We start from the raw sequence: 144,179 nt of genomic DNA on the forward strand, positions 1-144,179 counted from the left end.
AAAATAATTTTATTAAATTTTAAACAGATTTTTTTTAATACTTAATTTTTAAATTTTACCTGGGGCTAGCCCTATTCTTCATTTCCTAGGTGGCCTCAGCCATATGACTTGTGCTCTGATAAACTTCAGTCACACTTCACTGCTGCACTGCAAGTTGGAGTGATATCTGGTTCTTTTGATTTGGCTTCGCTTTTTAATTTGGAATTGACCTGGACTATATCACCTACATCGTTTCTGTACCTTCCAGAGTACATTTACTTACTGGAGTCACTTGAAAACCTTGCCTGTCTTTGTGGGAGCAATTTAATCTAATGCAATCAAGACTTGGCAGTACCCGAATAGCTAAAGGTCATAAAATTTGCATGGGGAATGTAATAAAAGTCGCTAATGCAAAATTATGCATTAAAATGCTTGGTGTAAGCAATTTTACCTGTGCAGAAATGTATTATTGTTTTTGTGAAAGTACTTAGTAACACTATGTGGCAGAAAGACTGCAAATTTTATCGATTGCACTAGCCTGCAGTGTTTGTAATAAACTTACTGAAAAAGTAATTTTTGCATTTCTTTAGGCCTATGTGCTAAAATAATTTTACACTGGGAAATTTGAATTATTATTTTTATTTGTGTGCTTTTTTTAGCATAAGCTATGTTAAACTTTTACAAAGGTAAAACTGTTTGCACAAAGCAATGGTTTTTCTCATTGTGCATTTGTTTTACTAACTAGGGAGAGGCTTATGACTGCAGTCAGATATCCCTTGACAGGGATCCCTTAGTACAGAACAACACCAAGTTCAATAGAGAAATAATTGACAAGTCCCTATTAGGGTAATCCTTGAGCCAGTGAAACACTGTAGTAGGATCCTATTCCTTTTTTCTTTCTATATGTTTCAAGAACACTAGCATTGTGTTGCTTAACAGGCCCCACCTTTCCACTAAGTGGCAACAGTGAATCTGATACCTCTCTTACCTAGGCTTCCTTCTATCTACCTATATAAAGGCAGAAGGTAAAAGTATAAAATCTACACTTGCTGTAGTAGCTAAATTTATTTGATAAAAATCCTTGGTGATGACAACTCATGGCCACTATGGTAACCCAAGCAAATGGAACATCCCACATTTTTATGGGGACACAATATATTAATTCTAAGTAAATGATTGCTGTGATTCAGGCATTTAAAGGGAGTTCACTTTTGTAATAAACTACATAGATTATAATGACACAAGAGAGGCTGCATATGGAGATCAAAAACTGTTTCAAATTGGCTGAAACTGTAATGTCAGTATCTAAACATTTATAAAATAATAGCAGTTTTCAGCAGAATATAGTGTTACAATTCTTTAGAGAAAAGGATTGTCTACCAACAAAATGTGTCAGCTGTTGAAAATATTCAGTATCAAAAGGTTAAAATATGCATAATTATCCTGTCTTTAGGATTTTAATTCCAGGAGCATAATAGTTAAGCACTAAAGAGTGAAATCCCATACTGCACAGCCTAGCAAAAACCTGCTCATTGATGTAATCAGATGGCATTCACAACAAAACCGAGCCTTCCTGTCTGTCACCAGAGATCTGTTACCAAAGAACAAACAGCCATGACATGGATATTACTGGTGTAGTTGTTACTTTTAACCATGACATCACTGAAAACATTGTTTCCCTGTGCACCCATTGCTACAAAGCCAGAAACACATGAACCATAACAGAGTGCCATAGTCAACATGATCGTTTGTCGTGTCCATTACAAGCGTCACGTTTTTTGAAGTTACTGCGTCTCTTTTGGTTTTCAGAATTGCATTTGTTTTTCATTATATTTTTGTGGTCTTTTAGGTTTTGGCTTTTACAGCTAACATGACTAATTATAATATTTTTGTGAAAAATTAGGAGGAAAGCATGAGGCTTTCATTGTGTTGTGAATTAGTTTGACTTCTGCGGGAGAACGTTAACAGCTTTAGAACCAAAATGTTGCAGCAAATTCTTCGGGACATGTACATAGATCCAGATCTTTTGGCTGAACTGAACGATGAGCAGAAGCAGATTCTTTTCTACAAGATGAGGGAGGAACAGATCAGGCGGTGGACAGAGTGGGATAAAAATCTGGACAAAGAAGAGTCCAAAATGAAAATTAAAGCCAAGTTTCAGCACAGTAAGTGACTAATCTGTCTATTTTATTTGTTGAAATCCCAAAACCATGCTGGGTTCCTTTGGGGCCTAATTTTAAGAATAAACTTTTTGAACCCCCTCCCCCAACATGGCATATGCCACAGTGCTGTACTACATAACCTTCCTGCTCATTGGAACCTTTTTCTGTAAGGAAATATTCTGTGGTCTGCCGTCCATGTTTTTATCTGTTGTTAAAGTAACAAAGAGGTTGAAACAATCAATAACACTATTAGATTATTCTCCCATCACTGTCCTTGAAGAAACATAAATTGATAAGTTACTTACTGTGTAAGCAGAATGGAAAAGGAAAATAGATATATAGCATGCAAATTGTTTAGGAAATATTTCCTGCTAAAATGTATATTGATATTTTTGTTACAGTATACAGCCAAGGTGTTTTAAAATATTCCCAAATATGTTCTCACTCTCAGTACTCTGCTACACAGTGTGGTGATTAATACATGTTCATTGTTTAGGGCACAGGCATACAATATTTAATGAGGATTCAATATGTTCATAAGCAAATATATATCCAAAGTATATTTTAATTAGCACTGCAGAACTCCCAGGTATTGGGAAAAGATCCCTATTCAGCACATGGACAGCAGCCATGTTACTCTGCCCAAGCAGAGGTGATTACTGTGAGAATGCATTTAGGAAAGGAGTAGAAAATACATAATTTCATTTGGGAAAGGTACTTTTAATTACCTTGGTGGTGCTTTGGCAACCGAGTTTCAGAAACACAATGAACCATTAATTGAAATTGTAGTAAAGTGAAATCTATTTCAAAAGATAGAATAAAGAAAGAATGAAAGAAACAGCAATTAGGTGTTTGAAATGTCAGTAAAACAATCTTTTCTTATCCCTTTACAGTCCTCTCGCTTCTGCTTTGGATTAGTCTTTGATTGCATTTCTCATAGGTTTTATGTGAATCTTTTCTTTTTCTTGCCCATTATCCTGACAGGCAAACTGCATTTCACAATCACCCCACATAACCGTCCAATTTTCTGACAATGAGATTTTGCTTCTAATAGGGTTGATGAGCTTCAGCTCTGAGAACGAAAATGTGGCAATCAAATCAATGGCTTACAATATCATTGTTTTCAAGAGCTCGGCCAATCTCGCAGCTACATGATTGGAAAATTGGACACAGACACACTAAAGGGATTCTCTAAAGGCCATTTGTTTAGACTACGATAGGCAAGGATAACATATTCAAATCAAATTAGTATGATAGGGGCTAATATAGGTCTAAAATGATGCTCCATGTAGTCTGCTCCAAACATTTTATTAATAAAAATATTGTATGAATGGTTTATTATGGAATTATGAAATACAATAATATTAAACCAATAGGTATTTTATATATAGAGGAAATTGAGTCTTTTCTCCTATCTTCTTGTTTAGTATATTTTATATTTATTGTAAGTGAAATGGGGAAATGTTGGCAAATGTTTATGTCAGGAGGAAATGTAAGTGGATTAAGGGTTTCATCAAGCTACAACATTCTTACATGGCATTTCGCCCTTTTGGCTACAATATAATTTCCATATGGAAACAAGCAGTGAAACAGCATTATCACCCAAATAGCCATTGGTGCATCAGTTTCCTACTGTAACTGCGCTAAAGCATTTTATTCGGTTTTATCCGCCATGTACAGAGAACCTGGTCAAAATGATTTAAGTGAAATTTATTTGGAAATATGTTAAAAACCAAAATGTAATTCTCAAAAAGAATTTGCAGACATAATACTGCACATCTTACTATTATCTTGACAGTTAAAATACTGTACTAGAGGAAGGTTTAGTGCATACTGGGACATTTTGGAGTCAAGCTTCATTACCTTAGTACAGAGTAAAAACTCTGTAAATGTTTTCATGAAGATCTGAATGCCTCAGCCATTGTAATTAGTTTGCCTGAACAGGCATCCTTAAAATCTGTCTCTCGAGACAAAATCCTTTTCAGCTTTTTCTTACACTTCCTATGTAAGGGTGTGTGTCCACTCTAATGTTCCATCAGGCCCGGCCTGAGATTCAAAATAGGCCCTCGCATATCAAGTACACAGAGGCCCAAACATCCCCCTACCAGCCCACTGAATAGTAATTGTCTACAGGATCTTACAGTAGCCCCTCTGGCATTATCCAGAATCCACAGTTTGCCAGTTTGGGCCTGTTTTCCATAACCATGTCAGTGAGGCTAATATAACTAACATATTTTATTGGCAGTAAAGGCTTATACTGTCATGAGCTATTTTTTTATAATAAATCTCATAATTATTAATAGCAGTCTTTAGTGGCATAATTAGATGTCACTGGGCCCCACAGCAAATTTAATTTAGGACCCCAAAACATTGCTTAGTCCTATTCTTCCAAGATATATTGAAATAGCTCATTAATTAGGGCATTGCTGGACTCTACAGTCCTAGGCCCCCTTGCAACCGCAGGGTCTGCTTTCTCTGTAGTTACAGTCCTGGCAGTCTTTTAAAGCTAAAAATATTTGCCAATAATGCTCCAAATAACAATGTATCACTGGTATCATGTGGAGACTAAAGGACTTATTTATGTGGCCTCTGCAATTTCCCTGCAGTCAGTTGCATGTAACACCACTTTCATTAAAGGTATTTGTGTTATATTGCTCTTCTTGCACTTCCATATAGTTGTGCTTGCTGCAACCCATTCTTCCTGCCTTTCATTCAGAACTGAGCATTGCTTCCCCTATTGACACAGTGGAACCCTGGAGCTGCCGCCGCCTCCTGACCAGGCAGTAGCTTCCTGCCCAGCGTGCCCAGCATCATTAGGGGACCTGATTTGGGTTGTCACTTACGCAGAACACCAGAAATGATGACAGACAATTTGCAAAATGTTTGTGAAGTTGCAGTGGGTGCCTCACTTTGGTATCGTTATATGGCTTCCACAAAGAGCAAGTACTTAGCACTGAGATAGTTATACATGCAGAAATGTTACATCAATCAGAGAATGCCTGACTAAGGCATTTGGAGAGAGAAACATGTAGAATAAATCGATGAAAGAAAAAACTGTTACAGAAGGAATATTTACCTGGTAGGTATCTTGATGCTAATCTCATCCTCAGTTGCATATATTTTCTGTTGATTATAATTGGCCCATTACTTGGAAAAGTAAGGCATGAATGTTTCAAAGATGAGGATACAAAATGTTCTCATTTTTAAATGCATATTTTACTATGGCTCTAAGGGGAAATATGCCAAACAAAAAAAAATGAGAAACAATTTCCTCATTTTTTGTGATTTGTTAATTCATCTTTTGTGGTACAGCTATAGGACCTGTTATTCAGAATGCTCAAGGCCTTGGGTTTTTATGTAATTTTTATGTAATTTGGATCTCACTGTAGTTTTCTTTGGAGGCGGGGCGCACAAGTCCAGAGGGGGGCCAGCAAAGGGCCTTGATGCTCATTCTACACCTGGGCCTGAAAGCCACTAGTTATGCCACTGTACATCTTAGTATATGTTATTAAGGTTTCTGCTGGTTTCCACTTAATACTTGAATGTTAATACTTGAATATTGAAGATAATGCTTCATGTTTCCTACAGCATCTGATTGTAATTTTTTTATTTAACAATGCAAGCAGAACTGTTGAACCTGATCCACTATGAAGCATGCATCTGGTGGGGTGGAGGTAAAATAATAATTACATATTTACATAGTTAACAAAACCAAGTGCTCATATATACACATACTATATCTATCTATACACTCACATATAGAAATAAATATATATATATATATATATATATATATATATATACCAACTAGTTACTAACTAGCTGTAGATCTTAAGATGGCAGTAGCCTTCAATATAATAATTTAAGAAATTATACAAGTAACGTATTGATCTTTTCTAGGGGAAAAAAAGATCCACTGATATCTATCTATAATTCCTGCTAATGTACTTGTAAAGTGTAATCATGTCCCCTCGTAAGATAATTAGAGAAAACAACCAATATATACATAATTATATATACAATAAATATTATAACATAATTAGAGAAAACAACCAATAACCTTGACAGTCTACACTCTTATTTTAAATATTATGTTAATGTTTAAGAAATCATCCAAGCTACTTTGACAGAATCTGCCATCACATCACCTGGTATTCTGCAACATCTCTGCCCACACCATGAAGAACCACCTATGTTTCTTCAAATGAAAGTTCAGTCTACCCTAAAAATCTACATCCTCTATTCCTTTTACCATTTAAGTTAATTTCTCTGCACTCTCTCCAGCTCATCAATTTCCTTCTCAAGAACTAGGGCCCAAAACTGCACTCTATAATCAATCAAGTGCAAACAGATTTTTGTACATTTTGAAATCTTTTATTTCCCAGGTTGCCACAGCCATGTGACATGTGCTTTGATAAACTTCAGTCTCACTTTCCTGCTGCACTGCAAGTTGGAGTGATATAACTCCTCTTCCTTTGTACTTGTAAATAATGGTATATTGACTTCTATAAAGAATAACGCCATATTCTAAATACATTGTACAGTGAGAGACAGAAGTAGTGGCACCCAAAATACATTAAATAAAGTGAGAGACATTGCTTAGTGGCACCACAAATACATTAAATACAGTGAGAAGCAGTGGAAACTTTAGATTTCAGCATTGTAGAGATGAAAAATAAATCAAAAATAGTTTGCATTGATAAATGTGCTCAAACACTCAAATGTGCTATGTAAACAGTGTAATTTAGAAATAAAAAGTACACCATAAAAATCATGACAGAATCCCTTTAAGTTAATGCCCTTTTTATTGCAGATAGTTCTTTATTTGCTATAGAAGCTGCTGAATGATACTGCCTAAATTTAACCCCAAAACACTACCATATAGTGTATACGTTAAGTTTATTTTATTTCTACCAAAATGCATAACCTTGTATTGAACTCTGTTATTTTGCTGCCCAATTTTATAATTTAGTCAAATAGCTTTGCAAAGTGGGAGTATTCTGCACAGAACTACCATTGAAATGATACTGTTCTGAGACTTTTCATTTCTTTGTCATTGGACAAACTTACAAAATCAGTGAGGGGTCAAAAAAATATTTCCTCCACTGTATATATATATATATATATAAATTAAAAAAAAAAAAAATATATATATATATATATATATATATATAAATATACAGTATATATAGTCTGTAGTTCCTAAGATGCAAAAGTGCTGTGAGTGTGGTTTCCTTTAGTTTATTATCTGGACTGCAGAATAGTTTTGCAAAATTTAGTATCATCAGCAAAAATAGAAACAGTACTTTCAATTTATGTTTTAACCAGTTCTGTTTTCACGTACAAATATTATGTTTCAGGCCACTATTCCTTAATTTAATCAATAACCTGCTGTTTGGTACTGTATCAAATGATTTAACAAAGTCTTAGCAGATCATATTCACTGTCATCCCAAAGTTTAGGTTCCTTCTCATAAAGATGACTAAATTGATCTTGACAGACTAAATTAGTCTGGCAAGATCTATTATGCATACAGCCATGCTGGCCCAAACATTGTGATTTCAGTGTATTCAAGTATACCTTATCTCTTATTACCCCTTCCAACAGCTTCCCTATCAGTAATGTCAAGCTAACAGGCCTATAGTTTTCTGGCTGAGAATAGGATTAATTATTAAATAAAGGCAGAATGAAAAAATTCCTAATTTTATACAATGTCGGTTGTAAGCATTTTTCACACTTTAAAGTACTATAAGTGTAAAACGTCCCTGAGTCTTCTCAGCACCCCTCCAAACCATTTGCCAACTTTCAAGCAAGAATCAACATTGACAAACATGAGAAACTCAGATCTCTGACCACATACTAATTCTGAAAAGAATGCAAATGTTGAAAACTGAATCACACCTGAAATTACAATGTATGATGACTTAACTGAAAAAAATAAAACACTAAGCAGGCAGGGAGGGAAGATACTGTACAATGGACACAATAATGGGCATAATAACAGTGTGAAAGACCTACTGTACTAAAGATCATCTTTCCATGGTTGTGGGGACCTTAAACATTTTTTGGGGGGGCTCAGTAATAACACTGTACTGTATAATAGATTAAAAAAAACCCTGAAAACTCCCAATATAGCACAGGGGATGATCATTGGGTGAAGGTAAAATAATTATCATAGTAATAACTTTCCCAGTCTTATAAAATTTCAGACTGGGGGCACTCCCTACTATAAATTCCATGGTGGTGCTTCCTCTAGATGCATGGCCATGTCACATACATTGTAAAACTTAATAAATCACTGGAGAGAATTAGCAGCCATACGTGACTGTTCATCCTTTATTTTAGTAAATTACTCTTCAATATGCCTACCTTGTCATTGGTCACAAAGACAATAATCATGTTCTGTAGGAAAACAAAACTAATTGTTTCAAAAACCTGTGTCGTTTAAGAGACAATGCCATACAATAACTTTGAGTGTATAGGGAAGGTCAGAGAAAACAGCTGAGATAATGGATATGAAAGGAATGGGATAAAGAGAATGATAAGGGTTGTACAAATAGAAGCACACACACCTGTCATACAGTAATGGCTGCTTTACTAGTACACATATAAAACAATTGAACCAGAAATGTCATTTAAATGCCCATATTGCGTGTTGTCTCTAGAATGATATGTCATTCTGCATCAGAGAACTGGAATGTAGACACAGCTCATAAGCCAACTACATATTCCTTGAAGCATGTTTGTCATAACAGCATATAATGTTAGGGGAGCTTAGCATATTTTTAAAATGAATGTACTGCTGTATTTGTCATAATTCAGTACAAATGAAAACCTATTTTACAGCTGAGCAATTTTACTATTAACATGGCAATACTGCACTTTTTGATTTAACACAGTTTGGAAAATATGCTTTCTTTTTATGTCTTAATCTTTCCTTTTTACTCTCTTCCTGTTAAGTGGCAGTGCAGCCACTCATGCTAGCAAGCAGAGGTAATAAGGCATAAAAAAAAGCCTAGCAATATAATAGATGGTGGGCTAGGATTTATACAGTAATGGCAAAGTAACTAACAATGCAGCAGGTCCAGCCAAATACTGAAAAAAATGATTCAGCTAAAGAACACATTTTTATGTTACCATCAGTTGTCCTAGATCAAGTGGCTTATTATGTATATGGAAACACTGTGGGGGGTTTTATTAACATTCATATTTGTGTAATTTTCCTATTTTTTTCTTGAAATTTAAAAAAAGCAAATGTTACCTTATTTATGAAAACATCCAAATAAAAAAAATTATGGTATTAATCTGTGAAAAAAAACTCAAATGCATCAAATTCTCATCATTTTTAATGGGTCAATAAGCTCAATTTTTTTAAAAAAAAACTAGAATTACCTAAATAGTTAAAATTTTGCCCAGCACTCCCATTGACTTCTAAATATCTTTGCAAGCTTTCAGATGCCAAAGTTTTACCAATTTTGTGTTTTGTAAACTATTATTTAAATTAATGGTTTTTAGTACAAAAAAACTTGAATTGTAAAAAAAAAAAAAATGCACATAAATAAATAACCCCCTGTGGGTGTGTATGAGTTATAAACATTTATTCAAGCTTTAAAAAACAATGCCTGAGGGTTTTGTATTTCTATTGTATTTGGATATTTCCTGTTAACACCCTTCTGTTTTACAGAGATGAGGGATATGTTGTAGCCTTATAAATGATTGTCAATAATAATGATACATTATTTGCCCACAATGCAACTTGCCCCTGGGAGCTGCACCTGATGTTGAACATTTTTCACCTTCATTATTAAGGACAAAGGGCCACATTATTCTGTTCTAGTGCCTGTGTCTAGCCATTAGCTAATTGATTAGCTATTGGTTTAGCCAGGTGGGGGCCCCCTTGCAAGTTTTTTTTGCCCCACTTTTCATACCATTTTTGACATTGGGGAATGTCTGTCATGAAAGTAAGTATATAACTCCATTGTTATATAAAAAATCAGCAAAAATAAGCATCTCAATATTTGTTTTGAGCATCTTCAGACAATGCTGATACTGGTTGTTTTAATCTCGCTCATTTAGTAGGGGGACAATAATGCCACAAAATATTTTATGGAATAATATTATGGATTTAGTTGTTTGAGGAGGTTAATAGCTGAAATGAGATGAGTAATCAAATGTATATATTCATTAGTTATTTATATTGTGATTCTTTTTAAATTAAACTAAGTATTCAGCTATTAAACATTTTGATTGGTTCATTTTATCCATATTAATTGTTGCTTGACAGGAAAGCAGACACTATTAATAATGAACATGCTATTCACTTATTTAAATATAAACACAGAACAAGGCTACTAAGTAACAAAGCAAGATCCTGACACTACTACGGATGGAACAGATGCACAGCGGAGGTGCACGTTAATCCTTTGATGGCTCTCTAGACACATGTTGTATGAGGATCTAATTTCTCTCATTTGAGAACTAACAAGATGCTCAATACCTTGTTTCGTAGTCAGATAACTCTGAAGGTAAATCCATCAAGCAAGGAGTGGAGGCTTATTGTTTCATTAGCTTAATGATGGAAGTTGATCTTTCAGCTTTAGTCAGTGAAACCGTGAGCAGACCTTCTAATCTAGTGAAAGGGTTGATCCATAATCGGAATATTCATCAATTTTAATGTGTCAGAGACCTCTTTGGATGAAGTTATCTTAGATTGTCATGTTAGCAACAAAATGTAGCCTTTTGTGTTCTCTTGGCATATACTGTGTTATTTCCGAAAGACAAGTAGTCACAATAACACAATACTTTCTTGTGTTTAGTAATAATTGTTCTTGAGGCTAAAACACTGCAGAACTAAAAAAAAAAAAGGACCAAAGATAAGCCAGGCCTCTTAATATGTGTGAAATAATTTTATTTGCTACATGCATAGCCAGCACATTTTGTGCTTACTCCTAGTTTTCTTTCTACTCAATCTACATTAATTTTTAAAACATGAAGTATTCAGGGACTGTCCCGCTAAGGCAACAATAACCCACTCATGCACTCGTGACTTTGCATTCAGATTAGAACACTATATTCCTATTTTCACAGACAGCAGAATGCATCATAGGGTTTTATTAACAAGATTAGTAATTATGTAGTAGTGTTAAGCATTTTTAATATTAATGCTTTGTACCAAAGCATTGGCTGGTTCCCAGCAGAAAAATGTATTAACATTTAAGTTAAAGAATAAAAAAAATGTTTCATTTAAATGCTTACATATTGCAAATGAAAATTGCATTGATTAATTCAATTCAATAAGGGTGTAAATTCTTTAACAATAAATAATAATAATCAAAAATATATTCAAGATAAAGAATTCGGTACAGAGGGTGGTTGTTAATGGTACATTCTCTACTTGGAGTAAGGTTCTCAGTGGGGTCCCTCAGGGTTCTGTACTGGGTCCACTTTTGTTTAATTTGTTCATAAATGACTTAGGGGAGGGTATTATAAGTAATGTATCAGTGTTTGCAGATGACAAAAAACTTATACCCTTAATGGGACTGCAGTAGGCAACTAAGCTGGTAAAGGGTATGGAAGGTCCCAGTTATGAAGAAAGACTGGCCAAGTTATGGTTGTTTACACTGGAGAAGAGGCGCTTAAGAGGTGATGTGATAACTATATATAAATACATAAGGGGATCATATAATAATCTCTCTAAAGCTTTATTTACCAGTAGGTCCTTCCAACTGACACAAGGGGACTCACTCCGTTTAGAAGAAGGGAGGTTTTGTTTAAATATTCGGAAATGATTTTGTACTTTGAGAGCTGGGAAGTTGTGGAATTCCCTCCTGAATCGGTCGTACTGGCTGATACATTAGATAGCTTTAAGAAGAGGTTGGGAGGCTTTTAAGCAAGTGAGGGAATACAGGGTTATACTAGTATAAGTTGATCTGGGGACTGGTCCGATTGCCATCTTGGAGTCAGGAGGGATTTTTTTCCCCGCTGTGGCAAATTAGAGGCTTCAGATGGAATTTTTTGCCTTTCTCTGGATCAACTAGCAGTTAGTCATGTTAAATATGAGCATTAAGGTTGAACTTGATGGATGTATGTCTTTTTTCAACCTGACTTGCTAATATGTAGTAGGGTGACTGGTATTTCTGGTTAATTTTTGGGAATAAGGGTGCCTTGTGATCTCAGTGTGATTTGTGTACAATACACAGATGAGTTATGTAAGAAGAGGCACCAAGTTTACCCCTGTTTAGCCACAGGAAGCATGTTTAAATGAGAAGGAAAGGTAAAAACTAAGTCAGCTTTCTGCTGAATAAATATGAGGGTTGATTCACTAAAGTGCGATAAAACGAGCGCTATATATAGCATGCATTAAAAATGTTATTGTGTCTTATTTTTTGCGTCTTAACGCACGATTCACTAAAAGGATATTTGCGTTAATTTAGACGCGATGCTGTTTGCGTTATTTAAGTTGCGAAGACTATTTCCGTGCGGTATTTGACGCAACGAGCGCTAATTAATGCAGCACGCTACTTGTCATGCGCGCTAATTAACGCACTTGCGCTACTTATTGCGTGCGCGCCATATTAGCCATACTCACCATTACATTTGTAAAAGTACTTTTTTTTGAAAATCACCATTTCCCTGCAAACTGGAGGCTACATGACTCTGGGGCCAACACAGACATGAATAAATCACACTGCAAAGTCCATATTGTGTTGCCAAAAGGTCATGAACTGTACTTTTCTATAATTACCGCCTGCTCCAAGTAGGTGTTAATTTTTGCATAGACTAATGCGATATTTAGCACGTCTAAGGGGCTGATTTACTTACCCACGAACGGGTCGAAATGAGTCCGATTGCGTTTTTTTCGTAATGATCGGTATTTTGCGATTTTTTCGTATGTTTTGCGATTTTTTCGGATTCTTTACGAATTTTTCGTTACCAATACGATTTTTGCGTAAAAACACGAGTTTTTCGTATCCATTACGAAAGTTGCGTAAAAGTTGCGCATTTTTCGTAGCGTTAAAACTTACGCGAAAAGTTGCGCATTTTTCGTAGCGTTAAAACTTACGCAAAACTTTGCACCTTTTAAGTTTTAACGCTACGAAAAATGCGCAACTTTTCGCGTAAGTTTTAACGCTACGAAAAATGCGCAACTTTTTACGCAACTTTCGTAATGGATACGAAAAACTCGCGTTTTTACGCAAAAATCGTATTGGTAACGAAAAATTCGTAAAGAATCCGAAAAAATCGCAAAACATACGAAAAAGTCGCAAAATGTTCGTTTTCAAGTCGGAACTTTTCCAATTCGGGTCGGATTCGTGGGTTAGTAAATCAGCCCCTAAGTGTTTGTGAATCACGCGTTAGTATTATTTCTGCGCAAGAACTAACGCAACGCGGTAAAATTAATGCATTCGGTTGCGCGTTATTTAACGCACGCCATATGCGACTTAATGCATGCGATAATACTTTAGCGAATCACGTGTTTTTTACGTGTCAATTTTAACGCAAAAAAGCATGCGATAAGCGTTATCGCACTTTAGTGAATCAACCCTATGGTATTCTAGGTGGCACTAATGTGGCAAATCTGTTGGCAGTAAAATGCCAAATTGCTTTCCTTCTTCTTTAAAAACATCTTATTGGTTGCTATGGGTTACTGCACCTGGGCAAATATTGTGCCTTTTATAACATATGAGGGTTCATCTTTAATCAGTCTTTCCTTTTGTCAGTAATGCTGTGCATTCCTTTCCCCTTCTGTAAGAATACAATAGAGGTATGCATGTAGCACAATAGAGGATGCATGTAGCACATGCATCATTGGGACTGGTAAATGAAGCCTTTTATTTAAGAATATGTAAGTAACTAAACAGAGCTGTACCATGACCAATGCACCATGACCAGTGGTGTAACTAGATGTTATTGGGCCCCATAGCAAATTTTATTGAGGGCCCCAAAACATTGTTAAGGTATTGTGAACATTGTCTACCAAGATATATTAAAACTGGCCATTAATTAGGGCCCTACAGTATTAGGCCATTAAATAGGCCCTCCCTACAACAATCAAATCTACTTCCTCTGTAGTTACACCCTGACCATGACAACTATTATTTACAGTTACTGGGATATGATACCATCATATCCTAAAATCATGAAAAGTTTTAACTTATATTTGCTCTGCATTAGTGATCATTTACATTTATGCCCTTTTTAGTGAATGGGATAAAAATGGAAGCTGCCTGAAAAAGATTTACTCAATACAAAACGCTTCTGATGTCTTAGTTTTTGACAACCAATTGTTCTTTGTTGAAGTTATCAAGCCTCCAGCTTTGTTTCATCCCTTGCATGAAAGTACATTTAGTGGTTAATCCTAACGAATCCAAAATCTAGGTTACTTAAAAGTGTGATGTTTCATATGTGGATCACTGAATGGTTTAAAGGTTTTGTCTACAAGTCACTATTTGGATATATAAAAAGAACACCATCAGCATATTCATGATCAGAGGACTATCTCATTTCCAGCATACAAAGGAGCAGAGTGGAAATTTGCAGTGGCTCCTGTAAAATAATCATTGCAATGGAAACAAAAGGTGCATATTTAATGCACACAGTTGGAAGTCAGTTCAAAGAGTCATGGCCTAGAGCAATACTTATCGGGATGTGGAAATATCATACAACATTGAGCATGAAATAAGGAAACACCGAATCTATGAAAGATGAAAGGGTTTGGTGCGTAAGTTGCTAGACATTTCTATAAAACTGTGATTAATTTTCATTCATGGTATTCTTTTTAGAGTCTTTATCATTTCTTTTCTCTGCTTTCACCTATTAAAATAGCTTTTCCAATGTCATGTTTCTGCTTAGACAGTCTTTTAGCTCAGGTAAAGATCCAGGGCCGTGTTTGAGCAGATAAATCACAGGGAAACACAAAGAGGTGACCCATACTACAATAATCCAATATAAACCTAATCTTATAAATATAAATAATGGAAAACATTCATATAACAAGTTGTGCTTAAGATTATTTATGAAAATAACTTGTAATAATGTAGTAGTGCAAGAAACTTTAGTACTTTATACAGAATTAAGGGACCACTTCAGAGAGGGACCTTTAAAGCTTATTTTTATAAAGCCCAGGTGCTAGTGTTTGTTGGATTGACAAAGATATTTATATAGTTACCATAACATAACATAGTCAAACTAATAGTGAAACTTAATGTATGTTACAGGAGAAGGAAAGGCTAAGTCTCTTGGGGGTGCCAAAATGTTAGGCACCCCCCAGTGACTTTTATCGCTTACCTTTTACCCCGGCCTGGTGCCCCTGTTAGGAAAAAACTGCACCAGCCTGGGGTAGCTGCAGCAAATGTTTCCACTTCCTTCTTTCTTCTGTCTTCGGAATCCCTGGGCCAGCGCATGCGCTGTTGTTAAAAAGACAGCAGAAGGAAGAGGAGACACTCGTAGGTACCCTGGGTGCTGTTTTCTCCGAACAGGGGCACCAGCCCGGGGTAAACGGTAAGCGATTAAAGTCACTGGGGGGTGCCTAACATTTTGGCACCCCCAAGGGACTTAGCCTTTCCTTCTCCTGTAACATACATTAAGTTTCACTATTAGTTTGACTATTTTATGTTAGGGTAGCTATATAAATATCTTTATTATTGCACATTTTCTGTACATGAGTTTTCTACAAATGTTATTGTTGTGCTTGGTGCCGCTCAGTTCCTCCTGCCTCCTCTATTAAATCAAACACAGTCCACCACCAGGCAATAGCTACAAGGTTCCCTCCTCGCCCCGTATCAATAGATGTAGCACACTTGTATCTAAAGAATTGGGTGCACATGTCACTTTCACGTCAAACACTGGAAAAGTTGCCAACCAGACTTGGAAAACTTCTAGCACAATTGCATCTAATTTATGCCAAAATGCAAATACATAATTTTGAGGCATCAGCCACACTTTAATCAGATGCAATGCCCCCATGTGTCCGTAACAACTATGGAATTCTGGAGAAAAATGCTGCATTATGGGAAAAAATGGCAATTCTGTTCAAAACTGCACAGTTCAATTGTGAACCTTAATGACCCTTAATACCCCTTTCATTACCTACAGTGTTACCAGTGCAACAAAACCAGATACCACAACAGGTTCCTTGCATTCTGTAATGTAAGTTCCTAAAATTAAGTACAGTATTTCTGTGACAGCAGGCATTGCTGCATGCAACCTAGTGCATTGCATGCCAATGCAGTTATTAACACTGCACGAAGCAGTACACCAGAAATTATGCCATCAGTGGGATTTACTGTAGACATTTAGCATCTGTATTGGTAGACTCTGGCTTATTTGTGAGTACTTTCTGGGTGCATGCTATTATGCTGTATCCGTGGGAAAAAATATTACATTATTGCAGAATGTTCCAGACTTGACTATTTCCATTCAAATTTGCACCCAATGCTTTGCACTTGCAATGAGCTCTAATGTATTATTACAGAGAAAAAGCAAATAAGTGAAAACTAAAAATTGCTTGTTTAAAGAGGACTCTGTAGGAAATAGCATTGCTGTATTTTATTTCTGATAACTGTTTTATGGATAGTAGCCCTTATGTTACGTGTATTGCTTTATTATGTGAAAGGAGAAATATAAACAGTAAAAATACGAGTTATTTCTTTAATGAAGTTTCTTTTCCCACCTACTGAAAAATAGTACTCACTGATTTTTTTGTGAAAATTTCATAGTGTATATGTATTAACAACTATAATAATATATCAATTGTTTTTTTTTAGCACTAAAAGTTGCAAAAAAAAAGTTGCCTGCTAAAACTTGCTGAGATCATGTAGAAGTAGAGGTCCCTTTCCTTGAAGATCTTTTTTTTGTCTCGAGATTTCAGAGGTTTTGGATTTTTGATGCTGTTTTTTTGTGAAAAAGTTGCGGTTTTCATGCAACAGGTCAAAAAATATAGAATTGTTGCAACTTTTCCTTGACTTTTTTCACTTCAGACTTTTTTGGAAATGTAAGACATTTGTAGAAATTTATTCACATTTTTAAAAATTAGAAAATGAGAAATGTTAGAGTTTTAGTAAATGTGCCCCTAGGTATTTAGGCATGGTATGAAAATAAAAGCATTACTCCTAAGTTCATACTAATGATGGAATGCAGTAACATGTGTACAAAGCAAAGTCTCTGCTGGCACAGAATGCAGCCCCAGCATTTGTATAACAGTTATAGCTCATGGGATCAGTGCACCTGTAAGACATGATGCGAAGACGTTATCCTAATGAAATCTGGAATGGGGCTATTACCATGTACAGTAATTCCATACAGACTGCAAATGGAAATTGTCAGCAATGCCATAATGGAGAAAAGTGTGATAAATGAGCCTGCCAGTTAGTTTGCTGATTTAGCGATTAACTGCTACAGGATTCAGCTTTGTTATGAACTTTGACATTAATTAGACACAAATACTGTATACATACACATTGCTAAAGAAAACAAATAAAAAGACATGAAAAAGACTTCTTGTAAGATGAAAATAACATCACCTCCTTGATTACATAAGGGTTTTTTTTTGTATGAATTGCAAAAAAAAAAAAATGTTGGCTGCTGTTTCACTGCATGTCTATGGTCGTATTCAGAATCAACCTTGTATTCCTGAGGTGTATTTTTCTTATACAGGTATAGGACCTATTATCCAGAATGCTCGGGACCAAGGGTATTCCGGATAAGGGGTCTTTCTGTAATTTGGATCACCATACCTTAAGTCTACTAAAAAATCAACAAAATATTAATTAAACCCAACAGCATTGTTTTGCATTCAATAAGGATTAATTATATCTTAATTGGGATCAATTATAAGGTACTGTTTTCTTACTACAGAGAAAAAGGAAATCAGTTTTAAAATTCTGAATTATTTGATTAAAATGGACTCTATGGGAGACAGGCTTTCCGTAATTCGGAGCTTTCTGGATAACGGGTTTCCGGATAAGGGGTCCGATACCTGTACTAAAAAAAGCAGTATAGGCAATGATGGGCAATTCAGATTTGCAGTGTATTCAACTATTGCAGCATATTTCGTAAATTAATATGTGTGTATAATGTAAGTAAACTTCTACATATACAATCATAAAAGAAATGTTAACTATATAAGCATAATTGTTAACTACTAGACATTGCTGTACTTAGAGGCTTATTTATCAAAATTCAAATTTGTGAATTTTACAGTTTCATTTAAATTCAAATGACCCTGAAATTTTACCAAACGCCAATGTGCTTATTTATTGAAAGTCGATGAAATAAAACTATGAAAAAAATACTTGAATGCATGTAATACAAACTCTTAAATAAATCTAACAAATTTAAAAAACAGGAAAATATTGCAACATTTTGCCTTGGACAATTACCATTAACTTTTATATGAACTCGCAAGTTTTTAGATGCTGAAGTTTTACCTACATTTTTTACCTTAATTAAAATCAAACTTTCAAGTTTTGGAAGGCCTAATGCAAAAAGAACCAATGATTTTGAATGATTTGGTGTTTCCAAAAATAGCACATTCAAAAATCCTAATAACCATTAACATGATTGGATAGACAACGGATAATGGAACCTTTATTTCAGAAATTAAGTAGTAAAGATCCCATCACTGACCTTCATCCTATTAATAAATAGGGGTGGGTAAAAGGTTAGGGCAGTTTAAGTGCCTGTGAGCAGTAAGTATACCATTAGGAGCAGAAGAGCACGTTCTGACAGACATGGGGCCAGACAAAAGGTGGAGGGTGGTCATGGTAATTGTCCCTGAGATATTTGAGGTGTCTATTGTTCTCTGCGCAAGTAACAGAAGGTTGTTACTGTAGGCCAGGCATCCTCAAACTACGGCCCAAGGGCCAGATATGGCCCTCCAAGGTAATTTACCTAGCCCCCTGCTTAAAAGGTTTGAGGACCTCTGCTGTAGGCACTGGTGCACTCAAAAGTTCAGTAACATTATTACAAAGCTACTCCCTTCTGCCAATCAGCTAACGTCTTTTTTCATATGTTTATAGAGGCCACATTGAAAAGATACTAGATGAGCCTTTTTTTATCACAAACAGAAAGCAGCCGCATTATTTCTAACCGAATGTTCTTAAATGAGAAAAGCTGACATGTGAAAAATTTCTACCTTCAGGCCACAAAAATCCATCACTGCTTCCCTGCGTGTTGCCAAATTATCTTTTGCTTCATGACTGATCCCTCACAGAAGTGAATGTCACCTTAACATAGCTTTGATCCATATATTGCATTAATAATAATGAAAATGATTATCTAATTGCTGTTGGTTTTAGCAGTTGGGCAAAACTAAATCTTTCCTAGAGTTGCTTTGTTTATGATAATAATAATAATACTATATATTGTTTTAAATGTACCCCTTTTTAAAGCTTGATATTTATCATTTGCACTGTTATATACTTTAGATAGTCGGTAAGGTAATTTCCACTTGAATGCAAATGGTTCCTTCCTGTGAGGCTGCTGAATGCCCTGTCATGATTTTCTTTATACCTTTAAGGGTACGGTAATCGACAGGTGTATGGTTAGTTTAGGATAAAATTCAAGCTCAATTTGCTACAATACAGCATTTTTTCTCCCACAAATCAAGTTTCAATACTATCTTGTCTCTATTACCAATAGCCATACTTCAATTTTCCACTATCTACTCAGAACTTTTTTTTTCCAAGTGTGGTATGTGATGTGTGATGATGAATCAGATTACACCATATTAATCCCATGATCCAGATATTTAGTTGTAAACTGCTGATAGATGGTGCTGCAGCATTTTATCTTAGAGCTGACATAAATATGCATACCCATGCATTCAAGCTTTACTAATCAATGTCCTGTGATTGCTGAAGGCCAACCACCTTGTTAGAGGTCAGTTTATTATCAGGAGATCTTTTGTTTACTTTCTTTATTCCTTTGTGAATTCCAAATTCCAAAGAACCTAGTCAGTAATTTTGTTTATACCAAACAAGTGAAGTAAATGTATTCAGTGGCTAAAAATAACATTTCTAAATTGTCATTGGTGGATGTTATGGCATTTCAATGTTAAAGGAAAATAAAAACTGCCTGCAGAAAAAACATGTTATCTTTACTTAAAAGGTTCTGTTTGTCAAGGTGTATGGTGAAGCCTGTCACCCACTGGGATCTGCTAGCATTTAAACTGTATGTTTACACTGTACTGTATATTACAGTGTACTTTCATGTTTCTGCGCTCGCCAGTTTAACTTTTCTGATTTACAGACACACGCACATTAATGGCCAGGAAGACATTATGCATGTTCAATAAGGGAACCTGCATTAATTATACAGAAATGCTGCAGAAAAGAAAGCAGGCTGCAGGGTTTGAATTAAAAAGTTGGGGAAATTGTGATCTAGTTTGAACTAAATGGATATTTAACATATACCACTAAGAAGTTTTTCTTGTCCTTTAAAGGACCAGAGAACCTATTATATAGAAAGCACATAGTGTGTTTCATATCTTTTTCTTATACATAACATCGACAATTTTGCCAATTGGTTGTACAGGTATGGGATCCCTTATCCGGAAACCCGATATCCAGAAAGCTCCGAATTACAGAAAGCATGTCTCCCATAGACTACATTATAAGCAAATAATTCAGATTTTAAAAATTGATTTCCTTTTTCTCTGTAAAAATAAAGCAGTGCCTTGTACTTGATCCCACTTGAGGTATAATTAATCCTTACTGGATGCAAAATAATCTTATTGAGTTTAATTATTGTGTAGCCCACTTTTGCGGATTCTTGTGGCACTACCCGTTGGAGCACGATACTTTGGCGCTACAGGAGTCCTGAGCCCCCGCTTACTATGGGGGTTTACAGGGATTTCTCCCTTTAATGGCGTGCCTCCACCCAGGGATGGTGTTGTGGAACTATAATCCAACCCCTGGGAAACGATCAGGATACTATGCCCCTTTGGGACCCACGTACTCCCGGTGTGATGTACTCACTCTTTGAGTTATTCCTTACCAGCGTAGTAGTGGTCCTCTGGGCTAGCTAGATACTCACAGCAGACACAGTTGTATATAGAATGAATGCTATGGTTTATTCAGGCAGAGACCTCTCCAGGAGCGGCATATCATTTATACACACGGCAGGGCATATCTCCTTACTTCTCATTGAGAACCTTTTCCTGTTGGTACTACCTCACGGGTTTCCCAGATGTGCTCCCATCTAGGTGCTATCCCCGGTACTATCGGTGAGACCCTCCCTTATGGAGTTCTCAGTACCCATGCTAGGAGTTACACCACAAGGACCCACACCGGTACTAGCGTATGGCACCCTCAGATCCGGACTCCTGGACTAGCGGGGAATTGGTCCACCTACCTAGCCACTTAATGCCCTGCACTCCAGCAGATGTAAGGCTGGGGGGTCTTAACCCCACTACCACTCCTGGAGGGGCAATATCCGCCCATTCTAGCTTGGTGTCCTACATGACACTCCTAGAATGTCCTATTACATGAACTACTATCTAGTAACGTTGTCAGGGGAAGCTCCTGGTCCCAGGAGCTATCCCAGCCTAAGGTGGCTCAAGATGGCTCTTTAGCACATGGCTGCAACCCTTTATATGGGCCTATGCACCACCCGGTGGCCATAACCCGAACTACAGGTATACTCCCTGTTAACTATGTAGAACCCAGTCATCCCAATGTCCCGGTTTAACTAGCACCAACCAGTGGCCTAGTCTAGGGGTGTCTGTCCTAAGGGCCCATTTTTGGTAAACCCCTACAAATGTTTTATTGATTTTTTAATAGACTTAAGGTATGGAGATCCAAATTACGGAAAGACCCCTTCTCCGGAATACCCCTGGTCCCGAGTATTCTGGATAACGGGTCCTATACCTGTACTAGAAAAGAAAATGTTACTTGTACATTGCTAATTCTGAATTTTTTATTTATTTATGTATTCTGTAACCCTTGTTTGTTAAATTACTGTAGACTCCCCTGTCATAAATGATTATGAATTACAAATTATTGTAAAGGGTTGCATAACTTGCTGGTGCTAAATAGACTGCTGCATTGTTCATATTTGTCCTCAGCTTATTGGGACTTTTGTCGTTCATGGGGGTCAAATGGGAAGACAAAAAAATGTATTATAGGTAGGATAGGGTAGGATAGCATATTGGCACATTCTTAAAGGGGACCTGTCATTCAGACATAATAAGCTGTATGATTAAAAAATAAACATGAAGCCATCATTACTTTTTTAACTATATCGATTATAAAGGCATTTAAAAAATCCCAGGTGTCCATGCCTTACTTTTATTTTCCATTCAGAACTCACTTTACCCCATCCTCCTCACCATCAAATTGTGTAGCCAGTGCATATGCATGTGCATCATGTCCTCCATTCTGGAAACAAAATTTATATTATATATATATTGACAAGCACAATAGAAGAGAATTTGGAATTATTTCTTGGGCTGACGGTTCCCTTTAAAGGGCACCTATAATCCTGAAACACTTCCCCCACCAGGGGTGGGGGCCAATAGAGCCCACATTCCAATTGTGGAAACACTATACATATATATATAATTTATTTTTTTAAATAGCCCTCTACATTGCTAAGCTGTCGGCAACGGGCTGCCACAACCTTCTCATTATTCACATGCATGTGACATAGGTGGATGAGTCGCAACCACCACTCTTATGTCATACAGTTGCACATATGCGCAAACTCATTATGTGCAGGAGTGCTAAATAACATGGCCACCCGTACTGGGAGTTAAAAAACTATTGTTTCCCCAACCCATAGTGCAGGGTCTATTAGCTCGCACCTCTGGTGGGGAAAAATTTCATGGTGATAGGCACCCTTTCAGAAGTGTGGAAAAAGAAAAAATGATACTTACCAAAATTTTCTTTTTCTTCCCCATCCACCCCTGCAGCACAGGAAAAAGACATCTCAAACAATTAATTAATTCAAGCTTATAATTACCCCACCTTCTTCCCTCCTTCCCCAGTGTTATTTACAAGTAAACAAAACAGACAGAACACCAATTCATGCCAGGCATCCTTTGATTGGGGAGGGGAATTATATGTGCTGCTTTTTGGACTAAAGAAAAAGAAAATTTTGGTAAGTATACATTTTTTCTTTTCCTTAGTCCTACAGGCAGCACAGAAACCAATGTGATCTAGCAAGCTAGAAGTGGGGATTTACAAATCTTGAATCACTGCCTCCAAAATCTGGTTGCCAAGGGCTGTGTCGTTCAAGGCTGCTACGTCAATAGAACTTTATGAATGTAGAAACGTTGCTGCATGTAGCAGCTTTACATATCTCTTCTAAGCTCAAGGATGACTTCTCTGCCTAGGAAGTAGAAACAGCTCTAGTCAAATGTGCTTTTAATTAAGTAGGAGGATCTTTCCCTGAAGAAGTGTAAGCCAAGGAGATAGCATTTTTTAACCATGCTGAAATGGTAGACTTTTCCGCTTTATTTCCTTTAGATTTTCCAGAACATGAAATAAACAGATGCTGAATGTTTTAGTTCTTTCAGTATAAGTAGACAAACATCTGTTAACATCCAATTTGCTTAGTTCTTTGTCTTCCTCATTAGAAGGGATAGAAAAAAGTAAGGAAGAACAATCTGAGCATTAATGTTCTGGTCAGAAGGAACTTTTGGTCTAAAAAAAGGAACAGTTCTCAGAACCACTTTATCTGGAAAAAACAAGGTGTAAGGAGGTGTCACCGTAAAAACTCTCCCACTCTTCAAGCAGATGTAACTGCCACAAAAACGTCTGTTTTCCAGGAAATCAACTTTAGACTAACCTTTTCCAGCAGTTCAAAAGGACACAAAACGGCCAACCACATTAAGATCCCATGTAGGAACAGGAGTTCTCACTGAAGGTCTCAATCCCATTATCCCTTTAATGTAGTGTTTCACCAAAGGATCACTGGATAGTGATGGGCGAAATGTTTCGCCAGGCATGGATTGGCAACGAATTTCGCAATTTTGCCATTGGCAGATAGTTTTGTAAAAAAGGATGAAAAAATTTGGCGTGTGTCCAAAAATTGTCGCAAGAATAGTCGCGCGTCCAAAAATTCACCGTTTCGCAAGTCTTTTGAAAGATTCGCAAATTTATTGGCGAAGCGAAATGGGACAGACTCGCTCATCACTAACACTGGATAGTTCTCTAGAGAAATAGCAGAAATAGCAGCAAGATGCACTTTCAAGGTAGCTGGCTTAAGACCCTTATCGAAGCCATCTTGAAGAAACGGCAGAATTTCAGCAACATGACAATCCTTTGAATGTTCTTTGCCTTACACCATTGAATAAATAATTTCCAAACACTATTATAGACTTTCGACGTAGACTGTTTACGAGAATGAAGTAAAGTTTGCTCCTTAAATTCCATTCTGTCAGCTTCCATTTGGAAGGGTTCGGGTAGAACAGATGGCCCTGTATCAGAAGATCTTCCCTCTGGGGAAGTAACCAATATACCTTGGATAGAATCATAAGATCTGAAAAGCAGACTCTCCTTGGCCAAAAGGGATCTATCAGAACCTTGTCTTGCCTGATTTTCTTCACCACCCTTTTGAATCATCACCAGAGGAGGAAAAATGTAGGCTTTCTTGAATTTCCATGGAATGGACATTGCATCCAGGAAGTCCAGATTATCCAAAATTTGGACACTTTCCTGTTGCATCTGGTTGCCATTAGATCGATTTGGGGATAGCCCCACATTGCTGATATTTGAGAAAACACCTGATAATTCAGTTCCCACTCTTTTTGGTTGAGGACTTCCCTGCTGAGATGATCTGCAAGGTAGTTTACTGATCTCTTTATGTGAACAGCTTTGAGAAGTTTCAGATTCTTCTCCGCCCACAACATCAACTTCTGACACTCCTTCATCAATAGAGGGGCTCTCATTTCCCATTGGCGATTTATGTAAGACACCATAGTTGTGTTGTCTGATTGAATCAACACTTCCCGGTTCCATAGAGATTCCCTGAATGTCGTCAACTAATCACCCTAAATTCTTTGAAATTCAAAGACAGACTTCTCTCCCATAATGACCACTTTCCTTGGACTGCCTTGTTCCCAAGGTGAGCACTCTAACCTAATGTAGATGCATCTATCGTCACTCACAGATACTCGGGGAGATGAAAAGGAGAGTTACTGAAATCCTCATGCTGTGATCTAGAGAGTATGGTAACCTGTTCCAACTGCTAAGAATTTTCCACTGCAGGTGGTGCTCTTGCCCAAGGAACTGCTTCTATAGATGCTGTCATCAGACCCAGTGCTTTCATGGCCTGACAAATCTGCAACTTCCGACACTTCAACATCTTTTTTACTGCTGCAACCAATGAAGATATTTTCTCTGGTGGCAGAAAAACTCTCATCTGTAAGGTGTCTACCAGTAGTCCCAAGAATTTTGTGGAGGTGGAAGACTGTAGCATCAATTTCTCAAAGTTGATTATACAGCCATGAAACTCACTGCTACCTTCAAATGATTATTAATCTGTTCCATGGACTTGGCTTTCAACAGCCAATCATCTAGATAAGGCACTACAAAGACCCCTTATTCTCTTAAGGCTGCTGCCAGAACCACAATAACTTTGGTAAAAACTCTGGGTGCAGAAGTTATTCTAAAGGAAGAGCCTTGAACTGGAAATGGATTTTGCCTGTCATCCAATCACAAGAAACTTCCTGCTCGCAGGGTGAATCGGGACGTGTAAATAAGCATCTTTTTTTTAAACTGACAATTTTTATTGGTTTTGTTTGTCATGTTGCATTACAACTTTGGCAGACTGCTCATTGCAGTGATCTGCGTCATCAAGAGTTATTAAGTAAAATCATGAGTGATGATACATATATGAAAATATAAAGAAAAAAAAAAGGAAAAAGGTAAATAAAGGAAATAAAATACAATAACAAATAACAACAAAAAACAGTATTGTAGCGGCTGGGACCTATTGTAAATAAGCATCTTTTAAGTCTAAGGTCACTAAGAGATCTCCTTGTTGAAGAATATTTATCACTGATTTGATGGTCTCCATTCTGAATCTCTCTTTCATTATAAACTAGCTCAGAAACTTCAGATCCACCACCAACCTGAAGGTTCCATTTGGCTTGGGAACCAAAAAGATAGTTGAAAAAACTCCATTCTTCCTGAGGAACAGATTCTAGTACCTTCATGGAAAGAAATTGATTCACTGGCATCATTAGAGCTTCTTTTTTCATGTTGTTTGCTCTTAACTTTGTTATGCAAAACCTGTGAATCAGAGTTCTTTGAAAATGTATGAAGTAATCTACCTTTGTCACATTCAACTCCTATGTATGGAGGTTGTTACTTGCCAAATTGGAAAAAAGAAAGTCAGCCTTCCCCAACCTCCTTTTTGACTTCTTTTGGAGCATATCTGGACTTGAATGGCTTGTTGCGGAACTTGTCTCCCTTGTCTCTGTCTCTGAAAAATCTTCTTGATCTAACAGACTGTGGGGAAACTCATCTTGAAAAGGGCTTGAAAAAAAGGATTATTTCTGAACCTTCGGTTTATCCTGAGTGCCAAACTCTCAATGAGTTTGACTGAGGCAGATCCAAACAGCTTCCCTGGTTCAAATGGCATAGAAATCAACTTGTTTCTTTTTTTAGAAGCCAAATCTGCAGACCAAATCTTAAGCCTTCTGCCAGAAGTAGATAAAGACATAGTTCTAGTTCCCAACTTGAAAGGCTCTACTGCCACATCGCACAAGAAATCTGTAGCCATCTTGATATGATATAACATATTCAAGAGCATATCTCTTGAAGTACCCACATTCATGTCTTCTTCTAAGGCATTTACCCAAAACTTTAAAAATCTTTTATCCATAGGATCTTTTAAGGCGGACTCCTCCACCGGTATTGTAGTACGCCTAGACAACCTGGCAACCTCAGTGATGACGTCATCCATACCTGCCTACCTTCAGTGCAGGAGACTCCTCGAGGACTGTGAAATGACTTTGAACAGAAAAAAAGTTAAGTAGTAACCATACCATATCACATAAACATAACCCCAGCAACCACTGCCTAAGAACTACCTTAGCAGCCTTTTACAACAAACTGGCAGCCTCAGCCACAGTCCTGCACATAGGAGGCACATAGAAAAGGTTTTGCACTTTTAAATAACTTAGTTTAGTCTCATTGAAACACACCTCCCGGATCAACAAACGTATCCGATCATCATGCTCTGGTTCTCCATTCTCGCCTGTACCAGAGTACCCTCAGTGATGACGTCATCCATACACGCCTAACTTCAGTGCAAGAGACTCCTCGAGGACTGCGAAACGGCTTAAGAACAGCCTGCCAGGTACCACATGCAGGCAAAATGTGCAGTCCCGAAGCCTAAGGAATCCTTCCCCTGGAGAACTCACCCTCAGGTAGTTCTCCATGCGACACCTCAGTGCCTGGATCTTCGACTATCCGGTCATAAGCTCTGTACTAGCAACAGCGCAGGAAAAAGAACACTGGGGAAGGAGGGATGAAGGTAGGGTAATTATAAGCTTGCATTAATTAATCGTTTGGGATGTATTTTTACTGTGCAGGGGCAGACGTGGACTTAACCCATTGGTTTCAGTGCTGCCTCTAGGACTAAGGAAAATGCCTCTATCCCTATAAAGTATATTGAATAGTTACTTAGAGCAAGATATTTTACTTAGAGAGAGTGTTTGATAATTCAGTTGGCTAAAAAAGAGAAAAAAAGATTTTTTGGCAGGTCATTTATTATTACTTTTTTATGCTGACAACACAAAAAAATCAAAATGTAATAACATTGCATTATCACAACTATGTTTCAAGTACAGTAAATTGGACAGCTACACTGTTTTCATTTAACCCTCTGGTTTGGTATAGAAAGCGATTCTCTCACAGGGTCAGATTGGCCCACCGGGCTACCAAGAGAAAATCCCAGTGAGCCCTGCCACCTGCCCACATCCGCTCCACCCCCAGCCGCTCGCACACTGCTTACTTACTGAGAAAAGATAAAGATGGCTGTGTGTTCCAAAGAGGAGCAGGAATTGCAGAGGCTGGAGGGGAATGGGGAGCGGGAGTGTGCCCTTGTGTCAGATACCCAGTGGACCACGGGTAACTCAGTCTGACTCTTTACTGTCACAATATATTTACCTGTTTCTTTCATTACACCATTTAATATTTTTACCCAGGTTATATTAAATTCAGATTTCATTTAGCTATTACCCATTACATTTTTCATAGTATCCTATATATAATAAACAAAACACTGCTAGCCTATTTCCTGCTTCCAGCAGGAAGCCAATTCTAAGCAACTTTTCAATTGGTCTTCATTTTTTATCTTTTATAGTTTTTGAATTATTTGTCTTCTTGTTCTGTCTGTCTCCAGCTTTCAAATGAGGGTCACTGACCCCCGGAAGACAAAAAAACTATTTCTTTGTGAAGCTACAATTTTATTGTTATTGTTACTTTTTATTACTTATCTTTCTATTCTACTCCTCTACTATTCATATATGATTCACTCAATCACTCCCTGTTTACTAAGGTAAACTGGACCCTAGTAACCAGATAACTGTTGAAATTCCAAACTTGAGAGCTGTAAAATAATTAAAAAACTACCAATAATAAATAGCATTCTCTGCATAATACTAAAAGTTAATTTAAAGGTGAACCACCCCATTAAGGGGTTTAAGTCCTGGCCTTGTTTTTGACACTCCTTCTGATTTGTGTTCAGCTCCAGTTTTTTTTTTTGTTTGGTGGCCAGCAATTCTGATGATTACAAAGAATTTGGTGTGAAAAAGCATAATTTTGTACTTATTCTGAGCCACCAACCTAAGTAATTCACACTTTTAAAATAAATGGGAGGGAGTAATGTTCCTGCTACTTCATTCCCGCACTGAATCTCCCAAAGAGCTCCAGATGCCTATTATGACTCCTATGTTCTTAGTTCTCACTACTTACCTGTGTTTGCTGCTTCTCCATTTGCTGGCTTTATCTGCCGTGTACCTGCAAAGAGTTAAGCACTTGCCTTTTTTCCTTAGATTCTGTTACTGCATATTCTGATTACCACAGGGCTCTTCTCACTGATTGTTATAAATGAACAGAAGCTATAATGGAGTCTGCTCCTAGTGGATCTGCTCTGTGCAAATTTCTTTTTCTCAGAAATGTAATGGTGACCATAATTTCAGGTGGCTTCCTGGATCAATGTCACCTGCAGTTTTCAAAATAATCAAGTTTCCTGTATCTAGAGCAGAAAGCTGCCATTTTAAGTAATTTGGTTGGTTTGGCCCTCTGTGACAGTTTGGGTAATCTTGCTAAGCCGGTGTCAAGACATTTAGCAACCAAGTATGTAGGTGAATTCCATCAGTGTGTATGTGACACAGGCTGGAATGATGCTGCTCAAAAAAAAAACCCACTTTCATTGAAACCTTTCAGACTTAATCAAGAGTGAATTTGCCCATGTGGAGGAATCAGAATCTTGGGAAAGATCTGACTGAATGCTCAGAATGATCAAAGTTTACAAGAGAAAAGGGCTAAGGGACAAGCACCTCCCCACTGCTCTTTAAACTCTAAAGTCTAAATTATTACCAGTCCTTGCTTTATAACAGTTTAAAATCATTTGATTTGTCAGGTTTTAATAATAATAATAAATTGATTCAGGAGCAGGTGGAAACTTCCTAGTCAGAATAATGGCTTCCCACCCCAGGCAAGGCAATCCAGAATGCATTGATTTTAAAAACAGTAAATTGATCACTTCTTTGTTAAGGTCCATTGAATCACAATGGACAGATGCATTGACTGTTATAATGTTAAAAAAACATTCTTAGTTCATAAGCATTGTGGGCCTTCCATGATTAGTTATCTTGTTCCTCACTATGTAAAAAAAAAAAAAAGATTTACATTACATTAACATTTATTTATAAAGCGCCAACATATTCCGCAGCGCTGTACAATAAGTGGGTTACATACATTGGACATACAGAGTAACATATAAAGCAATCAATAACCGATACAAGAGGTGAAGAGGGCCCTGCCCAAAAGAGCTTACAATCTACAAGGAGAAAGGGTTGAGACACAAGGTGTGGGAATGGGCATGACCAGAGTTGTGAGAGGTGGGGCACAGGGTATTGCTAAACTAGATTAGGGTAAGCCTCTCTAAATAAATGTGTTTTTAGAGATTTCTTGAAGGCAGAGAGATTGGTAGAAAGTCTGACAGTTTGTGGGAGCGAATTCCAGAGAAGGGGGCAGCCCTTGCAAAGTCTTGAATGCGAGCGTGTGAGGAGGGAATGAGAGAGGAGTTGAGGAGCAGGTCAGTAGAGGAGCGTAACAAGCGGGTTGGATGGTACCTAGAGATGAGTTCAGAGATGTAGGGTGGGGCAGAGTTATGGACTGCTTTAAATGTGAGGGTCAATAGCTTGAATTTTATCCTGGATGGTAGGGGAAGCCAGTGCAGGGATTGGCAGAGCGGCATGGCAGGGGAGGAGCGGTTGGAGAGGTGTATGAGCCTGGCAGCAGTATTCATTATGGACTGGAGAGGGGACAGTACTGATACTACTGCCTTAGTTACCAGGAGCAGTACCAGGAATGTTTGGATCTGTCTCAATGCCTTATGCCAGTAATATCCACACGGTAACCCTACTGACCTTTAGAAGAATGCTTTGAAAAATACAGTCAAGAATTTACACAAATTTACAAGAATTTATAAAAATGAAAAATCACGTGCAGGAAAAGTCACAAAAATATTTGACTTATATTGATTTTTTCGAATTGTGTCAAAACTTCGAAATCCTCCAAAGTTTCAAAGCAAAAAAAAGATCTTCCATAGAAGGTAAGGGTATCTGCCATTTACGTCTACATAAGCTCCACAAGTTTTAGCTGGCGAATTGTCAGATTTGGATTTTTAGGCATTTTGTAGCATAGTAAAGCTTGAAAAAGTTGCATCTTTTTTCTGTGACTTTATGCACTAAATAATCTGAATTGGTAAAAAGAATCCGACCGTTAGTAAACGGACCCCTTAATTTTTTCATTTGAAATTGTCATTTGAAATAGGTAGCATGCAAAAGTTTGTTTCTGAAAGTTTATTTTTAATTTATTTATAAAAGATCATTTAACATTGCTTATCTTGAGACTTGGCAAGCTTAAGTATAATTCTTCCTGTATACCAATATAGTAGCTTGATTAAACAAAGTCTAAAATTTCCTAAGGGTAATAATCATGCATCAAAATGGGAAAACATATGTCTGCTGAATTCAGTTTTTTAATGGATAAATAGCAGCAAACAGTAATTGCCAGTTGTCTCATTCATAAATTAATTCTTTGAGTAACTGTCATTTGCAAATTGAATGTTTGTTTTCCCTGGATATGTATACCTGTACCTGTACTAATGGAAACATATTGAAACCTTCAAGAAGGAAATAAATCTTAAATTAAAATGTTTGCTATCAGTCTATTTTTGCATTGATGGGCCTTGGTATGTACTGTACATGGGCTTTCATTACAAGCAACTTTTGATCAATAGCGGTGGTTCTTAACCTACGAATTTGGAATGAGCTTTCAATACTATTTTTGGTATGTAAAAATTTTCTCCTTCAGCAATACATAAGGGTACCTGTAGTGAGCGCTTCCTTCTTCCATGTTTCTTCTGCCAGCAAAATCCCTTGGCCGGCGCATGTGCATTAGAGTGAAAAGCTGACTTTGTTGTTAAAGTACGGCTTTTCACTCTAATGCGCAAGCGCACCAACGCGGAAGAAGCAAGCGCTCGCTGCTACCCAGGGGTGCTGTTCTCTCTTAACAGGGGCACCAGCCCGGGGCACAAGGTAAGTGATTAAAATCACTTGGGGGTGCCTAATATTTTGGCACCCCCAAGTGACTTAGGCTTTCCTTCTCCTTTACGCTATCAAGAGATGCCCTTTGTACGCCGTTGCAGAAAAAAAGGCTTTATCTGCCAACAACGTACGCCGTACGTCTTTTGGCAGATAAAGATTCTTAGCAGATAAAAGTGTAAGTTTGGTGTACAAAAATAACTTTACCTATTTTGAATTCATCAGAATGTGTACCTTCCAAAAATATATGGTTTTCTGGTGGTCTCTGTATAGTTAGGGGGTGTTACGGCACATAATACGCTGACAGGGGGCTCTGTGTGCAAAAGCTGAGTTGGCAGGCGAGAAATCCATATGCGCTATTTTCATTTTGGGGTCAGTACATACCACAGACTTTGGTATATCTATGCATATTGGGCATCAAACTGTTCAGTAGACCTCTGGTGTTCCTATTTGGGGTGATTTGCCATTGTACGCTAGAAATTGTGCAAGATAAATGCGGCAAACTGCAAAATTTTTAGGCGATTTTCTGAAATGTCATAAAAATCGGCAAACTTAGGAAAGCTTTACGGCTTGGTACTTTGGAGTAAAAGGAAATGTGTACCCATTATAGATTCAAGCGAATGTGTACTTTCCAAAAATATATGGCTTTCTAGGGTGAGAGTACATTTTTGTAGCATTATCCCACATAAAGGATGTAAATGTGTTGATTTTCTGAAATGACATATCATATGGAGGTATGTTCCCATTGGGGCCCCTACATGCCACATATTTAGGTAAACCTATACATATTTGGCATCAAACTGTTCAGTGGACCCCTGGCATTCAAAGATAAGATGCTGCAAAGTGGAAGCATTGAGCAGATTTTTGGAAATGTCATCAAAGTTGCTTATTTAGAAATGCTTTGCGACTTGGTACTTTGGAGTAGAAAGACATGAGTACCCATTTTATATTCGGGGGAATGTGTACTTTCCAAAAATATATGACTTTCTGGGGTGAGCATATTTTTTACTAGCTTTATCTTTAAAAAACAAGAAATGCCCTCCCCTTTAAGGAAAACAGGGATTTTTTTTAAGATGGCCAACTGCGTCAAAGTCATCTCTGGTCTGGCCAGTCCCACACACACTTTCATCTGATTCATTAAGAATTCTAGCTGCTATCTTAAACAAACAGATAGAACTTCTTGGGCTGTTTAATCATGTATGGTAAGGCTAATGTCCTACAGAGAGATTAGTCGCTGCGATTTTAAAAAAGCGAGTTCCAGTGACAAATTTCTTGTTTTGTTTCTACATAGAGAAGAATATAAATCGCCAGTACCTAAACCAACAATACTACTTCAAATCGCTTATTGCACTGACCCTTTTCTGAGCGATTTTGCAAAGAAAGTATTGTCATTCAAAAATATTGGAATCGCTGAAAGTAAAACCCACTGAGTGGGAAGTGGCTGCAATTTCCCCATTGCACTGATTGTAATTTCTAATTGTGTGCGGGGAATATTACACCTGGATTTGCGGGGAATATGACACCTGGGGGCACATTTACTAACCCACGAACGGGTCGAAATGAGTCCGATTGCGTTTTTTTCGTAATGATCGGTATTTTGCGATTTTTTCGTATTTTTTGCGATTTTTTTCGGCGTCTTTACGAATTTTTTGTTACCAATACGATTTTTGCGTAAAAACGCGAGTTTTTCGTAGCCATTACAAACGTTGCGTAAAATCGCCCGATTTTTTCGTAGCGTTAAAACTTACGCGGAAAGTTGCGCCTTTTTCGTAGCGTTAAAACTTAAAAGGTGCGAAGTTTCGCGTAAGTTTTAACGCTACGAAAAAAGCGCAACTTTTTGCACAAGTTTTAACGCTACGAAAAAATCGCCAGATTTTACGCAACTTTCGTAATGGCTACGAAAAACTCGCGTTTTTACGCAAAAATCGTATTGGTAACGAAAAATTTGTAAAGACACCGAAAAAAACGCAAAAAATACGAAAAAGTCGCAAAATGTTCGTTTTCAAGCCGGAACTTTTCCAATTCGGGTCGGATTCGTGGGTTAGTAAATCAGCCCCCTGGATTTGTGGGAAATCGCTCTGTTGTCAGTGACTTGACACTGGAACGCACTTTTTAAAAATTGCAGCGACTCAATCCCCCCATGGGTCATTAGCCTAAAGCATGCTGCAGAATAAGTAGCCCTCTAGTTTGCACTATTGTGGCTAATCTGTTGGCAATCAGCTGCCTCAGTAGCTTTTCTTTTGCTTTACAGTCATGGCCCATGCGGAGATTAGTCGCCCATGGTTAATCTTGGCTACTGTGGGTGACTTATCTCCCCAAAATACTGGCAATAAAGTGAATCACCGGTAAAAGGCATATGCATGGCTTCTTTTCAGAAGTAGAGCAAAACTGCCTGTCAGAGGTAACCTTGTGACTTCAGAAAAATGAAGCAGTGCATAAGGGAGGTTAATTTCAACAATATAGCAGAGGAAAATAATATCTATTTGAAGCATTATTTTAAAATCATTTAAAGTATCTATGAGAGCTTGGTGTATTTTTTGAGATTGGATCACTGTTAGAAGAAATAGAAATGGTGACCATTCTTCAAAAGAAAAAAAATTGGTCATATCAAAAATATTTGTGGTTTGGGTTGAAACAGCAGATATAACACGTTTATCACATGCCCTAAATTCTTGGACTCTTGCTGAGTAAAAGTACTTTACATCACATACAGGTGAGACAGACTTCAGTGAAGCATGACATATCATTGCATGGCAAACAGACATATAATTTACCTGTGTGTTACTAAAGATGCTGCAAAAGTTGGCAGCACCTGTAACTTCGCTACTTTTGGGATGTTTTTACTTAATTGGATTTGTCAGTGGAACCTTGTTATTCATTTAATATACTTTAATTACATGAAATAAAAGTTTTATCGGAAAAAAAAAAGAATTTGAATGTTAATAAATTGGCCCTTTAGTTTACTTTTATATACATTATTTCTTGCTATGTTTTTCTTTTTGCTATATTTGATGCATTGGACTTTATAGTAATAAATTAAGTTAATTTAAATTTAAAAAAAAAAAAACATGCAAATCACTAAATTATAGGTATAAGTCATATGGCAGCATACAAATAGGGCATTATAATTTTTTCCATTCTACATAAAGGGGATATAAAACAATGCATTGGAATTGGAGAGTTTTTTTTTCTAATTTAAATACAGGTATGGGACCTGTAATGCTCAGGACCTGGGGTTTCCGGATAACAGATCTTCCCTTAAGTTGGATTCTCCATACCTTAAGTCTAATAAAACAACATTCAAACATTAAATAAACCCAATAGGATTGTTTTGCCTTCAATAAGGATTAATTATATCTTAGTTGGGATCAAGTACAAGGTACAGTTTTGTTATTATAGAGAAAAAGAAAATAATTTTTAAAAATCTCAATTATATGATTAAATGGAGTCTATGGGAGATGGCCTTTCCATATTTCGGAGCACTCTGGATATTAGGTTTCTGGATAATGGATTCTATACCTGTGCATACCAAATTTGAGATATTTAATGTTTTTATTTAAACAAGTTTTTTCATATTAATACATATGCAAATGTATTAATATGAAAAAACTTGTTTAAATAAAAAAAATGAATATCTCAAATTTGTGAGTTTACAAACACTAAAAAAATCTTGGATTGAAACTAGCAAGCTTTTAGATGCCAAAGATTACATTTGAGTTTTGGGGTTTTTTGCACTTAATACATTTTGGGCATTCAAATTTCTGAACCATAATTTGATGGAAATAATTTGAACTCAAATGTTGATATATCACCTCCTTGCCTTAAAGTATGGTGATCCAAATTATCTGCAAAACCCCAGGTCCTAAGCCTTATAATAATATATCCCATATCTGTATATATGTTTTTTTTTTATTTGGCAAAATTGTATTTTTGGGTTTAGAACCACTTTAAATAGCAGGTATTGTGAAGGCTATAGTGTTAATATAGCACAGTATTAATATTCTATTGCTATGTTTGTGTAGTCAGGTTACACAATGATTACGCACTGTCAGAGAAAAAGTAATTAGCAACAGGTGTACCACCACAATTAATCCTGCCTGAAATTCAAGCTTGATTTATAAACATCCTGCTTATACTATGTTACAGCATTATGGTGTGTCATTAGTACTCTCTATAGAGTACTTCATACAGTATCAGATTAAAGTGCTTCATTACGCAAGAGTTGAACGGGTACGATCACGCTGATAACATGTTAGGAGATCATGACCTTTCTTAGCTGAAATATTTATATTGGCCCAAGAACTTTAACATTTATCTATAACTAATAAATTCAACTTTTATTTCTGTTAACAGTTACAAAATAACATTTTTTCTAAGTTGTCCTTGGTCTTTCTTTAGATAATTCCAAGCATATACAATGGCAAAATGGTTCAGATGGAGATGTGTGGGTTTGGATTATGGGAGAAGCCCCAAATGATAAGCCCTATGAGCAGATTTGTGAGGCTGTCATGGCAGAAAGAGCAAGACAGCAAGCTCAAAAGGAGGCAGAAGAACAATGGTGAGCTTTGTAGTCACAATTTTATACTTTTAAGTGTAGTGTAAACATAAGACTGTAATGGCCAACAGCAGAGGGGCTTCAAGTTGGTTGTGTGTTTACTGCAGTATTCTCCAGCAGGAGATGGTGAGAGTGATACTCTTTTTACTTGGAGCACACATACAAGCATTACAGCTAGCACACATACATCATGGTCATCACCGTCACTTGGGTGCTGTGGGAGAAAATGTATCCAACAGATAACATATATCCCAATTATTGGGATATCAAACAGTTGTATCAATAGGCTATCCATACATATTTTACCATTAAAACTTTTAACTTGAGCCACCATCTTGTGATGTTTTGTGTGGTTACTCACTGATCACCTGACTGGAAACAATGAGCATTCTGCCTGTAAAAGGATGGAAATGTGGGTGTAAAATGCATACCTTTGTCCATTCATTTGCTGATGTAAGCAAGCATATCTGTGCCCTTTGTGTGTGAGAACATTGCTTGTTATTAACCAGAGGAATAGAACAGTTAAAATGGCAGTTTCTTTATGGGTTTATCCAGCGGTGCATAGAAAAAAATATTATTCAAGGAGAAGCTTTATTTACTGTATTTAAAAAAGCAGAGTTTAAAGGGGAACACCGCTGAAACCCAATTTAAGCTTTATATAAAGAAAGCTTACTTTTATGTGACTTTGCAATATACATCAATTAAAAAATATGCAGCCTTTTTCATGATTTTTTATGTATTAATATTGTTTGGAACAATTACCTAATAATGTATTTTTTCACTGACAAAGGAAGCAGAAAGAAGCAGAAATTGAAAAGAAATTTCGATATGCCATGGCCAAAGAGAAAGCACGAATAGTAGCGGAAAAATGGAAGGAGGAAATAGAAGATAGAAAAGCAGCAAAACTGATGGAAAATAAGTTTCAGGAAGAACTAAAGGTAATAAAATTATTTTTAAATGCAGCTAAAGGAGCTGGAATCCTAAAGACTCCTTTCAAATCAACTAACCCGGAAATAAATTGCTGTGAAATGTGCAGATATAAAAAAATATACACATATATAAAAATAGACTGAATGTTATACATGTACGCTGAAAGACCCTCCAAACCGCTCAACCATCACTGATCCATGGAAAACATTATTATACATGCATTTTAAAGCCATCCACAGAACAATCATCCATCAGTAGACAATTTTCCTTATATTTATTAAAAGATGACAAGGAAAAAAAACTACCAAATATTATCCAATTACCCATTACAAGTATTTGGATTCTGAGGAATTTCCTCGGATTAATATGCATCTTACTATGGGGAGTTTGTGTTGGCATATACAAGAACTCCTGTCATAATATCATAGTTGCACTGAGGAAAATCTCTACTGAAATGTTACCTCCATCTGTACAATAGAATGCTATAGATTGTAATGATAGTCATGTTTCCCTATAAAAAAAAAACACCCATAGATGTTGTGATTGGGACAATATACAGTATTTCTTTACGTGTTTCACTGTTTTTTTACATGTTTAACTGTAATCACTCATAATGATCACTTTTTGTTCTGTGTGTTCATGTCAGGATACTGAACTTTCTGAAGTAATGGGTTAAAAAAGACAACTCTTACCACACAACTATGGCTAATCAAGTTTATACATCCCATTTATTTTAGGAAGTTGGCCTAATATTTATTAGGCATTAAAATGATTTTAGGGGCTGATCTTTAGGCCATCCCTATTCAGTCACTGACTACTACCATGTTCAAGTTCCAATATTGTTTTATTTTTTTAAAACTAAAATTTTATCTCACTACATTGTTTTGTGAAGGTATTGTAGATTGTTCAGTAATGTTTTGCTATTAGGACTGCATTGTTTAAGTTTCATATTTGTGTAATAACCCATAGCAACAAATCAGCAGGTAGTATTTACTAGTCAGCTCTTTGGTTGCTATGGGTTAATAGACATTTTTTTATGTTATTAGGACAGTGTTAATAAAGGAGAACACCCACAAAGGAACATGGGTAAAAAATCCATGTTTTATATAATGAACTTAGTGCCAGCCGAAAGTTTAAGAATTAGAATTAGTCTTTCAAGTCTCACATGCTCAGTGTGCTCTGAGCAGCTTTTGAGAGGCTAAGCTTGGGAGTCGTAGCAAATCATAAAACAGAAAATGAGGTTCACATATAATTGGAACTAATGTTAAAGGGCTGATTTTCTAAATTATAATGCTAATTGCACTGATTTATAGCTTCCACGTAATGATAATTTGAATTAATTACTAATCAACCTTGTATTGTGCCTTTTTATATTCTTTATATGCTTTATGTTGCAAGTAAGTCCCTAAGCTCAGTAACTGGCAGCAGCACAAAGCCAGGGGTACTGCTACCATGAAGCGAGTTGAGAAACTCTCCTCAGGCAGCAGAGCCCCCAAATTTAATGCACTCTCTACACTAGTGATGCAGACCCCCGCCCCCAGACCCCATCCGTCGACACCAGGGGGGTGGCATTGGAGGAGCCAAAAACACCCCTGCACAGAGTGTATACTGTGAATGAGCAAAAAAGAAATAAAAAGCTACTGGGGGCATCTTTGGATTCACAGATCCTAACTGCCATAGGGTTGTTGTTACCTTGTTTGATAAGGTTTAGTTTTTCTTTAAATGTATGATAAAATATGTATGGGCACATTTTAGGTGCCCTGTGTACTATACCCCTTTAGTCCTTATTTCTAAAAACAATAACTGGTTGAGGTAGCTGGAAGTTTGAGATCAGCTGGAAGGCTAAAAGCATTCATAATGAATTGTAAATATTGTTGAATATCTTGTTGATTTTTTTCACTATATTCTTAGTAAGATTGTAAGATATTTCCAAAAAATATTTTTATCATATTGCTTCACAAATATCTTTCAGTATACTATCTCTATTTAAAAATTACCTAAGCCAAGTAACAACTAAGGACTATATCTGGCTGTTAAGCACTACTTCTTTTTTCCAGCGTCTTCAGACTTACACATTGTGAAGGTAAATCCGTAATGCACTGATTGCAATTCCCAATGAACAGCACCTTTATTAACAATTCAGAGGCTTGAATTATATGCAAAACACTTAACAAGCATGCTTTAAACCCTGCTAAAATATTTAAAACCTCACAAATCTCCCTTTCTGAAATCACAAACAAGATTTAAATGGGAGTTGAATCATTAAAAATGTTAAATCCTTTAGCTATCATTCACTTTGCACTTTTAAAACCCATGGTTTTACATTTCTTTCCTCAGTTTAGCAATGACAGTTTCTGCACAAGAACTTAGTTTTGGACTCAACAATTAAACCATATATAAAACATTGTAATCTTTTACGTTTCTTATTTACTAAATTATATTTCAACAATCCATTAACCATTTAATTTCCATTGGAAATATTTTACAATGGTAAAACACTAGAATTATAACAAACAATTCATATATTTAATCAACAGCATAACGAAATCTGGCCATATAGTGGTAAATATAGTGTGATTAAACGTTATAAACCCAGTTGTTATATTTGGCACTTTAGAGTCAGAATGGTCAGACCCCTTCCTAGGTATGTTCCCCAATCTATATAAGAACTCCTATCCTTTATACCCTCTAAGATCTGTTCAGTTTTGAGCCTAATTTGTTTGCATAGACATGGAAAAGGCACAATATTTTGCTTCACAATGGCCATTTGAGAAAAAACATATTAAGCACAAGATATTAACATTTGTAGATCTATGTTGTAGCTGTCAGGAGCACTTTCTTTCTACATACAAACCTTAGTATTTTACAAACAGTAATCCACAACATATGTGAAAATATTCCAGGTAATTCCCCCTAGGTAGGTTAAACTGCCTATATTACAGAATATGACATTGCTCTTTTTATGACCTTGCTTTCTCTATACGCAGAAGTGTTGTTCAATACCTCTGCTGTGCACCATCAGTGCACCAAACCATATGCTAACATGGCCTCTTGTGCTTTATTCTACAAACTATTAATCTGAAATATATCAGATATTTATTTATAAGGAGACTGAATTCATGGCCTGTTTTACTCATTTACTCTGGCTCCTGAATTCAGGGGCCACTTGGACTTAACAAAAAACTAAACAGAATAAAAAATCATGTATTATATCATTACATCCAGGTGGATATTAATCAAGCCTGTGGTGGGTAAAGTTAGAAAGTAAGTATTGCTGCATAAACAATACCTAAATGAAATATTAGCCCGGGTGTCCAAACCCCGGGCTTGTCACTACACGTGTTAACAAACAGTCCACTACAGTTATTAGGAGACTCACCGCAGTCAACGCGTGGTCCGGGTGCCTCAAGCCCCAGACCCGTAGCCCAATGGAACCAATCCAATTTCAATTGTGTTTAGGCTTATAATGCACACCAGAAGACAATGAGATAGTAAAAGCTTTTAACCTTTATTCACATCCTAAAAGCAAGACGCCTGACACGTTTTGTGCGCATGCGCACTTAATCATAGGCATCATAGCCACTTGGAGGTAAACCATACATAAAATGGTCAAAGGTCATATAATTTGTGTAACAATTATTGGCAATGTCAGGTGTATATCTAGTGTGCCCCCTGTAATCCTCTAGGTCAGTGCTGTCTAACTTCTGTGGTACCGAGGGCCGGAATTTTTCTGGCCTACATGGTGGAGGGCCGATAATTTAAGCCAGTTTTGACCACTCCCCTTTTTAAACCTCACCCACTTGAAACCACACTCCTGTTATCACATGACCATACCCATATTAATGGTTGTAGTACAGCAAAAACCTGCCATACTCTGCCCTCCCTACCCTGCCTGTGTCTGCCATACTCTGCTTGCCCTACCCTGCCTGTGTGTGCCATACTCTGCCTGCCCTATGTTGCCTGTGTGTGCCATACTCTGCCTGCCCTATGCTGCCTTTGTGTGCTTTACTCTGCCTGCCCTATGCTGCCTGTGTGTGCCATACTCTGCCTGCCCTACCCTGCCTGTGTGTGCCATACTCTGCCTGCCCTATGCTACCTGTGTGTGCCATACTCTACCTGCCCTGCCCTGCCTGTGTGTGCCATACTCTGCCTACCCTATGCTGCCTGTGTGTGCCATACTCTGCCTGCCCTTCCCTACCCTACCCAGCCTGTGTGTGCCATACTCTGCCTACCCTATGCTGCCTGTGTGTGCCATACTCTACCTGCCCTATGCTGCCTGTGTGTGCCATACTCTGCCTGCCCTGCTCTACTCTACCCTGCCTTTGTCTGTCATACTCTGTCTGCCCTACCTTGCCTGTGTGTGCCATACTCTGTCTGCCCTACCCTGCCTGTGTGTGCCATACTCTGTCTGCCCTACCATGCCTGTGTGTGCCATACTCTGTCTGCCCTACCCTGCTTGGGTGTGCCATACTTTGCCTGCCCTATGCTGCCTGTGTGTGCCATACTCTGCCCGCCCTACCCTGCCTGTGTGTGCCATACTCTGCCTGCCCTACAGTCATACAATGCTGGCACTGCTCCTACAGTCTGCTCCTGTGAACAGGAGAACAATGTGGGTGATTACAGCCTGAGTCTGAGGTGTGAACAATGCAGGGGGTGAACAATGTAGGCTTTAAAAGGTGTGAACAACACAGGGGATTACATTTTTAAACAATGCAGGGAATTTACAGCCTGAATCTGAGGTGAGAACCATGCAGGGGGCCAGTTAATCACAGTACTGATACCATTTAAAGCTTACACAAGAGTAAGCCATCAAAGCAGCCAGACAGGTGGGGGGCCACACAGAGGGGGGGTCGCGGGCCGCCAGTTGGACTGCACTGCTCTAGGTCTTGTTGTGCTGCAGCACCTAGAATTTAAACAGCTGGAGACTGTCAGTGGATAATGGGAGTTTTTGTTCAAAAATAGTTTGGAAGGCTGTAAGTTGCACATCCATATTTTTTCCTATCCTTGGTAGGTGCCCAAGATAATGCCCAGACTTTTTGCATTTTACTCATACTCAGTGCCATACCCATACACTTGCTTGTGCATACATTTTTGGTTCACATAACTCTAACTGCTCACACATTGCTCCAAAAACCTTTAAACAGCTATGTTAAAGGAACAGTTCTGCGTAAAAATAAACCTGGGTAAATAGATAGGCTGTGCAAAATCAAAAATGTTTCTAGTATAGTTAGCCAAAAAAAAAGTAATCTATAAAGGCTGGAGTGAGGGGATGTCTAACATAATAGCCAGAACACTACTTCCTCTTTCCAGCTATCTAACCTCTTATTTAAACAGTGACTTGAGGGGGGCACATACGACATAACTGTTTACTTGGTTTGCTTTTGATCCTTAGCATGCAGGTCAGAGTCAAAAGCAAACAGTTATGTTCCATACAGGTATTATGTTAGACATCCACACACTCCAGCCTTTATAGATTACATTTTTGACTAACTGACTATATTGAAAACATTTTTATTTTGAACAGCTTATTTATCTATTTTTATGTTCACACTGAACTAATTTTAAAACCATGAGTATCTGATCCATTTATATGATACCAGGTAAAAAAAATAGAAAAATCTGGGATTCAGCCTTAGGACCCAGAATTTGATGAAGCACTAATTGCTTCTTTCCTTTTAATTACTATTTTATATTGCTGAAGGAAATGTCACTGTATTAGGGCTCCTACACACAGATGCTTCTGTCTTCTTTCCCCTTCAATGAATCTTTTATGCTTTCCACCTGTGTTCAGCACTTGTGCCTCAGTGAGTATGAAGTCATTTGAAAGAAGGGGTTGCAGTTCTTGCTGTGCTCCCTCGCACGGGAATGCAGGAAAAATTCACTGCAGGGGAATTTTGTAAAGTACTAAACCAAGCAATTTGCAACATTTTACTCTAGTTTAGCTAACCAATCAGCCATTTGCATTTGTTATCTGCAACAGAGAATAAAAGTAAGCTATTTATTACCATCTTACTATTTATTTTGTGCAAGTAATATTACAGTATCAAATCTGGCTCCCCCTTGAGTAAATCCTGGTCTTACCATACTAGCATGGCTTGTATCTGAATAGACAGATAGAAAGTTAACATTAGTGATGAGCAACTCTGTCTTGTTTCGCTTCACATAAAATTCGCCAAACGTCAAAAAATTCCAAAGAAAATTAGTGAAATCCCGGAAAATCTGCAAAATGCGTTTGTCACTCTACTTTTTTCGCGTCTTTTTTTGTCATCCAGGTCATTTTTACACAACCATGTCTATTTTGATGGGACCACGCCCAATTAACACAAACTTGTATTGACGTGCAACAAATTTTCCCAAGGCAAATTTTTCCGAAATTTTCCCAAAACAATTCGCCAATGGCAAAATGTGGAAATTCGCTGTGAATCCATGCCTGGTGAAAAATTCGCTCATTAATAGTTACCATGCAAGTAACTATACATGCTTTGGCTCCATATTCACCTAGAATTGAGAAGTATGGTGTTTTCTTTGTGGCTTATTTTTGAAGGTAGTGTGAAATATTCAGTATAAAAAGGATCATGCAAAATGATATTTTCTGGCATACTGGCATGTGCAATTTCTGTCATGCTTGTCATGCCACACTGCATTGTGTATATGTTCTGTATATGTGTGGGGCACTTGATGCAAAATGTGGAGAAGGGTAACATTTTTGTAATAGATTTTTTACTATATTTTTTTGCAATGGATCTTGTCCCTGTGGTCAGTGCCATATGCGATGGATTCTTGGCCTGCTGCTAAACGCAAAGAAGGGAGCAAAGAAAGGAGCAAATTTGGCACCGACCTGTATACATGAGCAGGACACAATTTTACTCAATCATACTACTAATACTGATTAGAGATAATTCTCTAATAGAAAACAGCTTTAACATTGTATAACCCTTTGAAATGTGCAAACATAAAGCTTGTTAAACAAGTCACTAAAATATTTGAATTTGAAGAGCTTTGATCACTAGAGAAGTAAAGAGATGTTTATCTGCTACAAGCTCCTATGTATGCATGGATCTAAGCAAACTGTATGGACATTTATGACCTTATTTATCATGGTTTACATAGGAAATAATTTTTCTAAGTTGTTTCATTTGAAGCAAAGCTGCAGTCCGTCCTAACCTGCTTTAGTAGCTTCTGCACGTCCTATCTTGAACAGTGGCTCAGGAATTGAAAGCTTGCTGCAGCAGATCAATTAGATTTGCAATTCTCAAAGTGAAGCATGGTCAATTTTATTCCATATTAACCCTGATGTCAGTATTACTTTTTCAAACCACACATTTATGAAGCTTAGAGTCGCTCATGTTATCTTCTCATAAAACAGTGTTTTATGCTTAAGCCTCAAACCCAGCTGTCATCCTGCTAATTGCTAGCCAGAGTATTCTCAACATAGCATTTTGGGTAGTTATATAAGCTCACTGTTAAATATGTAGCACCAGCCAATATAGTTCTATGTAGAAATCAAACAAATCATTAACCTTCAAAAACCGTCTATATTTACTGGTGTATGTAAAACATGTGTTTTGGAAATTAAGGGCAGAAGTGCAAGAGTTCTAAGGGGTGATCCTCATAGAACTCATGCATGAAGTTGTTATGTCAAAATAATATATCTGCACTCTGCTCCAGTGCAGAACAAAGTGTCAGTGGGCACAGATCAGACCTGTCCCTAGAAATGAAGTGCAGCGACATGTGACAACTCTTTAAACAAGGAAATGAATATGCAAAGTATAAAAAATATAGCTGATTTTTACACTTTGCACGGTGCCTTCCTAACATTTTGTAAAAATTATTTTTAAAGGCTAACCATGCCAGGGCAATCCTTTTCCTTTTTGTGTATAGGAATGTTTTTTTATTATTACTAACAGCTGGCCAACTAGAATGAGAACTAACACAAGGGTGCTTCTAGCAGCTGATCAACACCACAGCATGGGTTAGACCAAGCACTGGCAATTTCTTTATGTGTTAACTGTAAATCATGCTGGATGCATGCCTCCACACAAATCTTTGATCCGTGCACCCACACTTGCAACATATGTATTCAATAATTGCCCTCTTTTAAAGGGGTGTGATGGTAACCCTATGTTTTCTTGTTTTTGCTTGCCCCTGTGAAAAAGACCAGTTACTCTGAGAATAAAGAATATGTCATTACATTCAGGTATATGACCCATTATCCAGAATGCTCGGGACCAAGGGTATTCCGGATAAGGGGTCTTTCCATAATTTAGTTCTTCATCCCTTAAGTCTACTAAAAAATCAATAAAACATGAATTAAACCCAATAGGATTGTTCATATCTTAGTTGGGATCAATTACAGGGTACTGTTTTATTATTACAGAGAAAAAATAAATCCGTTTTAAAATTCTGAATTATTTGATTAAAATGGAGTCTGTGGGAGACAGGCTTTCCGTAATTCTGAGCTTTCTGAATAATGGGTTTCCGGATAAGGGATCCCATACCTGTACTGAAATTTAAGATGTTTTACATGTATGTATCACAGCATACAACGGTGTTTCCTTAACTTAAATTGGCTACAAATAACTAGGCAATTTAGTCAAACATATAGCCTGGCTGAGTACAAATCAATGCCATTTTGGGGTCAGATCACAAACATTCTGCCCAGTAGGAAAATTCCATCTGCCAGTGGACTTCCTTGGTGGGTGCAGGTTGCATTAGCAGATGACAAAGTTAAAGGAGCTTCCTGTCAAATTGGATAGTAAGAGCTGTCACTTTGAACAAACTGAACAATAGTATGTGGCCCTACTGATGTATAGCTACATTGCACAATATCCCTGCATTCAACCTGCATACCATCAGTCAGATACCTTGAAGGGCGCAAATGCGTGGCCATCTTTATCGTGGCGCAAAAAATAGACACAATAAAAATAAAACAAAATCAATTTTTTTTCTGCATTTAGCTTCCAGCTGACTGCCTCCCTGTGCCAAAGAGATCAATGATCCCTACCTTCACGTGCAATATGATGGGCTTTGTAAAACCTGTCCCCTGGGAATATCCCCCTAGGCAAAGGCAAAAATAATTGTGGCCTTATAATCATCAATAGTTTTGTTAACAAACATTGATTTGTTTGTTCAGGACCTGTCTGGAAAGGACAATCCTTAAGTTCAATCTTATTGCAGAAATTTAGCTCTAATACTTTTTAAAATCATTCATTTAAGCTTTGCTTTGTAGCACCTTCCAGCCCTGCAGCGATAAATAATGAAAATGTTGCAGGCACTAGGTAACAGTATTTATCTCGTTGCTTTTATAGAACAATCCCCATTTTAGCCATGATGCACACAGTTCGCATAAAAATGCCATCTCCCTCTCTTTTCTTTTCCAATGATGTTGTACTCCTTCACATCATTAGAATCTCATTTAGTGTTCATTATATCCATGTTAATCACGTTGAACTAATGTGCTGCTAAAGTAGCACTTTTTACAGAATTCTGTTATAATTTACCTATTCATTAATATGCCTTCCATTACTTTAAAGTGCTACCATAAAATTCTGGAAAGTGTCCAGCCCTCTGTTCAGTTGGAACAGCCTGGGCTATGTAAAGTCTGCAGACAGTGGGAGGATGAAACAAGGAGAAGTGGAGCAAGACCTAATATATATGAACATAGTGCATAAAATCGAACTGCAAACCTGCTCATGTCTTAAAATTCCAAATCTGTTAATATCAGATGAGATCAATAGGCAAATCCTTACATATAAAAGGCAATATTTCTCAGTGCAACCAAAAAGAATGCATAATCGCAGATGGCTAATAGCAACTGGCAGGTGCAGTTCATGCTGGCATGTACCTCTTGCAAGTACGCTCAAATGTAACACTTTAATTCTGTTTATACATTTGACCATAAGACCTGCATTTCTTTTTAAACCTTGAAACTGAAATATAAAAAGTAGTAAACATGTAGAGCTTAGTCCTTTACTGACAGTTATTAGCTTGTATAAAAATCCTACCAAGGCAGGGGACTAAATGTTAGCAGGAACCAAATTAAACATTAAAGACAAAAATGAGCTTACACATATCATATATTCTCTACCAAATGTAAGAATGCCTCATTGTTAGGATTTCTAGCAGTTAAGCGGGTGCAGAGACAAAGAAAGAAATGTAAGAAGTCAGTACACAGGGACTAGTAGGTGGCAAGAATGGACTGGAATAGGAAGGACATAGACAACTCACACTTCTAGTGTGGTCTGATATAAGGCCTCAACTTTGCAGAAAGTCCTAAAACTGCAAGGAATGGCCCCTTATAGGAAAATCTTGCAATCTTGCAGTGCTGCCTACAAAGTATAATAGTTGGGCACATCTCCCCACCCAAATGGCATCATTTGTACTGCATATATCCCCTTCGCTTGCCAGCACCATCACATTTTCCTAAAGCAAATAGCAGCTTTTACCCGGTGGCCATTTTTCCTCTGATACATAATCAGTTACATTTAAATCTGCAAACAACATACACACACAGACCCTTATTCATCAAGAATACAGGCTCACACGGGCAGAATTGTCTTTGAAGTTCTGCTTTGTTTGAGCACTGTAATGGTAAAGCTGAGCTCAGGAGAAAAAAATTGAAGCAGACAGCTAGAGCTGAATTTCTATGGGAACCAGCAATGCCATCTCTTTACTGGTTGCTAGACTGGAGGGCGTGATTAGTAATCTTGGCTTAGAACAACTGAGCATGTCTGGCAAACCAGGAATCAAAGCAAATTCCTGATGGGGGCCAAGTAGGTTACAGGAGGAGAAGGAAAGCAAAGTGATTAAGGATATGTTGTAGCCTTACTATTAACCGGACAACCAGTGTGGCAGGTATTGAAAGATTTCAAAGAGGCTATTCACTAATGTTCTTTAAAGTTCTTGCTGGATAAACGGCAGAGATATATTAAATTTAAAAAATGCACAAAACGTTTAATGAAACAACCAATGCAACCATCGGGGGGCTGCCATATTGTTCGCTGCCCCCTCCTAATGAATCTAGTTACCTACTTCTGAACCAGGGCTACTAAATCTCTTTAGATTTTGCGCTTGTGACTAGAATTTTTGCTGCGTGTGTCTTACAACTTTGTTATTTTTGATTGGTGTACCTGGATATGGTCTGAATTGCTGAGAGAGTAACCAAAAAGCTCCAATTGTATTTGTTGTTGAGCATTACTACAGAGCTTACTTTTTTTTTAGTCAGCAGTGACTTGTTTGGTGGTTTTTAAGATGACAGCGGTTGGTAGATCTTGTGATATTAAATTCCATGATTTTATTAAGGTGTTTCCTTCCTTTATAGTGTTTATTACATCTGTTATTCTATTTCTATTGCTGGTGTTTGCTGTGTGTCTGCAGTTCGCTTGCCATAGAAGGATGTCAGCTTGAGTGGAGATTGTTTCTTTTTTGATTTGCCCATTATGCAAGTTAGTGGACCCTGACTGGGTAATTATCTGTGTGGTTTAATGTTGGCGTGGGTCTGTTTGCTGTAGATTTGTTATATCTGGGCCCAGAGTGCTGCTTCAACCCTTTCATGGTTGTCCATTCACCCTACAGAGATTACTTTTATTTTTTACTAATATAAAATACAATTAAAATGTTGTGTGCTCTGGATAGAGCAAGTAATTTAAGCCTGTACTCTAAACAAAGTAAATCATATTTGTTTTTATTGCATAGAAAAGAGAAGAAGAAGAGAGACGGAAAGGGGAGGAACAAATCCGGCAGCGAGAAGAACTGCGTGCAAAGGAATTATACCTCAGTCTAAAGAAGGCTCAACAGCAATGCCAAAGGAATGAAAATGAGGAAGAGGAGTGGCAAGAACAATGTGAGGGATCATAAGTGATCATTTAAGTGGCTGATTTTAAACTGATGGAAAAATTATTAGTTGTAATGTGAGAAACTTCTAATTGGCTGTCTTTAGTAAGCTACATGTATATTAGGTTGGCTTCTGTGAGGACAGTCTACACTACAATTTGAATTCCATGCAGTAGGCCCCATAGAAAACAGTAACTTTATTTTTTATTCTGCAGGTATTTAACTGTAAGTTACTCATGTACTTTCAGCTACTTATAGTACTTCAGTAAATCTACCCCTGATTATTAGTAAGTAGAAGTTAGTTGGTTAGCACTGCTGCCTTGTGTTTGAGTCTAACCTAGGGACTATGTCCAAGAAAGTACTACTGTATACTATACTATACACATGGGTATTCTTCCTGCTTTTCCTTGCGTTGGATCTTTAATGCATTTCAGGTTAGGTGATTGTAATTTTGAATAAGGTTGTATTCACTTCTGCAGGGAAGCACAGAATGCTGGTTGAATGCAATAAGTTGTGTACCACCTGTGTTTGGCACTTTCCTGCAACAGAGTTAGTAGAACGATGCTGGAAAAAAAATTGCTTTTCTTCATACATTTCCTTGTGGCGGAACACATAAAAGATCCACCGCAGGAAGCTGCTTAAAGAAACACCCGTGTGAGAGAAGCCTAAAGGTCATCATATACTATGGGGCAGATGTATCAGTATTTGAGTTTAGAGCTTAAAACATAAAAACTCACCCATTGATTTTCTCTTCATTCCTATGGGATTTTTAGAAGTGTATTTATCAAATGGTAAACTCTAACTTTCACCCATTGATAAATACACTTCAAAAAATCCCATAGGAATGAAGAGAACATGGGTGAGTTTTTATGCATAAAGCTCTAGACTCATAAATCTGCCCCTATGTGAGAGAATTGTATTTATGCAATATTTACCAAAGCTGCAGGCATCCTCCCTAAATTTATTCTTGAATATTAACATTTAAGATGGAAATATATACAGTATTTTACATTTTTCAGTGAACCAGAAAAAAATTGGTAAAAAATTTGGGAAAATGGATATGAAAATGCAGCATTGTAAATTGGTTGGACCCCACAAACAGTGTAAAATATGTACAAGTTTTGTTGAAGTACTTTTGGTAGTACAGGGTTGCAGCAGAGCAGTACTGCAATATTACATCTGGTTCAGAGCATCTGGTATTCAGTACATGTAACATTAAAGGATACTATACAAGTGCACTGCAGCATAGGTGTGACTGATTATATAGAGCAGTGCTGTCCAACTTCTACGGTGCCGAGGGCCGGAATTTCTCTAGCATACATGGTGGAGGGCCGCTAATGGAAGCCAGTTTTGACCACTCCCCTTTTTGAAACCACACCCACTTCAAACCACACCTATTTTATCACAATGGTGGTAGCACAGCAAAATCCCAAATGCTTGGTCCTTACTGTGGGGATATCAACCATCATTCATATGTGAAAGAATTATGTCATATTAAGATATACCCTTAAATTCCATATGCCTCCTCCTCCCCTGTGGATAGCAGAGCAACCCCCAGTACATAATTACACACCTTAGGGACCATTTAATGGCTATTTCCAACTGCTAACAAACTCCCACAACAAACCCCTGCCAGGTTCACCTCCCACAAGCAGCATAGGGCAAGCAGAGTATGGCACACACAGGCAGCACTCTGCCTGTCCTACCCTGCCTGTGTGTGCCATACTCTGCCTTCCCTATGCTGCCTCTGTGTGCCATACTCTGCCTGCCCTACCCTGCCTGTGTGTGCAATACTCTGCCTGCCCTACCCTGCCTGTGTGTGCCATACTCTGCCTTCCCTATGCTGCCTCTGTGTGCCATACTCTGCCTGCCCTACCCTTCCTGTGTGTGCCATACCCTCCCTGACCTATGCTGCCTGTGTGTGCCATACTCTACCTGCCCTATGCTGGCTGTATGTGCCATACTCTGCCTACAGTACCTATGTCTGAGGTGTGAAGAAGTGAACAATGGGAGTGATTACAGTCTGAGCCTGAGGTGTGAACACTGCAGGGGGTGAACAATGCAGGTATTAAAAGGTGTGAAAAACACAGGGGATTACATTTTTAAACAATACAGAGGGATTACAGCCTGAATCTGAGGTGAGAACCATGCAGGGGGTCAGTTAATCACAGTACTGATACCATTTAATGCTTACTCAAAGGTAAGCCATCAAAGCAGCCAGACAGGTGGGGGGCCACACAGAGGGGGGTCGCGGGCCGCCAGTTGGACAGCACTGATATAGAGGGTTGCTTCCCTGTTGCAACCAACGTTTTATTTAGAAATTTTGTTTTGAATGTCAAATTGTCTTATTTTTCTTCTTTATAGCGGAGAGAATAAAATAAACATGGAATAGAATGGGGGAGGAAAAGGTAACTCTTTTCTCCCATATTATAACAGAAATCAATTAGCAATGTAATTACTTCAGGGCTGGTAAATGCCTTTGTGTGGATTATGTATTACAAGGGATGATTACATTAAAATCTGTCCCAGGTATAATATTTGTCAGTATAAGTAGCTAAAACTTAATTTATATTGGTTTATTACTTTTAGAAACATAGTCATTTAAATACTTGTGATTAAAATTGACTTTAGTTTCAGATAGTCAAGTCTGAGGGCAGGGTAAGAGTAAGACGGATTTAGTCTTTTATTTTTAAAATTTACTTTTCAGTTGGACTTATGTAGAAAAGTGCATAAACACTAAGGGGCCGATTCACTAAAGGTCGTTAACGCATGCGTTAAAAAGTGTTAAAGGAGACATATTGGATAAATGGGAAAAACCCTAATTTTGTAGGCAATTATGAATAATATCCGGTGCTGGTTTCACTTTGGGCTAAACATTAATCCTCTCTGTAACAATGGCCCCTTTATTGGAGCTCCCTATAGATCCTCTCACTTCTCTGTCGGAGTTTGAAATGAAGAGTGGGCGTGTCCTAACGGTCCCTGCCAGAAGCACAGTAGGAGGGGGAGAGCCAATAACAGCCCTGCAGTCACACAAGCACAGACAGGCTTCAGTTTCCTATCAGGTCAGCCTAGCTGCTGATTGGTTCCTATCCTACAGTGCAGGGTACGGAGGGCCGCCGGCTCCCCAGCTCATCCAGAGAATTCTGCCAGCAGGAAGTGGAACAGATGGGCGGGACTAGTGGGGTTTTGGTGGAATTTCTCAATAAATCAGTTGGAAACACAACATTTTTAAGCACAATCCTTCTATATCTAGAGGAGAATAATTCACTGGTACATTTATAATTTTTATAGGATATGTCTCCTTTAATTAATTAAGTACCGATTTATCAAAGTAATTTCACATACTTTACTACTCATATCGCATGCGCAAAAATCTCAATTATCGCATAGCATTATTTCCATCGCATTGTGGTAACTATCTAATAGTAATAATGCTAACACATAATTCACAGACATATTTTAAGCATTAAAAGCATAAAATGTTGCAAAAATTACTGTGAAACTCAACGCCTCCCAGGAGTAGGCTTTACTAAACAACATTGCAGCTGGTGATTGCAGTCGAATTTTTTCTGGAATCTAAAGAAGAGAATCAAGTATGTGTTTGCCCTAGAGTGATGCACCCTCCAGTTTTCAGGGAAATCATAATTTTCAGAGCGGTAGCTTTAAGAAAGTAACGGTTACCTGGGTAATAACGTGCACTAATATTGAGTGCTACAAAATAATGCATGAATATATTGCATGGTTATCGCTTAAAAATATGTCATCACAACATAAATAATCACAATAAAATCGCTTCTTAAGTCAGAGAGGTGTCTTTTTTGTGAACTTTCCATGTTAATTCTCCATTGAGTTCCATTGAAGAGTGATGGATTCTTGGGACTTGAAGTGCCTCTTTTTTTTTCCTCTTTTCCAAGGAATCTGTGCGCCACCCATTATGTAAAACAGAATAATTTTAAGTTCCAGAATCCATCTATGTCCTTTGCATTGAGGTTTGCTGTATATGTTGTATTCAAGCTTGGTCAAATCAGCTGGCAGTGATCCTCTTGTAGGGTTCTTCATTTTGGACAAAAGCCTATCTGCATAGCCGCAAGAAAAAAAAAAACACAGAATAGGCGAGTTTGAATCTAGAAAGACAGTATATTTCACTGACGACAGTAAAACTGCAGTTAGGTTTCTCTGTATATTAAAAATAGAGCAAGGGTAACAGACAGAATAAGCTCTAACCCATCACAATTTTAAATAAAATATTATGAAATAATGGAATGACCTGGGCCACTTTGCTTTGTTCTATTTTTTGAACTGCAATTGGAATTCTCGTGAAATTATACAAGCCGGCAGTATTTTTCTATTATAACAAAATACAACAAACATTGCAGAAACTTGTACTTAGCAAATATCAGAACACTTGTGTGTGCAGAACTGGAATAAATCCATTTGAGTGGGGATTTATGCACAGCCCATTAAACAGGGGGAGAGGACAAACTGTGCCAGAATAGGAAAACATGTATAGGAAAACAAAATGCTATGTACATTGAAGCCTTTGCAAAAGCAATACATTCTCTCTCAGACATGGTGTTTTGTATAAACAATATCATAATGTTTGCACATTCTCTATAACAGAATTTGTGATCTCCATATAATAAATAGACCGCAGGATCAGACTGGGCTTGAGGGACACCCCATACCCTCATGGGCCTCGCCAAGCCGGTGCCTCATCCCCACCTGCCACTCCCTGCTGCTCTCCCTCCCCTGATCATGACAAAGTATAAGGTACACATGCGGGGGGGGGTCCCCACTTTTAATCAGTCTATCAGGGTCAAAATGGGGCTGCTACCCCAGGGGCCCCCATAACCCCTCAGGGCGGGGGGGGCCCTGAAGAGGTGTGAGGGCTCCTGGGGTAGCAGCCCCAGTCTAACCCTGATAAACTGATTCACGTGAGTGACGTCATCACGCTCATTGCGCATTGGCAAACAACTGGCGGCACACCCAGAGGACACAGAAGGGGAAATAAGTATTGTGACTGGGAGCGGCTCAGGGCACTGGAGGATCTGGTTGCAGGCGGCCTAATTTGCACACAACGGACAGTGGGCGCTTGTCTGGAGGAACCCATGGCGCCCGACTCCAGTATAAGCCAAGGGTGACTTTTTCAGCACATTTTGGGTGCTGAAAGATGTGAAAGAAAAAATAAACCATCTTGTTTCTTTACTCCATCTTGTTCATATTATGTCATATTAGAGGGGTTTTTAAAATACAGTACATTGTATAAGAATGTTTCTTCTTGCTGTTGAACAGCTTTTTTGATGAGTCATTGAGCTTGTGACAAAGGGGCCCCATGGGTGTTGGTCAACTGGGCCTCTTTGCCTGTTCTGTTCTTAGAGATAACAGAGATAACTACTGATAAGAGTGCCTCACAGTTAATTACGACATGTCTTGTTACATTAGATGTAGTATCAGTTAGAGACAGTTCTGTTGAAAATGTCTGGATACTGCCTTCGCACGAATAAAATGTAGCTACAAACTGGCCTATCCAACAGTTTTATCCTTGACAAAAACTAGGCTTATACTTGAGTATATACAGTAGATAGGATTGTAATTGGTTATATTGTACATATGCTTAATATTGAATAGAAAGTGACTACAGTTAGATAGCAAGGTTATAAATAAGACGAATAGTATTTTTTCTGGTCAGTTAAGCTAGGTTTGTTAGCATAATGTAAGATAGGGAAAGTGAACAACAAAATTGGTAGAAAATTCCCTTTTCAGGTGTATATTTATCAAAGGAGGTAAACTCACAGCTCTCTATTTATTCATGTAGAATTATTAAGGTTACATTTATCAAAAGGTAAAAAGAGCACAAACTACATGTCATTCTTTGGTAAATATGTCCCTAAAGATTCTTTACAAGTGAAGAGAGATCTTGGCAGTTCCCCTCTGGTGAACTGGTTTGAACTCTATATTCGTGCTTTGATAAATATACCCCACAAATGTCTGATGTTAATACTAGCTTTTCACTGCTGTGATTTCCAGTTATGCTTGAATCAGGCCTGTATGTTAAATTGAAAATGCAGCTAACCTTTTATCATAATGCATTTGATTTTTGAAGGCATCAGTGGTCTGGAAAACTCAGCCAGTCTTTTTAATCTCCATATACTGCAATATCTTCTAATTCAGCTGTTTAGAGAAAGCTAGTGTATCAAATGTATAACACGTGTATAGAATGAAAGCTGGTATGTGCCATCTCCCACTTCTTCAAAGCAGTTTAACTATCACTTTGCATGTATCTGCATGTTATGCTCTATCAAGACCTTGCCTGTTGTAATAATATTCAGCTAATCTCTTTTTAAACCCCATTGCCAAAATTTTACCTTTTTTTTGCATTCTATAGTATTAATTATCTGATCCTGAACTGATAGAGCTAGCTTAATTTCTTCCTGTAAAAACACAAGATTCAGATGACATATGAATGTATTAATTTACTAACATTTCACCTAAAGCCCGAGTACTCCACATCACTTTTCATGTCTTCATGAAATACGAGTTCATATAAACCTTGGCCTGATGATAATATGCATTATGGTATGCCCTCCTTTCATATGATGGGTTTTTGCAAAAACAAACCCTACTCATACACTGTACAGAATTTTATAAACAGCAGTCCAGTAGAACATATTTAAATGCACTGTATCCCAAAGTTCACTTAGTAGTGAGTTATATAATGTTAGGATATTTAGGATCTGATATCAGATTATAAAATGCAGTGGCGTAGCGTGGGCTTTCGTCGCCTGGGGCCGACCGGAAATTTGCCGCCCCTCTATTTAGTTATTCTTAAAAAAAAAAGACAAAATAAAAAAAGCAGCATTAAATTTTTTTTTTTTTTTTATTGAATTTGAAATGCGGTGCGCATGTCATAATTGTCAAAAGTGGATTCAGCTGTGCGTCCGTGGCTTCCCATGGTGGCAGGGCCGCCATCAGAAATCACGGGGCCCCTCCCATCAGTACAGGACACACAGACATAAAAAGTATTAGGGTCACCCTCCCACAGTGCCCCCTAACACTATGCTGGCCAGGCCCCCCTAACGCTATTCTGGCCACGGTCCCCCCATACAACTGCCCCATAGACAGTACCCCCATACACAGTGCCCCCAATTGCCCCATACACAGTGCCCCCCACACACATTGCCTCCAATTGCCCATAGAAAGTGCCCCAATTTCCCCATAGACAGTGCCTCCAATTGCCCCATACACAGTGTCCCCATAGACAGCCCCCTCCACACAGTGCCCCCAATTGCCCTTAGACAGTGCCCCCAATAGGAAGTGCCCCCATACACAGTGCCCCAATTTCCCCATACACAGTTCCCCCATAGACAGTACCCCCCAAAGACCTTGCCCCCCCCCACAGAAAGTGCCCCCATACACAGTGCCCCAATTGCCCCATACACAGTTCCCCCAATAGAAAGTGCCCCCATACACAGTGCCCCCAATAGCCCCATACAAAGTGCCCCCAATAGGAAGTGCCCCCATACACAGTGCCCCAATTGCCCCATACACAGTGTCCCCATAGACAATACCCCCCAAAGACCTTGCCCCCCAATAGAAAGTGCCCTCATACACAGAGCCCCAATTGCCCCATACACAGTGCCCCCAATAGGAAGTGCCCCCATACACAATACCCCACAAAGACCTGCCCCCCCCCATGGAAAGTGCCCCAATTTCCCCATAGACAGTAGCCCCCACACAGTGCCCCCAATTTCCCCCATAGTACATACCCCCAACAGACCATCGGCGGCGGCTCCTTCTCTCTTACAGGCAACAGGCGCTTCTATAAGGTTGCGCCTCGTCGCTGACGTGTGACGTCATACGCACGGGCGCAACCTTATAAAAGCGCCTGTTGCCTGTAAGAGAGAAGGAGCCGCCGCCGCCCCCCCCCCCCCCTTCTGATACGCCGCCCGGGGCCATGGCCCCCTCGGCACCCCCCTCGCTACGCCACTGATAAAATGTATTGTCTACAAAGCCCTCTCCCTATTTGGGAAATCTTTTGATGAAATAGCTATCTGTTTTTCAGTACGGAAGTCCAAAGCAGCTGATGAAGACCGCAAGCACAAGGCAAGGTGGGCCCGGGCTGAATATCACAGACAATCCTTACGAGCCATTCAGAAAGGCAAAGTGGCTGGGTTGAGCAATCTGTTCCAAACTGTTAATCTGAACAATGGTCAAGAATCCAGTCAGGAAAACAACAGCACATCTCAGCTCATTAAACCTCAAGTACCAGTTGGGTAAGTTTTATACACTTTATGTGTTATTGCTATCTTTTAATTAACCATCTCTCACTTGGATACCTTTTTTCAATTAACTACATTAGAGAAAGAAGAATTTGTTTTAACAAAGAGGTTTACACACCATAGAATAACAGTTTTCTGCACAAACTGTACTGTGGGGGATTTTATCCTGTAAAGTAGTTCTGTTAGCTCTACCTTTGATTTTCAGAGACAATATATATATATTATGGTTTTGATATTTAATGTTATGATTTCAGTCTTTTATTATTATTCAAAAAATGAGAATCCATTTTAAACAGCACTAAATCAGTGTAAATAAATGCTCTGATGCAAATGCTGATGGGTTTTATAGTTCTCCCCTACAGGTATGGGATCGGTTATCCAGAAACCCAGATTGTGGCAAAGTATAAGGGACACACCTTTACCTTGCCCTTAATCCTAACTTAGATTTAGTTAATCCTTATTGGAGGAAAACAGTCCTATTGGGTTAAATTTTAGTTTTAATAATTTTTTAGTAGACTTAAGGTATGGAGATCCAAAATACAGAAAGATCCCTTATCCGCAAAACTCCTGGTCCCACCTGTATATGCTCCTGACTTATCTGCGTCTAAAATGATTATCACTGCATCTGCAGCTGTTCAAGAATAATGGGAGTTCAGGTTTGTTCATAAAGCTTCCAGTCCTGTAACAAATAAAGCATAAACGTAATTGCTGGTTGTTTATAGCCAGAAATTCTACTATGGCAGAGAATATTTAAAATGTGATAGGAAGTGTGATAGGAACTGTTATTGGCCTTGACTAGCATAAAGTCAATAGATGTGGACTAATTCAATGCAGTACTGATTTCTTTTCATTTTATTAAAACATTTTGATTAATGTTTAGCAATTTGTCTAGTGGTTACAAATTAACTAATTTATCTATTTTAGGAAAGTGTGGGAGCGACCAGCTCGACCAATATCAAGGGATGTGATTATACGGTGGTTCAAAGAGGAACAGCTTCCTCGGAGAGCTGGAATGGAAAAGAATACTGAAGTTGTTGCTCAGTGGTTTCATGGTAACCATTTACTGAATCAGCTTTTGTTACAAAACACCCCTTGTCTGTGAATGAACAACTATTTGAACTTCTCTGTTTTCTACTGTTATGTTCACCTACGATTTCTCTAGCCAGTTAAAAATGCCACCCATTTAAGCTTAGCATACGAGGAAAAATCCAGTAATTTTGTAAGGTTGGGCCAAGTCAGGCTTATCTGATCTGTTTACTGCAGAACCATTGGTTGGAACACATGGGGGCTAAAAAGCTAACGAGTGTTAAGGGGCTCAGAAGCACTCCCACACTTTAATTTAGTCATAAATTAGCCCCCTTGTGTTCTAACCAATGGTTCTAGAGCCAAATACTTGCAGTAGGGATAGTACTGCATTCTGCACTTCACACTGCATAAAAAAAACAAGTGCAAACCACAGTGTCAGGGGGTGCAGGCCAACATGAATACAGCTCTTTCGAACACAAACAGAATTGTATTTATTTGCAGGTCTCTGCACTGCAAAATGAAACACAGAAAAATGTGGCAATTTGGCAACGGATAAAGGCAATGCAAAAAGTGCTAAAAGATACTAGATTGTACCTGTTGTAATTTGTATAGTGCTTTCCCTTAAATAAATGATCAATATGGTTGTTAAAACTGCTTTTGGATTCCCCAGTTTAAATTATATTAAATCTGCCCCATAGTCTCTATAAAAGCTTCTAAATTCATTTCTGGTATACTTTTATATCAAGATTATACATGCAATTAAGTCCAATGACTAGTGAAACAAAAAAAAAAAAGACATATAGCAAGTTTGACTTACTACTATAGAGAGACCATGACCTGGATAAATAAGAATCTTCACAGACATACAGTATGCAACACAACAAGTCTATATCACTGTATAGATCTCTTTATATTAAATGCAATGCTGCAAACATAGCATATTTTCATGTTAGCAAATCTTAAATAAATTCCCAGCAAGGGTTACATTCTAGTCCACAAGCATTATATTAGCTTTAACAGTGAACAAATATTGTGCTGTTTATGGGGTTTTCCATCACTCTAGTTATCTTTCTACATTATGTTTGCAACAGCATAAAAACAATCAAAACTGTCGATAACTCAAGGAATTATGGGTCATGCTGCCATCAATTGTTCCTTTGTATTATATATTTGTGGTTTATTGTATTACTTTTAAGTGCTTTGAAGTACCAATATGTTGTGCTTGTCCTCCCCCATACAATGTTAATACAATTTAATTTCCTCCTATTTAACTGCCTGTTGTGACTCCCTATCTACTCTCCTGCAGACATCAATCTTATTTTTCTGTCATGCACGCATACACAGAATCTTATAACTTACAAGACAAGGCCATGTACCATACTGATGTTAATATTTTCCTCTCTTTGTATTGTCAAGCTAACATTGACAGATAGACAGGCTGATATTATATATCTGGGTGATGTCTAGGGGAACAGTTCCCATCTTTTACTCAATCCACTCCAGACAAGACCACATAACCCAAGCTGTACCCATGCTTTAGATGTGTCATTAATGTTATCATTAGCCATCTTCACAGCACACATAAGAGCATATTTCTTGCTGTGAGTATATTTGATAGAGCAAACAACCCCGAGGCAAATTCAAAGCAAAAGCTCCAAAAAGCATCTGGCATATTTAACTTTCACTCTATTTTTAGCAGGAAATACTGGGGCAGCTATGTATACATTCTGTTAATACAATTATGAGTATTAAAGAAAAACATAGAAATGTAAGGGGAGTTTAGAAACAAGTAGATACACCAGGGAGCAGAACAACACATTGTAATATGAAGTCGGGGAGCTTAACCCATTTATTCTAATCACCTGTGCACAACCGCCCCCTCATCAGGATAAAGTGCAACAAGCACTTACAATATACAAAAAGCCCGCCTCCCATTTACAGAGTCCCTGATTGACCAATAAGTCCTAAATGAGGTTTGATTTCCAGGTTAAGGCTTGGAACACATCACATTCATATGCAACCTCCAAAACGTTGATGCAAATGTCACAGTTACAGCAAATGGAGTAAGCTCCCCGACTGTATATTACAGTGTGTTGTGTGGCTCCTTGAAGTATTTACATTGCCAACACCAGTGCAGTAAATAGTTAATGGTGTCAGGCAAAAAAACTGTATTGAGTTTAGAAACAAGAAAATTCTGTTCCATTTAACCTACTGCATCCCATAGAGATCCATTTTCCCCTTTCCCCAGTTTGTGACTTTAAATAAAAAGTAGCCTAGCTGAATGACATGCAAGGGAAAAAAAAGGACCATTGGCACCCAATACCTTGTACTCTTGTAGCAAGTCGTCAATTCAGACCTGAGGGCTTGTTTCCTAAAGAAAGACAAACAAATTTTGCTAACAGTAAATAGCATGCAAAAGAGGGCAACTTCTGCGACACGTGGGCAGCCCATTAGTGCATACATGACTTTTAGTAATGAACCCTTTTCAAGCCACTACGAGTGCCAATTAATGATGAGTGAATCTGTCCTGTTTCGCTGTGCAGAAAAATTTGTGAAACTGAAGAAATTTGTGAATCTCGGAAAATGCAATCCAAAAAAATCGTACGTCATTTTTTTGAGATGCAATACAATATTTTTCCGTGGTTCATTTTTTGTTGTGCGTTATTTTTTTATTACATGCGTGACTTTTCGCACCCGTTTTGTGAAAAAAACAATCTGCCAATGGCGAAGCGTGGAGATGACCCCCCAATCCATGTCTAGAGAAAAATTTTGCTCATCGCTAGTGCCTGTGTATCTAAGGTACAGCAAAAGGCCAGAACTTTGTGTGAAATACTTTGCTGCCTTGAACAGAACAAAGATGCTCTGCAGAGGGAGTGCGAACAAGCACTTTATAAACAGCATGCTGATGGACGCATTTTTGTTCCCATTAATATACTGTAAATAGTGCTTTTGTCCAGTATTTATAATTAAATGACCCCTATTGTCTGTACTCATAAATTTGTTTCTAACAGATTCAAATATCTATTTTTGTTTCCTGCATATAATACATTGTTTAGGATTTGTGGTCTGATAGCCTGCCATTCTCTGTCAGTCCCTGAATGCTCTGTGAATAAGGAAAAGCTTTGCTGCAGGTTATTGCTTCAGGTGCAGTAGCTCTTAGTAATTGTTACACTTCATCAGCTTTTATTGCCTATGAGATTGTTTTTGCTATTACTTGCTACTTCTGAAGAGTCTGCAAAGGAAAGTTATTAGCAAACAAATTAAATGCCTTAGAACTTTAAGCTGCAAGGAGGGGAATAGCTGAACAAGGTAAGACAGACCAGGCTGGAGAAAGGAAAATATAAACTCAGTGGTGGCACCAGTGCTTTGTAATCGGAGCTCCAGCAAACTGAATAATTCATAGAAGTGGGCTGATTACCTGTGGGGAAACAGCTTTTTCTTTAATGCTCCTTAATACGTCACATGGCAAAGCTTTTGTTTAAATATCAATAGCTGTCATGTAGTATGTTAAATTCAAGCAAATTCAAAGATAAATCCATTTGTCAGTCATAACATGACAGAGAATTTAGATGAAACTTGACAGTTCTGCTGTTCCACTAAGCAGATCCCAAACTTCTTAATTAATATCACGGAAGAACATTAACTATCAATCTACTATTTTTCAGGCTGCATTTTTATGCTGTTTGTTGCAGATTTCTACTGCTCTAACTGGCAGTTTCCATCCTGAGTCCACCACTGACAAACAGCATGGTTATGTGTATAGTAGGAAAACTTTTTAGATTGAGGAATCACACTAATAAGCCATGTATACATTAAACAAAAAACAATGAAACATCCAATACACCTTAGGTACATATTTACATCAATGTCAGTTGCCCTTTAGTTTTGCGTAACTGCTTTGTAATATACTTCAGTTCCATTCTTGTTTTGGCTTGGACACTACCTCTCAATCATCTGATAATTAATGGAAAGGCTTTCCATTACACTTATGTACTTCCTTTGATTCATGATCTTGTTTACCTGCCAAGGGGGAAAATATCTCACAATTATCAGCCAACTGGCAGGAGGGCATATCCTTTGCTAAGATTATAAAAGAATAGAAAGAAAGTTTGAAGGAATGCATATATTCTGGAAACAAAACTAACTACAATAATGTAGCACACCCGTGAGTGTTGGCTATAAGTATTTTGAGCATGTGTGTTATTTGAGCTATGCACAAATTGTAGGCCTCCTAAATGGCAACTCCCGGGACCTTACTGCCCCTTAATGAGTGCTTACCAGGTAGCTGGAGATCCTGTGAAGGTAATAACCAAGACACTGGAGGTTGCTTGAAAACCTTCTTTATTTACTCCAGTACAGCATCAGTAGTATAACCAGCACAGGTTTCCCTTTATGGATATCCAATATATTTCACAGTGATCCTCCCTCTTTGGGTATTTCTTAAGCCCTAAGCTAACCACTAGGTGTTCCCTGCAACTACGACCAGTAATGCCGTGAGGTAATAACCCCTCTATTTTCCTCGTATGGACCTGGACCTGCCCAACTAAATAACCATACTGTCTTTTCACTCCTAGAGTGACTATTACAGTTCCATCTACATAAACTAAACTCGCTTCTGTAGATACCTCTTAATGTGGTGAAGTCCCAGGAATAAGACCTCATGAATATGAGAGTCACCCCCATTTATACTGGGGAACACCTCCACCTAGTGGGCATTCCTAAATTACAAGGGGAACTTTCTTTTAAACTGGAAAGAATAGTTATAGTAAGTACATTATTAGGACCACCTTTAGGTGTCCACATCTAAATAAAGTTCACTTACTGGCATGCCTGCCTAAAGGGGAACCTAGGTAAAGGGACTTAAAACTTAGGGTCCCTACAGTAATATTAGCAGAAAATGTATTTGTAAATCCATTTTTTCTTACATTAAAGCCGAGTTCTTTGGATCTATTTTCTCAGATAATATATGCTACATTAGGTGTGGCATTTTTCATGTTTTAAAAAAGACTTTAAATAATGTATAAAAGGTTTTCTTCTGAATACAAAATGAACAGTATATATCATTGTTTTTATTGCCAGTCTGTGTACAAAAGATAGTTTATAAACCTTTCCATAGAACAGCAAGACACATTGCACAACAAAAGAAATCCTGACTGATATTGCAGATGCAAACGGTAGTAATGCTGACAAATATTTGTATATTAGTTACATTTGGTTAAAGTTGGTGTGGCCTTGCCATAGGATTCATTAGGTTTTGTGAAGTAATGAACTTAACATTTAACATCTTTTTTTACTGTAAGCAAAAATAGTATAAGAATAGAATAGAAATTCTGTATTTTATATACTGAACTTACCAGCACTGGATTTCACAATTTGGCGCCCATAGGCCCTCTTGGATCATGAACTGTACCTGCTCACTGTGTTCTAGGCTTCAGTTGAAGAGGGGGTTATTAAATAAACAGACAGCAGAAAGTGAGGTTACATATAGTATGTAATAGAAGCTGAGATGTTTAGTTTTTTCTTCTTATATTGGGAAGTTTATATTGATATATATATATATATACTATATTTTGAATTAGTCCCTAAGCTCCGGTAATTTATAGAATCCCTGAGAATGTGTTGTGACTTATGGGAAAAATTGGGAAGCTACTGAGGGCATCTTTGAAGGACCAAATCATTCATGCTAAAAGTCTGTGATCAAACCACAAGGGGTCATGTTGACAAACACAGTGGTAAAAAATGCAAAAAAAGACCAAAACCAGGTATTTTATTTGCAAAGAGCTAAATACTAAATGGCCACAGGCATCTGCGCTCCATTATAGAAGACCCAAGGCTTGCCCCTTAAAAAAATTATGATGTGTGAATTAGGTCAGCCCTCTTTCCAAAAAGGCGCAGATGGGGAAGGGTATTTATGGTTTCGCCCCCTAACACCACACTGATGCTGCACCCTGCTCTTCATGTCAGATTTTCAAAACAGCACGAGCAGAAGGTGCAGCATTCACAGGGTAACAACTGCTTGTTAGATGAGCACTAAGGGGAGCACTCATGCACCCCATAGTGCTCTAGCACTTGCTTAAAAAATGTAAATGACCCCTATAATGTTGTGTTTCTAGAATACTTATTCCTCTTCTGTCTTCTGTCTTAGTGCCACTTGCGCATGCACAATAGTAAACATTTAAAAGACTGAAAAGTCAAACTTTCATTTTCACCATACCGCACATGCGCTGGCCCTGAGATACAGAAGAACACTGATAGTAAATGACAAAGAGTAATTATTTATGTTGTACTGTTCAAAACAAATAGGGGCCAATTTATCATTATCAGTAATGATTAGTGATGAGTGAATCTGTCCTGCTTTGCGGGAAAATTTGCAAATCTTTGAAAAGAAAGAAAATGTAGAGCAACAAAAAAATTGTTGCATGCATAATTTTTTCGACACGCAAAAAAATTTTGACACGTGTAATTTTTTTTTGCGTCACAATTTTTCTGACACAGGCAAAATTTTTTGTTTTGCGCACTGAATTTTTACGTTCTGAATTTTTCTGCCCATTTCACAAAATAATCCGCCAACGGTGAAATGCGGAAATTTGCCGCAAATCCATGCCTGCCGAATTATTTCGTCCATCACTAGTAATGATAGCTGCTGCCTGGTAAAACTTTTTTTTTACTTTTTTTGGACTTTATTTCATTTATTTTCTGTGTTGGAACAATTTCAGCACATTCTGATGAATTGACACAGATATCAGATTTCTTAATAGTGCCAATGTATTAGAGATTTTAAAAGTCCCCATGAAGGAGAACTTTCTTTTTAATAAATGCATAATGTTGTATTATATATAATATTATCACATCATATTAGAAGCATTTACCCATAAAAAAGCTGCAAAATGCTAAGGCTAATTATTACTGTGTAGCTAGATTAATTTTTCTTAGGCGTTACTTTCCCAACATTTCCAGTAGCGGAATTTTATGGTGAAAAATTAAACCATATGGATTCTACAAAGTTGTATGATCATTAATTTTCCTTGCGTTAGCCACAAACATGCCATTCATATAATTAATTGCCTAATATATTGCTGAGAAATTACCCATTTACTGTATAAATTGAAATTTACTACAGCAGTTATCTAACCGGTTTGTGATGTGATGAAACTGATAGTCTTCTTTGTTTATTAAATCACTAATGCAATCAGTGTTTTAGCTCAATAGATCTAAATGTACCTTCCACAGTACATATAAGTAAAGCTAAAATAATACTGTGATCTTATAGCTTTATTTCCCTTTTGTTTCACTGAAATATAGTATAATCTGATTTAAAAATTGGAGCTGCTAAATAATCCACGAGAAATGAAACCACTGAGCTCAGTGTATCATTTAGAGATAAACCTGTCCAGGATTTTGCCATTAAGATTTTAAATGGTACAAGGTTATTGGTGCATGCAGAATTGATGCTTTTGTAGTCCTAAGGGAAAGCATGCATTCACAGAGGCAAAGTGAACTTTCCATTAAAAACTGTGCTGTTTATTCATTTGGGAAAAAGCAAACCTGCTGTGTGCCAGACTCTTTGTACAGCTGCTATTTGTTTGTTGATTTGCCTCATTATTGAGGCTTGGTTGCTACGGCGGGGAATGGAAACTTGTAATCAATAATTATGGTGCTTCCTGCTGGATAAGGTCAGGGCAGAGTGTGTCAGGGGTTGCAGGAAAACCTGAACCATTTGCTATCTTTATGTATGTTTTGTGAAATGGTTATAAAAAGGCCTATTGCAGTCTATATAACTGAACCTTAAGGTCAAGGAAAGTTCTTCTCTTTTAGAGCTTTGCCTTGCTCTGCAGCAAGTGCAAAAGCATTTGGAATAAGGCATAGTGTCAATAGTGGCTACTGTTGGCATATTTTTGCCTTGACCTATTTGACTTCCTTATACTATAACTGTGCGTGAAAGGCCTTGACCTCTGGGACTGAAGCAGGAATGGCCCTTGCATTTCTTCACCAGTGTCTGAACAGTAAAATAAATGTTTATAACCTTGCGAAAAGGAATAGAGAAAAGCGGCATTCCATTATAAAAAAGACTTAAGGCAAATATAAAAGCTTGGCTTCTTTAGTGTTTCCTCATATTTTGAAATCTGTTTCAAAATGCAACCCAGAAGATCACTGATTAAACTGCAATACAAAAGGGTCAATGTTGCAGCTAAATGATAATGAACTTCAAAAATATTTATAATTGGCAACCACACAATGTTATACATCAGATTCACCAGATGGAGTCATTAAATCATACAAGACAGCGCAAAAGCGTCATAAGTAATAACAGTCAGCTGACATCTGCATATGTGATGTTGTTCAGAAACTTTTAGATCTCCCTGGGATTCACACCTCCTGAAATACTGCCATCCATCAAACTGCGCTAACAAACTCCAAATGAAACATTTGTGTCAGCGCCACTTATTAATGTTCAGATCAAGGGCACAAGGAAGGACACAAGCTAACATTTCTAACAGGTCCATCTCTCCTCTGTGCAGATTCACTCTTATCTTTACATTTTCGCATGCTATCATTCTTCTGCTTCTGATGCTGTAATAAAGTTGTCATGCAGCAACCTTGCAATATGAAATCCAGTACTACTCCTTACTTTATGAAGGGGTCTGTTTAGTAAAGGTCGGTATTTTCCATGCAAAATGTAAATATCTCTAAATATCTATCTAACTATACAAAACAAATCAGGGGTATTTTAATAATGTGTAAAAACCATAAATGAATGTTATTCTGAGAGTAGTTTACTATTCACATAAATGTGCATTACATAATTATTGTGTAAATTACTTACCTGACTCATGTTTGTTCTTAATATCTATATATATATATTTCTAAAATGCCAATACATTTATACAGTGCTTTACAGAGATTATTCATCATTCACATCAGTACCTGCCCCAGATGAGCTTACAATCTAAGGTTGCTACCACCGTATTATGGTCTGATTTTAAAACCATAAATGAATTGCTTTAATGCTAAAACTAGAGCAGGGATATTCATTTCTATTTTTAAGTGTATTGTGTGCTTGAAAAAGTGTGATTATTGTGTTGCAGTGTTAAATTTGCACTGTTTGCACACTGGCCTATCAATAACAGAGTATTCCTAGATGTTAACTCTTTTCATCCTTTGTATTTTTCTCAGATTTCAAGTGTTTTTGATGCTTTATTTTCATTTGAACAAGAAACATTTGGCCTTGTAATATATTTTAGAGATAACCTAGCTTTGGTTACAGAGTTCTGAGGCCTTGGGCTTAATTTTGGCAAGAGCACAATTTATATAGCATTTGTAAATTCTCCAATTTTTTATCTGGGTTTCTTTAAATTGTGGGTAATGTGAAGCTGTCTGTAATAGGGAATATAGGTTAACATGTCACAATATGTTATGAACATCATTCACTACAAAGGGAAAAATTGGTACTTTGTGTTAAGCTGTATAACATATAGATTTGTATCATCTTGAAGGTTTCTCTTTTTTAATGTTTAAACATAGAGAATAAACTGCATTGATTATTTATCAGTTGCCTAAATTATTTGATTAATTTGGCTACCAGAATTTTTTTTATCACCCTCCTTTTATTGTAAAAAAAGATCTTTATATATGCTTTCTATAGTCGAAGTGGATTGTAATAAATGGTATAGGCATTGGAATGATATGGGTATAGGTGCAATTGCATTCGCTGAAACTGATTCACTGATTTGCTCTAAAAAAAATGCATTTTTATTAGACCTTGCAGCAGCTGCAATATCCCTTAGACATTTTCCATCTTTTTTTTGCTAAATGTAATTTAACTTTCTAGTAATGCAGGCCTGCCCCAAAGCAAAGGTTTTCAGCCCTACCAGACAACCAGATTTGATGCATAAAAGAGGCTTGAGCTGCCTTATGACTTTGAAAGACATAGTTAATTTTAGAAAATGTTTTGCAGGAACTATTAATAGTAATGAGAAATTTCATGGGCAGTGGTTGCTCACTTTGTTCACTTGAAAGTCTGATCAAAAACATCAATCAATGAAAGAAAGCAGTGAACTAAATTACATACTTTATAACCAAGATGTATTGGCTTCAAAAGCAAGCAGTCTTATAAGGTATAAGGAGGGATAACGTTATACTATAGGCTGGTCGTACAGAGCAAATAAATATAATATCACTGTGACATAAGATTATATTGTAAACAAATTCATGTTTTATTGATCTGGATTACTGAATAAACTGGTTAAACATCCATCTTATGTATTTAGAGGCAAATCATCTGTAAAATTCCCATTGTTACAAGGCTTAAGGCACACCTGAACTAATTACTGGTCAGCACTGTAGCATGTAGTTGTTTTATACATTTAGTTTTAAATAATTAGGGTTGCCAGGTCTTTTCTTTTAAAACTAAACACCTATAACACGCATATACTTATTCTTTTAAAATGACTAGTGTTAACTGGTACTAAACAACAATTATGTTAATGCATAATGAATGCAAAGAAGCAACACTTTTATTTAATGGGATAAACTGGTTACTTTGTTTTGAGATATTCAATTTTAATGGCTGCCGATCAGGTTCTCCATATAATCAGGGATACATGCATAATAGATGCTACAAAGACATTCAAATATAAATGCTGCCCTCAAGATGTGTTTGTGTAATGTGCTTCTATATGTATGTATGGGATTGATGGTATCTGTGTGCATCTGGCAGCATGTTGTAGTTCTGTGCACAGAGCTATGGGCATCTGTGTGTAAGGAGCATAAAAGCTTCAGGTTGATTTTGGGGATTATATGATTAAGTGATGTGTATGATGTGTATATGTGAGGAGGTAAAAAATATTTTATTTTGATCATGTAAATAGTTGGGCAATGCTTAGGTATATACAGGTGACACCAACCAATTAGGTTGGCCTGTAGCGGAATTCCCCTTCATGAGCCTTTTGGCCAAAGAACATCAAACAAGCAGGACTGAAGACCATAGTGGCTAGACCAGGTGGGAGACTTTAGGGCTAGAAAGTTAGTAGCTTATTGTTAGTAGTATAGAAGATAGATAAGTTAGCCAGCAAGTTTGTTGTCCCAATGAGGATGTTTGGGGTAGAGCCCAAGGCAACTATGTGCCAGTTAGGAAACTGGGGTGTTAAGGTGTAGGTTAGAGGGAACCTATGGGAGCTGTAGTGAAACAGCTTTGGAGTAGGTAAAGGCTGATTCAGGAGGCCCCCTTGTGGCCAATGGCACTCTACCTGTGCATTTGCACATGACAGGGTTGCTAATGGAGGGATTCTGTATGTGTGTGTGGATTGGAAAGAATCTTTCAAAGTAGTGTTTCATGTGTAACTGATCAGCTTTAAGTTCAGCAACCTGTGTCCCAATCTGTGACCTGCCTCCATGATAGAAACCTCTCAAAAAAAGTCTTCCCTGGTTCAATGCATCGCTGTGGAACATGCCTACTTCTTACAGTAATGATTGTTCCTATACTTTTCACTGTAATGGGTGTCTGCTGACCATGGGCAGTCCTGTTACATGTACATATCTTGTGGGGCACTTGTTTATGTGTAGCTAGTGAGTATAGGGCTCTTAGAAATATATAAGTACATTGTAGGATGTAAGTGTATAAAGCTGGAGTCATTTCTGTGTGAATAATCTTACCTAGGGTGTGTGTGTAGGCACCATTGTCTGCATAATCTGCAGTGTTTATATAAGGGTAGCAACTCTATAGACATACTTGACCTTTGTGGCTTCTTCGGTTATAATAAGAGTTTTGCTGAAGTCAGTTGAATTTCTGCAATGAGGTGAGATAAGCTCCTCGACAACACTTCATCAAACTTCATCCTTTCTAGCACTAAAAAGTAAAGTATGATTGACACTGTGAAATATCACCTTTTGAATGATTATACAACATGGGGCTTATTAAGTAACATAGGTGCTATATTGCACCACTGCAGTTGCTTATAGCATCAATCAGGTCTTTGTTGCCAAATTAATTGCTGATTGCTTGACACTAGAAAAAGCACCTACAGTATGTTAGTAAATCAGACCATACATAGAAAGTTCAAGATCTCGTTTATATTAAAATAATGATAATAAAATAATTGGCAGGGCTGCATTTGGCCCACGGGCTTCAAGTTGACAGCTCCAATGTAGTGCAGGAATTAATTATGTAGCATAGTATCCAATCTAAGCAAACATACAAAACATGCCCCTAAATGAGACATTTCATATTCATCAATATTTTTAATTTTCTGTTGGAGAATGAAGGGCAGATTTAAGTAAGAAGCAATTTGCCTATTACTAAAGCATGCTTGATTAAGAAGGGAGAAAAAGAAATAAGAATTTAAAATTATAATGTGGAAGAAATTTACAAGAGCTTTAATTCAAATCGTGTTTTTCAAGACAACCTTTAATTGAGTTGCATTACCCCTTTGAGTGTAAGCAGATTCTACACCTATTTGAATTACAATATGTTTTTCTAGATAACAGTCTGCTTGCTCCACCATTTTACATCGCACTTAATTAGAATATGAACTTTGACAGCAACTCATGAAGTTTAATAGGCAATGTCATAAATTAGAAAGTAGATTTCTGTGTATGTGTATGTGTGCATAGAACGCCATGTGTAGAATGAAGGCCATTGATGCACTGGGTTAATGACTGTTTTTCACATATTACAAAGCTGTGTAATGAAGCATAATTGGTGAGTGGAAATATTACTGCAATTACTGCAGTATGTTAATTCCTCAACATTGTGGTATAATCATCATAACATTTTTTAAAGGAACTTTTGACTGAACATGAAATATATTGTAAAATGCATTTCTACTAATAATGTTCTCTGTGTTACCATATATAGATAAACTGTACCTAATATTATGTACCACTTTAGCATAAAATGATCCAGTTAATTTTTTAACTTCTCTCTTTGATTTAAATGATGATTAGACATTTTAAAATAGAAAAGGACTGTGTGAAACTTCCATTGACGCGTTAGTCTAGAATATAGTAGTCTAGAACTCAGTATAGAATATTACAGGTATGGGATCCCTTATCTGAAAACTTTTTATCTAGAAAGCTCCAAATTATGGGATGATGTAGCCTGCTCTACAGTTATGAAAGTAAGGCTTCATTAGTAAAAATCACGACATAAACACTTTCTATCTTATTGTTTAACTCCTGGCAGGAATTATAAGTCGAGAAGAAGCAGAAGAATTACTAATGAACAAACCAGAGGGGTCCTTTCTTGTCCGAGTTAGTGATAAGATCTGGGGCTATGCCCTGTCTTTCCGTCAGCAAACTGGTTTCAAGCATTTTCTGGTGGATGCGTCTGGCGATTATTACAGTTTCCTTGGTGTGGACCCCAACAGGCATGCAACGCTCACAGACCTTATTGACTTTCATAAGGTATGTCTCACGGTGGCATAAAAGTTTACATTAATTAGGAAGAATAGACAGATAGAGATAGATAGATGGATCGATAGATAGATAGATGGATCGATAGATAGATCAGTGCCAGGTCAAGCCGACTGGGTGCCATGGGCAACCATGTCGCAAGCAAGAGCAAGATGTGCATGCACAAGGCAGCGGGGTTGGTGGGGGGTACTGTAGTGGGGGGGAATGGGCCCGGAACTAGTGGTAGGTGAAAGAAGAGATATCTGCCTGGCGCCCCCTCACCGTTGCGCCCTAGGCAGGTACCTATTCTGCCTACCCCTACTTCCGACCCTGAGCTTAAAGCTTAAACTTAGGGAGCTACAAGTAAATAGCATGTGTTTTTGGCCATTATTAAATTTTTACATATATATGTCCCTCATGTCATATTATGTGATGTTAACAGTATATATGAGATGATAGGGCTCATTCACACGCTGTGTGTAAAATAGGCTGCATTTTCTCGATTTTTGCTCTACTTTGTAGGACATTGTGCAAATAGCCGCAGTGCTCTGTGCAGAGACCTTTGGCATCCTTCTTTAATAAAGTAATGACTGTGTATTACTAAGCGCTGTAATAGTTAGAGGCAGGAGTAGGTGTTCTACATTGGGACCTAATTTAAGGGTGCAAGGTAGGGACCCTGTCTTATCAACCATGGGGGCTCAAATGCTCTGCAAGTAAGCACTAAGTGGGCCGATTCGCTAAAGGTTGATAACGCTTATCGCATGCTTTTTTGCGTTAAAAAGCATGCGATAAATAAGTACCGATTCATCAAAGTCATTTCGCATGCAAATTATTTCTAATGCATTGCATTAATTAGCAAATAGAAATAATACTAACGCATGATTCACAAATGCATATCAAGCATTAAACGCGCAAAATATCACATTGATCTGTACGAATATTAACACCTACTTGGGGTAGGCGGTACTCAAAGAAAATTGCAGTTCGTGAGCTGTTGGCAACACAACATGGAGTTTGCAGTCATATTTTTCAAGTATGTGTTGGCCCTAGAGTGATGCATCCTCCAGTTTTCAGGGAAATGGTAATTTTCTGAACAGTAGTTTTCTGAAAGTAATGGTTACGTGCGTAATATCATACGCTGAATATCGCACGTGGCGAAAAATATTGCGCGTGGCGGGAAATAAGGCAAGAAAATCGCTCATCACGAGTTAAATAACGCAAAGAACATTGCTTCTTAATTATGACGTGTCCTTTTAGTGAATCAAGTCACAAAAGAGAAGTTGCAAAAAATAAGAAGTGATAAAATTTTTAACACATGCTATAAATAGCGCTCGTTTTATCGCCCTTTAGTGAATCGGCCCGTAAGGGGTGCATCCTTATGCAGCATCTGTAAATGACTCCTAACTCAAAAAAAAAATTCTCATGTTCTCTACACATGTTTTGAAATAATTTCAAAAATAAGGTTTTGGGGTTTTTTTCCAGGAAGAAGTCATTACAAGTTCTGGTGGAGAACTTCTTGTGGAACCTTGTGGGCAGAACAAGAACACTTCTGACTATAGAATCTTATTTGAATAAGAATTGAAATGGTTACATTTTAACAACATGGGCGCTGTATGGGAATACAGACTGTACATCAGTGAATGACAAGTGGCACAAAGGGAAAATAAAGAGTTCCACAGTTCTGCTAATGACAATGAATGATATTCTGAACACACAGAAAATGCTTATTGCAAATCCCTGAATGAAATACAGATGCAGAGCTCTTTTTCATTTGTACTTTAATTAAGCTCTTTTAATGGTACTGCAGATTGGTTTTAGAAATGAATATGAACAAATATTTATATTTAAATCAATTAGATTCACCTTAGGGCTATTAAATTTAAGAATGAAAAAGCAAAAATGCCCCTCAGAGAAATCTTGTAATATGATATTTTATATTACAAATTCTTCCTTAGACAACCATTGCATATGTATGTTTGTTTACTAATTAAGTTTGGCAAGTTTGTGAAAAAAAAAACAGCAGAGGTTATAAAAAAGGTATGGGACCTGTTATCCTGAGTGCTTAGGACCTAGGGATTTCTGGATAAGAGGGCCTTTCCATAATTTGATTCTCCGCACTTTGAATTTACTGAGAAATCATTTAAACATTAAATAAACCCAATTGGATTGTTTTGTCTTCAGTAAGGATTAATTTATCTTAGTTGGGGTCAAGCAAAAAGTACTGTTTTATTATTACAGAGAAATAGGAAATATGTTTTACAATTTAGAATGATTTGATTAAAATGGAATCATTGGTAGATGAGCTTCTTGTAATTCAAAGCTTTCTAGATAACGGGATTCCATACTTTCCACCCATGTTATTTGCATACTTGCATTTTTTTTTTAATTGCCACAAAGACTTGTGCCCCATAAATACAGCACTGACTGCACTCAGTATCACTGTATTCATGAAGGGTGGGGAGGTATCGGCACATAGGAGTCCATCCTCCTGTGCCCTAACTTGTGTTTCATTTAGACATGTGAGCTGGGGTGCAGCATTGGGTGTTGGCTACAGTCCTGATGAGGACGGGGCTGCCTTGTGCCTACAGTTTTTTTTTTATCTACCACCAGGACCTGGGGTAGTCTATAACTTAAGTCTCCTAAAAAAATCATTAAAGGTTAATTAAACCCTATAGTATTGTTTTGCCTCCAATAAAGATTTATTATATCTTAGTACAAGGTACTGTTTTATTATTACAGAGAAAAAGGAAATGATTTTTAAAAATCTAAATTATTTGATTAAGTCTATGGGAGCTTTTTCTCTGTAATAATAAAATAGTACCTTGTACTTGATCCCAACTAAGATTAATAGACTTAAGTTTTGGAGATCCAAATTACGGAAAGATCCCTTATCTGGAAAACCCCAGGTCCCGAGCATTCTGGATAACAGGTCCCATGCCTGTACTCAAAATAAAGTAAAAATACATATAATTATCCAGTCATACTTTCTACACAAATAATCTGCTTAGCTGTAAATGGTAAGCATACATTAGGTATAAAACAAATAATCAGTGATTATTATGAAAAAAAAAGCATTTTTCTTTGAATTTTCGAAAAAACCTAGCACATTGTCTCCATTCTGAAAAAACATACAGAACATTTCAAATGTTAATGGTAACCATAACTTAATACAATTTCATATATTCCAAAGTACCAAATGTTTCTTCTCTGCTAGGGCCCAGCTTTATAAAGTATATGTATTATTCTGTAGATAGCTATGTATATGCTCTTTTTAACACTTTGAATAGAGTACTCAAAATAAAGTAAAAGTACATATAATTAGCCTATTATACTGTCTACACAAAATAATCCGCTTAGCTGTAAGGCTAAGCATACATTAGGCATAAACCAAATAAATAATTATTTTGAAAAAAATAATTTCTTTGTTTAAATTAACAAAAAACAGCACATTGTCTTTTTGAAAAAAAGAAAGCATCAATCAGGCCCAATCTGAATCCCAGTAATAACACCCAGTTCATCAAGTGGGTGTTGCTTTTAATGAAACCAGTGAATAATTATATGGGTTAGACACATTTGGCTGAGTATTTAATGTGAACTTCAACAGTAAATCCAGTAATAAGACTTCATTCACCTTCCCAGTGGTTTTCTGCACCACATGCTGCTAAAATGTGGTAAAATGCACTCAAATAGAGAAGTGTGTTTTTTACAGCTCTTAAGAAAAACAAAACAAATAGATGGGTACCAAAGCATATTGCACGCACATCCATCATCTTTAAGCCAACAAATTCTATTCACTAACAAGCTTGTTCTCTATAGGTGTGGAGTTGTAGTTCTTTTTCAGTGTGCTTCTAAATAGATTTCCCGATTTTATGTGAAGGACATTGACTGAATGCTCAGGTAAAATAGAAGAATTATTTACATAATTCTAATATATTCTATAACATTCTTTATACATTTCTAAAATTTGAGAGCAAAAAAAAATGTTAGGTTACTCTCGCCTCCTTGATCTCTACTTGATGCAGTTACACTATCTACCAATGCCTTTTAATGTGCAGCAACAAAGAGCTGATTACTATCACTAGTAACTAAAGAATATTTGTGCCCACTGAAAAAAAGAAACTCGACCAAACTATTAAAATTACTGCCATTTCTATTAAGTAAGTAAATAAATATTTAATATATCACATTTATTTTTTTTCTTATTCATTTGTGTATTTTGTGTATTTTGTGTATTTTTCTATTAATTTGTGTACTGCATACATATGAACATATTACATAATATTGGTCCCCTAGCAACAAGCCATCCTCCAAGTTCCTTAAGTCGACCATACTATTTTGAACCATACTACTTATGAACATAGTGGACCATACTACATATGAACATCTTACATTATCTTGGTCCCCTAGCAACAAGCCATCATCCCAGTTCCTTAAGTGGACCATAATTTCCAATTATTTGTTCCATATATTGTAAGAATATTAGTTTAAGTATTACTAACACTATCTCAACAGTGTTTCAGGGGTCACATATTGAATTCACATAGACTTACCTAACTCTTAGTTACAGTCATTTTCAAAAATTGTATTTTGTGTCAGACTCCTTGACCGTGCAGCCTCAATCTGGCAGTCTGTTTACCACCTAAAACATTAACCTTTTTATATAGGACCGTCCCCTTCGCCATTTAGCCCCATCCAGGAGAGAATAAGTATACCCAGGTGAAATGTAATTGGCAACAGATTTTATTTACAAACAAGAAATCATATATAAAAAAACAGTACTAAAACATAAATAATACATCCAAACCACAATGTGCTTCCCACCATGCCCTCACCTTCCACAACAGCATTGGATGGGCAATAGCTCCCTCCTGGGATCCCCTTGCCCAATAAGACTATACACCACCATTAGCCCAGTTATACAACAACATGGGGTGTAGCCCCCCCCCCCACCCCCAACCAATGGCAAGCATTCCTCCCAGCTGTGACAATGAAAAGAACACCAAAAGAAAGAAACTCCTGCTTGCAATCCCCAGCCAAGCTACACAGTGGGTGGACCAGAACAAGAAACAGCCCTTCCCCACCCTGCTTTAAATAGTACTAGCACCTATTAATCCCGTCCTTGCCTATTTCCCCTAACCAAACCAATTTTACCTTACATTTTTGCCTGCCCCACTTCCCAGTCAAGGCTCCTTTACTTCCCATGCAGAGCTCCCAGTCGAAGCCCAATTATCCCATTATAAATAAGACTCAAAATTGCATGGATTTGCAGGAAAAAAAATAAATTCTGATGTTAATAAGGATGCCTATTTAACAAAATTTAAGTTAGAAGATTAAAAAAATTAAACTTCATTTTACCTTAAAAGCTAGATTATTTAAGAAACAACTCGAACCGAATAGGCGAGTTCATGTTTTACTAGGAACCTACAGGAGCATGCGCAGTTCGGGCTAGTTGGGAATCAGCTTCAACTGAGCATGCTCATGCAGGGTACATATTGGCTGAGAGACCCAAAGCCTTTTCTAATGGACAGAAGATGGCACCTAGGTACCCTCCTGTGCTGCACTGCTTTTTTAGCTCAGGTTTTTAAATAGGGCCACTTTTCAATGTAATAGGCTGTGTGAGAAGGGAGAGGTGAAGGGGGGCGATGGAGGGCAGTTGAGGGGGCTTTTGTACCTAGGAGGGTTTAGTTCCCCTTTAAAAGTAAACCACCCCTTTATAGAGGTCATTTACTAAAGCTCCTTTTTTCTGGACTTATATTTACGAAATTACTAATTTCCACGAATGGCAGTCATTTATAAAAAGTTCTCAAATTAAAAAATACGATCAAAAAAGTCATGGAAAAGTCCCCAAAACTTTTTCGACATGTCTTACGTTAACCGTGACTTTTTCTTATTTTTGCAAAAGTCAGCATCGAAAACTCTTTCATGACTTTTTGGGGTTTTCGGTGAAAACGTCACAGTTTATTAAATGCCCCTTTATTTGTATGCGAGTGGACCAAACTTGGCCACCTACAGCAGGAGCTCCCTCCTGATGGCATTGTTCTTGCTACAAGCATTTGTTTTTTTAGCACAAAATAGTATTGTTTCCCCAAAACAGAATGCAAGCGCAATTAGTCCGAACCTCCTGTGGTGGAAATGATTTTCCTCTGATATGTGCCCTTTAAATATGTGCAGAGGAACAATTGTTCAAATTACACATAGTTTTCAGTTACTGATTTTTATTATATGTCCCCTGGTAGGAATCTAGAGTTATCATGCGTTCCTATTCTCTACTCCATTATACCCACAGTATGACCAATATAATGTAAATTGCCTTTGGCACAATTAATCAAACATGCTGCCAGTTTATAGATTTAGTTCATGCCTTGTTATTGGATAGATTTATTCTCACTGAGCAGGGAGAGAAAAAGCAGGTTTCTCTGTAACGAATTTGTATGCCCTTGCACTGCTTAACAATCAATGCTTTTGGTTTATGCATATAAATATACACTATATAAATAGTAGGTAACAAGATCCTTAATGCATACCTGATCATGATGGATCATTAAATATAACCGATCAGTTTTTATTACAGCTAACACATGAAATTTACCTTCATGCAAATGTTTTTATCCTAAAATTTTAGATCCTTATTAGGTATAAATAGTTGGCACAGTGTTTTTTCTGATTCCTTTATTGTTGTGTACAAGCAAAGAAGGTTGATCTCGAGAGCTTTCTTTAGAATAGTCCTGAATGCAATAACAAGCATAATAAATCTCTGCATGCTAGGATGACTGAATCACATTCCCATTCATTGTAGAGTTTTCTTATTCATTCCCTGCCATCTGTATTCTCTGATAAAAGATTTCAAGCCAGAAACTTATTAGCCATATATCTAGTTCTTTTCATATGTTTTAAAAGAAAAATGCTTACATTTTGACTACTCGGTATTCCTGAGAACAGTGTTTATTGTAGATTTGTTAGAGTAAAATTTATATCATGTTAGCCAATGAACCATATGAACATTACATTTTTTAAATCAAAACTCTTTTGTCACATGACTGGAATGGTTTAAAATGGATACCATCATGAGTATTTAAAATAAATTCTGGTCTATTCCAAAGCAGACCTTATACAGTATGTGCTGCCCCTCACCAGCCAGCTAATAATATGGTACAAATTCCCTTTTGAGGCCGATTTCCTTTCTGTGTTAAGACTGAGATTGAGCTGTGTCAGCTGCTGTCAGCACTAGTATACTAAGCCTCACTAACCAGCTGCTAAAATGGTACACATTTCCCTTTGCAGCTGATTTCCTCTCCATGCTAAGCTGAGATTGAGCTGTGACTGTCACTGTCAGCAATGGTATACTATGTCTGACTCATAGTAATAAAGAAATATACACAGATCTCTTCAAAACTCTATGTCTCACTGCTGTTTAAAAACAAATTTTGATTTAATTGCACAAATAACCCCAGCAAATGTAACATGCTTGCTTTGAAACTACTGAATATTAGAAAAAAAAAAAATACCTGATACAAGAAAGGTAAAAAGGGTTGTCTGACAAATTCATATATAGCTAGAGATTCCCCACTGAGAAGTTCTGTTACTAAATTTAACCTAATGAGTAAGTGATCGTTTATTGCTATAAGCCATGGTTGAGGCTTTTTGACAAATATTATAGCAGAACCCATAGCCAGCTTTAATTTTTAGTTTAGATTCTGTTGATGTATTACTCAGAATTTTACAGAAAATGCTTAATCAGTAACAGAAGTTTCTGCCTGCCCTAGTGGAGTGTACAATTACATTACTCTATTTCAGGAAGTATAGAAGGAAATCACTGTGCCTGCAGAAAATCCACATCAAAAAAGGGGAGAAGACACAGTATTAATGCAAAGAGTGCTCTAGCCATTATCCAACTCATGGTTTAAGCAAGCTCATAATTTACACTTGAATCCTCTGGATTTTTAGCTTCCAACTATTTTAATTGGTTACACATTGGTTCTTAAATCTATCCTTAATGACATTAGGCCTTAATGACAACATATATCTTCACAGTTAAGGTACATTGTGCAGTATTTATAACAGAATTATTCACCCAACATGTCTAGGGTGAGGACAAAGGTGTAAAAAAAAAAAATATATATATATATATATATATTTATTTATATATATATATATTCTCCACTCCCCTATGATAACAATAATTCCATTTCCCAGGGAACACCAAATACACACTCTGGTAAGTAGTTATGGTGGATAAATTGATTAAGGTGTGCTACACAATGGACAAACCGGCTAGTTGTAGCCCCAGGTGCAAGCTGAACCCTCAGCCAGGGTAAAACAATATCCAGGATAAAATGAAAAAACAGCAGCACTCCGGAAATGTTGTAGAAAAAAGTGACTTTACTCAAGTGCACACAGCTGTGTGCACTTGAGTAAAGTCACTTTTTTCTACAACATTTCCGGAGTGCTGCTGTTTTTTCATTTTATCCTAGTTATGGTGGATAATTACAAACTCCCCGAGTTGGTTAGCAGCATATAAAATTTACAAATTGTAAAATGTATAATGTTGTAAATTTTATAAAAAAAAAAAATCAGAAAAATAATAAATCTGCCCCTTAATAATGCCACCACATAAGCAATTTTTGAATCTTTTGGAACCATGCCTAGAAGATAAATTAAAATGGTTTGGCAATTACAGAGCTAAGCTCTGGGTGAATGCCATGGTGTGTGAATATTATCTGGTCCTGGATCTTTGTTGACTTTCATGATTCTTTAGAGCTTCGTACTAGATTTATGTCCATTTATACTATACATTTTATAGGAAACCGTTATTAAATGGGTTTTTAATGCTAGAGAAATATCAGTTTAAATGCTTTTCCTGCTCTCATCAACCAATATAATCTCCCTTTAATTCTACAGTCCCCTCAACTTCATTTTTACTGTTTATATACTTAAAATGGTTTAGTCTTTTCTGCAGTATGCATTTCATTCTTTATTTTAGGCTGTCTGTTTGTTTTTTGCATGCTTTTTAGCCTTCTTGTACCTAACCTTTCTATCAAACCATAAAGGTTTTGGTTTACATCAACTTTTCTTGCATACAAGGGGAATATATTGACACCTGCATGAAAATTGACACAAGAAATGATAAATACATGACAAAAAATGCAAGAAATGGTACTTGAGATTTCTTACGTGTGAGGTCAAGTGAGAACAAATGAGAATGTTTCTAGGTTTATTATAAATCTTCTCAAAATGGTACGTTTTACTATTATTTTTGAGATTAATATTTTATTTTAAATCTTCGTAACTGGGAAGCTAAGATAAGTGACCTCTTTACAGAGCCTACACATGTGAGCAATTAATAAAGCGTGATATAGTGATGTCAAAGGATCTCCTAGACCCTTGGACTCATTTCTATGTGGGACTGAAAAGACCGATTTTGCAAGTTTTGATATGAGTAAGGCAAATCTTTGAGTTGCATTAAAAATAAGTAATAAAATTCATACATAAGTCAGAAGAAAAATAAACGTACTCATTCAGTATATACGTGCTGCTTAAAATGGAATTTCATAGCAAAAGAACTGAATTAAAAATTGTATAATGTAAATTAGGAGCACAGTGTATGTGCTCCTAAATTGTACAGGATGCATAGAAAATGTCATTTCAACTGCCTATGAAAAAGTGCTCCATCCGACAGCTTACAGCAAACATTTAGTGTCCCTGTCAACAAGAGAAAGTCAGTGATCTTAGCATTTTTCATACACTATTAAAATTCAGTACAACATAACAGGGCAGGGTGTCCATGGCAATTTCTAACCTTCTGTATTTTAATAGAAGATTATTTATAGAATAATCATGATTTGCAGTGGTGAAATTCACCTTTGGTAGGATGATACAGTGGCATGTCGGTTTCAACAATCTTTAATAACTATTTCAGATGTTATTATTCAGGATTGTAATCTGCATGAAAATTGTACTACCTTGAAAAGATAACCTGGAAGGCAGACAGATATGGGCATTCAGTAAGACGTGTCAGGTTGACTGAGAAGAAGACAAAGCATGCATTAAATGGAAAGCAAACAATAGGCACAATTGCTCCGCTGCATGAAAAGCATACAGTTCTTTAAATTGAAAGTTTCACTATAGTACAAGTAGGATATTAAAGAATAATTAAGGTCTTTAAACTACATAATGTTCCTTGTTATTTGCAGCGATATGATATTGCTCTCTATCCAGAGTTTGGCACCCAACTATTATATTTCATAGCTACTCTAACTTTAGCTATAGCACCTTGACATTTAGAGAGTAAATACAAATCTCAGTTTTGTATTGATTACAAATATTGTTGCACTAGACTTTTCAACAGCACATTGCAAAAATCACATTCATAATCACAGCACATTTTAAATCTGTATTTGCACTACCTTATATCATTTGTTCATTTTTTTAATATCAAATTACACCTGCCATGTTTGCAGTATCCTGAGTTTATTACCCAAAATACTGCATTTTAGCATTAAATATTAATTTAATATGCTCACTGAAAAAATTCTTATAAATATATGACCCTGAGATAGAACCATCCAAGTCCAAACTAAGCATGGGTGAATTTATATGTTGTTTTAGTGTATGTATAGTTTTGGACCCAATCAACCATATTTTTCCCACAATGCAGTGTTTTTCTAGCATCATGTTGTTTGCCCACTAACTTATATACTGTATTGATGTATGGGTTCAATTTAACATCCAAACTCGTACTGTGCACTTGCCATTTCGTTAATGCAGATGGATAATTATTTGATGCACATTTTGATAGGGGAAATAAGTAGGACATGTAAACATGTTATATGCAGAATATACAGAATGTAATCTATATGCATCAGTTCACTAAAAAAAATTACACTTAAATCAGTGCAAATCTTGTAGTTCAACTGTTAAGTATGTACATATTATACACCTTTTCCAGACCGGGAGCCATTTCATAAAGTTAATGCCTAGCATGTGTACAATTTAGTGCGTAAACCAACATCAATGGTGATGTTGCCCATAGCAACCAATCAGCAATACTAAGGGGTATATTTATCATGCTGTGTAAAAGGTGGAGTGAAGCATTACCGGTGATGTTGCCCAGGGTAACCAATCAGCAATTAGATTTCAACAGTTAGAAAACCAAAGCAAAGTATCTGATTGGCTGCTATGAGCAACATCACTGGTAATGTTTTACTCCACTTTTTACACAGCATGATAAATATAACCCTAATTGACCAGTCACCTTCAAGTTAGAAAACAAAAGCAAACATAGGCAACATCAACGTTGATGTTAGATTATACACTATAATAACAGTTAAACATGGAGGGGGATATGATAGGTAGAAATAGAAGAGAACAGCTGCAAGTTGTGGGGGTTCACTCGCTGGTAGGCTGCAAATGAGGCAACTTCACACACCAAGACCGGTGTAAGGGCTTCCTGCCTGTATTTATTTTTCAGCGGCTGCAGAAGTTTCCCCTCGCAGGGGGTACAAAACAACAGTTGGAACAGAAATATCAAGCCTCCTGGCTAACGCAAAAATAAATGCTTCTCTTTTCTTTCTCCTGAAGCTGAGCAAATCCAGCAACATGTCTCTCTCTCACACACACAGGCTCAACAGCTCTCATACACAGCTTCAGGTGTACTACAAATAGGCCTAGGGCCTACTGAAAAACTTGGTCTATGGATTTGGGAATCCACCCAACCTGCTCTTGCGGATTCCCAGTAAGACCAGCCCTGGACCAACAATTTAAAAAACTGCAGAGAAACAAAGTGTTTCTATGCCCCAAAACACTGCTGGTCTCACCTCAGTAAAAATGTCTGAGAACCCGTGGACCAACATACATGTTGTCAATCACTTTTCCCCAGGAAACCGGGGACCTTTTTGTCACCATACCACAAAGTGTAATGTGCAAAGTGCACTTGGCATAATTGATATTCAAAATAAATTGAACACAAATGTACTGCATTAAGCATCAATATGATGTTTGCAGGTGATTATTTGGGCCAAAGTGAGCTGCATCAATTAAAGCAGGCCACTGTTGGAACCCTGGAACTACCGCCAACTTCAAGATGGATGTAGCTCCAGGGTACCCATTTATAAGTAATAACATTGAGGGTGATTCATCCAAACCAGCTTGCGAGGGGTAAATTGATATTTTGCACCAAAATGTGCAAGTACACATTAGCTTGCAAAATGCTTTAGATGCAAGTACCATTTATGAATGAAGCCAATTCATACAAGGACTGTGGGGATGTTTACGTAATAACCCCTATTATATACAACACACAATTAAAAGCATTGACAATGTTAATATTAAAGATTATTAGGTAGATCCAATGGCACAATCATTTTTTGATATCCAGTAATTACATTTTTCAATGATAACCCCATATTTAGTGGAACACAAAAGAGATATTTTACAATTGCCCAAGCTACAAGTGAATGAGTACTAAAGAATGAAAAATGTCACCCCTTGTGCCCATGCATTTGTTGAGGCTTTCCTGGGGCAATGGTTTATGCAATCTACTCTGCATCTTTAGGCAGAATCAAAATCTGGGGCAAAGTGCAGAGTGCACAGTTGTGAGGCAGAAGGTATAGTGCTTCCCAGCTTAAATGTCCAAATGATGCTGACACTAAGGGGTGGGATAGTAAATTCTCACATGCAGACAGAGATGTATTCCATGGAAGTACTAGTGCTCCATTTTGGTAATGCAAAGAGCTTTGCCTAAGCTTTGCCTAAGAATGCATTCTACATAAATTTGTAAATTAACCCTTAAGTTGATTTCCTTTTTCAATGGCCTAGGTCTTTGTAAATCACAAGAGATTTGATTTTTACTGCCTGTATTTTTATCTATGTTTTATGAGCCTAAATTCTTCTTATTCCCTATTTCTTTGTTCTTCCCAGTCATTACCATGTTCTTAATCCCATTCCTTCTAACGCTCTACATCAGTGCTGTCCAACTTCTACGGTGCCGAGGGCCGGAATTTCTCTAGCATACATGGTGGAGGGCTGCTAACGGAAGCCAGTTTTGACCACTCCCCTTTTTGAAACCACACCCACTTCAAACCACACCTATTTTATCACAATGGTGGTAGCACAGCAAAATTCCAAATGCTTGGTCCTTACTGTGGGGATATCAACCATCATTTATATGTGAAAGAATAATGTCATATTAAGATATTCCATATGCCGCCTCCTCCTCCCCTGTGGATAGCAGAGCAACCCCCAGTACATAATTACCCACCTTAGGGACCATTTAATGGCTATTTCCAACTGCTAACAAACTCCCACAACAAACCCCTGCTAGGTTCACCTCCCACAAGCAGCATAGGGCAAGGAGAGTATGGCACACAAAGGCAGCACTCTGCCTGTCCTATGCTGTCTGTGTGTGCCATACTCTGCCTGTCCTACCCTGCCTGTGTGTGCCATACTCTGCCTTCCCTATGCTGCCTCTGTGTGCCATACTCTGCCTGCCCTACCCTGCCTGTGTGTGCCATACTCTGCCTGCCCTACCCTGACTGTGTGTGCCATACTCTGCCTGCCCTACCCTCCCTGTGTATGCCATACCCTCCCTGACATATGCTGCCTGTGTGTGCCATACTCTACCTGCCCTATGCTGGCTGTATGTGCCATGCTCTGCCTACAGTACCTATGTCTGAGGTGTGAAGAAGTGAACAATGGGAGTGATTACAGTCTGAGCCTGAGGTGTGAACACTGCAGGGGGTGAACAATGCAGAGATTAAAAGGTGTGAAAAACACAGGGGATTACATTTTTAAACAATCAGAGGGATTACAGCCTGAATCTGAGGTGAGAACCATGCAGGGGGCCAGTTAATCTCAGTACTGATACCATTTAATGCTTACTCAAAGGTAAGCCATCAAAGCAGCCAGACAGGTGGGGGGCCACACAGAGGGGGGTCGGCCCGCGGGCCGCCAGTTGGACAGCACTGCTCTACATCATTCCTGCATGCAGTATTCCACATTGGCTGTTTATACTACATTTTACAAAGTTAAATTCAGTGGGCCTCTTTTATTACTGAAAAAGCAAAAGAAAAATTGTCCAGTGCATACCTGCCCTCTGCACCTTGTGCTAGTTTAAAAATCGGGAGGGAGTTGCAGAGGGCAGCTCTGGTCAGTATAACCATGTCTTTCCTAAATTTTAGGTTTTTCAAGTGGTTCTGAATCAAAAGCAAAGGTATATACAGCTATTCTTTCCATGTGCAGAGATTACCTGGTAAGACTGCTGAATTTTCTCGTATACCTTTTTTTAGTGTCGACTGTTAAAAGGTAAGTTTAAGGGTCAAGTGCAAGATTTATGTTGCAGGTTTAATTTAGAAAGAAATGATAAAATGGCAACTTTCCACTGGATAAATAAGGGCTACGTTTATAAAAAAAAATAACAATTTATCTATTTTGACTTTTCCCAATATTTTCCACAATTCTCTGCATATTTATTAATAAATCACAAATGAATTATAATGATTGATTATACTGTGTGTGAATGTGTTAGAGACCATAGAATGTTGTATAATATCTATGGCTAAGTGCTATGGAATAAGTGGGTGCTATATAAATAAATAGATAATAATTATAATACAAGAGAGCAATATACAGTTTGGCTCACAAAAGGTTCCCGGCACCTGGCAGCTCATTGGGAGTGCCATGCAGACCTTGTTTCTAATCTGACAGGGATTTATTTTCCAAGTCTATTGTTTGTCCTTTCTTGGTTTTTCCCTTTTGTTTTCATTTGGTTTTATCATAATCATTTTTTACTGCAATGTAACCAATAAGTGCAGTATCATCTAAAACATATTATTACTCTAATAACATGACTGTCACATTTTAAAATACTAACATGGTTCACTCCTTAACAAGAAGAACAAAGCACATAAGTATCAGAGGCAACACAAAGGTTTATAAGGAATCATGATCATACGTGTCTAGACTAAAGAACAGAGAAATTTACAAACAAGGCAAGGGCTTTGTAGCTTAACTGTGGATAATCTAGTTTTGCGGTATTTATTGATATGAGAAAACACTCTGATTCTCTGGCACTTAAATTTAGGTAATTGCTTTCTGTCACAAACAATTGATGGTTGCTGCATTCCATCACTCCATCTATTATTTGGGCATGCTTATTCTAAGTGACATATTTTGCAGGATGAATTTTCTCTGGCATTTTGGTAGTTAATACTTGGTGGTTGATACCTGTCTCTCCAACAGCTGATGATGCTTTTGTGCTTTCTTTTGCAATTCATGCCAAGCACAGGCTCTCTTTTTTGAGAAGACAGTGAATTACTTTTCTCTGTCCCTATGGCAACTGATGTTGGGTGAATGCATTCTGATATTGTGGAATCTTGTAGCAGTCCTCATTGGTATGTGAGAAATCTCTCTGACGCAAACACATTAGACATTTCCTGCATATTTTATGAATTGCTTGTATATATTATGTATTGCTGCCACTGCTCTTCATTACTTCTGTATTTTCTGACCCTCAGGTCATGTCCTAGAATTGCTATAGATGGCAATGCTACAGTTAACATGGCTTAAACACCTATATAATAAAAGCCCAGATTCATATCTTGGGGGAAGCCATACTCTACCCCACATCTTAACCATATTACACAGAAATCCTTAGATGTTGCTATGGCAAAGGGATTTTTAATTTAGCTGTGCTGCTGTACTTATTCATCACATTTTCATTTCATGTTAAGCTATACAAAAATGCTTTCCGTGTAACTTTTCACTGTGCTTTATGGCAGATTTCTTCTCTGTAAGTCACTTACTAACATACCAGCGTGACAAAGTGATGAATGCTGCCTCTGTAACACTGGGATACCTTGACAGTTCATCAAGTTTACTGACTTTGACTGGATAATTTATAAATATAGCTTGTCTCATCTTATCAGTAACCTGTTTATGCACTGTGCCACTCAGTCTCTTAATTATATAAAGTAAAGAGACAATTTAACTACAAAATCTACTAAATAGATTGGTCTATGTACATTTTTTTTTACAGTAAACTGATGTATATAGATTATATCATATATAATATATTTATGCTTTAAATAGTTGAAAAATTATATTAATGTCCTATTCATATCCTAATTATTTCACCCATCAAGATGAGCATCAAAAATGCAACATTTGAAGGGAAACAATCTTAAGAAAGATACAGGACTAGAAATATGGGTAGGCAGTAGAGGCACGTGCCTAGGGCACAAGGATGCAAGGGTCCTAGGCACATACCAGGTCTGGGCTGGGGATCAAAATAGTCCTTGGCCTAAGAAGCCTCTACTAAATAGTGACTTTTTATGGCATTTTACAGTAGCCACTCTAGCATTTACCAGAAACCATGGACTACCAGCCTGGGCCCTTCTGTCTCATCTTGCTAATTGGACCAGCAGCTACTGTGAGTGTGGTGCCTGGAAGATAGGAATTACAGACTGGATAGGAGAGAGGAGTAAGTAGGGACCAGGTAGAAGATAGGCGTTAGCAGGGAACAGAGAGAGAGACGAGTTGGTGGGGTTGGTTGGGAAGAGAGTTGCAGAGCAGCAAGAGGAGAAAGTAGCAACTAGGCCTGGACTGGCAATTTATTGGGCTAATGGGGGGCTGCGTGGTCCTTTTTTGACTTCCAATCCAGACCTGGTAGTTACTGAGATGGGAAGAGGGGTCCGATCTATAAAGATATAGATTGCCTATGATTACTGGCTGTAGCACAAACAGGTATATATCTTGTTTTTCTAGAACAATAGCATAATCAATGACATTTCAAAGAATATTTAACTCTTCAAGAGAACCATACACTTTAATAAAAGTATAGGTGGGCACGGATAAGTCTATTACCAAATTAATTTTCTTTCATGATTGTTATCAGCACTATAATATGTTTGACTGTGTTTGAACATGTTTGAACATATGTTTAATAAGCCTATAAAATAAATACAAAGCATATTGTTTGTCAATCATATTTACTATCAGTAAGAGGAGTAAGAGCTGAAAGGTTTGCAGTAAAGAGACCCATTAAAGTGAGGCATTTGGAGCCTATAAAATGCATCACAGGCAAGCAACAAAAAAATGGGATTTTTTTTGTAATATGCTGTAAAAAAAAACCTCAGTTGTGGGCACATTTGAGACTCCTTAAACATATTTAAAATTACTAAATGTAATTAACTGTCCTTATTTGTTGAACCCTCTTGTTAGATACATTTGAATTTTTGCAGCTGTAGAAATGGTTTCCTCCACAGATCAATCATGCAGGATCATGTCAAACACTTAAAGTCATTCCTCCAGCCTCAACTCCTACAGTCAGCTTGGGACATCCATGCACGTGCATTTCCCTCTTTTAATTGACTTGTCTATTGCAGTTTTGTTCATTCACTAGAAACATTTGGCAAGAGCTAATGTGGTACAGCTGCATGGAAACAGGCAGTCAAAGTGGTTAGATTAAACACTGAAAAATCTGCTCCTCTGGAACCAAATTAGGACTAATCTATTTAAAATTTTAAGGCAATGACACTTTCCATTTTTATTGATAGCTTAAAAATTAAAAAAAGAAAAAACCCAATAATTATTTCCAGTAAAAAGCGGGTGCATAAAAATAGGCATGGAAAGGGCCAAAGTTTTGTGCCCTTTCCAATATAGCTAACACTTTCAAGAGAGTGAATTGAAAAAAATCCTCCAAATATAATGCTATATTACACATACAGTTCTATGCTAAATTCAGTATATTTTGTTTGTGTTTATATAAATATAGTAGCAGAATATCAGATTTAACAGATAAACAGATTTCAAATCCATCAAAGATATCTACTTTATTCAAGGAATAAGTATCCATACCAGCGTGAAAATTGACAGTAAACCAGTGGCCACTTTGTACAGGAATGGGAACCCAAGATTCAGAAAGCTATGGGAAGGCTATCGTCTATAAACTTTATTTTAACCAAATAATTCATTTTTAACAACAATTTCCCCCTTTTCTGTAGTAAAATAACAGTACCTTGCATTCCAAATGAAGCTGCATAAATCCATATTGGTATCAACAAATCCTATTGGGTTTATTTAATGTTTAAATGTCTTTAGTAGAATTAAACTACAGTGACACAAATTATGGAAAAAAAACCATTATCCAAAAACCCTAGGTTACAAGCATTCTATTCCATACCTACAAAGATGGATGTGTTTGATATTATCTTTGTGATAAAGATAAGTTGTATAACAAATTAATGATATAAATATGGAGTTAAAACATTGAAGAGGGACCCTCCTTCGTCACTATAAAAATCATATACTTCTGTCCCAGGGAGAAGCATGGAGCTACATGCAGTCTAATGCACAATATACCTCTTTTCAGGCATTTTGCAACTAAACAAACTGATTAAACATAATCTCAATTTGGTATGGGCCTTAGTGATTTGTTACACACAAATCAATCAGTTAATTTTCTGTGCAAATTCCTGTCAATTTACACCATCAGAAACTGATAACCTATCTGTATGTTTCAAATGAATCCAAAGCAATCCTAAATGAACTTGTAGGAAACCTAAGATTTAGTTGCCCTTGTACTTAGGGAGTCTCCTGGGAGTCCTGGTCAGCTAAGTGGGCCTTAGTTTAGAGTTTGGACACTTAAGTGTGGTCCTGAATTTATCTAACAAACTATTTCTCTAACCTGGGTTAGTTATTTTTTAGCAGTTGCCCAGTAGATGACAGTGTGTTTCTTTATAAAAGAAAGAACTCTGTGCTCACAGACTTTTTTCTGGCTCTCGCCTTGCCAAGGAGGTGTATATAGGATTGGGCCTGGGCAGGTGGCAGTTAGGCAAAGTTAGTATTACATTAGTCCTGAAATAGTCACTCTGGCAGTGAAAGATTTAGGATAGCTAGCCAAGCATCTAAAGCAGGGATCCCCAACCTTTTATACCCGTGAGCCACATTCAAATAGAAAAAGGGTTGGAGAGCAACACAAGCATGAAAAAGGTTCCTGGGGTGCCAATAAGCACAAAAATTGTCTATTTAATAGGCCCCATGTGCACTGGCAGCCTATAGAAGGCTCTGTTTGGCATTATATTTGGTTTTTATGCAACCAAAACTTGCCTCCAAGCCAAGAATTCAAAAATGAGCTCCTGCTTTGAGGCCACTGGGAGCAACATCCAAAGGGTTGGTGAGCAACATGTTGCCCCTGTGCCACTGGTTGGGGATCACTGATCTAAAGGCTCAGTCAAGGAGAATAGTTGGTTTTGTACCCTGCGGTGACAAGGCTGCTATTATAGGAACTTAAGATCCTTGGAACAAGGGACTACTGGGGACTGGGGACTGATACTACCTCTGGAGAGGACAAATCACCAAGTATGGGTAAAAGTGTGTATGTTATTGCTGATTGAGAAGATATTTAAATTATGCTTTATGGGCTACTGTGTTCTTGACTCAAGTCTAATATCACCAGAAAATATATACCTGGGATCAATAAAGAAGTTAATTTGTTTTAAAAAATTCTTAGCTCTCCATTTATTTACTCAAAATGTTGGTTAACAAATACTCAAGGTGATTAATTCTTTCTCCAGCAGTCCAGCGGGTCCATCTGAAAGAGAGGAGACAAAGTTATTGTATATCTACTGGGAGTTGCAGGAAGTTGTCCCCTAGCCCTATAGTGCCCAAGGTACATTTCAGGCAGCATACACACTTTTACTATAGCACCCCAAAGGTATATTACAAACTCAATTGCTCATTTGTAGTTATCACCATCATTAGTTTCAAAGGCCATGGAAAAGCTGTAGCTGTGTTTCATAATCATAAAAACTTGCCAAATGTATGTAAAAGTCAATGACAAAGGTCCCTTCCCTTTTCTTGAAGTTCTTTCTTTTGTCTTGAAACTCTTTTGTCCCCCAACTTTTTTTTGAATTATCACATCGATAATTTGATAAAGTCAGGATGTTCAAGGCATCAGTTTGAAAAAGTCAAGGTTTTTTACTAATTTTCTCGAAGCAACTTTTCCTTGAGACTTTTATTTGTAAATATCAGACATTCAGGAAAACGAATTAGTCAAATTTAAAAAAATAAAAAAGAGAAATTATGGAGCTTTAGTAAATCTACACTTAAGTGTACAGTGTGTAGGTAGTGTGTGTAGTAAAATCTGTATAAACCTTTATTAGCAACCCAGGATGCATAAAATATAGCAAGTCTGCACAACTGTACAAACAGTTATTTGTATGGAAAACAGGTAACTACATTTACATGGGGGTTGAATATTAATTGTCTTTGGGAAAACAATACAGATACAAAGCCGCTGAGGGTTATCAAACATCAAAGTAAATAGCACCTGTGCTCTTATCCTGGAAGGAGTGGTTTTCCCAGGAAGGAAATTTGCACATAGAAGTCTAGATATCTAGACTCAGTAGGTTAGTAGAGTAGTAGGGTTTTTAGGTTACCAGCATTTAACATCTTGATGTGCTGTCTCCTTCTTTGTGCTAATATTTTATGTAACTGAACCTGTATTAAATTATATCTATGCTTTACCTAGTTCATTGAACAGAGGTATAAATATACTTTATTTTTTATGAAAAAATATAATTATCATAACCCTAGACACAAGTGAGTCGGCACTTGTATTAGTAGCAGTTTTATACTGCTAAATCTGTAACAGTAGCCTAACACAGTGTATTAATAAAATTGTGCAAATAAATTACAAACAAAACCAGTACTATATTATGTAAAAAGTAAAAATGGTTATCATTGAGGAAAGTCCTTGAAGGACAGAATTAGGTTCAGTGATAATGCAGCCCCTGCTCTGTATTGTATTGTATTCTAAAGGAGAAGCCCCTCTTTTTTCCCACCATTTGCCTCAAGAGTCAATAAGATACAGTATGTAAAGGAAATATGTTGCCCTTGAATCATTTAGGACAGAACAAAAGCTTGTAACAGTCACTGGAATTTACTGTTAATAAAGGCAGCATCATTTCTTTTATAATGCACGCAGTACTTGTATCATGTGGGGGAAGAAGAAACCATTTATATTTAACAAATGAATGTGCAGTTCAGTTATTTTATTTCCTGTCTGGGAGACTAATACAATCCTATGAGAATAGATAGTGAGCCTTTATTTAAAGACCAAGGACAAGTAGAGTACTCATTTAGTGACTGATCCATCTCCTGAGGCCATGTCAAATCACCCAGAAACAACTATGGAAGAGGATAATTTTGCCCACCAACACAAATACCTTGACAGTTAATCTATAATGACTGGAAAACTAGACTTTTTAAAGAGCATTTACCCCTACCTCTTGCTAACAATCTCATGTGCTTCTATAAATGGAGAATCACATTTTCCTATCCAATTCCACACTATTCTTGTCAAAAAATTTTGTGAGTGACTCAGCACTAAAATTATGTCACGTATTTTGTTTTCCAGGAAAAAAATGTGGGGAAATAAGGCTCATTGACTTCAATGTGTTCGGTGTGAGAAAATTTAAGAAAAAATGCTCATTGTATGTGCTCTGTTTTTCTGAAATTTTTTTTTCGCACAGAATGCATTTAATGTGAGAAAAAACTTGAGAAACAAAAAACACCCATTGACTCATTGGCATTTGGTGTGAGAAAAAACTCTAGACTCTCATTATTGCTTTCCATGTTGACCTACTTCTTCAACTCTTTTTATTTGATTTGTCATCCCAGCACTGCTACCCCACAGGAGCACTGTATTCCCAAGACATAGGCAAAATGACGTACAATTTGCATCTATCACAGGATATGCAGTTGTCAATAGCAACCAATTAGTGAACAGTTTATCAGTTGGAAAATGAAGGCAAAGACCTGAGCGGTTACTAGTGGCAACTGCAATTTAGCACCTAAGTTTGTAAATCAGCCCTACTGTGTGCTGCTTCCTCAGTGCTTAATAACCAAGAATAGACTTCCCATAGGGCCTTTCTTATCATACAGATAGTTGATGTTATGAAACTGTCTAGATCTTATCCTAAAAAGAATCCTCAGCAACTTACAAAAATATCATGCAAAGCTGTTTCAAAGAGACACATGGATTATTTTAAAATGGTATGCAGATTAGCAATCAAATTGATTATGCTTTTATGATTTCTCTTTGAGAAAACATAAAAGCAAAGCATTTCTTGCTCTTCCAAGTAAACAAATTATTAAAAGGAAGTATTTTTTAACAAATGTTGTGCTTGAGAAGTCATTCATTGGTGATTACCAGCTGTGAAGAGGACACTTGAGGAATTATACCAATTCATCTATGCTGAAGTTTCAGACTTTTGTAGTGCTTTTGAGGGTTTATATTAAGTGGTGTTTTCCCGTAAACTTCTTCAACTGTAAATGTCTATAACATAACGTAAATGGTGGGGAGCAAATTAATGTTTTTTGCATCCTTACTGTTTAGCTTGTTTAGAAGTGCTTCCAAACAGAGCAACTTTAGTGACTTTCTAGTAGACTATGTAGTAGAAAGAAGAGCAGATGAAGATCCAAGTGGATCCCTTATTTAAGATGTCATGAGTACTCAGTTAAAGATTTTTGGTACATGCACAGATGTTGCCATGAAAGTAAGGTATTGGTATTGGGAACTGTCTGGATACTTTTGATCACTGGGTCCAGGTTTTTCTTTTGGCCGTGAGATGAATTATTTGTTTTGATATAATCATCATCATAACCATCAGTGGCAGTCACCAGTTGAGCATATGCAGCTCTATAGTTACCCAACCTTTGCAACAATCAGGCTTCTTTTAAAGTTGCCATTGCTGAATGCTGGCAAGAAGAAACTAAAACTCAAGCAACTAAATACAGAAATAAATAAAAAAAATACCTGCAAATTATTTTTGTTTTCTGTGTTAAACCAAGGTATTTTACGTATAGCCGTCAGGGTCCCTTTTTAAAATATTCTCAGGTCAACCGAGAGTCTCATTTGCTATTCTTAATTAACATCCAGCACCATGTCATCTGTCATTTAGTCCCTAAACATTCTGAGCCATCTTTTCTGAAATGCAGTGTCCCGTTACCTAGCATCTCTATTTGATTCAAACTAGAAATAGCATTCAGCACACACATTTAGACCAACACTAATGCAAAGGCATTTCTCTCTCTCTCTGCACACTGCAGTGTTGTCAGGGCTAATTTATAGACTTAATGGCTTAAATGGAACTGCCTTATTAATCACTCCTGCTAATTATGGAAATTGCTGTTAATATTTTTTCTTAAACCAACAGGGACAAATTATACAGAACTGACATTTTTCTTGAAATTTCTATATTAAAGACTGCTGAAGTTTTAACAATTTCATACTGTAAAATAAAGAATTACGTTTTATAGACATATAGGAAAATGTATATAGGAAAGTATATGTGTGTTTGTATTGCTGTAGTTAAGCATGCATCAATTTCTATAAAAACTGTTTTTTCTTTGCTTTTCTTTAGAAATATACTCTATATTTAGTTCAAAGGACAACTGTTCTAGGTGTTTGGGGTACTCACAAAAAAAATGTCAGACCATATAACAAATGAGCCAAAAAAAGTTAGACAGGGCCCAGGTATATACGGTTTATGTAGGTCTAATAATTGATAATTGAGTTCTTGTTCTGGTTAATGCATTCATTTTCTTCATTGTTTAAGCTAGATGCTAGTTGCTAGTGTTCTTTTACTCACAATACCAGATACCCTTGACATCTAATGTTTTCCTTGATACTGTCCAGTGATGTGGTATATTTTGGAATAGTCACAATTATCTTTAGCCAGATATGTAATCACATTTTGTAATCACATTTTGTAATCACATGTGTTCAAGTTCAACCCATCCAAGTAAACCCAGCACACACAACCCACACCTACCTATCTATACACTCACATGCATAAACTACAGGTATATATACAACCACTAGTACTAACTCTAGATATTAGTATCACAATAGCCTTGGATATTCTGCTTGTTCACAAACTTATCCAGGCCCCTCGTAAAGGCATTAACAGAATCTGCCATTACCACATCACTAGGAAGGGCATTCCACAACCTCACTGCCCTCACCGTGAAAAAACACCTACGCTGCTTCAAATGGAAGCTCCGTTCCTCTGATCTAAAGGGGTGGCCTCTGGTGCGTTTTTATGGGAAAAAAGAACATCCCCCATCTGCCTATAATCCCCTCTAATGTACTTGTATGTGATCAGTATTATGTTACATGGAAATATGAGACAATTTAATTACCAGATTTGATGAAATACCTGAAAAAAATCATAAGCATACATATTTCATGGGATATTTATACTGCAAAAAAAATAGATACTGCCTGATTTAAGTGTTGCAAATAAGTATAACATTCCCAGAAAACCTTTGCAAAATCCAAAACGGGTAAATATGTGTTTCTGTTGCAAACTACCAAACGCTAACCTATACTATACATTACACAGCAGTTTTTAGGAAATTTCTGAAAATTGTCTCAAAGCTTGCATTTTACACTATTGGATGCCCTACATTTTGTAACATATAATGGACTGTTACGTCTTACCCTCTAGCTACTGCAAGATAAGCACCCAGTATGAGTATTATGTGCCTTAAGACCCCTTGATAGCACAGAGACCCAAGAAAACCATACATTTTTGGAAAGCACACATTCTGTTGAATCCAAAATGGGTAAATAAGTCTTTCTGCAAACTCCAAAACTGCAAAGCTGTGCCAAATGTAGTGGTATTTATAACATTTCTTAAAATCAGTTCAAAGCTTGCATTTTATCCCGCTATATGTGCCCCACATTTTGTAATGTACCAGCATAAAACATCCTAAATATAAATACCAGGGTTCTACTGAACAGTTAGATGCCCAACATACACAGATATACCAAATTACTGGATGTATGAAGGGACCCTAATAAAAATATGCCTATGAATTTTCACAGCTGACATTCTGTGGCATTTCAGTACTATTGGCTCTGTATATCCAAACCTTAGCTAAGCCTTGTTTTTTGACTTTTTGCCAGTTTTTTTTTATGCTGAATCTTCGCTTCCTGCCCTCGACCATTTGCCTGACCCCTTTTGTACCCTGTTTCTGTAACAACCTTGGAAGTGTATAGAATTCCTCACAGCAGAAAGTCTGGTGTGAGAGGGGAGTTATAGAATATGCAGAGGAAGCGGGGCAGGAGGACCATTTTTAATATGTTGATTATACCGCAGAGTGTTAGGGTGAGTTTGGGCTACACAGGTAGAGTGCTATTTAGAGAAGGCATAGTGTTTAAGATGTAGGCTATATAAGTTGTAAGATAAATGTAGACTTGAATTTGAAAGTATTGAAACATATTGACTGTTATTGGAGGAACTCCTGAGGAAAGATGGTGAAGGGGTGTCAGATCTACTCGCAGAAGAGAGGACTTGTCCCAGTTCGCCAACTTGCCTGAGAGGTTCACAAATGTTGTATTAATGTTGGCTAGGGTAGCTAAGGAAGGGCCATAAAATCAGTCGGCCCAAGTAGTAGATGCATAATTTATATAACAAGACACCAGTGGGAAGGGACAGTTAGATCAAATCTTAAGCACAGTCTGCAGAGATCAGTGGACATTTAGAGTTGTCATATGTTCAGCCCCTTACACCCAGTGGTCCCAGTCAAAGGCACTATATGATGTGGATGAAGAAAACAGGGCAGGCTATTGGTATAGCGGGGGTTGAAAAAGTAATTATACTAGATGTATTGTACATTTAAGCATTTAAGCAAGTGACTGCCTGAGGCTAATGCCACATGAGGCTGATTATTGGCCTGCGTTTATCTGCATTTTCCTCCTATGCTGGCATCAGCCTTCTTCCATGGTGATAGCCCAGGTACAGCACACATGGCAGATTTCATCACAGAAACAGAGTATGCATTACCTTAATGCATTTGTGCCTGTACCCGGGACTAGTAATGGCTTGGGTGGAGCTCCTGGAGGCAGCGGTCTGATGAGGACTCATTGGGCTCTCCTAGTGGTAAAGAAGGGCGAAAAAAAAATCTTTACCTAAGGTAGAAGTTAGCCAGTACTCAAGCCACCTCTCTTGGTAAGATCCTTGAGTTTTCTCAGGTTTTCTCTGATATTGAATCTGCACAGATGGTTTGTTCTTACATTGCTCTTCGCTGAATTGCTCTTTACCTGAGTTGCTGCTGCATTTGGTCCAGTGCTGTAGAGGCTGCTGCACATCCTTATTGTCTGAGACTCACTTTCTAAGGAGTTAGCGCACTTTCTTTATGGTCAACCATGTCAGGGTGTTTATTGGCTATTCCTTTTTTATCCTTAAATGCTAACTAAAACCTAACATAAATTTGGGTAGAAATACCATATTTTATATACAGAGCTTAATGCACTAACCTAAAGGTTCAGCATCTCTATAACATAGTTACATAGTTACATAGGGTTGAAAAAAGACCATTGTCCATCAAGTTCAACCCATCCGAGTAAACCCAGCACACAACCTATACTAACCAATCTATACACTCACATACATAAACTATATATACAACCAGTAATACTAACTGTAGATATTAGTATCACAATAGCCCTGGATATTCTGCTTGTTCAAAAACTCATCCAGGCCCCTCTTAAAGGCATTAACAGAGTCTGCCATTACCACATCACTAGGAAGGGCATTCCACAGCCTCACTGCCCTCACCGTGAAAAACCACCTACGCTGCTTCAAATGGAAGCTCTGTTCCTCTAATCTAAAGGGGTGACCTCTGGTGCGCTGATTGTTTTTATGGGAAAAAAGAACATCCCCCAACTGCCTATAATCCCCTCTAATGTACTTGTACAGAGTAATCATGTCCCCTCGCAAGCGCCTCTTTTCCAGAGAAAACAACCCCAACCTCAACAGTCTAACCTCATAGTTTAAATCTTCCATCCCCTTTACCAGTTTAGTTGCAGTCTCTGCACTCTCACCAGCTCATTAATATCCTTCTTAAGGACTGGAGCCCAAAACTGCACTGCATACTCAAGGTGAGGCCTTACCAGGGACCTATAAAGCGGCAAAAATATGTTCTCATCCCTTGAGTCAATGCCCTTTTTTATACAAGACAGAACTTTATTTGCTGTAGTAGCCACAGAATGACAGTAACAATAACAGTAATGATCCAATATACAAAGGACAATATAAAAGGAAGGAAGAAGTGTAATGACTGCAAGTAGCCTAAGTTCAACTACCTTAAAGAGATACTGAAGTTAGGCTGAATATTAGCCCTATATAAATAGGTTAACTAGTGGTAGGCTGGATTTTGTAAATCTTGCTGTAGGTAGTGAGAGATAGAGGTAGTCCAGTTACCTGAACTGCTAAAGCTCCTCCTCTGAGGAAGGAAAATTCAGCACCCATTCAGGGACATACTGTATAGGGGCTTGGGTTGCCACAGAGGCAAGCCTTAATACAATTCCAGTTATTTATAGTCATTATGATTGCAGCTAAATGTACTATCGCCAAAGCATGGAAGACCAAATACATTTCTATTGACTTTCTTAAAAACAAAATCAACTCGAATTTGGGAATCATGGCTTATATATATATATATATGTATGGTTCGGACTACCCTTACACTCTTCTCTCTCTGTGAACATTCTCATTGACTTACAATAATTGGTAGTGATGAGCGAAATTGTTCGCCAGGCATGGATTTGTGGTGAATTTCTCCTGTTGCAACAATTTTTCCGCATTCATATTTGCAATGTAATATTTTTCATTTGACTGTCATTGCATAGCGAAATCTAATTGTGTATCGCAAATGTTTAAGAGGTGCTTAAACATGGAGTGATTTTTAACGAGAAAATAATGACTTTTTCACTAAGAATTTTTATTACATATACTGTACATTGGCGCTAATGAAAGAATACACAGTCTCTATCCTTCTGTTGCATGAGGGGCAAAGGGTTTGCAAAAGGTATATTACATTCGTGCAACAGCATAATTATTTGCAATGTGATCATTTATTCACAAAAAAAAAAGATGAACAAGATGTAATAATCATCATAGTGTTTACAATTAAGTAGATATATGAAACCGTAACTATTTTTTTATCTCAAAGAGAGATTTCAAATATTCTAATTTTATCGGTAGCTTTAGTCCCTGTTGCTATGCAGCATAAACAAGTCAAAACATGTCTCACCATTACAAAATGTACATAAGCTATTATAACCCATTTCTGACAATCTGCAACATTGTTTGAGCAAGCCTGTTGGGCTTTCATCTTTGACTGCTAGAAGGGCCGAAATTTCATTTCATATCCCCAGAAGGAAAATGGTAAAGTAGCTGCTGCAGCAACAAGCATGTTAAGCCATCAAATGCAAAACTGATGTAGCAAAAGCAAGAGGGAGAGAGAGAGACGTATACAGTATTCATGGAGATAATAGAATTCCGTCAGTTCCCATTCTTATCAAATCCTTTGCATTCTATCCTCATTATCTATTCCACAATTGCTCTACTTTCCTCTGTTTTTAAAGTCACCAGCCAATAAGATAAGAAGCCGCCTGTCACTTTCTATCACTTAACAAGCCAATTCAAAAGCTAAACTCACCAACTGGAAATAGACATGCTGTAGGCCTTTCTTCATATATACTAATCCTTTTGAGCATATGTGTTGTGTAATTGCCATATTATTTAATTCATCTGTTCTTTCTGTGAATTTCTGCTACATACATCACTTTTGTCTTCAGAGAGTGTCTGTGTATGATAGGAACAATCTGTCTGTTCTACTAGAGAAAGAGTTTTTAAGTGCTATTGTTGGTATCCCAGAAAACAGATATACAGCCACACTCAAAAAGTGTTTATATTGGAGACACAAGGCTATAGGTTAGAAGTCGAACTATGTCTCCAAAGCTTTTTTTTTTTTAATCCTTCCTTTAAAGCTAGAAATAAATCTTTTTTTAACATCAGCTAAAAACTGCTACATCAGTCCAATAATTCTGTGCATATGTATACTGGACTGGGATCTGGGATGTACATTATTAGAGTGGGACACTGGATTGTTTAGTCTACCTGCCACAGGTCGCATAATAAATCGCAACAAATTCACTGGGTTTTTTTCGCGACAGAATTGAGTTTTTGCCAACGAAAAACCCAAACCAAAAAAAAAGAGCATTAGTAACATTTGTCTTAGACACAGACAATATTTTCTTGACCAGCAACAGAATATGAACAGGGAATTAGATTAGGCTGATACTTTACACACCAAAGTAGCAGGTACTGGAAAAAACTCCAATCACCATTTTTAATATAATATTAGTTATAAAGGTAGTTATTTTATTAAAACAGAGGCAGAAGCTCAGTTTAATAATTTGATGCTGCACTACTTAGATTGTAAGCTCTATGGGGCAGGGAACTCCTTCCTACTGTGTCTCATACCACATTGCACTTATTCCCTGTGTATTTATACTTATTTATTGTATTTATTATAACACTTGTCCTCCCTGTATGTAATTGTGTATATTGTAAGATTGTACAGCGCTTCGTACCCTTGTGACTCTTTATAAATAAAGTTATACATACATACACTAGCATGGTACAGCACAAAGCTACTTTGCTTCTTTGGTGTCTATGGTTCATATTTCACCCTATGCTGTAAGCTAAGGCAGGGCAACTGTGCCCTCTAATATACAGGTGAGTCTCTTTATTGTTACAGAAATTCCATGTATTTTATTTTAATACTTTAGCAAGTTGATCACAGCCATTAAAAAGTATGTATGTGTTGTTATAATTTGTATAATGTACATTTGGGGGCAGATTTATCAAAATGTGAGGTGAGAGCTCACCACGGAAAAATGTGGCCACTTTCTATTCATTAAAAATTTTATAAGCATATTTATAAATGAGTAAAAGTTAGAATTCATCATTTGATAAATAAGCTTCTACAATCCCACAGGATAAATCTGCCCATTGATTTTACCCCAAACAGTGTATAGGTGGGTGGTTACTGGCATGAAAAATATGGTTAAATATCATCTCATTGTCTCATTGTCTCATCTACCAACAAAGAGATGAGACAACAGGAACATACAACAAACAGAACAGTTTAATACAACAATATACAATTTTTTTGACTGCAATGAAATTTAGACATTTGTAACTGTCTTAATTACTGGTATGTAATTAGTTATCCAGAAACTTGTTCCAGAAAGGCCATCTCCCAGAGTTTCTTTTTTAATCAAATAATTAAAAAAATTCATTTTCATGAAATAGTACCTTGTACTTGATCCCAACTAAAATATTAATAATCCTTACTGGATGCAAAACAATCATATTGGATTTTTTAATGTTTAAATGATTTTGAGCATATTTCAGGTATGAAGAATATGTAAAGACCCCTTATCCAGATCCTGAGGATTCTGGATAACAGGTCCCATACCTGTATTTTAATTTCAGTCACTGATACCACAGACTGTACTTAATGGCTTAATGGCACAAACAACAGAGAATACTTGTTTTTTTTTGGAGGACACATACAAACATCAAACAGAAAAACAGATATAAACTATGAATAATGAATTCAACATTAGTTGAAGTCTGCAACAAATATTCTTTACAAATTGGAGGCTAATCAGCCTATGAAGGCTTTTTAACAGTTGGTGGGCTCCTTGTAAAATTCAAAGAAAATGATTGTCATCTGTGAATTAATTTGCACAAATAATAAATGAGACATTAAATCTCTACACTGTAGCGCAGTAATGTCACAAAACCTAGAGCAGGGCAAAATATAGGAAGTAGGCCTGAATACGTTACTTCTTAACATAAAATATAGCTTTGATCAAGCGGTGAGCTGAGTTTCATCAAGCAAAGCCTGCTAAAGAAAATCTAACACATTTGTTTTTGTGAAAAGACTTCAAAGGATATTTATTCACAGGAGATCGCATATTACACATATCGATAAAGCAAAATGACTCTGTTCTTGAGTTCAGTAGGATTTATAATAAGAACAATACTTTGCACTTATACAGCAGCTTTCATCCAATCAGCATCAAAGGGAAATTAATATACTACAGATCCATCCATGTGCATGGGCTCTCTTGTATATTCCTAGTGCTTTGGTCTACCTGACAGAACCCAGAGAGCAGAAAATGAACAATGTTATCATCAGAGCCCTTTCAAATGAATTGTCTGTGTGACAGATAAAATGACTCGTAAAAAGAGGAATGCAAAGGCCTTCCAGACTATACTTGGCTTACATTTCTTTAAATGCAGTCTTTTAAAGCAAAACTGACATTTCTTGAGACTTGTGTGATAAGAATGAAGGACCACTTAGGCAAATGAGTAGTTATGATTAAAAGGAACGTAGCTTTCAGAGTAGAATGAAAATTTACCTTGACAGCACATGCAAGTGTACATGTGAAAAAGTACAGAACCGTTTTGTACAATAGCAGATTCAGCAGATATTTGATACTAGAGGAATGTTAAAAAATGTATTACAAAGAAAATATAGTTTCTAATGCAAAGTAGGCTTCTTCTGCAAAGCTTTTGCAATTGTTACCCCCTCTCCCAAAAAGAATTATTAGTCAATGAGAATGTACAGCATAAATAATATTATAAAAATTGCCTATATTTTTAATGCTCTTGGAATATATTGTGCCTGTTTCTTACACATATAACAGTTGTATCAAGGGGCACTTCAAGAGAGTAAAAACAAAAACTTTTTGATCAATAAAAGATTTTACCCAGGTAAAACAATCGCTTAAAAAGCACTTGAATGTTCCAAGAGAACACAGTTCATTGTGTAGAAAATGGTAGTTATTTGCTCATCAAGTGACAAGTGCATCAAACCCAATGTGTTTCTTCACTAGTTAAGACTTCCTCAGGGGCAAACAATCATAAAGATTGTTTGTCACTGAGGAAGTCACAGCTAGTGATGAAATGCGTTGAGCTTGATGGACTTGTCATTTGATGATCAAATTACCCACCGCATTCCTGTAAGCGCATTTTATTTCTAATAAAGAAGTGTTTTACAAGGCTTACACTAGGGTAGTAAACCTTTCTTCTAATTTGTTTTTTTTGTTTCTTATACATGTTGTTGTCCAAAGGAAGGCAGAAGCAAGAGATGTATTGGGATAGGTCATGTCTGAAACAATTACTAATTACTATGCATGAGCGTAATTGTACAATTTTCATGTATGCCTAAACAATTAATAAGCAATAGATAGCATTATGAAGAGTCTTTTCTGTATGCTTTTGAGACCTAGGCCTCTTGTGCTACAGATAAACATTTGTAAAATCATCAATGAATGTGCCTGGTTTTAGCAGGAAATGTATTACATAATTTAGTGAGAAAGCTCTCAGCCAACTGCAAAACAGGGTTGTTGAGCTGAGACAGAGATGAAAAAGCTATTAACAGATAGGCTGTGATATTCATATTTATAAGTAAGGATAATATCATATTTTCACTCAAGTTAGGATGCTTTTTTCTGTGAAAATGCATTTTAACCTACTGTATAGTGTTGCTGCACAATTATATGACTCAGTGTTTTACCTTTGGTGATTCGCATGGATCATAATGGAAATTATAGTCGTTTTTGTTTTCTGTTGTTGCCAAAATGTCTTGTGTGTTTTTACCCTGAGTTACATTTAACATAGTTTATGGGACTTTACAATTGTTAATTTTATATAGTTTTGAATTATTTGCCTTTATTTCAACTTTTTAAAGGAGCACTGACCACAATAGCCAAAAAACTACTGCTCTGTACTTTGTACTCTGTACTGTTACTTTGTATTACTAATCTTTATATTCAGGCCCTCTTCTATTCATTATCCAGCCTCTCATTCATGCTATTGCCTGGTTTCTATGGCAAATGGTACACCAGTAACTAGATACCTGCTAAAATTCTGACAAACTCAAACTAAAAGTTAATTTAAAGGTATAGTACCCCTTTAAATCTGTAGAACAGAAGCACTACCTGACTAACTTAAAAAAGGGCCAAAATCATAGCCAAACATTGGGCAAAGCTGATACATATAGACCCCCAAAAACTAAAATACTGTAGGTAAGGAAATTATTCCTGTTTTAATTATAGAACAATGTCACATAAAAATTACTTCTGAAGTCCATTGGTCAAAGTTCTGAATACTGCATAACATTATCTTGGCTGTACCAAACAGATAACATGTTACACAGGACCTTTTCTTTGATGTTGCTAGAACTTCATCTTACAGCTGCTACACAAAGTCCTGCTCATTTTTCAAGATTATCCATGCAAGGAGCAATAGCTGTTGCAGTCAGCAATAGTACTCTCTTAGGGATACAATGTACAATATCCTCCAACTACTCAAGGAGTTCTCCTCCTTAAACTCCTCCTTACCTTAAACCTCTACATTGTTTGCTTATGCTAACCATTCTTGTGCTACTAATTATCCTATCCTAGTCAAGTCTAAGCACAGGACTTGACCTATAACCAGCTAATCCTTGTTCACACCAGGAGATTTCTAATGACGGTGGCCAGAGGCCGCCTTCATTCCCCATCCCCCCTCCCGCCCTAGGCCCGGGCTGGCCTCACCACAAATCCAGGCCTGCTTGTTATCTCTTACTTTGTTTTATTATATGAGGCCTTGCATCAGAGTCCTGCCACCTCTCCCTAAGAGTGGATTACAAAGATGCCTAACATAGTTGCTCATCTACCTTGTCCATTAGTTTACAAAATTTTTTGTTGTAAGCCCCTTTGATATATGATAGGAGTGTTCAAGTATAGAAAAGATATAAACATGTATAAAACTTGAAAGTCTTATTTAAAATGATGCTCAATCGAATTAATAGAAAGTATATATTTATGGTGACTGAACAATATGTACAATGGACCTTTCTATGATGTCATTATTCAAACAAAAAGCTTTGAATAGAATAAAAAGAATAGATATAAACATGTAGAGATATACACAATTATAAGTATGTGTATACATACATGCCATAATGACACATTAGATGGATAGATTATATTGAAATCTTTGTCCCCTTCATCCTTTCTTCTTTTTAAACCTTCTTTAATATTCTCTCCATCTCTCCCTTTATCTCTTGATTTTCACTCTCCCTCAATAGCCTATCCACTTCTATTTTTCTGAATCCTCCCAACATACTGTTCTTCGACTTCAGCTTATTCTTCTGCTGTTTCTTCTTAGCGTCCCCCATTTTATAAACACTACTCCTCCTACATTTTTAGGGGTACAACACCCAAACTCGCCACATTTCTTCGCTCTATAGCGGAGCAGGTTGCTTGTGCTTTTCTAAGCGACCCACCCCCTGTCTTTTTGTGGCGCCCCCAATTTTCCCATTGACTTTGACAGGGAAGATTTTCAAACTGCTGCCACTCTTACAGCTTTGAAGCTACACCCCCCAAACTTGAATAACATAATAATGGAGTCACCAAGAATGAAACAGTGACATTTGTTGGATGACCCCAAAGTGGGAGGAGCCAACAACAGCCAATCAAATTTCACCCATCAACTTTTATGGGGAAATTGAAACTGCTGCCAATCTTAGGAGCTTACAGCTACACTCCCCAAACTTGAATCACATAGTCATGGGGTCAGCCTGAATGAAAATATGATGATGGTTAGTTGCCCAAAAGTGGGTGGAGCTGTGAACAGCCAATCTATGGAATTGGTGGAAATCCAACCTGCTGCCATTCTCACAGTAATAACGCCGGGATCCCCAAACTTTGCAGAGTTAGGCATGAGGTAACTGCGGTTCAAGGTTAATAAAAAAAAAAAAGCCAATCAGATTTTACCTATTGACTTTCATTGAGGAAATTCAACCTGCTGCCATTCTCACAGTATTAACACCAGGGTCCCCAAACTTTTCACAGTTGGTCACTAGGGGACTGCAGTTTTAGTTTTGAAAAATGGGAGGAGCCACCAACAGCCAATCAGATTTCACCTATTGAATTTTATTGGTTTGGTGCCAGGGTTCTCGAACTTTGCACAGTCAGTCACTGCATGACTACGTACTCAAGGTTAGAAAAAGTGGGCGGGGCTGCCAAAACCCCATCACATTTCTTTCATTGTTTTCAGTGGGTAAATTTTAACTTTTTACCCAACATGAAGTTTGTTCTCAAACTTCCCTTTCTAGTTTTTCTTGTTCTCTCTTCCCATTTCCAGTACTCTTCCTTTCTCTCCTTTTCTATCTTTCCCCTTTACTGCTTTGTTTTCCTTGTGCCATTTTCCTTTTACAGTTGCCGGCTCTTCTGATTTTCTGACATTGGATAATGTATTTCCTCTTTTTTTTTTTGCTCTTTATTTTTTCCCCATTTATTTTTTCCCCATTTTCTTTTCTTTCCCTTTTTTCTGTCTTTTCTCTTCCCTCTATGTGCATATACAGTATGCTCCCATATATACTATGGTGGCACTCCAACAGGGTACTTCATGTTTGGTTATTAGATCAGATCACAGTTGCTTGAGTTAAATTAACTCCCTCCTTCTGGCTGCCTCTGCTCCTCCCCATTTTTCTCAGCCTAGCTTAGTTAAGCCTACTACACTAAAGCTGTCATCACAGAATCAACTTTTCATTTGTGGCCAGTCAGGACTGGCTACTGGTGAGGTGAATGACCAGCAGGTAGGAACTGATATGCTGAGTAACCCAGATTGAACCTATTAACGGCTGGATAATGAGCAGAAGCCATTATATGGTGAAATATATTTAATTAATAAAAAATGAACAATAAATTCCAATACAGGCCTGTGGTAAGCTAACAGTAAACAGACAGAGTCCAGTAACAGGCAAAATGGTTAGGGTTGGCAGTAGACAGGCGAGGTCTGTAAGGCAGACAGAGGTCAAAAGCAGGCAATGGGCAAGCATAGCTGAAAAACAGGTTGGAGGTCAAACCAGGGAAATCCTGTGGGAACAGGAGCAAGGAACCAGCCCCCCCCCCCCCCTTGAGGATTGACCTTTGGGTGATCGCAGGATCGGATGGGTAAATGAATCCAAAATGTTTTTTAAAAAATTTCAGAAATGCGGTAATAAATAATTAGTTTAATTCAAACTAAAAATATTAAAACAAACTTGAAAGGAGATTCTACTAGAAATTGAACCAAGTACACTAGGACCCATCAGGGTCAGGAGCCAGAGCTGGAGGGGTGCCAGGGTCAGGTGGAGGGCAATTGCAGACACCCATTGCGGGTGGAGGACAATGCAAATTATTAGCGTAACAGGAGGAGGATAACCCAGGACAGCAGGAAGACCACCACTGATAGCAACTGGATTGGTAGAGTATGGAGCAACAGAGCTACCAGATCCAGCAGCAGGGAAGGCAGGTTTTGTTCTAGTTTTGTTGTCTTCTATGTGCTAATATGCAATGAAAACAGGTGCAGTAGTTTCCTTGCAGTCTTCTCGAAACACCACACTTATGCCTCCAAACATGCTTGACTGGGAAGTTATACATATTAGACCTTCCCCTCCATCTGCACTAGCCACAACCAGTCACATTAAACCTGTACCCGCTTTGGGTATTTTCCCCTAGCTAGAGACAATCGCAAGGTATGCTGAGGATTCTGAGTCACACCTAAGCTGTGACTGTGAAAGCTTTTGCACTCTGATGAATAAAATGTGCTAAGACACAAAGAAATTGAATGGAGGAAAATGGCCTGTCGAATCATTAATTAATGGGAATGTACTTAGGTTTTAGAGAACCTCAGACTTACTGACAACTGCTCAAAGACAAGGGGGTGGGAAAAAGTACAGCTCATATAAATGTGTTTGCTGTACCATAGTGCAACCCTAAGATAACTGGTATTTTCAATATATATATATTGGATAAAAATGATTCCAGACGTGTCTGAATTTATATGGAAATCGTATTGTAGCACATTTACAGAATATTCGGTAAGCAAAATTCACTAACATTTATTACTCTTTTCATTTTGTAATGTTAATTTGTACTGTGCTCTATATATATATTGTTGTTATAACACAATATTATACTTTGTGAATATAACAAGCTAAACTGCTTGATCTTCTTCCTAAAAATGACACAATTTTGTGTTAGACAAACCAACTTTCCTACTTAGAGATTTTTTTCTGTCAACATATTTGCACTCTGTATAAAACATGGATATAAAGAAAAAAAATTAAAACTTGGAAAATATTCAGCAGGTGGCACTGCTGAACTAGAAAAAAACATTTGCTGTGTTTAAAACCATTGTGTTCCTGTTCTATAGACATCATCTCAAAACACAACCACCATTTACAAATGCATTATCACAATAAGGACCCAGACTTTTGGGGGATATTGAAACATAAAAAATAAATAAAGGCTGATTTCAGTTTTCATTACTCAAGTTGAAATGAGTTTGCTTCATAATAGAAAGTGGCTTATTTTCAGTGTGTTCTCATTTCCTTAAATGATACTGTAATATCCTCATAAGCAATTTTGAGACAAAAGTACTGTTGTAAACATCTGTGTATGGAAATACAATGTAACTTTTAATATGTATTTTTTAGCTGTGGCAGAAAAGTTTGATTCATAGAGTTTTTTTTAACTTATTCTTTGTATTATTTTTCAAGCTTATTTTATCCACCTTTTAGAATTTTCTCTTAGGAAGAAGAAAAAAAGACAAAGCACTAGATGTAATAAATATTTACATATTTCTTAACAGGCCTTACAGGTTTGCCTACTGTCTGTTATTTCAGATTTTGGATAACCATATTGTATGATGTACAAAGATTGATTTGGCACTAAAATATCAGATCACCAAGTGGCAAATGTATCAAGAGTTGAGAAACAGCATTAATTTCTCTCACCAGTAAGAAATCTCAAGTTTTTTTTAATCGAGTTTTTTTATTTGTTTGGGCTGTACAATGTTCCCATAGGCTTCTGCTGACTGGATATTCTGACCCTACTCAGTAATAGAACTCTTTAACAAAAGCAGTGGCTTTTACACCCATTGAATCAAATGGTTATTTGCATCAGATATTTTGGCAAAAATTGATAAAGATCTTAGATGAGATCAAGCTACAGGAAGGCAGAATCAGTACCTTCATCCCTCAGGATCAAAACACAACATCAAGACTAGGAAGAACACAATCAGACAGTGTGCCTGGGTTTCAAGCTTCTTATCTAGTTGCCCAGATTGTAAATATTACGATCAATAGCAATTCCCCAGTCTGAGAAACACTCTTAGACAGCTTGAAAAATGTGGTACTTGTGGCCCTTGGTGTGTGATCACCCTAGGAGTCCAGGACAGCGGCAAATAAATGGAAACCGTGTGTCTGGTATTATGCTTACATTCAGAACTCTTCTGTGCTGCTCTGATGGGATCTAGGACTAAAATATGGATTCCAATATTTGCCACAGCATGCAACATAGTTGGGTATTAAACAGAATTTCTTGTTTTTTCTTTTTGAAATAAAACATCCAATAATTTTTAAAATAGTGTCAGTATATTTTTTTAGTTACTTAAGTTATTACTAACACAAGTGTTTCAAGGCTTAAAAACGACAGCATCTTTGTTATTTCACATAGTGTTTGGACTTTTTTTGTTAAATAAATACTGACAAAATCCAAGTTACACCGACAAATGTATTTAACATATGCCTCTATAAATTGTATACCTACTGGCCCAGTAATGCTTAGTTTGCAGCATATGATTCTCTGATTTGTGTTCTCCTTTTGGGCCATATTTCAAAGTGTGTGACAGAAATATTAAAACTTACTTGCATGTTTAGCTATTTTCTAATGAGGAACTAATTGGAGTAATTTCATGTAAATTCCACCTTTCAAACCCTGCAAGTTAACTGAAATGTCAAAGTTTATCTATAATTAAATGCATTTTTTTGTGATAAACTGATTATTTTGAACTTGTAATCAGAAATTATGAAAATGAGGATGATAATGATAATACATTTGTTTACAATTTGTGGCCTTTAAGCAAGTCTTTACAGAGTAAGTAGGTGTCATCAAGAGACCTAAGTACCATTTTACAGTGGGAATTTTCTCAGAATGTGCAGTTCCCCAACAGAACAATCATTTTTCACTCATACGCACAGTACTTTTTTGAAGCAATTCAGTTTAACTGAACCATATATATGGTTACTGCTCCAATGACAATTAGCATTGTTGTTGTTGTAGGGCTCCACCTTAGGCTAATGGTCCATGGGAGATTAGTCGCCCACGGTTAAATTCGGCTTTTCAAAGTTGTGCAAAGTTCCTCCTGCAGGAAACTTTGCGCTGCTACGGGAAGCGTCACATATGCCTTTCCATCTGCGATTCACATAATTGCCGGGGAAAGGCATTTTGGGGAGATGAGTTGTCTACAGTAGCCGAGATTAACCACATGCGACCAATCTTCCCATGGGCTATTGCCCTTATCTGGGATTGCAACATCATTGAGAAGGTAGGTCTTCTTATTATAAACTACCATGTTAATAGCCATATTCCACACAACTGTATTGTCTGATATTTGGACTGTATGTGGAAAGTTATCAAAACAGTCATCAGTTATTACACCACTGTATTCCTAGCGTACTGACTAGTTGTTGTTGTTATTAGTAGTGTGAATGGCTTACTTGTTGTATCGTGTTTACTTATGATCGGACAGGAAACACAATGACATAATTAATCTGCATTAAGTTTAACCTGATTAACTTACTCCATCAAATTGTTGGCCAACTAATGTTCAACATTCTTGAATAGTGATGAGTGAATTTTTTCGCCAGTTATGTATGCGCAGCGAATTTCAGCATTTTGCCATTAGCGAATTGTTTCATGAAACTTCTGTAAAATTGTGCCCAAAATAATTTGTTGTGCATCAAGAAAAGCCACAGGCACGTCAAATTTGGTGCGGTCTCGTCAAAGTAGAAGCGGTCGCGTCAAGAAAGTTGCCAAACACGTTTTGCTAATTTTTTTTTTTTTTTCGCAATTTTTTTTTGACGAAGCGAAACAGGACAGATTCACTCATCACTATTCTTGAACTAATTATTGTTGTGATACAAACATTTCCCCACTGTAAATAAGCAAACAAATTTGTGAGGAGCATCTTGAGTAAGATCTCACACCGAGTAACACAGTAATTTTGGCTGAAAAAAGGCACACGTTCAAAAGTTCAACCTTTTGGTAAAAATAAAGCCTTACTAAGTGCTAGCTGATCTAAAGGAAGATAAGAAAAACCATCTATATAAGTAATATAAATCTTGTTTCCTTCAGTGCTGGAATTACACCAATCATGCCTAAGGCAGGGCAGGCAATATATGATTGACAGCTGGGATTTTTAAATGCTTTTACAATGGGTTTGGATGTGTTAATATAAAAATAAATTTGGGTTTCTTGTTTAATTTGAAAAGGACTTTTATTATATAGCTTTTTATGTCTGGGTCCACTTTAAGCTCCTCCTGCACATGACCCCCGATGATTGCCACTGCCACAAGCGCAGATAATACTCCCAAGTTATTGCTCAACACATTCTGGCCCCCTAGTTCCCCACCACACAGCAGGTGGGCCAGTCCAACCCTGTTGGCCAGTCTTTCTTTATACTCTTAACCATTTTAGTTTGGACTCTCTTACTTCATGCTGTATTCCAGATGGTATTCCAGTCCTTTGTAAAGGGGAAGATTTACTCTCTCCGCATACAAACCTCTATCCCTTATAACAAGGTTTAAAGTCTTGATTGTCCTTGCAGTTTGGTAAACAACCTTTAGGTCCTTCTCCATCATGGACATTCCTAGTATAGTCCCATTTATGGTATAAGTGGCTTGCCTATTTTTACATCCCTGGTGCATAACTTTACATTTATTACCACTGAATCTTATCACCTACTTAGCTATCCTGATTGCCAGTTTCCAGATCCCCCTGTAAAGATACCTCATCCTGAATGAAATGTATTTGCCTGCATAGTTTCCTGTTATCTGCAAACACTGATACATTACTAACAATGCCCTTTTCAAAGTCCTTAATGAACAAGTTAAATAAAATTGGAACCCTATTAAAAAACCAATAAAGAACCCTGTGAAACCCCATTAAAAAACCTACTCCAAGTAGAACATGTACCATTAACAACCATCCTCTGTACACAATCCTGCAGCCAGTTTGCTATCCAGGTGCAAACAACTTTACTAAGCCCAAAAGCAGATTAGAAACAGTTGTTTCTTCTCCACTCTGCTAAAAGCAACCCTACTGTATAAGGATAGTAGACTTGTCTAACATCCAAACTAAAGAGAAACGTAGGCCTAAAATGTATTGCTTAATAATTAAAATAAAATGAGAGCTTAAAACATTATCCCATCACAAATATTAAGGATAAATTAGGACAAAAGGAAAAAAACATAAAGGGAGAAATGCATCTTGCAAGAAGAGCATTTATATCAAACACATTGTACACTGTGCTAACAAAACAAACTACTTCAGCTGAACCTCCTGTGTCAGATTTATAGCAATGTTAGTATACAGGCATAAATCTGGCACAAAAGGCTCAGCAACAGACTTCTTTTACACTCTGTGGAAGCAGTTCGTTTCGTTACCACAGAGTTAGCAAAGTTTTTTCTTTGAGAAGAAAATAGTGTCAAAAGACAATTTTTTTAGCATTTTAGATGATAGATAGTTCATAATGTTGCTACTTATTTCAGGTACCTGGGTCACTATAGAAATAATAAAATAAATGTGCAGTGGGTTGTTAGAAATTACAGCTTTAAAGGTGCATTGATTCTAAGCATATGTGTAAAGGCCCCCATACACGGGCCGACTATAGCTGCCGATATTGGTCCCTTGGACCGTTTCGGCAGCTAATCGGCCCGTGTATGGGCAGAATAGAGCGGCCTGGCTGACCGAGATCTGGCCTGAAATTGGCCAGATCTCGATCGGCCAGGTTAGAAAATCCAGTCGGATCGAGGACCGCATCGGCTCGTTGATGCAGTCCCCGAACCGACTGCCCCATAACCTCAAATGTAATCCGATCGTTTGGCCCCAGGGCCAAACGATCGGATTATTTTTTTTTAAGTCCCTTGCTACCCGATATTGCCCACCCGTAGGTGGGGATATCGGGTGAAGATCCGCTCGCTTGGCGACATCGCCAAGCGAGCGGATCTTATAGTGTATAGGCACCTTAAGAGGACCATTTTGACAGCCAAAGTCCATTTTTATGTCCCAAATAGGTGTTAGCTTGTACTGATTAGCAGAACATCTCTACAAGGGGCATGGGTAGGATCTAAACAGGGCAAAATTTCATGATCATTGTCTGCAGTGGGTGCGTTGCATTTATTTTTGTGAAGAATAGCAAAGCTTAAAAGTGTAAAAAGCCAAAAGTATTATTATTAGCATTTATTTATAAAGCACCAACATATTCTGCAGCAATGTACAATATGTTATTTTTGGAATGGTTTGAACATGGTGTTTGGCAAACTGAGTAGGGTTCAGAGACTTCTAATTAGCAATTCAAATCTATGAAGAACAATGATCTAATTGCTACTACTTTATGTTATTTTTGTGACCCCCCCCCACACACACACAGCTTAGAAGTCTGATGCAAGTGTAATTTACCATTTTATTACCTTTAAACTTTTAATTACCATTAATATTATTGATCCCTTTAGAGTTTAGTCTGTATTTACAATCTTTACAACAAACCAAATTTCATTTTTTATAATAGTAAGCATTCCTCTGTCTTTTGAAATAAGAGAGAAATAAATGAATCTGGAAGCTTTAGAATGTCTCCTTACATGTATTGGAACTTTGCACACACCTAATATATCTATGTGCCCAAGCAATTTAATGAGCGATAAATATACATCCTCTGTATGAGTCTAGGCAATTTGATGTGCTATAAATCTTATACCCATATCCTCTCTAGGTGTCTAGGCAATGTGATGTGCAATAAATCATATGCAAATATCCTCTGTATGTCTCTTGCTGATGTAGTATTAAATGTCACTCACCTATATTCCCCAACAACAGCAAGGTAATCAACCTACCACATACTGCTGAGATCCGAATACATTTGTTGGATATATAGGTGGTATTGGCCTGGTTTTCTTCTATACCATACCCTTCTAAATATGTAATTACAGTATTTTAAACACTGATTAATATATTATCCAGATGTACCTTGGATAAAATGGGATGAATCAATCAAATCCAAACAGCTGTGAATAAGCTTAGTGCCATATGTCGCACACAGCAATAAGTTTGGTATATGCAAAGGTATTCGCCAATTTGATTGCAGATGGAAGCTTTCATGCAGAAAGATATGAAATGCTCAGGTACCAAGACCAGAATAAGTATTTACATGTATAATTAAACAATGAATATGTTCGTTGCAAGTAGGTATACTTTTCTTAAGAGGACGACCAAAGCTAATTCTTCTGTTTCTTATGATGGTGGAACATAATTTCACAACAGTACAAACAATATGGGAATATAGTTTAATATTAGGCTGAACTGGCAGTAATTAGGGATGCTAAGGGGTGGCTGCTAGGGATGTTGCTGATTGATTTGCCCGGGTTTACTGATGCCTATATATACCCCTGTGCTGCCTATTTCCCTATGCCTTTTAACTGTGACATGGCTGGGGAGTGACACCCCCACCTAAAAAAAGCTTGTCATGGGTTATTTGGCGGTGGACGTTGTCCATCTCACAATATGTGTGTAAATAAATTGGTTATACAGTAATTATTGATTTGCTGAGTTTGAATTTCTCTTGTGAACACCAAATAAACTCCATGGCAGATTATCTGCGTGTTTAAAAATGTGTTGTTGGTAGTGATGAGCAAATCTGTCCCATTTCAGCTTACAGTCACATACTAAGATATTAACATGCACTTTTGCTTTTTAGTGGAAATCTAGTCACAAACTGTGTATTAATCTGGAAGACCTTTTGCTCAGCCTCATGGTATTTACATGTAACTACTTTGAAATACTGCATACAAAGTGAACACTGACTATGGTACTGAAATTAGCCCACATCAAATAATTTGGGATAATTTCAGTACCATGGTCAGTGTTCACTTTGAATGCAGTATTTCTAAGAAGTTACATGTAAATACTATGAGGTATACCACACTCTATGCACATGTACATAGTGGAAGCTTTGTTACAGGTATAAAGTCTGTTATCTGAAATGCAGTCTTCATGGGTATGGAGTTTGGAACACTTTGCCTTAAGACAACTAAAAAAACATTAAAATAGTAATAGCTTAGTTAAAAGACAACCATAGACCATAGATTCCATAATTGCACATACTGTATATGTGTGTGTTCATATCATATAGTTTTTCATTTACAAGTGAATACATTATTTGGTATTTTTTCATGTTTTGCAATCATGTGTATATCAGCATTAAACATTAACAGAAACACATAAAACCTAGAACTGTGAACTTATTTCACAAGACTTCAAGTTCTCCTTCAGAATGGAATAAGATATTAAACAGCATTGGTTATTTTTGCACTCTCTGAAGAAAAAAAAATTGTTTTATTATGTTTTCGGTTATAATTTAACTGTTCTGCACAAATCCACAAGGAACAAAAAAGATTTCCTTTACAGCTGTCTCGATAACATTTAAGAATGCAAGGTTTTGCCACCATGACCCATAGTTCTCTCTTCATCTAATACAAGCTTGTGTCACAGCCTCAAGGACAATACACAATTCATTTAGAAGGATTTTGATATTACCCTTTCATATATTACATTTTTGAAGTTGCAAAGGACTTAATGGTAAGGCATCAGATCAAAATGACATTACAGAGTAATAAAATGTCTAGCACATTTAATTTGATGGAGTTTTTTTTTATCAGTAGTGTTTGGTGATATTTTTAGATTCAAGCATCACTATTAAACTTTGGCATTTGCATCATAATCATTATCAATATTGTATTATATGTTATTTATGAAAAGCTAGCACATTTTGAATTTCAAGAAAAAAAGCAGGTTAATGAATTAAAATAACAAAACATTTCATTCTTTAGAGATGTCATGAAAATAGCAGCACACCCATTTTTGAATCTTCATACAGTATGAATTTATTGATTTTATAAGTGGTATGACAGGTAGAACTGCTGTGTGTATGTGGATATGTAAAGATAAATGACAAGAAGCACTCTCTCATATAAAATATATAAAATAAGATAAATACATAAAATAAGAATTGGTTTATTTATATAAAGAATTGTATTTTAAGCTAACAAGTTTATGTCTATGAAGATTCTCATTCATCCAGGTCATGATATAAAGTATCTAGTAGAATTAAGTCTAAAACAACTGGACTTTTCGGAGTTTTTTATTGAAAATGTTTCACCACTCATCCGAGTGGTTCTTCAGTTCAAATGACTGATAGGGAATTCCCCGGTATTTAAACTCTTGATGGTAGTAGAGTCACAGACATCCAATCACAATGGTTCCATTGAACTTGTTCAGTTAGGTGTTAGCTGAAACTGACAGGTGTAAGAAGGTATGATCCAATCACAATGGTACCAAGATTCTCATTGATGAAGGTGTTAATCCTTCAAAGTACATGACTGAGACACCGATTGTCACCAACATACAATGGCGCGTTGACATCCTTACCCCGGCAGTTTCACAACAGTTCACACTTCCAGTCATGTACTTTGAAGGATTAACACCTTCATCAATGAGAATCTTGGTACCATTGTGATTGGATCATACCTTCTTACACCTGTCAGTTTCAGCTAACACCTAACTGAACAAGTTCAATGGAACCATTGTGATTGGATGTCTGTGACTCTACTACCATCAAGAGTTTAAATACCGGGGAATTCCCTACCAGTCATTTGAACTGAAGAAGCCACTCGGATGAGTGGTGAAACGTTTTCAAGAAAAAACTCAGAAAAGTCCAGTTGTTTCAGACTTAATTCTACTAGATACCTAACAAGTTTAATTTTTCAAGTTCCTATCAACAGGCTTTAATAGATTGTATCAGCTCTGAGACAGTGTAAAAGAACAGTGTACATTTCTGAAGTAAATCAAAATACACACCTACAGTATTACTATCAATTACACATGGAAGCATGTTAATGAAAATTTAAAGCTCCACCAGAGATAAATTGCACCACTCTATATGCCTGCATGATATTTTTAGAGTTCAAATTAGAGTTCACCCTTTGATGAGTATGTCCCTAAAAATCCCATACAAGTGAACACAAAAGTGGCGTAATAGTTTTCCTCTTACAAATATGTCCCATGGTGTACCATCTCAGCATATTCCTAAAATTATTACCAAGTAGAAAATGACATTTTTTGTAAACTGCAGCTGCAACAGTTCATTGTATTTGTAACAAGTTTCACAGCTAGTGAGACTAGCAAGTTACAGTATGTAAACTCCAAATCGACCAATAACATTATACATGGAAAGGTCATGAATGATTTTTAACTTTCCTAAGAGAAGAATTTGAACCAAGAACCTATGATAAAGTAACAGTTTCCTTTGTTACTCGTCCAAAATTTAAATGCAAGGAGTTTGGATAATTTTGGAGCTTATGGGATATCAAGTATGGCTCATCTGCAAACACAGCAACCATGTTGTATGTGTCTGGGGATCAGACTCTGGAATTTACAGTGAATCTCATGGGAACAAATAATGAAACCATTAGAAAACACCAGAAGGATCACAGCTGCTGTATTCTGCTCCTTAAATGTGCCCTTTACCTCCACTCTCCAATATACAGTAATTAAACATTTTCAGTGGTTTTTAAGTTATTTGTAAATGGAATTGCAGGTGAAAGCAGTGTTTAGTAAAACAATGTCAGTTATTTTACCGGAGTCAATTTCAAGGCAGGTCTGTTAATAATCTTGCAACATTATATCAGGAATCAGAACCAGGAGTGCAGATAATATACAGATTGTAATTCCACTGACAGAGACTGATGTGATGTTGTATAAACTCTGCAAAGCACTGCAGAAATGTGTCATTGCTTTATACATGTTAGGAGCACTCTGGTTAGGAATGCTCCGCTTTCTAGGAAAATGAAAGATGGCAGTGCCTATGGCTGCAACGCCATCGCGCTGGGGCGCCATATAGTGGCATGCTGCTTGCACATTGTGTTATCGCTCTTAGCACATACATTCAAATTAAATACGTGCTGAAGACTGGGGTTCAATGCCCAAGTATAGTAAGCTCCTGAGTGCATTCTATATTGCTTATTTGGATTGATCTGATCTCCTGTCCAATGGAGCTGCTGATCGAGTTAATTAAACAATTTCTTAATGTATCTCTCTGCCAGAATGATTGGTCTGATCTTCTTTCAAGAGAAGAGTTTATTTAAATGCAATTTAACAATTGCCTTTTCTAAGTGTCTATGGTCAACATCCCCAAGATTTTCCACAGGACCTCCTGCTTTCTTATGTCCCAGCAGCTAATGATCAAGTAGCCCAATTGTCTGCAATCTGGAGCACCATTACGGCAAATTCATTAACACAAAAAAACGTTGCCAATAGAAAGCGGAAATCAATAAAGGAGACAAAGTATGGTTATCCACCAAGAACACCTCAAAATTCCCTCTCCAATGTTGTGTCCTAAGTTTATTGGTCGCTTCCTGATCCTGAAGATTATTAACCCAGTGGCTGTCCACTACTGTCAATGCCAACTTCCTCCTGAGATGTGAATTCCTTATGTGTTCCATGTGTCCCTTGTTAAGCCTGCATCTAACTGTTTCTCCTCTGGACATTCTCCTACTTCTATCATTGTTGATGGAAAGCAAGAATACGAACCTGAAAAAATTCTGCATTTAAGATTCTCCTGGGACTCAAAACAGTACCTCATCCAATGGCAGGGCTTTGGTTTGGAGGAAAATTCCTGCGTGAAGCATTCAGATATCCATGCCTCACTGTTGGTATGGGAGTTTTATAGACAGTTTCCACAGAAGTCATATCTTGGTGGTCCAGTGCCCCCCACCCCTCCCTGGGGGAGAAGGTACTGTCAGGAGTGCTCCGGCTAGGAGGACCCCATTTCATAGGCCACAACAGCATTGTACCAGCATGCCGTCTGGGTGTGATGTCATCAAAAAAATCTAAATAAATATGTGCTGAAACCCGGATTTGGATTGATCTTCTCGTATTTCACATTCATGCCTGTCTGTGACCTACCTTCTTGCTGCCTGTACCAAGCAGTGCCTAAATATGACTACAAGATTATTTAACCCTTCTGATACTGCAATTTCTGACTGTTTGCTAGCCTGAACACAAGCTTCCTTCTTGGCCTGACTACAAACCCGTTACAAGCCAAAATAAATAACTAATCATTTATAAGAAATTACTTTCTTACTTACTTACAAATATTTAAAAAACTAAAAGCGGATAATGTCTATTGGAAATGTGCTTATAATCTATGCAATGAATTTATCTGGGTGGAGGACCCCTATCATCATCTAGAGACAGACATAGGGTGTGGAATGCCCTTCCAAGTGATGTTGTTATAGCAGATTTTGTTAATGCCTTTAAGAGGGGGTTGGATGAGTTCTTGAACAAGCATAAAATCCAAGGTTATTGTGATACTAAAATCTACAGTTAGTATTGATGTTGGTATATATGGTTTATGTATGTGAGTGTATAGATAGATACAGTTAGTACTGATGTTGGTATATATGGTTTATATACAGGTATGTGAGTGTATAGATAGGTCAGTATAGGTTTGTGTGTAACTATGTGAAAAACAGTAGTTAGTTCAGAAGCTGGCGGTTTCGGTTTTGTTGTAGAAGGTGGAAATTGAATACAAGAGGTAGTCTCAAGCTTGTTTTGTTAGGGTTGTCCATTTTTTATTCATTTTTCTACTGCATTTAAAAAAACACAGGTTTAGTTGTTGTTTACTATCTGTCCATAGACTTTAATGTACTTGTAAACAGTAATCATGTAACCTCAAACCTTTCCAGAGAAAACAACCCCAGCTTTGACAGTCCTTCCTTATTGTACTTTTATCCCTCAAGTTAATGTCCTTTTGTATGCAAGAGTTCATATATATGCATGAGTAGACAATGACTAACATTGACTAGCATTACACAAAAACCCAAATCCTTCACAATTAAGGTGTGCCCAACACAATTACAATTAGTGGCAGATTTATGCTCAAGCCACTGGGTTTCAGGGTGTTCCTCAACTAACACAGCGTTTTGAGGTTTCGGAGAAGAAAACCTCATTAGTTGAGGTACATTTCCCTAGGGGGGCTTTCTTAAATAAGAAAAAGTTTGGCTCCTGAAAGCTAAACTTTTTATTATTTAGGAAAGCCTGTTCAGAAAAAGTACCTCAATTAACAAGGCTTTTTCCCTGAAAGCCCCATGAGTTCCTTAACTCACACTCAAGCTGTAAGGATGGAAAAAAAATGGGAGAAAATAAGTGAGAATTAGGCAATGGAATATGGTCCTGTAAACTTAATTTTTGGGTACTAGCTATAGGAACACAGCAGAGCCAAATTATGTGCAGGAGAGCTATACTTGTTAATAACCATTATATGATTGTTAGATTTATATTTTGTAGCAAATCTCATTATTCTGTTTTATAAAGAAGATCCATTTGCGTAGGGTTTTTAACTATGGACTTCACTTGCATTTGTAATGATGCATTATACAGCACCTGTTTTGCAGAGATGGTTTTAAAGGTTATGTTTTGAATACAAAAACAACTACAATCTGTTTACCAATTTTTCTGTTCAAACTGGCAGTAAATCATAAAGACTAGTACATAATCACAGAGTATAACAGTCTTTAACTGTGAGCTAAAAAGCCCATGGTTCATAGCACATTCTGACAGAGTTACTTTTTTGTTTTTACTTACATACATTATTACCCTCCTGTATAAATTAATAACAGTAACTAAATCTGTGCTTACTGCTACAAAAAACCTTAATTATTAACAGAGCTTCACTAAAGAAAGTGACCACATAAGGTAAGCAAAAATAAGATCCTGGCACAAACTAGCATTGAAATGAGCACACCAAGCAGTTGAAGTAGGCTGCAGACACTCTGTGCAATTGTTCCCCTAAGGTACCTGATTTTATTACTTCATTTTACTATTGTATTCCTATCTCAAATATTGTCCTCTGCGTACACAGTCAAGTTTTGAATTTTTCATTTTTTGATTACAGCTACAGCATATGAATATAAGATGTAAATACTGTATTGATACATTAGATGTATTCATTAATTGATGAGTTCGTAAGAGAAAGGGAACATACCATTTCCCAAGACACACTCCTTTACAAGAATAGACTTGATCTTAGTGGATCCCCAAACTATTGCTCAGAATTCAAAGACCTGGATAGCTCTCTGCACATGGCTGGACCATGCTCCAGTCTGCATGGAACTATGGCCCATTCCCCAACCAAACAGATCAGGAACCTGGAGAGTCACTGAGTCACTTTTATCTTAAATTGACATAAAGCAGTAGATGCCAGCAAAAAGTTGGGGCAGAGGCAGTTTTCCGTGGTGCTGCATCACCTCTTCTTCTAACAGCACTCTGTAAGCATTTGGTACTGAGGAGACCAATTGCCATAGTTTTGAAAGTGAAATATTTTTGGCATATGTAAGATTTACAACTGCTTTACAGTTGGGATGCCCTTTTTCAGTTTTTTATTACATATTGTGTCAAATGTTTACAATGGGTAAGAGGTCTGGACCACAAGCTAGTTTAGCACCCAAACTCTTTTACTATGGAACCATGCATTTTATTTATATTTTTTGGAAATGCACTTTTAGTAGTGTTCCCTGTAAAATCATGGGCACAGTTTCAGCACAGTGATCCATAGCCCTTCTCACTTGTAACTGTAAAACAGTTACTAGATTTACATAGAATTTTATTTTGTATCAGGTCCCAGGTTTCTAGGAGTGTGTCTATATGTCAGCTTCAGTTGTACTTGGTAAATGGAAGAATATGTGTAGGTAATATTAGTGTAATTCTAGATCTCATGTAATATGGCCTGTCATTTCTTCTGATGTAACTAATGCAAAGGTACATTACAATATAATGCCTAGTTGCAGTGTATTTTTTATTTTAAAATATAAAATGAATACCAAATAAAAAATACAAATGACAACATTTATCTGGTCTTTTTTTATCTGATTTTTTTATGTTTTATTAAACTGCTAAATGCAGCACAGTCATACTTGTTAATACACTGTACACATTTTACACATTTTGCTTATAGTAGCACAAAATCACTTTGGGTCCATTTTAAATTGACAGTTTAAGGCAAATAACTACTGCGTTCATTTTATTATTTTGCTCTATAGGCTCATATAGTATTACTTCTTTCCGTTTTTTTACACCTACAGTTCATGATCATATCTTATGATGTGTGTCTCTTTTATCCCACATCATCACAGAACAGGATGGTCCATGGGAGGAACAGCTCTCTGACAATAAGGTGATCTTGCAGACAGTTACATAAAACACAGTCTTTCTAATGACCATGGGACTCCATCAGGCCAGTGGTTCATTAAGTACTTTCCCACTGGGTTTAATTGCTGAGGAGAGAAATCCGGAATTGTAAATTATGTCTTCAGCAAGGCAGATCAGACTATGACATCAGACTACCAGTGGGTAATTGATAGATCTTAAGTCAATGAAACCAGCTGTGGCAGAACACTTGTCTTGATACATTCTCCTGTGTTCTTGTCACAGCACTCTATAGTAACGCTCCAATGTATACATTGCAATCAGGAAGTCAGACTCTGCTGCAATTATGTTTATTTATTTTATATATAAAAGGCACTTCATGTTTTGGGCCATCATTACCATTTTCTTTCTTTTCAACGTGCTCTATATATCCATTAGACTGCTACCAATGGCTAGTCGTAAAAATGCAGCTACAAAACTGCAGGTTTTTTTTTTTATAAATTAATGATGGCAATCATAGCAACTGAGCTACCTGGAAATTAATATCTTTATGTAATATAATTCTAGTTCAAAGACACCCTTTATCTCTAGTTAGAGTTTGTGACATATTTAAATATTTCCAATCTACTATGTACCACATACTTTTAAGGTTGAACCTTAAGCAGCCAAACCAAACGTCATTAATACCTTCGATTTGCTTGTAGAAATCCCTTTACAACCATGGGTGTGGATACTCCATGATAATATTTTAGGATGAGAACCAGGCTTGCTTTGTTTTTACTTTTCTCCTATCACAGTTACTGGCATTTGACTATATTCATTCTTGATACTCTCCAACAGCAAATTACTAACCCCTTGCTAAGAGCTAGATGGGGTACAGAGAGTGACCAATATACTCTGGGTAGTGCCTCCCACCTCCCTGCACTGGAAAATAATTTAATAACCACATACTCCAACAAGGTAAGGAAACAAAAAAAACTCATCAGTTATAAAGAGGTCCAACAGATTAGTCCATTACAAATATACTGTATATGTTTCTAACATTATAATATCTTGCTTTGCTTATATATAATTATAAATTTACATCTCTACATAGTAAAACGTATGCCAGAACAGACAATTTTGATCATACACAAACAAAATGTTGTATGTAGTACAAATAAGAAATGACTAAAAAGCATGTAATAAAATGTGTGCTATGTGAAATATGGTATATTGTGTCAAACTCAAAAAACAAGCTGACTACATCCATATTTACTTTAATGTAAAAATACATACTATAATAATGATATTACTTATATCACATCATCCACCTGATATTTCAATATCATTCACAACATGAAACAGCTCTTAGTTTGTGAAATGAGGCAGTTCATACTGGTTAAGCAGTTAAGAAATGGCTCCTATCATTCCAGTTGGCAGAGTGCCTCTCAAATCTCTGCTTCTCTCTGTACAGATAGGGATCTGAACAAACAGGGAGATAAAAAGATCTTACTGCATAAAACATGGACAAAAAAACCTTAATAATAAATCAAATACTTGTTTTTCCCTCTGTTATATAAATATTACTATTTCTCCAATTTATAGTATTTGTGTTAAATTACAATGAAGGCCACAAATTGAAAATGAACATTTAAAAAACATTGGATCCTGCTATAAATAATGTTAGTGATCTTTTGCATGTGAAAATATCTGATCAGAACCCAAAATTAAATTTAATAAACTATCTCTATGAAAGCAAAATAAAAATGATGAATCTACCATATCTCACATTTTCATAACAATAACCAAATACCTGAGATCCATAACAGTATGTCCTGCTTCTGTAAAGTGCCATGATACAGGTAACTTGTTGTTCCCCTTTCTGATAGTGGATGTATGCTGTGTCGTTTAGGTCTGGTGCCAGCAAATCAAGAATCTATAAGCCTTTTCTTATACCTCACTGCTGGATCTTTAACTCTTGTTTGGTGATCTAGCATGCTGCTGAGTTCTCAAGTTCCTGCCTTGCCCTTGATCTTTGTCATCCAGTTTCCTGGTTTAACCCTGGCTTGTTATTAAGTTTCTGCCTTGCCGTGCCCTGGATCTTTCCATGATAATTTCTGGTTTGACGCTGGCCTGCTATTAAGACTCCCTCATGCTCACCGCAGCTAAGATATTTGATTGGATGCATGTTTAGAATAATTGTTTGTATACTGACTGATTTCAAAGCTAAAATTCTTTTCAGATTATTTCATTTTTAAACTGCAGTGGCCCTATGTAAAAAGGATGAATACTGCCATTGACCCTAAATGTTGTATCTTTATGTGCTTAGCTTTTCCCCTTATTTGGAATAAACAGCTATAATCCTTTCATCCTAGAGCCTAATGGGAATTTTCTAGTCAAGCACAGGAATAGTATTATATTACATTTTAGGTAGTTACAGTACATTTATGTCTAAAATTAATTGTGCTAACACGATTCCCACTGTTAGAGATTTGGAATGTGGTCCAGATTTTTCAGCTCTTCAGAAACCATTACGTTCCCTGCTTCTCCCATCCCCCACTGCACCGATATTGCAGTGTTTCTCAGTGTTTATAGTGTTGTGAATATATTTGAATCAGATTGTTCTGATTCTGTTTTAATACATTAGTCGTTTTTTTGGACTGATTACCTGGTTGACCTAGCTTGACAATGAATTTAAAGAGACTCATACTCATTGTCTGGTTCACAGCTTGTACAAACCAACAGATTTGCCGCTTTAGGTGAAGATGCTGGGGAAGGCAGCTCTGAGCTGGCGTGTATGGAGCAGGCTGACTCTCGGAGCACCCTGGGAGCCGGCACCTCTAATACAGGTGAGGGGAATAGTGCTAGGAAGGGAAGGCAGGCTATAGTTGTAGGGGATTCAATTATTAGAAAGGTGGACAGGGTAATTTGTCGCAAAGACCCTACATGCCGAACTGTGTGTTGCTTGCCTGGTGCTAGGGTTCGGCATGTGGTGGAACGAGTGGACAAATTCTTGGGAGGGGCTGGGGAAGACCCGGCGGTCTTGGTACACATAGGTACCAATGACAAAGTTAGAGGAGGGGGGGAAGTCCTCAAGAACGATTTTAAAAAGCTAGGTGCGAAGTTGAGGGCGAGGACTTCCAAGGTAATTTTCTCAGAGATATTACCTGTGCCACGAGCAACATTAAGAAGGCAGCGGGAGCTTAGGGAGATTAATGCGTGGCTGAGAGATTGGTGCAGGGAGGAGGGCTTTGGGTTTCTCCAAAACTGGGCTGATTTCTCAATTGGCTACAAGCCGAGTGTGTCTGTTCCTTAAGCAGGAATTAAAAGCAAATATTAAGGAGGAAGTGATGGGGGTAACAGAGGGAGCTGAATCCTTATAGCTTGAGCTTCTCACAGATAGTAAAGAATCTACCAAACTAATTGTAGGGGTATGCTATAGACCCCCTAATGTAAGCGAAGAGGAGGAGGCCCAGCTCCTGTTGCAAATAGAAAAGGCTGCTAGTTTGGGGCAAGTGATAATAATGGGGGATTTTAATTACCCTGATATTGACTGGGGCAATAGTACTGCCAGGACAGTAAATGGGAACAAGTTTATAAACAGGTATGGTACCTAAGGATTGGAAGAAGGCGAATGTCATTCCCATATTTAAAAAGGGAGTAAGATCTCAGCCTGGTAATTATAGGCCTGTAAGTTTGACATCCGTGGTGGGCAAGTTATTTGAAGGCTTGTTAAGGGATCACATTCAAAATTATGTAGTGGAGAATGGCATTATGAGCAGTAATCAGCATGGCTTTATGAAGGACAGGTCATGTCAGACCAATTTAATTGCTTTTTATGATGAGGTAAGTAAGAAGCTGGACAGTGGGGATGCAGTAGATATAATCTATTTGGATTTTGCCAAAGCATTTGATACCGTTCCCCACAAACGACTGCTTTCTAAGCTAAGGTCTACTGGTGTTAGTGAAGTCATTTGCACATGGATAGAAAACTGGCTACAGGATCGGGTACAGAGGGTGGTTGTTAATAGTACATTCTCTACTTGGAATAAGGTTCTCAGTGGGGTCCCTCAGGGTTCTGTACTGGGTCCACTTTTGTTTAATTTGTTCATAAATGACTTAGGGGAGGGTATTATGAGTAATGTATCAGTGTTTGCAGATGACACAAAACTCAGCATACCAGTCAATTCTATCCAGGATGTGACATCCCTGCAGCAGGATCTTGACCAACTGGCAATCTGGGCAGCTAAGTGGCAGATGAGATTTAATGTGGATAAATGTAAGGTCATGCACCTGGGATGTAAAAATATGCAAGCCCCGTACACCCTTAATGGGACTGCACTAGGCAAATCCATAATGGAGAAGGACCTTGGAGTCCTTGTAGATAATAAACTTGGCTGTAGCAAGCAATGCCAGGCAGCAGCTGCAAGGGCAAACAAGGTTTTGAGCTGTATTAAAAGGGGTATAGATTCACGGGAGGAGGGGGTTATTCTTCCCCTTTACAGAGCACTGGTAAGGCCCCATCTAGAATATGCTGTTCAGTTCTGGTCTCCAGTGCTCAAACGGGACATTATTGAGTTAGAGAGGGTCCAGAGAAGGGCAACTAAGCTGGTAAAGGGTATGGAAAGTCTCAGTTATGAAGAAAGACTGGCCAAGTTGGGTCTGTTTACACTGGAGAAGAGGCGCTTAAGAGGTGACATGATAACTATGTATAAATATATAAGGGGATCATATAATAACCTTTCTAATGTTTTATTTACCAGTAGGTCCTTCCAACGAACACGAGGGCACCCACTCCGTTTAGAAGAAGGGAGGTTCCATTTAAATATTCGGAAAGGATTTTTTACAGTGAGAGCTGTGAAGTTCTGGAATTCCCTCCCCGAATCAGTCGTGCTGGCTAATACATTATATAGCTTTAAGAAGGGGCTGAATGGATTCTTAGCAAGTGAGGGAATACAGGGTTATGGGAGATAGCTCTTAGTACTAGTTGATCCAGGGACTGGTCCGATTGCCATCTTGGAGTCAGGAAGGAATTTTTTCCCCTCTGCGGCAAATTAGAGAGGCTTCAGATGGGGTTTTTTGCCTTCCTCTGGATCAACTAGTAGTTAGGCAGGTTATATATAGGCATTATGGTTGAACTTGATGGATGTATGTCTTTTTTCAACCCAACTTACTATGTTACTATGTCTGCAATTCTGTAGTGGCATTTATCTACTCTGTACTCTGCTTCTATTAGCAGCTTCTTGAGCCTTCTTTGGTAAGGCTCAAGGAGAAGGCTCAAGAAGAAACCAGAAATAAAGTTAAGTAAAGCAAAAGAAAAACCAAAAAGTCAAGAACAGAAAAGTATTATGTGTTACAGTAAAGTATAATTCCACAGCATGTATTTATGCACTGTGTCACCTGACAGTATATGCTTATAGCTCAACTGCCTGGTTTTTGCCATAGTGAAAAAGAGGATGACCCTACCAAGATAAGGAAGGGGTTACAGAGTGTCAGCAAGGGGAGAACTGGAAGTATCAATAAAGTATATATTAGTGATGAGCGTATCTGTCCCATATAGCTTCGCCGAAAATTTTGTGAATCTTTCAACAGATCTACAAAACAGCGAAAATGTCACACAAAATTGTCGAGTGCGTCTTTTTTTGGACGTGCGTAATTTTTTTATGCAGGAGACAATATTTTAATCAATTTTTTGATGTGAGCGACATTTTTTGGCATGTGGCAAAGTTTTACAAGGCCAGCCCTACACTGACCTATATAAGTAATTTAAGATTAGTACTGAGCAAAGGGACTAAGTTTTACCTGCAACATTCTTGCTTATAACGTTAAAAAAAGCCCTTTTATTGGCTCCATTAGGATCACCTGACTGTAGCTGGGAAGAGTGGGGGCTACAACATGGAGCTGGCCACTTCTCCTGTATAAACAATAATACAAGAAAAAGGGAATGTTGTGCTCAACCACTAAATTGTGAATCATTAGGCGGGGGTGCAATGAGGCTGTGACCACAAAATACATATAAACAACCGCAAAAGATCCTCTGCACTCACCCATTATCAATATGTAGAAATAGGACATTAAGACATTCTTCAGCTACTAAGAAATGCCCTCCCCCCCCCCCCCCCAGACCCAAAAGAGGGATTGTTTGTCCATACATTGCAATATACTTCAAACTGGCCAACTGCGTCAAAGTCATCCCTTCTGGCCAGTCCTACACTGACCTATATAAGTAATTTAAGATTAGTACTGACATTAGACATTTCTGCGTCTGCTTTTTTGGTCACAGTTTTTAATAAATAAAGAAACATTCATGCTTTTTTAAAAAGTGAGTTAAGTCATGATAGAAATAAACCTCTAAATGGTAAATGGCCATCCACTGTCTTCCAAGAGACCAATGAATTATTCCTTTTTCTTACGTTCAACTCATGTGTATACATAGGTCCCAATCCAGGCCATATTGGGGACATGAAAACCCTTGGTAGCATAAATAGCGTATGTTTTTAAACAAAAAAATTTAGATCAAAATCACTGCAATTCCTGTTTGTAAATGTTCAGAATGAGTTAATGTAAGAAAGTCCTTATACAAACCTATAAGCTCCTCAGAAAATGACTTCTAAACCACACACAAAAAATACAATACATTAAACATTTTACAACAATTAAATCATGTCATGTAATGTAAGAGAAAGACTCTCGTATACTAACTCAGTACCTTTCCATTAAAATAAACATAAAATTAAAAGTTCAATGGACATCACGGTGCTCTCCTTCCTTTTACTGTGTTCTTCATTAAAAACTCCCTTCTAAAATGTCACAAATTCATAAAAATTGCATATTTTATCCTCAGACTATATTTGTAATAAGTTTTTCATGATTAAGGAGCAATTTACACACTGTGTAACTGTATACTTGTATACTGTATAGTTGTATACTTGTGGTATAAAATAAATATAGAGTGCAAAAATCCTACTGATGATTTGGCTTCTTTTCTTGGTCTTTAAAGGTCAAAATATGCCATAACGGAGATGCCTATTATGTCTTTGCTTAGCGTAGTATTCTATAATCCTATGTGTAAATCATCTATATACTGATGGAATCAAATAGATTGCATGTGTGGCGTAAAATGTCTTATCTTGACTCTTAAGCAGGAAGTGTCACATTTTATTAAACGTCTAGAATAGGTAATGAAATGTTTCTCAGGTGATTAAGCCAGTGCTGCATATAATCACATGATACAACTGGGTACTGAGAATACTGTATCAAAATGAGGCGCCACTTTTTCTAATCTATTCAATCTCTTTCCTTCTCTCTTGCACACAAAGTTTATTACTTGATATTAAATATGTAACACTATTTTTTTTTTTATTTTGGAAAGAAATTTGCAACCCATTTCATACAAATGCAGAGAGAACTATTCCATTATACAGGAGTAAAACACATATTTTATACAAACATTTAGAAAACATTTGGCTTCCACTTGATGCTTAACTGCTAGCTTAGAAGAGAGTTATTAAAGGACCAGTTCAGTGTAAAAATTAAAATGTGTAAAACAGATAGACTGCACAAAATATTTCTAATATAACTTGTTAGGTAAAAATGTTAAATAAAAAAGCCTGGAGTGAGCAGATCACAAACATAATAGCCAGAACACTACTTCTTGCTTTCAGCTCTCTAACCTCTTAGTTAGTCAATAACTTGGGGGGGGGGCACGTGGGTCCTAAATGTTACGTTAATTTGTGAGCATGCGGGTCAGATTCAAAAGCAATCTAACTAAACAGTTATGTCCCATATGTCCCCCCTCAAGTTACTGATTGGTTACTGACTGCTTACAGCTTAGAGCGCTAGAAAGGAGGAAGTAGTTTTCTGGCTAATTTGTTAGACATCCATTCATTCTAGCCTTTGTAAATTACATTTTTGGCTAACTAACTATATTGAAAACATTTTTATATTGTGCAGTCTATCTATTTGACCCAGTTTCAGTTACACTGAACTGTTCCTTTAAGGCATACCAATGGACAGGAGAGAGGGAAGGTGGCTTTGTATGGTTAGCGCCCCTTCGAAGTAGCATACTGTGTTGAATACGGTGTGTGTATATATATACTATGATATAGTTTGTGTTGGTAACTGTATTATTGTTTGAAGGTAGACATGTTTCTTCTGTATTTTTTATGTCATAATGTTCATAATGTACATCAATAATAAGGTTTTTAATTTGCAGAGAGTTACTCACCTGGGGTTTAGTTAGTGCCTAGTTAGTTAGTGGTTAGTAATTCTAATAACTGACTATGAGCAGGGAGAGTGTGAAAAAGTGGCATTCGAGGGGTGCTGTTTCACACAGAAAAACTTGTAATAGCAGTTTTGGTTCCTGCAAAGGAAAAAGTAATCCTTTTTTTATTGGAAGACTCATTAGAGAGACAGAAACTAGTGGGGAACTTTGACTTGTGTTACATAAAACCCAAGGTGGGCAAAGGCACTGACAAAGTCTGAGAGATACCTTGGATTTATAAAAGTCTTATCTCAAAGTCAAATCTCTTTTTGCAGGAATCCTGGGGCCCACACATGCACACCTGAGGGAAAAACTGGCTTTTTGTCAAAGTTCAGCTTTTCTCTCTACTGTGCAATTAATATATTTTTTATATATTAATATTCTGCAGTATAGTTAACCTTTAAATATGAAAACAGATTCAGGTAAATGACCTGAACAGGTGTTGAGTTACAAGCTTGCATAGGATGTCAAATACAAAAGAACAAACCTAGATGCAGGTCAAATAAGCTCACTAGCAAGAACAAATCCAACCAGAATTTACAAGTAAGCAAAAAGATATGCTTCAAAAGGAAAAGAAAAAAAAAGCTACAGTTGTGGCAAGACTGTAAGGAAACTGTAGAAGGGCAAGGGGGGATGACTTTCACATTACTGCTGCATCATTGTCCTTATTAATAATAAGGCATATTAAACACAATAGGGTTGATTCACTAAGGTGCGTTAAAACGAGCGCTATTTATAGCATGCGTTAAAAATTTTGTCGCGTCTTAACACACGATTCACTAAAAGGATATTTGAGTTAATTTAGACGCGATGCTGTTTGCGTTATTTAAGTCGCAAAGACTATTTTGTGCGGTATTTGACGAAATTAACGCAGCGCGCTACTTGTCGTGCGCACTAATTAACGCACGTGCACTACTTATCACGCACACGCCATATTAGCCATACACACCATTACGTTCGTAAAACTACTTTTTTTGAAAATGACTATTTCCCTGCAAACTGGAGGCTGCATCACTCTAGGGCCAACACATACTTGAATAAATCACACTGCAAAGTCCATATTTTATTGCCAAAAGCTCATTAACTGTACTTTTCTATAAATACCGCCTGCTCCAAGTAGGTGTTCATTTTCGCATAGACTAATGTGATATTTAGCGCGTCTTAGTGTTTGTGAATCATGCGTTAGTATTATTTCTGCACGCTAATTAACGCAATGCGGTAAAATTTATGTATTTGCTTGTGCGCTATTTAACGCACGCGATATACGACTTAACGAATGCGATAATACTTTAGTGAATCGCGCGTTTTTTTGCTCGTCAATTTTAAAGCAAAAAATAAGCGTTATCGCACTTTAGTGAATCAACCGTTATATGTTAGGTGTCTGGGTAATAAACACGAAAGTGCAGAGCATAAAGAGGAGGCCATTTTGTCCAACAACAAATGTCAAACTACATTATCTACTCTCAATACTTAATCTTCCCCACATACTGTAGCTGTAGGCCTATTAGTCTGACATCAGTGGTATAAAGGAAGGGGTAATAAGGGATAGAATACTATGTTTGTGCCAGCATGGTTTTATGCGTAACAGATCTTGCCAGACTAATTTAATTGCCTTTTATGAGGAGGTGAGCAGGATCCTTTATGCTGGGATGACAGTGGATATCATATACTGCACAGAAATTTGGATTACAAAGAGTGGTGGTAAATGGAACATTTTCTATTTGGACCAGTGTTGTTAGTGGAGTACCGCAGGGGTCAGTCCTTGGTCCCTTGCTTTTTAACTTGTTTATTAATGACCTGCACGTGGGCATTGAAAGTACTGTTTCTTTCTTTGCTGATGGCAATAAATTGTGCAAAACCTCCATTTAGGAAGCTGCCTCTTTGCAGAATGATTTGACAAAACTGGAAAACTGGGCATCAAAATGGAAAATAGTGTAAAGTGCAAAGTTATGCACTTTGGTAGAAATAATTTAAACAAAGTTAGACTGTCAATGTTGGGGTTGTTATGGTGCTTATGAGGAGACATGATTACTCTGTATAAGTACATTAGAGGAAATTTTAGAAAGATAGGGGATGTACTTTTTTGCAATAAAAACAATCAGAACACCAGAAGCTACCCCTTTAGATTAGATTAATGAAACTGAACTTTCATTTGAAGCAGTGTAGGTGGTTTTTCACAGTAAGGGCAGTGAGGTTGTGGAATGCCCTTCATATTAATGTTGTAATGGCAGATTCTGTAAATGCCTTTAAAAGTGGTTTAGATGATTTCTTTAACAAACATAAGATTCAAGGCTATTGGGATACTAAAATCTACAATTAGTATTGATGTTGATGTATATAGTTTATGTATGTGAGTGTATAGATAGGTCAGGCTATGTTTATGTATGTGCAGGTGTTCACTTGGAAAGGTTAAAGTTGATGAACTTTAGTCCTTTTTCAACCCAACTTAACTATGTAACTATATGTAACTATGTGTTTGTCACTGCCTGCCCTATGCTGCCTGTGTGTGCCATACTCTGCCTGCCCTATGCTGCCTGTGTGTGCCATACTCTGACTGCCCTATGCTGCCTGTGTGTGCCATACTCTACCTGCCCTATGCTGTTTGTGTGCGCCATACTCTGCCTGCCAATGCTCCCTGTGAGAGGTGAACCTGGTGGGGTTTGTTCTGGGAGTTAATTAGCATTTGGACATAGTTGTTATGGGGTCCCTAAGGTGTATAATTATGTGTTGGGGGTTGCTGTGCTATCCACAGAAGGAGCCATATGTCATTAAGGTTATGGCTTAATATGACTTAATGAACTTGGTTCATTAGGAAATGGGTGAAATTCCTGCAGTGAGCACCAACCATTTGTCTTTTTGGTTTGCTACCACCATTAATGTGGATAGTCTTAAAAATGTTTGTGTTAATATAGGTGTGGTTTAAAAGGGAGTGGTCTAAACAGACTTCCATTATTCTGGAACCTCAGTACCACAGAAGTTGGACGGCACTGTATAAGAGTATAAGTAACTATTAGGTGGATTAATATAAAGTCAACCTCTGAGAATGCGTTGTGTCACAAAACAGGTTAAACTTTTTAAGAAGAATCTTTATGTAACTTGTAGTAACGAGAAGACAAATGAGAAGTAGAAACAAACAGATAGGAAGAGGAAGGCATCAGTCCCTGTACTGGAGAGAGAGAGTGCAGAGGCACCTGTTGAAGCAATTTTTACTAATTTTTATTACCAGGTCTGTCTACTGGGGATAAGTATAAAGACGTGCCAAGTGATTTCAAAGCGACTCTATGAACTGAACACAGGCATCACAGGTCCTTGGCACCTTTAGGCACTCATCAACAAGGCAGCCTGTATTTTACCCTGTAATTACCCTGTCCTCTGTGCATTTAGATTTAATCCATTGCCTCTTTCATCACTAACCTGTTGTCTTTCTGGGCACACACTCACCCTCGCAGATATTCTTTCCTCAATTGTCCCTCTTCATAATACTTAAAATATGTAACTCTTTGTATATTCTTTGAGGCAAATACCAAACAGCATAGGAGTTTTCAAAGTACAGATCCTGCAGTGTGTGTAGTGAAAACTGAAATAAATAAGGATGGCCAAGAAAGCTAACAGGAGGCAATTACTGAAGTGAACTGACCCGCAACCTTTCTCAAAACTCAAATTCTGAATCTTGGAGCATTAGCAGAGTATAAAATTCAGACTTGAAACTTATGAGCTAGCGTCGCAAACATTGCATATAGTTGCTTTTATTACCATGGATTTATGTTTTTACGTTATCCTCCCCTTTGGCTTTGAACTGCATGGGCTAGAAAACACCTCAATTCCGACTGTTTAAAATTCTGGCTCTTAATCTTTGAGGTACTGTAACTGTTGTTCCTGGTATTATAGTATGTTATTTATATATTATTTACTATGTACACAAATTATGCTGTAGAAATAAACATGCATACATATACAATTTAAGTACTCACTGTGGACACAGTGCAAAAGAAGACCGTGCACCTCATTAGACTTAACAAGCAAAAGAGATGTGACAGAACATTGCAGTGGAAAATGGGTCTTTGATAAGCTAAACAAATGTTTTTGACAAGGCTAAGAATACATCCTTGGGGCATTTAATATGAAGAACATAAAGCTGGCATTATTTTAGAGGTGTCTGTGCTGTGCAAAATACCAACCAATTTGCAGACAATCTAATGGTGCCCTATATTTCTTAACTGGAAATGTTCAGTATTAGTTCTCTCAAAACCATTTGATTAAGGAGGTTGTAGAGTTTGTGTATGTGTTTTACTAATCTTTATTCTTTAATAACTATGTTTCAGCGTAAGTTAATGTAGCTAAAGAAAATACACAATTACTCTAATGCAGTGTCAGGATTTATTTCCTTACATTTCCTCAAATTAGATACTAAATTAACAGTCTTTACACAGCACCCTTTGACTTCAAAAGTATGTGTAATTAGTTGCAGAAATAAAGAGAAACATTAGAGCTTATCAAAGTGATTATGTTATAACAGAAACAAAGACGCCACAGTGACCTGAGCCTCTCAGAGAATTTCAGTGTAGCGGTAGGGATGGAGCAAATCAGATAATTGCACAGGTACTCTTGTGATATGCCGGCTTTTATATATATATTTAATACAAAAGAGCCAATCACACTTCTGAAAACAGAAATACAGCATAGTCAATAAAATGCCAGTGTTATGCAGATGGAAAGTAACAAATTCAGTATAATATTTAACTCTCTCAAGTTGAGGTTTATTAAAGTCTTTTAGTTGTACTTGCAGAAGACCTAGAGGTTGATTTATTTTCCATTTGTATTAGTCATAAATCAAAAAGAAGTAATTCACTGATAATTAGCGGTTCTCAAGCCTAAACATTTAGTGCTTTTAAAAATACAGCAATTTTATTTCTTTAGGAGACCTAATTGGGGCCAATGGCATGATATAGTTTCTTAAGGATACTTTATGTTCTTTGTGCTTAATTAAGGCTGTAGAACATTGCTGCAATTAGAGGACAACTTTAAGGCAAGAGTGCTAGCTAGTATACAGCTATTCTAGAGAAGAAAACATGTAGAGCAGAGCTGTTAATCCAACAACCTGCAAACATTATGTTTGTGTGTATAACACACAAACGTTTCTGCATACTTTTCCTTATCTCCTTCTTACTAACTAAGTAGAAGCAGTTATGCTCCTCCAGCATGGCACTGTGTAATAAATACATTTTTTTAGTGTTGAAGTAAGGTTTGCTCCTATTAGATGCTTCAATCAGCTTCTTCATAGAGGTGTGCAAAGTATGCCAAGCAGATTTGCAGTTACCCCAGCCAAGTGCAAAAGCTTTCTATTTTCTCTGTCCCTTGGTACCCTAATAGTCGCATGTCTCCTACTTGACACTCCTGAGTGCTGGATCTTTATGCAACTGTGGAGGAAGTGCATAGTCACCAAGTTGTTAATTGCAGCTTAACTGGCTGCAAGTGGGTGTCTTAAACATTTCTGTGCTGGCAAGGATCGTTATCCCTTCAGTGCTGGAGTACTGTTAGTGCAAATTAAATGTCCACCAAATGTCTACCAAACTGGAATTTGCATTTGTCAGTCCGGTAACCTCCTTCAGCTAATACAGATCTTAATATTGGGCTGCCCACCTGTATGCCAGACGGAGCCCTCCAAAATATTTGGCCTCAAATACTTATTCATATAAAATTGTTTTAAGATAATCTGACACATAAAATTGTTGCATTTCTCAAAGAAATCCTGGGAATGCCTGGGAATTAGTAGTTATAAGTGAATTGTTTTACCAGGCATGGGTTAGCTACAATATTTCACATTTTGCTATTGGTGAATTTTTTCACGAAACTGCTGCACCCATTGACTAATGTATTTGGAGTAAAAAAAAAATATTTGCTGTCATGTCAAAAAAAGTAATGTTGCATCATTAAAATTGTTGTTGGTGTAAAAAAAAAATTGTGCGTGTAAAAAAAGTCACGTTGTAGCCGCATTTCGCTATTTTTTTTGTCTTTTCATTTATTTTTCAGCAGCTTCGTAAATTTTTGGCAAAGCAAAGCGGGACTTAACGCATCACGAACAATTAGTATTAATCTTGTTGAAATTAAAATCATGATAAAAAGGTTGTGACATTTTCATTTTTACAATAAAGCAGAGCTAAATCCCTTTCAGATTTTGGGTTTATTAATTGTGTGAGGTACTGAACTGCCCTAAAACCTACCCATATTTATACATTCACTCACTCACTCCACCTTGAGTCACTGTAAGCATATGACCCAAGAAGTGAAAAGATAAGACTGACATTCTCTGGAACAGCAACACCATAAGAATTGTAAGCCCAGAAGTGCTGATGAATGTTATTACATAAGGAAAGGGTTTTCAAATAATCTGTTCTTGATCTCTAAAATGCTACTAGACCTGCACTAAGGATACTAACGTGTCATTTAGTATATAAAGTCATCCTAAAGTGGAAAAAGATTCTTTCTCCTTTAGCCTTTTCTCATTGGACTTTTAGCTTAGTTTTTTTAATACTTTAGGATAAGCAGCTTAACAAAATATGTTCTATTCCCTGGTCACTTGTTCAGCCATTTTGATCCTCTGCAGAGACTTCAAGAGAAAAGAAAAAGAACCAGTTATTTTAAATGAGAAAATCTCTGATAAAGAATCCAGTACATCAGACTGATATTTTGTACAACACAGAAATATTGATGCTAGAATGACAATAGCATCTTCTGTATGGCTTTACAATTCTCTTCCGTAAGTAATCTCATTACTGTTGTTGGCTCCTTTGCTTCTAAAGGGATTAAAATGTTGGTTTAGCATGTAACAAGGTGAAAGGCAAGAACTCTCTTTTAAAATGAACAGAACCTCTTTATTAAACACTCCAACAATAGATCGGTACACAATCTGTACACACAATGTTTTGCTCTATTAAAGTGGCAAATAGGCCCCAGAGTGAGGAAGGAGAACAGCAAACTGCTTTTCCTTTAGATATTGGTCTGGGAATGGTCACATTTTCTCCATTCTCTCTCAACTAAATAGCATAAACAAAACTCTATGTACAACATAACAGCAGCAAAACCAGAAGCAAAATATGCGGTACCCAGAGTCTCAGGGAAGTTGCACTTACTTCACTATACCCCCTTTAAACACAAATTTATAAAGGTGGCCATTTAAGGTAGGCAGATTTAAAGGATATACTATATAAGCTCCTTTAAGCTTAAATTTGGCCCCTTCAGACCGAGTCAGCAGACTTATCTGCCCAATTCAGACAGCTATCAATCAGGTGAGTTTGAAAATCTTATCAGATGAGAAACACATCAGCACCTTGAATCAGTCCTTGCCTGATGGATCTTCATAAGCCCCACGGTATGCTCTGATCATTGGCTTTAGGAAAAAAAATTGAATCAGTCCAATTTGGTCCAGCATGTGGGTGGCCAAATCGGGTTCATATCTGCTCGTTTGGCAATCTTACCTGAAGACCAAATCTGGCATTGTATGTCTGAATGTATTGAATGTAATGTATTATACAGTTGATGGTTAGTGCCTGTCAAATCACAATTTGTTTCTAAATTTTTTTTTTTTTTTTTAATCTTTGAATGCAAAATTGCAAAATATGACAACATAGGCTCCATCAGACTTAGGACCACATCGGCTCTTTGATGGGAAGGGAAAACCAAACCTGCCCAATTTTCGCCCAGATCTTGATCTTGATCAAGGCTCCATGGAGATAAGCTGCCAAATAGTCTAAAGGATTTGAATCAGCAGCTTAAAGGCAACCTTAAGCCTTGCCTAAGTGCAGTGTGTACACTTTCTGTTTTTCCTTCTGTACAGTGCAGTTTTTCCCCATGATGCCATGACGAGAAAATGCACTTCGTGCAATTTTGCCTGATAAAGCTCATGCAATTGTGTTTTTACACAAATTGGACACAGTTGCACTGAAAATTCAAGTCTGGTTAGTGTCAAATCCACACTTGTATCTGATTCATAAGGTGAATTTAATTGTGAGACCCTGGGCATTTACATAAAAAAATATGCTAATCCCAAGGCATATATGTAAATAAAGTACTTATTATGCTCTAATCTATTAGTTTCCATTTTTTTTAGTTCAAGCCCACCTTTAAGGAGCGACACTTAGGGGCACATTTACTAACCCACGAACGGGCCGAATGCGTCCGATTGCGTTTTTTTCGTAATGATCGGTAATTTTGCAATTTTTTTCGGCGTCTTTACGATTTTTGCGTAAAAACGCGAGTTTTTTGCCGTCTTTACGAAAGTTGCGCAAAGTCGCGATTTTTTCGTAGCGTTAAAACTTGCGCGAAACGTCGCACCTTTTAAGTTTTAACGCTACGAAAATGGGGCGACTTTGCGCGCAAGTGTTAACGCTACGAAAAAATCGCGACTTGGCGCAACTTTCGTAAAGACGCCGAAAAAAATCGCACAAAATGTTCGTTTCCAATCGGAATTTTTCCAATTCGGATTCGAAATCGTGTCTTAGTAAATCAGCCCCCTAGTCTGAGCCACCCACAACTAATATCAATGTTATAGATATTCTATTTCAACCCTTCAACCACAGTAACAGCAAAATCTAGTGCACCAAATCCTACTAAGATTAATCTTCATTCAAGTTCCCGTGAGAATTAGTAAGAACAACATTATTCTAAAATGTCACACTAACTGACCTTCAGTCTGGTCCCACCCAGCCAAGTTTTTGTGCCCCCACAGAAAGGGCAGGCCTGCAGTTTGGGGACCGCTGCTCTTGAAGTCACATTATTTTTAATGCTACATTGCCTATATTAAGGGGATGTAAAGTTCTGGATTCTTCATGCTATATTTTTTTGTGTGAATTGTCTCTTTATTGACTTCCATTTACTAAGTGCCAATCAATTGATATCTTTGTTACAAAAACCCATGCATTATCTATATTGTAAGTAACTAGAACATATATTGTAAGGTCCATAAATATTTGAACAGTGACACAATTTTCATAATTTTATCTCATTATACCACCACAATGAATTTGATATGAAGCAGACTGTGATTGAAGTGTAGACTTTAAAGGAACAATAACATCAAAAAATTAAAGTGTTTTAAAGTAATTAAAATATAATGTGCTGTTGCTCTGCAAAAAAATGGTGTTTTTGCTACAGAACAGCTGCTATATAAATAAGCTGATGTGTAGCCATGGGGGCAGCCATTCAAGCTGGAAAAAAGGAGAAAAGGCACAGGTTACATAGCAGATAACTAGTAGATAAGCCCCATATAATGGGGGTTTGTCTGTTATCTGCTAAGTAACCTGTGCCTTTTCTCCTATGAATGGCTGCCCCCATGGCTACACAGCAGCCAACTTATATAAACTATAGTAGTCTTTCTGAGGCAAACACACCAGTTGTAGCAATGCAGGGCAACAGTACATTATATTGTAATTACTTTTATACACTTTCATTTTTTTGGTGTTACTGTTCCTTTAAGCTTTTATTTAAGCAGTTTAACAAACAATATTGTATGAGCGTTTAGAAATTACAGGCATTTTATTAATTGTCCACTTATGGGGCTCAATACATGAAATACTTTGCAGTCAATTACTTTCTAAAGTCTGAAAACCAAAAATATCACCAAATGCTGGGTTTCCTTCACTGCAGCTTTCTGCTCACTGGCTGGTCTTTCTGCCTTCAGTTTCGTCTTCAGTAAGTGAAATACATATTTAGTTGAGCTGACTGAAGAATATTCCATTTCTTTGCCTTGAAACATTTCTTTCTCAATATGTTTTGGTCATTGTCCATCTGTACTGTTAAACACTGTCCATTAGTTTTGTGGCATTTGGCTGAATTTGAGCAGACAGTATAGACCTATACACTTCAGAATTCATTCTGCTCATTCAGCAGTTATATCATCGATAAACACTAGTAACCCAGTTCCATTGTTCATTCATGCCCATGCCATAATTGCTTTTAATAGTGTTTCATAAATGAAGTATTATGCTTTGGATCATGAGCAATTTCTTCCCTTCTCCATACTTTTTAGTTCCTATTAGTGATGGGTGAAATGTTTCACCAGGCATGGATTCGCGGCGAATTTCCACGTTTCGCCATTGGCGGATTGTTTCGCGAAACGGATGAAAAAATTTGCTGCGGAAAAATTCACAGCGCGACAAAATAATAGCCGCGTGACAAAATAATAGCCACGTGCGACAAAAAAATAGCCGCGTGATGAACGAATAGCCGCGGGCGACAAAAGAATAGCTGCGCGACAAAAGAATAGCCGTGGGCGACAGTTTTTTTGACGCGCAATATTTTCGCTGTTTCGCTAATTTTCTGCCGTTTCACGAATCTTTTGAAAGATTTGCAAGATTCAGACTCGCTCATCACTAGTTCCCATCATTCTTGTGCATGTTGATCTTAAATGTCTCTGTCCAAAGTGTATTGTTCCAGAACTGGGTATTTTAGATGGCAAAGATCTAATCTTATTTTTCTGTTCTTGAGGCTTACCAGTGATTTGCTTCTTGTGGTAAACCTTTTTTTGACTTTGAAGTCATTTCTTAATGGTAGACTTTGTTTTCTTATCCTTATGATGGCCTGCTTTACCTGTAAGATAATTTACAGCTGGCAAATGCCATTGCACATTGCACATGTGGAAAAGATTTGGGCTTGCACATAGTGCCAGCAAGTGGAGCAACAACAAACCAATACAATATTTTTTAAATATTAATTTTGTTAATTATTTGTTAAAAGGAGGAAAGTTCTGATCCAAGCATGCAGGTACACCCTAAAACTAGAGAAGAACCAATTTCTGAATCAGCATGGAGGACCTAATGCAAGTTACTTTCCAGACATTGTTGTAACTATGGTTTCTAAATGATTAAGAATGATAGACACAACCTGGAATTCAAAATAAAATCATCCTTTAAATTCCTGTTACTCATTAATGGTGATAAGTGGAGGAGGAAATTGAGAATGACAGGAAATGTCCTAGTAAACATAGGTTTAAGTAATGTCATCTGATTTCCCATAAATATGGTAGCTCATGGGGGAGTTGATAGTATAGAGTCTGATCAACATGAGATACCCAAGGAGAAAGGTGAGGCATAGTGAATATGATCCACATCAAGGCAGACAGCAAAGTGCAATACAAGGCAGGACAGGAAAGTTTTCACCTAATAAAGTGCTGAAGTTGTGTACCATTAAACCTTATATATAAGAGATCTTCAAAATTTCATGTAATAATCCACTTTCCAATCTGTAGACAATCTTTTAGATAGTGATGACCAAGCTTTTGCTGGGACAAGAAAGCATTAGATTGACAGAGGATTATTCCTAATTCCAGATTCCTCTTGTGTTTGAAATCACCATAGGTTTAAGTTTGGTTGGGCCTTTTTTGTGGACAGCTGACAAAAATTTTTTGGGGGAAAACAAGAAAAAATTGTTAGGCTAAGACCACAATTTATGAAATATGGGAATTTGCTGATTAAGGAATGATGCACATTAAAATCAGATGTCCTAAAGAAATTAGAAAAGCATCTGAGATATTGTGCAAGGGTCTTGTTAGGTAGTCTATAGGGCTCACTGACCTCCGCAAGTGCATCCGGTAAGTTGTGCTTTTCCACGCAGTGCCAAAACCACTTTCATTAAAGGTACTTGAGTCAGGATGTGCTCTTTGCACTTCTTCAGGACCAAGTCTTTCCTGCCTTCTGTTCCAAATTGGGGGCTGCTGTACCAATTGACACACAGGATCACTGGAGCTACTGCCACCTCCTGACCAGATCGTAGCTACTGGGTTCCCTCTGTGCCCTGCATCAATAGGCGTAGCACACTTGTGCCTAAAGGATTGGGTTCAGAAGTCATTTGCACTTCAAACAACAGAAATGATGCCAGTGAACACCAAAAGAGCTCGAAGAGTTCGAAAAACATTTGGTGCAGCTGATTTTAAGCAGTCTAAATGCATTGGGTAATGAGTATAAACTAGAAAATGACATTTAACAGAAGCAGTCCAGATTTTTTAAAATTATCTTATTACCTTATATTAATATATAAACGATACCTTAAATAGTTACAAAGTTAAGTTATAGACCCACATTGAACTATCTACATACTCACATGCATAAACTATGTATACCAACATCAATACTTATTGCAGATTTTAGTATCTTAAATGCAGCCATCTGCCATAACAACATCATATGAAAAGGCATTCCACAACCTCACTGCCCTCACTGTGAAAAACCCCCTATGCTGCTTTAAATAAAAGTTCTGTTTCTCTAATCTAAAATGGTGGCCTCTGGTGAGCTGATCATTTTAATGACCCCCCAGCTCTCTATAATCCCCTCTTATGTACTTGTACAGAGTAATCATGTCCCCTTGCCCAACCTGAAGGGTCTAACTTCATAGTTAGAATGTTCCATCCCCTTTACCAGTTTAGCACATCTTCGCACTCTCTCCAGCTCATTAATATCCTTCTTAGGGACTGGAGCCCAAAATTGCACTGCCCTTAATTTTTACAGAGTTACAAAAACACTACCAGAACTGAGAAGTAAACTACACACCTTGGACAGATACCATTTAATCCAACCCCATAAATAGTAAATTAGTGTAGTAAATTTGTCAAACTTATGTCACTCTGAAGGGCATTAAACAATTTACAGTTTAAAAACATACAAGTGCACAAAGGTATATACCATACCCAAATCCTCAGCGCTTAAGATAAAGTTCCAGTGAAGTATATAATGGCTGTGATGCTGCTGCTCCTCTTACGAAAATAACCTCTTTGACCGGGTC

At 37.2% G+C, this 144,179-nt stretch overlaps 1 protein-coding gene across 1 annotated transcript; it reads left to right on the plus strand.

Annotated features, from left to right (window-relative positions):
• The first annotated feature begins 1,707 nt into the window (after positions 1–1,707).
• Positions 1,708–73,959, plus strand: sh2d4b (SH2 domain containing 4B). The gene is made up of 8 exons (XM_018095655.2): positions 1,708–2,144; positions 36,328–36,487; positions 37,275–37,422; positions 49,109–49,256; positions 57,309–57,519; positions 58,450–58,577; positions 71,732–71,952; positions 73,423–73,959. Exons 1-8 carry the CDS (start codon positions 1,961–1,963, stop codon positions 73,513–73,515), a joined length of 1,293 nt encoding a protein of 430 aa, XP_017951144.2. The 5' UTR covers positions 1,708–1,960; the 3' UTR covers positions 73,516–73,959.
• The last annotated feature ends 70,220 nt before the right edge of the window (positions 73,960–144,179 follow it).

The sequence above is a fragment of the Xenopus tropicalis genome, chromosome 7, assembly GCF_000004195.4.
Source record: "Xenopus tropicalis strain Nigerian chromosome 7, UCB_Xtro_10.0, whole genome shotgun sequence".
Taxonomy (NCBI): Eukaryota; Metazoa; Chordata; class Amphibia; order Anura; family Pipidae; genus Xenopus; species Xenopus tropicalis.

Coding starts and splice junctions, on each gene's coding strand:
- sh2d4b (XM_018095655.2), top strand. CDS start 1,961: ATGTTGCAGCAAATTCTTCGGGACATGTACATAGATCCAGATCTTTTG. Junction 2,145..36,327: donor TAAAGCCAAGTTTCAGCACA/GTAAGTGACTAA, acceptor GTCTTTCTTTAG/ATAATTCCAAGCATATACAA. Junction 36,488..37,274: donor AAGGAGGCAGAAGAACAATG/GTGAGCTTTGTA, acceptor TCACTGACAAAG/GAAGCAGAAAGAAGCAGAAA.